A 110,911-nucleotide genomic window follows, 5' to 3' on the forward strand; every position below is an offset into this window, starting at 1 on the left:
GATCCAAGGGGCAGCACTCATGTCTCTTGTCTTTTTTCCATTCACATTCTGAATCATCATCTGTTTATTAAACATGTGGGTTTTTTGATTTGCAGTTCTTTGGGCAGCAAAAGCGTGATCCCACCAGCTGTTTACAATCCATCATCCAGCAGTTTCCACGAGTTTGTTATGCTGCTTGTGACTGGGAAGGACAGTCTTGGTATCCAAATACTGGACTTGCAGCTTAATTAATCAGTGAGGCTCTCAGCATTCAAGTCATCATATTGACCGCAAATTTGCATAATTCTCCTTGTTAGCTTTGCACTCAAGGTCAGGTCTCCCCTGCTCTCAGCGGGTGCCCCTGGGAAGTAGCCAAGTGACAATACCTCCACCTTAAATTGGAGGAGCCAATCAGAGGTGTGTGGAGGGGTGAGGGAAGCTCAGGCCGATGTCTGGGACCAGGTCTAGCAAGGGAGCAGCTTCCCAGGCCTCGGTGACAATGTGGGTAGAGTCAAGGGGAGAGTTTCCTTTCCTGGGGAATTGCAGTTACCTTCCCCTAGAGCACAATCTTGTGCCAATAGTTAAATGGGCAAAGGTCAAAAACCGGTATTTCAGAGCTGTGAAATTCAAATGGCTAATAAATATATGAAAAATAATTTTCTCACCAGTCATTAAAGAAACGCAAGACAAAATAATAAGGCCCTTGCATTTTGCCCCCTGTGCTGGCGGGCGTGACTGCTGAGAGTCTTGTTCAGCTCCACTTTCTGGGAAGAAATCTGCCAGTGTCCTTAAGAAAGTGCACGCCTTTGGGCCTGTTCATTCTACTCTTGATAAGCTGTCCCGAGGACAACAGAAATGGACAAAGGGGAGGCACCAACACGTTCTCACAGCATTGTTTATAATCAGAAAGAATAAGACACAGCTTAGACGCCCAACATCAGAGCCATCATCAAGCCAGTTCCCCTGGGGCCTTGAGATGGAAGAAGAGACCCAGAGGAGGGGGCCGTGTAAAGACAGAGGCAGACATGGGAGGGATGCGGTCACAACCAAGGACCCCTGGAGCCCCCAGCAGCTGGAAGAGGCAGGAAGGATCCTCTGCAGAGCCTCTAGAGGAGGCTGGATTCTAGGCTTCTAGTCTCCAAAACTGCAAGAGGATAAATTTCAGTTTTTCTAAGCCCCCCAGGTTGTGATCATTTCTAACAATAGCCCTAGGCAACAAATAAGGCATATAAAACCTCTATAACCAGAAAAAAAAAAAAGTTTAATAGAAAACTAAAAGGTAGAAAAATCTACAGAGGATAAGCCAGGCCCTGTTCCAGAGATGCATGGAGCTGAGGCATAGCCCAGCTGAGTGGGTGGGCACAGCCCCTCCCCCAGCTGCCCGCCCTCCCTCGTGCCTGGTCCCCCCCACACACAGGCTTGCGGGCGCCTGCTGTGCTGTACCTCCTGGTCATCGGATTCTCTTTCTAACCTCTGTGGTTTCTGTCGTAACTGACTCTAATACAGAATAAAGTTACAATTTTAATGTAAAATTGTCCTTATTGAATCAAGTTTTTTGTTTATGTAAAGTTGCTCTGGCCTCTCCCTTCCCCTCACAGACCTATGCGACCTGTCCAAACCCTTGACCACACCTTCCTGCAGGCCTCCACCGCTGCCTGGGCTCCTCCAGCCTGAATTGCTGCTCCCACCACCCCCCGCCCCAGCCTCCTCCAGCATGGCCTCCACCTTGCACCAAAGGCCCACTGGCTTGCACCTACCCTGCCCCAAGATCTCCGACTTCTCCTACCGGTGGAATTGAAGTCTGGCTCCACATCCTGGTAATCACAGTGCATTCCCAAACTCCCCAGATCCTTAATTTTGACTTCTTGCCTGCTCCAGCTGGCTGCACCCCAACCCGGCTCCAAGTGAAATTTGGTGGCTTTAATGAAAGGGTCTCCATTCAAAAATATCTCCTCTCACCAGCTGGTATTTCACCATTAGAGATTCATTCCTTTGGCTGAGGTGTGTCACTAACGTTTCCCCCCTACCACCCCCAAAGCCACACTCCCTTCTTTCCTGGCCCCACCAGCATGTCAGCCTCAAGTCTGGTCTCACCTGCCTCTCCCGTGCCCACCCATCCCTACGCCGAGGTGGGGCCCATGGTCCCCTTCTCCCACACTCCCCCGGACAAGGAGGGAAGCACCTGGCAAACTCAGCTCTCACCGCACGTGGGGAGTTACTGTTTTGTCTTCTCACACCCTAAGTACATAATGTTTGCTGAATAAATGTTTGCTCTTTGGCACTGAATGGAGTAACATCAGTTTCTTTGTGAATGCTGGAAGCGACAGGAGTGAAGAGAGATTTTGCCACCATCAGAACAAAGGGTTAGAAGGGACTGGACCATGGAGGGGAGGGATGGCCAGAGCCCATTTAGGCCATTCCCCCCATGGTCACCTCCTGGCCTTCCTGTCAGGACCTTGCTCTCTGCTGGGCCAGCCCAGGACACACTCAGGTGAGACGGTGTCTCTGCCCCGGTCCCTCCAGCCGTGAAACTCAGGTAGGTGGGTGTCATCAGGAGTGGGGGTCTCATTCCTCCACAAGGTCTCGCCCCAAGACGGTAATGCCTGCTGATCAGGCCCAGGGAAGGCACCAGTGGCCATGGCTCTCTGAGTCAGAAGCAGAGAAGGTGCTATTTGGTTCTTTGTCTGCATGGGAGCCAGTTCAAAGAAGACTCGGGGCCTCCGAGAAGATGCGCTGGCCCACGGTCAGCCTGTGGGCCCTGAAAGTTATGCCAGGACTGGGGTCTTCATTCAAGTGCTTCCTTGTATCTACTTACAGACTAGTTTAGGGGACAGCAAACTAGCATACACTCTCAAATAATACGCTCATGCCCTCCTGGAACAGAACAGTCTGGAGTGGATGGTGGGCCAGGCTGGGGGTGCAAAAGCCTAGAGAGGGCTGGGCTAGGGCTGAGGTGGGCGTATACACCCCAGTGGGCCGGGGCCCCCCAAACACCCCGTGTGGCTGTGTCTAGTCAGGCTTGCAGGGAAGAGGGCTGGTGTAGCAGGTCTGCTTCTTCCCCTCTGCCCACTGTCCAGACGCCACCCAGCGTGCATCACCTGGAGGCTCGGAAATACAGAAAGAACGAGTGGAGAAGGAAGAGTTCAGGGCTGCTAGAGCCTCCCAGGGCGGTGGGAAGGGGCCTGACCCTTGGCATGAGGGCTGGACCCCTCCCTGCTAGGTGAGAGCTCTGAGGCGGGGCTGAGAGGGGCTGAGGAAGGGCTGGGAGGTCTAGGAGGGGCTGGGAGGGGCAGAGGGGCAGGAGGGGGGCAGGGAGGTGTATCCTTCATCACACATGTCTCCCAGTGCCAGGATGTCCCTCTGTCCCTCGGGGGTTGAGGTGGACGGCGTCATGGAGCAGAGTCGGTGAACTCCCTCTGGTTCCGGGTCTGGTGCAGCCAGTGGGGGTCGGAGCTGCAATGAGGAGGCAGGAAGGACCTCAAATGCCTCCTTTGTGCGTCCAGAACCCCGACTCCCCCAAACAGAAAAGCCCTTTAGACCAGTGTGTTGGGACAGCTCTGGGCTGGTTAGGGCTCTCCCTCCCCCGCAACCTGTGTCTCTCTCCGTGTGTGTCTGCGCGCTCTCACGTGTGTGTGATTGCCCGCAGGCCTCGCTCAGTCTGTAAAGGACGGCGGGGTGTGCGAGAGGGACGTCTGGGACTTTTCTGGCTGGCACGGGTCCTGGACCCCAGTGCTGGCCGTGCAGCCCTGCACCCGGGTTTCCTGACAAGTCAGCTTCCCCCAGGAAATGACTGCGGGCTTTTGCCTGCATGTAGCATTTCCCATCTCCAGATGCCCAGGGACCCCACAGCCTTGGTATTCATGCACTGAACCCAGAGAAGGACCTGAGGCCCCCTCACCTGCCCACCGGGGGAAGGTGCAGGTGCCCAGGTCCAGGCTCTTGCTGTCATGGGGCAAGGGCGGGAGGGCGTTTCAGGCTGGCTGAGCAGTTTATGTAACTGCACACACGTGGGTTTACTTTGGCAGCCTTCAATAGCCCTACACACTGTAAATGCCTGCCCTCCTGCGGTCATTGGAACTCCCATCCCCCCACCCTGTGCTGGCTCAGCAAGTGTGCTCAGCTGATGCCTCCACCTTGGCTGTGGCCTCCTGTCAGCTGAGCGAGGGTCCCTGGGGAGTCTTGGCAGCCTTGGCCATGCAGATGTCTTGCAGTGAAGGCTGAGAACTGGGTTACACGGAGCTCCCTCAGCTCTGCTGGTATTCCCTGTCTGGTGCAACCACAGCTGACTTGCGCCTCTCTCCTACCTGGTGGGGTCTCTCTATTGACCTCAATGATGTCTACTGCTCTCACTATTCTCCTCCAATTGCGCTGACCATTGGGTCTCCTCTCAACCACGGCGCCATTCCTTCCATCTCTGAATTTGGCTTCCTTCTCCATGGTATGGTGTCAGCCAAACAAAGCCCACAGAGGGGCTGATGCTTGATAATATACTGGTGTCCTCCACATCCAGATACTTGCATTTCATAGGAAATGTTAGTGACACATCTCAGCCAAAGAAACGAATCTCTAATGGTGAAATACCAGCTGGTGAGAGGAGATATTTTTGAATGGAGGCCCTTTCATCAAAGCCATCAAATTTCACATGGAGCCAGGCTGGGGTCCACATCCAGGGATAATTTATTTACAGAGCAGCTGGTCTTGCAATGCAAGTGGCTTGTCGGTAAAGTCTCCACAGGCTGGACAGTGACATGAAGGCTGAGGATACTCCTGCCAAGCAGCGTCTGTTTCTGTGTTTAGAAGAGATCTCACCTGATGCAGCCTGTACTCCTTTGTCAAGTTTGGAAAATATGCAGCAACCTTGGTGAGGAAATCCTATGTAGAGGTGATGTAACCACAAATATCTATGTCAGTGGCCCCCCACCCCTCCCCAGGTTTAGCGGAAACATGTCTGAGGCCTGTGGACAGATCGGTGTGAACGCGGAGGGTCCTGTCCAGTCCCTCCTGGGCCAGCAGTGGACGCTCCCTGTTGCTTCTAACTAGTGAGGCAACAGCTCCCTGAGCTCAGGTCTGAGGCAAAGCCATAGGTCTTGATTTTTCTAAATCACTCTGGATGCCACAGTTGGAGGGGGCCTGTCCTGGCCTCTGGGGGCCTCTGGGAACCCCCAGGGGCATTGTTTCCCCCACCCTCTGTGGCCCCCGGCCCTTCAGACAATCTAGCCCATCCCTTGGTGTACCTACTTCAGAGAACAAAGGGCTGTGGTATGCACAGGACACTACAGACCTCCAGGACACAAGGGGCGCTCTGTGGCGGAAGCGGGGACTGTCCCCTTTGGGGCTCTGAGTCTGAGCCTCAGGAGGCAGGACACCTTGAGTCCCCAGCGCTGGGACTTCCATGGAGGGGGGTGGTCCTGTGTCAGTCCCTGTGCCCCAGGCTTCAGGGGCACAGATGAGGAAACTGGGGCTTCTCAGGGTCACTAGGTAGTGGGGGGGGGTGACTTGGCAGGCTTCGGACCCAGCTTATTTTCCACTTGGTCACTTTTTTAATGTAAGTGATTTATTTATAATAACAGTTTGCATAATTCCAAATGTGGTGCACGGTATGTAGACTCTGAGTGGAATAAAGATTTCTGGACTTTGTTAAAGATTTCTGGACATTGTTAAACCCCCAGATGAGCTCCGAGCTTCCCTGGTGTCAGGACGCTGGGCACTGGTGGGGCCTGAGAGACTGAGACCGTGCTGGCCCTGGACCCTCCCCAGGAAGACCTCACAGTCACCCTTGGGCAGCCTGCCTCCAAGAGGAAGGGACCCCCCCTCCCACTCTCCCGCCCCCATCCCCACGCTCAGGGCTCTGGCCGCACTGAGCTGTGTCCAATCCTCCCAGGGCCTGCGATGGCCAAGGTGCTGCCCTCACCCTGCCTCTTTGGGTTCCAGCTGTGACATCACCAGGCTTGCTGGAGTCCACGGTGGAGGGGGCTGAGGTCAGGTGAAGGCTCCAGTTGGCCCAGAATTCCTTGTGCCTGACCCGGCTCTCAGGGGTCAAGACTATAGGGGTCAAGACCATTACCTCCTGGGCATCGCAGCTGCCCAGGGCCTGCCTGGGGAATCAACAGATGGAGTGTGTACAGAAGACAAGTTCACTTTATACTTGACCACAGAGAAGTACGGGGTGGGGGGTTGTCACAACTCTTTGTTGGGGGCAGTTTCCTCTGGGCCCAGCATGTGGCCTCACCCTAGGTCCCCCACCATCCCCTTGAGCGAGCTCTGTGGGTTCTGGACACCCAGGCCCCGTGACCATCAGACTTAGAACCTTCTCACCTCAGCTTCGTTGGAGCCTTTCTAGAAGCTGGCAGAGTGTCTCTTGGCCAACGGGAACTTCCTGTCACTCAGGGGAGGCTGGGCAAGGCTGGCAGGGATGCTCGGAAGGCGTCTCTGGGGACAAAACCCGACTGCTTCTTGCTGTTCATCAGGATGATTTAAGTAGAAATGAATGATTCAGAAACACGTGGATTTCATTTCTTAGAAGCACATGGTTTGACGTTGGAGGAGGTGAGGATGGTTTGGGCCAAAGAAATTTGGGTTTGGCCCGAGTCAAACATGTGAGAGATAAATTGGGACAAGTTTTCCAAGCCCATTCGGGTCTGTGCACGGGTCTCCTCAAGGGGGGTGAGGAAGGGGCGCCCCTTCTGCAATCAACAACAGTCAGGGCAGTTGTATGAAATGATGTCCCAGCATTGTCTCTTTCACCCCCCAAACAGCTCTGTGGGTTCAGCTTCAGAAACCGAATTTCTGAGAGATGAGGACCTGCCCATAGTCTCCAGGAGTCTGTGGTGAAGCTGGGGAAACATCTGCCTACTTTCTGCACCTCTCCTCCAGCCTTCCTCTCTGTGCTGGAGGAGATGTTGTCCAGGGGGTGATGCGTGGGTCCCTGTTTCATACAGGGACCCTGGCAGGCGCCCAGGTGCACGTCCAGCAGCCCTATGGGTCTGCTCAGCCCCTCAGGCCCTGAGAAAGCCGTTCTCCTGGATCAACCGGGATCAGCTGTGGGAGCAGGCCCATCCTGACCGCTCCAGGTGGGGCAGCAGAACCAGCCTGACTGGTGGGGAATCAGGGGACCAGCTCCGGGACTGTTGATTTAGGGCAATGTGAGACACGGGTGTAAGAGGGCTGCTGCTCCCAGCAGCTCTGGAGTCAGGGAGCAAAAACACACGCAGTGGCCCCAGTCACGACATCCACAAAGCTGCATTGGATGCTGGACCCTGAGCAGGCAGACCCAAGGCTGGCAAATGTGCCCAACAGCAGGACGATGGCCTCCGAGTCACCCGCCACTGCAGTACCTGCGAGTCAGCGTGGGAAGGTGCGTGAGGTTCCTTGGCTGCAAGGGCTGGGACACAGGCCTCCTCCAGGAAGTTGACAGCTGGCCCCAGGTCCCCGTGCAGTGCCCCTCTGGGGTCTTCGTTCCTCCTCTCAAGGCCCTGCTCCCTTTCCTTTTTGCTCCTGAAACCCTCATCAGCAACACCTGCCGGCCCCGCCCCCTTTCTCTCACAGGTGTTTCTTCCAACAAATCCTGGTACCGTTCACCTGCCTCAGGGCTGCTTCTCGGAGGGCCAACTACCACATGCCCTCTGGAGGCATCACCTCAAGGCACTCAGGGAGCCGGTTCCCCACAGGCTGCCTTTCGGGGAGCGCCATGGTCTCGGTGGCACAGGGGCCTGTCCCCGCAGTCCTGGGAAAGCACGGGAGGGTCTGTGAGGGAGCAGATGCCGAGTGCCCCCTTCCCGAGACCCGCCCTGCCCCTCAGGCCCTGGAGCAGGAAGGGGGAGGCACAGCTGACCCCTCAGGACGGACAGGCCCACAGACCACTCAAGGGCAGGCTTGCGATCAACCCACAGGCCTGTGACCCTGTGGCCGGTGATGTGCCGAGCCCTGGCCCGGGGATGCTGCAGCTCTTCAGCTGCCCTGCAGGGCCCAGGGCTGAGGGGGTGCAGAGCTTGGGTCCCCCGCTCCACCTGGCCGTGCCCAGGAGCTTTGCTGGGATGACGAGAGAAGAGGAACTCTAAGGGCCCAAAGCAGTGCCTGGCACAGTGAGTAGCCTTACGTTAATGTCTGCTTTTCCTCCGTTTTCACTGGTGCTTCCAGATCGGATTATCTCTGGAATGCCAAAAACCCTAGGGATGGGGAGAGGAGGACGGGGAGGGGGGAGATGTGGAGCGTGCAGAACGCCAGAGGGCCCGGTGGGCTGCCCAGGGCCAGAGCTGGACGCCCAGGGCTGGTTACCCAGCAGCACTCAGCCTCGGGCTCCCCTAAGCCACGTGTTATGGTCACCTCTGACCCCAATTAATAGCTGAAGGTGGCGCCGACTCAGCCCAGTACTCCGGCTCTGGCCTCCTCTCCACTCTACCACCACTTCCCGGCTGGGCGGCGGGAAAGAAGGGTGACGGCCCTCGGGCTGTGGCCGTGCTGTGTGGCCTCTGGCCCTCTGGTCAGGAAGGTGGGTGGGGCGGGGGTGAGGCAGAGGTGCCCTGGGGAGGCCCCGTATGCCAGCCCTACCCGCACCCCTCCGCCCCCCGTCTTCTCACAGAATGGAGCTAGGCTGGCTCCCAAGGGCTGTTATTTTCAGTTTCCCCCACTTCTGAGTTCTTTTTCTCTGAATGGATAAAGATGGATGCGGTAGAGCCTTCCCAGCTTCCTCTCTCCTCCTTGGAGGACTTTTTATTTTTTACTGGAAAAGAATTTTTGACAACAGTCTGAGAAGCGCCCACCACAAGCTCTGCCGGGTGCCCGGTGCTGTGCTTTGCAGCCACCTTCTGTGCCAACGCTCCAGCCTGGTTCCTCAGCTGACCTCGGGTCCGGGGCCAGCAACTCGGGCTGGGAGCATCGCAGGCCTGAGTGCCAGACTCATTATTTCTTTTCGTCAGCACGGTGGAAAACATTTGCTTTCTGGGAGGTGACCCTGTTTTCAAGAGCCAGCCTTTGGAGAACACAGGACGTGAAAGCTGGCTTTGGTTCTGAGGCCCGACAGGCCCGAGTCCTTGCTCGCAGCCTGAGGCTCCATCTGGGTCAGAAGCCCCAAGGGGCTTGAGTTGGTCCAGAAGGTTCCCTGTCTCCTGTGAGAGCCATGCCCAGCTGTCCACTGCTGGTAAAGTGGCACGTCTGAGCCGACCGCCCCCCACACACACACTGCAGGCCGCTGCCTGGCGTGGCTTCCTCCCTGGGCATGGGATCAGGGCATGGGGTCAGGACCCGTTTTGGTGGCCAAGCTGTGGAGGAGTGGACAGAGGAAAGCAACATTCCAGCACGACGCTGGCTTTCCCGGTGGTGTTCGCTCGGAGAAGCTTGCTCTGAAGCCTGGCCCGAACGCTGGAGATCGGACTGGGTGTGCCCTGGCCTTCTGCCCAGGAGGGTTTCTTGGCACTCGGCTCTGCCCAGACTCTCCAGGGAAGGTGGGGGCACAGACCCTTGTGTAGGCCACTAGGTGGCCTTAGCCTGCTGGGCAGGTTACCGATGCTGCTGCTTGGTTCAGCTGGCCTCATGACATCAGGTGGAACATTTAAAGTGGTTTCGCTGAATTTAACCTTTTGAGCATTTCAATGAAAACAAAAGCCCCTTTCATAATACCTAAAATTGAATTCAACAAACACTGACATCTCCTACAGACACCTCACACCAAGCGGCCAGCATGGCCCTGTAGATCCTGGCACTCGCTATTAGTCTGGGAGACCAGTGCGTCGTTGAGTCCCATAGAGAAAGGACAGAGTCGGGACCAGCAGAGCCGCGGCAGAGAGCCTGAGTCTGAACCCTGTCTCCCTCACTGACTGAGGAACCTGGAGCAGGGGCTTAGCCCCTCTGAGCCTCCGTCCCTTCACGGCAAAGTGGGCTTAGGGATGGCGCCTGCTTCATCTACTCATGGGGATCAAACAGGATGCTGTGGAAGTGTTGCCATAAAACCCACTGATCAAGACAGATCGGGACAAGGTATTTACAGGTTCTAAAATCAATTAAGGACTAATATCTTGAATGTACAAGAAGTCCCTTACTATCGACAAGAAAAAGACAAGAGCCACAATGGAAAATGGGCAAATGATATGAACAGGTAATTTGCAGAAGGGCCAACAAGCCAACGAAGAGATCCTCAGACACAGCGTCGATCAGAGGGACTTAGAGCAACAAAGAGAGAGGCATCTACACCTACTCGGTGGATGAAGTTGGGAAGCTGTGTGACGCCTGGGGTTGTGGGCCAATCTGACGGGACTTTGCTGAACTCGGAGTCTGCACGGGCCAGAGCCCCAGCTTCCGTTTCTGCCCAAGATGAAGAGCAGAGGCTAGATTTACTCTCCTTCCTGAAACAACAGCAACAACACAGGTGAGCCCTATGACTCCTCAGCCCGGGGGCCACTGCGTGGAGGTCCAGACAAACCGGGGTGGAGTTTGCAGCAGAAGGCTGGCCATCCAGGCTTCCCACGGCACCTGGGGAAGGTAGGAACCAGCACAGGAATACATAACACGAGTCTCCTTCTGTTTGTTTATAGCAGCTGGTCACATTTTGCAGGCAGTATAAAGCATTAAACGTGTCGGAACAATCGCTTTTGTGCGTGAGAGAAGAGTGGGTGTGGGGAGTGGAACTGAAACGCATACAAGGTAGAGGGACCAACGTGGGCCACCTTGATCTAGAACCATCGACAAGGAGCTCAGACCCCTTTGCTGGAGTCTCCTGCCCCCACGGAGAGAAAAGAAACGGAAGATGGCCTTGTCCTAGTGCTCACAGCAGAGGAGCTGATCCGTGCACCTTACGGATGGTTAATAGTAACCGCTTGTCTCGGTGAGCCTGGAACTTAGATGGTGACGTGGAAAGGGGCCAGAGTTGGTGTTTACAGAGGAAATTGGGTGCAACGGTTAAAGGAGGCTCACTGGTAGATGTGGCCTTGTCTCTGAGCAGAGGACAGAGGAGCTTCAGGGTCACCGCTGGCCATGGCGAAGTGAGTGCCAGTGGCGCCCTGGTAAGAGGGGGTGTAGCCTGAGCTCCACCTGGGGATGTGGAGAAACGGATCATCTCCAAGAGAGAGCCGGGTAGGACTGGCTTAGGGTGAGGAGAAGAGGGGCTGGGAGCAGCCCTCAGTCTCTGAAGTTCTGGTTCATGTAACTGGATGACTCTGGGGGCGGGGGGCGGGTTCGAGGGGACAGAGGTAGGTTCAGTTTTATGCCATCTTGAGAGCGCGGTTTCTGTGGGGCCTCCAACGAGAGACATTCGTGTGCAGGAAGTGACCTCTGAGGCCAACGCACATCCTAAGACTCTGGGACCTGGTGACCGCCGCCTTGGCGTGCAGCCTCCTGCCCCCACGTCAAGCCGAGGCTCGAGGCTTTGCTGAGACTCCCCAGCCGAGATGCCAAGTGTCTGCTTTCCCAGGTCCATGTGCAGCTCTCCCCAGAGGGCAGACGCACACCCACCCAGGCCCCAAACGCCAGCCCAGTCGGGCCACTCGTTCCTTGATGAGCTAACCTTCCAGACAGGGCACCCGACATGAAGAGGGCCCCTACCCCCTTCTTGAATCAAAGGTCAGGCTCTCACCCTGCAGGGTCCCCCAAAGACAACAGATGCCTCAAACACTGGCTGGTGCTGAGAGCTTTATCCTGGGTGGAGGGAGTGGGCCGGGCTTTCCACTCCTGTTGAAAGTTCTGTCACTAAGATGCACCTCTGTGAAGACACTTGAAGGTCACCCAAAGATGTGGAAATCTCCCTGACGTAACATCATCATCTTCTCTGGGTCCCGGGGGTCGGTCGGCACGGCGTTCGGGCCTCTCCTGCACCGGGATGTGGATTCCTCCAGGAAGCTGCTGTGGAGGGTGCCATGTGCTGGGATTGTTGAGGGGCAGGAGAGAGGAGGACGCAGAGCCATGAGAAAGGATGCTTGTCAGCGACCTCTAGGAGAGCTCGCATGACCCTCAGCACGGCTCAGAGCCCAGCACCAGGGTGAGGCAACGGCATCCCACATTGTTGCCCTGGGACTTGTGGCATCGGGTGCGAGAGGGGAAATAGGTGCGACTGAACCTTCCGGAAGTTAGGGCCAGGTGTCCCAGAGAGCCAAGGGCTGAGGCAGGACAGAGGACTCTGGGCCACGCAGCTCACCAGGCAGCTGGCCAGAGGCCGTCAGGCCGCCAGAGCAGACACCTGGAGTGCTGGGGTCCTGGAGTTATCGATCACCTTTGTTTTACTCGAAGACGTTGGGCTTCCCGGGGAAGACAGACGCCCTGGCCGATGTTGTTCAGCTGATGGCTGGGTGACACCAAGAAGGAATTCACAAAGCCTGTGTGGCCCAAACAGGGGTCCAGTCAGATGAGGTCCATCCAGACAGAGACGAGCCATCCCAGGCTGCAGGGGGAGTGTGCCTGGGAGCCCGTGGGAATGGCTTTGTGCTTCCAGTTGGGGCTGGGACAGTCAGAGGCAGGGTGAGCCTCAGAGCCTGTCTCCTTGAGGTGCAGCCTTGTCCACAGACGGGAAGTGATGAGAACTGCTTCAGGACAGCACCGGCTGGCCTCTGTGTTTGATGACGTTTCCAGCTTCACACCCTCTGAAGAGGCCCTCGGCGGAGCCCTGAGGGAGGGTGTGAGTCCAAAGGGAAGTCATAGGGTGAGTGGAGGTGAGGGGTATTTGTCCACCACCTGGAGAAGTGAGCCTAGGAAAAGGACAATCCTTTTAATGTAAAGCCTATTTGCTTCTACTTGAATTTGTGATAAGTTGGACGAAAGTGGATTGGAATTTATCTTTTGCCACAAGAAGCAGAGGGACAGATTTGCTATGCTAAATGCAAATGTTAAAAAACTTGTGTTGCTGGCATCCAAACTGATTTAAAACTCTGTCTTCCAAGCAAAGAGAAGTGTTGGCTCTACCACGAGCACAGTGGTGCTCAGAAAAAGCAGGTTTTGTGTTTCTTCACCTACTGATGCAGCTGTTGTCATGTGAGGGACAGAACTGGGCTTCTTCAGATACATCCCGACAGTTGGCCTCTTTCACCATTTCAGCCCCATGTATCTCCCAGGTTCAGTTCCTGGACCTGCCTGTGCTTTGTCTCCTGTCTGGTTTCCATGGTCTCCCCTCTTTTCTGGCAAAGCCCCTTGCTGTGAACATGCCAGTGTTGTGTCAGGATTTCCCAGAACTTTGCCCGGCTCCAGCCAGGGTCCCACCCACACGGTCATGCACAAGGACAAGCAGAGGCTCTGCGGGCACTGGTCTCACTTCCCTGATAATACCGTTGTCATCCTCGGCACTACCTCTGCTTCCACCATTGCCACCAGGGAGCCTTTTAAGGCACTTCTGTTGTTCAGGCCGGCTTCTAGGGAATGCACCCTCTCCATCACATTCCAAGATTGGTTGTGGTAGTAGTCCTGGTTCACATATGTGGATGTCGAGACTCAGAGAGGTTAAGTAACTTGCTCAGGGCCACACAGCTGTGAAGCGACAGAACCAGGATTTGAACCAGATCTGGCACCAAATCTCAGACTTACTTTTGCTTATCATGCAGCCTTTCTCAGACTAAAGGCAGTGACCACAGCTTCCAAAAGTGCCTCCCTTCCCAGAAGGAGCCCTGTTCATGAGGCCGGTCAAGCAAACGTGTGGACGCCAGTTTCTGGGCAGAGGTCCTAGGGGCTGAGGCCACAGGAGGTCTCCGAACAAGAGTAGGCAGCAAAGGGCCCCAGGATCAGGGTGAACACCCTTCTGCCCCATCCTGCTTTGTGGCAACTTGGCTAAGGTGGGTTTGAAGTCAAAACCATCACTGACAGAGAACAGAGAGGGTTAGCTCAGGGCAGGGATGGTGGTGTCTGCGGGCAGCGCCGGAGCCACCGTGACCACTGTGCTTCCCTCCTGGCACACCTCTGTTTATTGTCTTTGTTCAAGGTCCCACTCCCTTTCCCTCGGCGTGTTTCCTTCATAACAGGATAGCAGCCACCTCGGCTGCTATGGGCTGTTCCAATGACTGAAAACACCAAGATAAGCACCCTGGCAGCAAAGGTCCCCAAGGCTGCGTCTTTGGAGCTCAGAGAGCAGGTCTCCCTGTTTTCAGTCGCCTTGGACGGTGGTCGGTAGCAGCTCAGAGATCATGTCCTGAGTAGACTGATATGGGGGCCTGGGTCTGTGCTTGGATGCCCAGCCTCTGGGGCTGAGTCTTCAGTCTTAAAAGCTTTTCTAGTTCAAGGTGCTCTTCAAGTTTATTCATTATTGGTTGAAGGAACAGGCTCGATTCTTAATCTTGCAAGTGCTAGAATTTCTGGGCCCCCTGTATTTCCTCTCAATTCTCCTGCAAGTTTGTCCATTCTTTTCTGAGCTCATCTTTTTTCTTGAGGTACTTTATCAAACGCAGCAATAACAACTGATTCACTCTAGAGATATTTTGCTTGGAAAGCTCTTCACCCAAAGCCAGAATTGCATTAGGTATGTTTCCTGTTTCCTAGCTTATTGCAGGAATCCATTTTAGTGACTTTTTTTTCACCATTATGTAACATAGGTTGCCATTTTCCAACTTTCTTTTTTATTTTATTTTATTATTACTGTTTTTTTATTTTTTGGCCTCACCTCGCAGCATGTGGGATCTTAGTTCCCCGACCAGGAATCGAACCTCCTCTACTGGAAGCACAGAGTCTTAACCACTGGACCGCCAAGGGAAGTCCCCCAACTTTCTAAAACAGTTTCTTCACCACCTGGTCTACCAGTCATATATTTTAGGTTTTATTATGGCATCACTCCACTGTCAGCATCGAACTCTCCACTAGTCAGCTATTGCTGCAATGATGCCGTGTGACAAGAGACCCTGCCAGTCCCAGTGGTTTAGGAGCAAATGTGTGTTCCTCACTCACACGTTTGTGTGTTGACAGCAGAATCCACTTCAGGCTGAGGTGGGGTCAGGTCTGCCTCTCAGCTCTCATCCCGGGACCCAGGTGGAAGAGGAGAACAAAGCAAGGGTGCAGGGGGGAGGCAGAAGCATGCCCTGCCTCTGAGACCTCTGGGCAGTACTGCCCACGTTCCACTATTCACAGCCGGTCAAGCTGCCAGGCCATGACACGGGGGCAGGGAGGGAAGGAAGAATTGTGAACAGACAAATACCATCTGCTACGGGACTGGCCGAAGGACCAAGGCGAAGTTAACACAAGACATGGCCTCAGAGTTGCCCCCGGCTCTCTGCTCCTGAAGCCCTTGGTCTCACAGAGCCAACACGACGAGGTAGGAAGGATGGAGCACAGGGTAGACCAACCAGGCGCTGCCACCTACGTGCTCTCACAACGTGACCCGGCAGGCCACTCCCCAGTGTCCCTGGAGATGCAGCTCCCTGCTGTGAATGAGGGGCGCCCCCCCATCAGGTAACACAGAGTAAACAGTTGTCTGTTTGCAAGGTGCCTGCTTTGTGAGAGATGCTGACACACACCACTTCTCAAGCCTTTGTCCTCTTGGGCTGGGTGGGTGGAGGGGCACCAGATCCAGCATGGTCCCCTGTGCTGAGCACCAGCAGAGGGCCCCGCTGTGTAGCTCGCATCTCAAGGGAGACGCCCATGCGGGAAGCAGAGGAGCAGAGGGAGGGCTGGGTCCTACCACCCAATCCAGGGAGCCAGACTGAACCCCCCCCTCCCCGCCCCGAGAGCAGAGAAGCATCTCTCTGGCCACCCCACGTCCGATCAGGGTCTGGGGTTTCGGTGATGGCAGAGGAGGAAACGTCTCTGCCCCGTGGAGTTGCAGGCTCTAGAAACAACCCCACAACAGCCATGATAACACCTGCAGCTGCCTTCTCAAGTCCTTGTTTGTGCTGGACATTTCCAGAAGGAACATTTAACGTACTGTCTGTGGTAGGCTGATTGCGGCCCCCGAAATACACGTCCACATCCTAGCCGTGGATAGGCCCTTATTTGGAAAATGGTCTTTGCAGATGTAATGAAGATAAGGGTCTCAAGGTGAGATCACCCTGGATTATTGGGGGGAAGGGGAGCCCTGAATCCAATGACAAGTGCCCCCCCTTTTTTTAAGGGTATAACTTTTTAAAAATTAATCAATTAATTTTATTTATTTTTATTTTTGGCTGTGTTGGGTCTTCATTGCTGCGCACGGGCTCTCTCTAGTTGTGGCGAGCGGGGGCTACTCTTCGTTGCGGTGCGAGGGCTTCTCATCGTGGTGGCTTCTCTTGTTGCGGAGCACAGGCTCTAGGCACACGGGCTTCAGTAGTTGTGACATGCAGGCTCAGTAGTTGTGGCTCCCAGGCTCTAGAGCACAGGCTCAGTAGTTGTGGCGCACGGGCTTAGTTGCTCTGCGGCATGCGGGATCTTCCCAGACCAGGGCTCGAACCCGTGTCCCCCGCACTGGCAGGCAGACTCTCAACCACTGCACCACCAGGGAAGCCCAACAAGTGTCCTTTCAAGAGAAAGGCAGGAGATTGGAGACAGAAGAGGAGAAGCCACAGGTTGAAGAGGAGAAGCCACTTGAAGATGACAAGCTACAGCTACAAGCCAGGGACACCTGGAGCCCCCAGACGCTGGAAGAGGCAGGAAGGATTCCCCACCCTAGAGCCATCAGGGGAGCATGGTCCTGCCAACACCTTGGACTTCTGGCCTTCAGAACTATGAGAGAATACATTTATGTTGTTTTAAGCCCCCAGTTTGTGGTAACTTGTTACAGCAGCTGCAGGACACTAATACGCCATCTTATTTATCTTACAAAGCCCGTGGTAGGTAGGATGCCCATTTTACAGGCGGAGAAACTGAGGTCCAGAGTTTAGAAAATGTGCCTATTGGTGGTTGCTGAGTGGCAAAAGCCGAATCCAGCCTTCTCCCGACTCCTGTGCCTCTGCCCTGAAACAGTCTACAGTCAAAGCGAAGTTCAGCTGACAGAGATGGGATGCGTGACCCCATAATGAAGAGAGGAGGGCAGAAGAGCCTGCCGCACAAGGGGCCGCTGGAACAAAGTGGCGGGAAAACACTGATGGGACAGCCCCGGAGAAGGCCTACCCTGGAGCATCGCTGGGTCACGGCCAACAGACCTCGGAGGAAGCAGGACAAGGGTCCGGTGTCCATGTGCAGGCTCTACACAGGGCTTGGGTAGGGACTTCCCTGCTGGAGGCGTCTCTGAGTTAGAGTTGGTTGGAAATGCCCACCCCACCTCTCATTTACCGGGAGGCTGGGCCTCTCCGTGCAGCCTGCTTCTGACCAGGGAGACCCAAGTTCCCATCCTACTTGGAGACTTGAGAGGGACGCAGCAGAAGTGCATTGTGGCCTTGCTGGGGAGCCCAGGGAATCAGCCCAGGCCTCCCAGAGACTCTCTGTGCCTGGTGCATGGCAGGAACTCAACAAAGGTTAGTTCCTGTTCTTTTTCCACAGGAGAAAAAGGAGAGAGTCTGGGGATAAAGGAGGGGAGAGAAGGGACATTTACCCACAGAGATTCTCTTCTTCTGGCAGATAATCCTCACAACAGCTTCCCGAGGTGGGTCCCCGCATCTCCTCCTTGGTGGGGAGCACGCAGCTGTCACCGGGATAGTCACACTACCCTGTCCAGACCTCTGGGTGGTGTTCTGCCTGTGCCCTGGACCTCCTGTGCTCCAGCCCCTGCTTCAGAGCACCTGGTCCTGGGTGTGTTTTGACTTCGGGTCTTTCAATTCCTTTTCTGTCAGGCATCCACCCTGCCCCTGGCCTCCCATCCCAGCTCCCCCTTCTCAGACCCTGCCTGGGCAGCTACTCTAATCTGATCAGGTGACACCCCAGAGCAAAGACAAGTGTTCATCTGGGTGTGCACACACCATGTGGTGTGTGTGGCCATTCGTCTGTGGGTAGAGCATGTGTGTGTTTCCGGGTGTTCTGTGTGCATAGTGCATGTATAACACATCTGGTGTGTATACAGGGTGTCTATAAGGTGTGTGTGGTGTATGTGCATATTGTATAGGTGTGTTTGCAGGGCTGTGTGACTTGTATGCTTGCAATGCAGTGTGGGGTTTATGTGTGCACATGTGCTATTGTGTATGTGAGGGCTGCAGTGTGCATGTGTGTACGTGTCCACTCATGTGCTCTGGGTACGCATATGTGCATGCACTCAGTGGTGCGTGCAGTATGTGGGTATACGTGTGTGTGCACACATGCATGTGTGCTCTAAAAACAAAGCCAAGTGTGTGGCTGGACAACTTTTTGCTAATACCTTGGAGGATGGAAAGGCCAGAGGATTCAGTCACATAGACTGCTCTTTGAAGAGATTGGTGTGTGATGCAAAGATCCCCTCAGCAGAAGCCAACAACAGATAAAGGATTGTCTAGGGAAGACCTGTAGAGGACCCTCTTGTCAAATGGAATGAACCCTGTGACATACACAGGAAGCCCACAAAGTTCTTGAGAATGTGATATCAGCAGAAACACTGTGATTTCAGCTTGAACGGAAAGGGACAGAGAGAGGATGAAATGAAAGATGAAAGGAGACTTTTGGACCTCCCAAAATTCTACTGGCCGGAAACAGGCTGATAAAACTGCTTATCTGCAAACACATGCTACCCTTCATGAAAAAGGAAGGATAATTCAAAGAATGGAGCCATGAGCCCAGAGGACAGAACTGGGAACCACAGAGGATTATGCTCAGACCTTGAAACTTAATACTGTTTGCCCAGCTGGATTTTGAAATTGTGTGGGACTGGTGACTCCTTTTTTCTTTCCATTTTCTCCCTTTTTGAATGGAAATGTCTAACACTGTCAACATAGGCCTGTCCCAACATTGTATTTTGGGAGAAGATAACTTGTTTCTTGAGTTCCACATGTTCACAGATGAAGAGGAACTATGCATCGGGAGGATTGTACCTGGAGCTTCACCCATCCCTAATTTAGGTATTTAGATGATGAGATTTGGGACTTTTGGACTGATTGTATTTAAATGAGATTTTTTTTTGGATTTCGATTTGATATTGTAATGCATAAGACTTTTGGAGATATTGGGGTGAGGTGAAAGCATTCTGCACATGGGATTTTGCATGTGAATCTTTGGAGGCCAGAGGGCAGACCAGGGTCAGCAGAATAAGGGCCCCTAAAGATGTCCACATCTTAATTCCCAAAACCTGTGAATATGCTCCCTCATAGGTCAAGACGATTTTGCAGGTGTGATTAAGTTAAGGACTTTGAGATGCAGAGATTATCCTGGATTACCCAGGTGGACCCAATGCAATCGCAAGTCATTATAAGAGAGGGGCAGGGACGTCAGAGTTAAGAGAAGGAGATGTGACAAAGAAGTGATATCAGAATGATGAGATTGTTGGTTTGAAGATGGAGGAAGAAAGACTAGCCTCTGGAAGCTGGAAAAGGCAAGGAAGTACATTCTCCCTGGAGTCTCCCGAAGGAAAGAAACCTTTTGGACAACGTTGACTTAGCCCAAGGAAATCCATTTTGGACTACTGACCCCCAGAACTGTAAGATAATAAAATTGTGTTGTTTTAAAACACTAAAATTATGGTAATTTATTATAGCAGCAATAGGAAACTATTGATAACACACGGGCCATGGTGACAAGGAGGAATCCGTAAAGGAGACGGTGAAGTGATAGAGGAGGAGGACCAAGACACGGGGGTCCTAGGAACCCCAGGAAGAAGGATTTTCCCGAAGGGGAGAAGTGCTCTGTACTAGGTATTGCTGATCCTCCCAGACGAGAGCTGAGAATTAACCCTGGCTTCGGCAAAGTGGAGGTCAGCAAAAGCATTCTTGGTGAACCAGGGGAGAGAAAAGCCTGCTTGAGAGGATTCAGGAGAGGCTAGGAGGAGAGGAGATGGAGATGGCAAGACTCTTTGCCGAGGGGGCTCGTGGTGAAGAGCAGAAAGGTAGTGAGCAGTCAGGATGCCCCTGGCCCACAGGAGTGGGGCAGCATGAGCGCTGTGGAGAGCGACCTGGTCACGGGGAGACCCGCTGGGGGGCTGTGTCCTTGAGTGGCAGGACGGGCTGGTCCAGTGCACCCAGCAGAGTCGGCTGTGGGTGGGAGCTTGCCATGGTGGGAGCACATGGAAGTTCTTTAATGATTGCTTCAATTTTCTCAGCGAAATAGGAAACAATCGTCTCTTTTTCGCTTGCTAAATGTGCTGAGCAGGCTTGAAAATGCGTGCACTTCACCCGGAGCCCTGGAGCCGGCAGGAAGCAATAGTAATGTGTCGCACATGCAGCTTCAATATTGTTTGGTTGGAGAAATAATATACCGCCCAACTAGTTTGTTTTAATTAGACAAACACCCGGAGCCTGCCTGCTGCTAGAGAGGACAGCGCTGAGGTCAGCTCTGTTTGACATTCCTGACTTGCGAAGGGCGGCTTAGAACAGCAGAGCGGGCCCTGGGCTGAGCTCCCTGGAGCTGCTCCAGGGCCCTGCTTGAGAAATGTTCAGTCCTAGAGATTCCACCCCAATTTTAAACATCTGTTGGTGCTTGCGGAAAATGAGGTTGGGATTGTTTTGGTCACAGCCCGTGAAAGCTGCCATCGCGCAGTGTTCTTGAAGCATTGGTGATGGATGTTTCACACTCCGACTCAAGTGGGGCCGCGCTGGCCTGACTGATGTAAACAGGGCACCACCTGCCCCGCGTGTCGGGCCCCCGCTCTCCTCAGAGACCAGCCGTGAGAACCCAGGGACCCGGGCATCCGGGGGGCTGCCCGGCAGCTCCACGCCATTCTGTCAGGCCCCCAGGGAAGCTGTGTGGGGTTCTGTGTTCTCCAAGGCTTCCCACCTCTTGGGGCCAGAGGCCCTGGCCTTCCTTTGAGAGGCCCTGTTCATCGCCTTCGGGAGCCTTGAGGGTGGTCCCTCCCTCTCCTTCCCTCCACACTCCCCTGAGTGCCTCCTCGGAGCAGCCAGCCGGCCATGCGCGGCACAGATTTTTGTTTTATTTTGTTGTTTCAATCAAGCTGAGGCCAGCTTGGAGTCCCATTTCCCCTGGGATGGTGGAAACGTGAGTTTCGGGCCCTGGAGGGCCACCCCCTGCCCCCTGCCTGGTCTTGAGAAGTTTCTGGACCCTGTGCTTCCCCCCATCACCCACCCGGCCTCCTTGCTTCTCCTCCTCAGGTGGGCCCCTTGCTCACTAAGGCTGGGAAATGGGAACACTCTTCTCTGGTCTCCTTCCAGGCCCTTCTGGCCGAGGCCACCTGGCACCTGCTGACCCTTGCCTGCCCTGGCCCGAGCTCCTTACCTGCACCTGTAAACACCTCGTGACCGTGTTGTCAGCCTTTCTGCTGGAGACTGGGGGGTAGGGGTCTGAGTCTACCTCTTATGGACTTGTCCCAGGCCCTAGAGCCATGCCCGGCCCACCATCAGATCAGAGTAAGAAGCCAGATAGCAAACCTCAGCCCGCCGCTGTGCTACGCACAGGCCGTTTCGCACTCACACTGACCCTCTGCCTGTGGGTCCTGGTGCTACACAGATACCCACGTACAGCATACAATGGGTCACTGAGGAGGAGTGTTCAGACGCCTGGTGCTGGACTCAGGCCTGTGGGTTCCAGTCACTATGGACACTGCCTTCTCTGAGCCTACAGACTCTTAACACACACAACATGTTTCCACGCACACCCACCTCTCCCCATCTGTCCTTCTGCCTCTGCATCCGTTTGTCTAGCCATCCACGATTTCTATACCTATACTTAAACCTCTACACATCTGTCGGACCTATCATCTTTCTATCCATCCATCCACCACACAACCAGATACACACACACACACCCCTCAGTCCCTGAGTGTACTTGCATCTGCCTTGCCAGGCTAGCCTACCCCCTGCATCTGCTCGAGCCCTCGGATGGGCTGCCCCAGGTCCATCCTGCTGCCCTGGGGAGAGCTCCCTGTCCGGCTACCCTGGCTGTGTTCCCTCTTTGCTGGTCCCAGTGCCTTCCAGCGGGAGTAGGCTTCCTTCTCAAAGAATTTCTCCTCAGTGCCCGTTTCTTGCCTGTCAACATCACAGAGACCATCAACCCCAAGCCATGTAACATGGCCAACCCGAAGGTCCCCTCTGTCCCCTGTTAGAGGTGGTTATTTAGCTGAAGGAGCTGGAGTTAGAGAAACTGAAAGGATAAGGCCCTTTACTTCCGATTTCACACCTGCAGCAAGGCTGAAGGTGGCAGTAAAGGAAGAGCATGGAGGCTGAGAGAGGGGCCTCCACCCTGGCCTGCCTGTGACGGACACAGTCCTGCTTCCGGTCCCAGCTCAGCCAGCACAGCACCCACTGGCCTGGGTCCTGGACCATAGGTGGCCGACATGATGGCACCTGGGGGACAGGGGCTTCTGAGGGTGGCTACAGGTGGGGGCCTCCTTTGGATGGATTAAAATACCAACATGTGACTTCAGTCACATCTTTAGGTTATAACAAACTTCCGGAGTCAACTTCATTCCGGGGAGGGAGGCACCTCCACTTTTCTGGTGCAGAAACTGTCTTGTGGAAAACAAAAGTAAAGCCATTTTGTTTGTTTGATGTTAAGGCCTTTAAGGTTGTTTCTGGTTTGGGTCCTCCCTCCTCCTGACTCCAGCCTGCCTGGACCAAGCGTCTGTGGGGCACATTCTCTCCATGGGGCCTCAACACTGGGCTCCAAATGCCTCTCCTTTACAAGTGCACAGGGTGGGCCACCTGACAGAGCCACTGAGCCCAGCCCTGTGCCTGTGTACTAGCATGTACACGTGTGCATGCATGCATGTGTGTGCTCACACACGCATGCACACGCCAAATGCTTCAGAGAAACAGCAGGCAGGAATGCAGGGGTTGGACGGGATGTGGGCTGTGCCTGGGGGTCCCTCCCGGGCCTGTGTAGGGGCGGGTGGGGCTGAGGCCACAGGAAGAACCTGCTACCCAGGACGGTGTGGGAGACACTGCTTCTCACCTACTTTATTTCCTGTTTTAACACATGTGAAATAAAAACTGTTAGGTCCCCATGAGGTTGAGCAGGTTTCCTGGAGTTGGAAACCCTCCCAAACTGCCTGTCCTGGAGATGTGGGTGCTTCCTTGGTTGCAAGCCCCATCCTTCCCCAGTCGACCCCTGCATAGAGTGGGTCCGCATGCCCAGGACCAACACCCCTGTCTTTTGTCTGCCCTGCTTCATGGGTGGAGCTCCTGAGGAGGGTGGTCTTTCCTTCATGGGCCCCCAGGCCCGCCTGGCCCCCTCACTGTCCCTGGGTTCCCTGAACCCCTTCTTGGGATCTCTGGAGGGGCTTCCCTGGGAGCCAGGGGACCTGATGCTGCCCAAGTCAGAGGGTGGAAGGTGTCAACGGAGGCCCTCCTGCTTTAGGACTGGATTTCTTGACCCACATCACCCCTGGGGGGTCCTGAGAACGGACACTCTCCCCTGTGGTCAACCAGGCCTTGCTCTGTGCCCTGGGGATTGGGTCCAGTCCCTGGCTCCTGCCACAGGGAAGGACTCGAGGGCCCTATGGCTCTGCCGGTGCATGTCCCCTAACCTCCCTGCAAACCCCCGGCTGAGTCAGTTTCTGCCTGGAGAGGGCTCTTGGTGGGAGCTGGGGGCTTCAGAGTTCACGACAGAGCAGAGCCTGAGTAATGAGGAGGCTGGGGCTACACAGGGACCTCAAGGGGGTCTCGGAGCGGGGGCCAGCAAAGTGGGCAGGGCTTCAGCTGTGAGGCTAGGGCTGCGGCTGGGGGCCGGGTTGTGCCTGGTCCCCAAGAGCGCTCATGGAATCTCAGCGCACTCTTCATGGGGCTGCCGTGATGAGAAAGGGCACCGTTCCCGGGCCCTGAGTGGGCCTTTCAGGGCTCACGAGCAGGGCCTGGGGACCCCATGGCCCCAACAGAGTCCCAGTACCTGTCCCGCCCAACCTGGGGGATGGGTGCAAGGTGTCATCAGGTCCACTGGGCCCAGGGAGACACCCGTTTCTTTTGGGAAGAGCTTGAAAGCCACTCTCCGGAGAGCCTATCCGCCTATGAGCCGGGGCACCTTTGGTGATCCAGCGCCACTGGGTGAGGCCAGCCACTCACTAAGGTGTCAGGAGGGAGCTCTGGGTGTTCCACCTGGGTGAAGGGCCGGGTGGGGCTCAGGAGAGGAGGAGGTTTTCCAGGCTGGGGTGGGAGGAGATTCAGGGTAAAGGAACAGGCAGGGCCATGACCCAGAAGGACCCCCCAAATTACAGGGGGTCCTTCACCTTCGGCTTGAGGGGCAAGGTCTGCAGGAATGGGGAGGCCCGTCAGGGAAGACCTGCTTCCTGGGACAGGCTGTGTTGGGAGTGCTGAGAAACTTGTGGGTCACAACGAGGGAGGATGGTGAGGCCCACACGAGGGGCAGGAGGGGCCTGGGTGGGGACAGAGTGTGGCCTTGGGGGTGGGACCCTGACAGCCCTGGATCTGTGTTTCTGCATCAATGCCTGTTGAAGCCACTGCAGGGCAGGCACCTTCCTCTAGGGACAGGGAACCTGAGATGGGCTCCAGGGTGGGAACTTAGGCTGGTTGGATTCAGCTGGAATGTCAGTTTGTTGTTCTTTGATGGAATTCAGGACCACAATACAGCCCGGCCCGGGCAGGGCCGCCAGCGTGGGCTCTTCCTGGAGGGCAGGGCTGGCCTGATCACGCCGCCCACCTGGAGCCTGTGAGGAAGGAAGACGAGCACCAGAGAGGCTCCTAGTTGCTGGTGAACACAGGGAGATCTACAGGGACTCAGGACAGAAACTCAGAGACCCAGACCCTGCCCTGTCCCAACAGGCCCCCTGCTGTGGTTGCCCTGGAGCCCATGTTGTGCCCCATGCTCTGCTCCCAGCCTGGGCTGTGGCCCTGGACCTCACCCCTTGGGCCTCCCCAAGTCCTCCCAGCCCCTCCCTTAGGCCCTGGAGGACACTGGAGCGTGTGTCATTTGGACACGACTCTAGTGTGTGGTTGCTCTTTTCAGACACACCCATAGCTGGGGATGAGAGGTCCCCTTGGATTTTGGTTTGGGGAGGGAAATAGGCTCTGGTCCATGTTAACCTAACTAGTATTTTGCTCTTAAAATTCTAGAGTCATATTTGAAGCCAGTCCAAGTCCTTCCTGCCATTGGTGGCTCTGAGATTCAGGGCACATCTGAGAACAACCAAGTGAGGTGGCCTGTGGTGCCCTGACTTGGCGGGGGGGGCAGGAGGCCGGGCAACCCCCACCCACCGAGGGGCTGGGGCCCAGTGTCACCCAGTGGGGAGGGACGTGCCTTCTGCTGGACAGCGCCAGAATGTGCGCATGGGGAGGCGAATCCCCCACTTGGGGCCCCTACCCCCTGGATCGCCCCTCCTGACTCCCTGGCCCCCAAGGGGATCTCCACTCGGCCTCGGGTTGGGCTGTGTGTGCAGGCACCCTTGTTCTGGCCAGGTATGAGCACACAGTGGGCCTTCAGGGGCTTGTCCGGAGATTCACCCCAAGAGTCGGCGATCCCAGCCACAGTGGCATCATTCAAGCACTAGGAGCACTTCGCTACGACAGGGCTCTTTGCAGGGAAGGGGCAGGTCCAATCTGCAGGGTGAGCTGGGCAGACGCTGGGAGGAAAGAGGGAGGCATCCAGGGTGGGTGGGAACGAGGCTTCAGCGGGCGGTTGGGGCCCTGGGCCTCCTTGGGGCCTCTGACCCCCAGCTGGCTGATGTGCACAAGGGGAGGGTCCCCCACGGTGGTTGGGGTCGGCTTCTGGGACGAGAGCAAGCAGCCCTCAGCCTGCGCTTCTTGACCCGGCTGGGCAGTGAAGGCAGGGCTCAGTCAGTGTGGTGGGAGAGGGTTGTGCAGGCCCCTGGAGAGGCAGCCAGAAGAGGAGATGCCACCTGGCCGGGTACCCACCGTGTCCCTGCAGCTGCCCCATGGAGAAGACCCCATGGGGCAGCCAGGAGGAGATGATGGGACGGGGCCGTGGGTGGGGTGACTTCCAGAAGAGTCCCAAGGTCAAGGTTGGAGATGGAGGGGAGAGCAGGAGTGGCAGGTGGCCTCACAGCATCACATCATGCCCCATGGGTCCCACACAAGAAGCCTCAACTCCCAAGGGGCAGGAGGGCCTGAGGCGGCCGAGCCCCCCAGGTACCCTCAGGGTCGCCCCACGTCTGGCCACCGCTGAGCACTGGCCCAGGGCCTCATAGCCCCCAGGTGAGCAGAGGGCCCCTCGTGGGTGACCCTGATCCTCACCGCACTCGGAGGAGGGCGGAAGGCTGGGAAGGCTGGGGCCTGCCACGCCTCAGCTCCCGCCACCGCAGCCCAGAGCCCCTCCTGCGTGCCTCCCCCAGGCCCCGAGGCGCGGGGGTGGGAAAAGCACCTGGAACAAGTCCCAGGTTGTTCCCAGGAAAGGGAGGTGCGCCCCTCACTGATTCATGAGACGGGAACCCTGCCCAGGACACCCACCCCCGTCCAGGACGTTCCCACTGCACAGCGCACTTCACAGGCATCTGGCTCAAATAACTGGCTGATAGCATGAATAAATTAGAGACGGAACTCTCGGGAAGGCAGGGCCACCGCAGTCCATTCCAATGCAGTGTACATGGCGGGGGCTGTGGCTCCCTGGGATTCAGTCATCCCAGAGGGAAGGGCTGCGGGGCCGCCCACGCCAGCACTGCCTCAGTGGCCACACAGCCCGCCAGTGGCGCTCACGCCGGGCTGGTAAGCCACACGGTGCTGGGCGTGGTGAGGCGACAGGCCTGCCTGAAGAGCACAGCTCCGCCAGTGCCCCAGGCCAGACCCTGAGTGTCCCCCGCTGCCTCCTCGCTGTGTGACCTCGCTGAGTCTCTTACCCCATCTAGGCCTCCATTTCCTCCTCCGGTTCTTGTGAGAACTGAACAGAGACTGGCCCTGGTGGTGTTGGGAGGATGGCTTACTGGGAAGTTCCAGGACGTCGGGGTGGGGGACACACAGTGGTCCAGTGGGTGGCCACAGGAAGGCTGGAGGGAGGACACAATGGGCAGACCACTGGTGAAGGAGCAGGATGGGAGCCAGGTCCGGAGGGGCCAGCAGGGGTAGGGGACCCTGAAACACAGCAGGGAGGGCTGCGGTGGGGAGCCTGAACGCCTGTCCCGGTAGTGGAGTGCTGCAGAGGGACACGTACCTCCCCGAGACCAGGAGAGTCAGGCCCTACTGCCCCGTCCTCAGGACCCCATCACTGCTGCCCGGTCTATGTCTCCACCAGGGTTGATGGTGGCCCCTCAGAGTCCAGGACAGGCCACAGTCCCATCCACATGTCCACAGACACAGACGCAGGGTCTGCAGGCAGGGATGGCCTCCCTGCCTCCAAACCCCCCACCGGCCTCCCTGCCAGACACCCAGCCCGCTGGCCCTCAAGGGTCTCAGACCCCGCAGCCACCGCTCAGGGCTCTGAGTTCTCCATGACAACTGGCCTCCCTAGAAGGTGAAACTCAGGGCTTGGGCCCCTCAGGGTCTGTTTCCAGACGCAGCCTCAAACATCCCAGCACAGACGTCTTTCCACAGGGCGGGGGGTCACAGGGTAGGTGCATTTAAATTTCTGGTACAGGCGCCAAGTCGCCTTACAAAAGGCTGTTCTGATTCACGCCCCCGCATATGGTTTGTGAGTGACCCCCTTTTCCTCACCTAACCAGCACTGGTTCTTGTCATTAAGTAGTTTTCAACTTCTCACCTCTATGATTAATACGGAGAATGAATATTTTGTGGTATTCACTAAGGTGTTTTTATATCTTTTTCGTTCTTTTCCTTTGCCACTTTTCTGTTGGGTTGCTGGTTTTTTTCTTGCTGCTTTGCGGGAATTCTTTATACGTGATGAATAACAGCCCTTGTATTTTCCCTGCAGATATTTGTTCCTAATCTGTTGCTTAATATTTTACCTTACTAATGGTGGTTTTCTTTTTCCATCACATAGCGGTCCTCAAGTTTTATGTTGTCAGATTTGTCAGTGGTTTCCTTTAAAGGCTTTGGATTTTGCATCTTGCCTCCCTTCCCGAGAATGTGCATATATGCTCTTGTATTTTCTTCCAGTGCTTTTGTAATTATGCCTTTAATCTATCTTAGTTTATCTTGGGGTATGGGGTAAGACAGAGTGGAACCGTTCTTCCACATTAAATCTTAGATATCACGAGCCATGGAGGACACAAATTATAGCAAGGGGTCTCGGAGCACAGGCTCTGGAGCAGGGCTTCCTGGGCTAGAATCCACGCCCTGCCCCTCACGGCTGGCGGGGCTCGGGGCGGGTATTGCTGAGCCTGTCGGAGCCTCAGTTTCCTCTTCTCCAGATGGTTCTTGTGCGGATTAAGTGAGCACAAGTGTGTGAATGACTCAGGAGTGAGCCAGGTGGTTTGAGGGAGACGGCATCGCATCCTGGGAGACTCCACAGCCTTCAAGTGGTTCCCCAGCCCGGGGTCCCCACCTCTTCCTGCTGCTTCTAGAAGAGAGGAGGTTGAGGGTAGGATCAGGAGGGGGAAGAAAAACCTCAGCCTCCAGGTGACTCTGCCGGCGTGAGACCAGCACCTACGCTCTGCAGGAACCCCCTCACCCTGGTGACCTCAGGACAGAGACAGCCCCACCAGGCTGCTGGAGGCCTCTAGGGAGAAAACAGTCACAATGTTGTCATGTCCAGCCAGACTTTGACAAAGCCCACGGAGGCCCCGAAAGCTGGAACTGGACATAAGGGAAGTGGTTAAGAAAGGTGAGAAGTAGAGGGGCCTGGCCAAGAGTGGGAGGTGAGGGTGTGAGTCGTGGGGATTGAGTCAGGACCCTCCCCAGACCACCACTGCCGAGAGCATCACCCGGGCGGCCTGGACCACTGAGGGATGGAGCTTGACCAGGAGCCAGGAGTCCCAGGCCCAAACCGCCCTGCTGACCGTGGTGGGACCTCTCTGCCGAGCTCTCCTTGTCTGACGGAGGAGGGGCTGTGCTGGCTGCCCACAGCGCCCTCCCAAGGCCCACCGCCTCAAGGATGGGCACCGAGGGGGCGGAGGGACGGGGCTCTCCAGCCAGACACCAGCTCGGGGAGGTCAGTCTGGGAGCATTGGCAGCAACAGCGGAGGCCCCGAGAACCTGCTGCCAGAATGTGAAGGAAGAGCGTGCTCTTTTCAAAACGGGCTTGTTGAATTCTACAGAAGGAGAAAACGACTGAGTTTCCTCCTTTCCATCCGAGCCTGCCTCACATTTCCAACCTTATTGATTTTTGTGAGGCCTGGGAGGCGGGACGGGCTTCCCCCGCTGCTCCGTGCCTATTAACATTGCTGAGCTGAGCACGGTTGCCACACTTTCCTGTAAAACGGACTAAAACAGAAGTTGATGTGTTCCTCATATAAGACATACATAAATCAGTTACAAATAGTTCTCAGAGCGGATGTGATGATGCAGCGGCTGTCACAGGAAACACGTGCATCGGGCTCATCCCCAGTAACAGGAAAGTGGAGGCAGACTCCACGGTCTCTGGGCCGCTCTTCGGGGGCCTCCAGGAAGGCAGATCCCTCAGGCTGCACCCCACTCCCGGCCCAGGCAGAGGTTCCCAGCTGCCCTGAGCTGCCTGCACTTTTGCACACGTAGCTAATTGCTGGGTGTTCGTTCCTGGTTCAGATCTTCTTACCAACCGCAGGACCTTACCAACGAGCGACACACATGCAAGTGCTTCACGGGTCATCCCTGCCAGGGACCCTGGTCCCTGGGGACAGAGCACAGCTGGTGGATTTTCAGGCTGGTTGACTTGGTGGGCAGAGCCCATATCCACCTGGGCCTTCACCCTGGTGGGGAATGGTGAGCATGGCCCCAAGAGCCTGGGCACAAGGCCTCTGGTTTCCTGTGAGATCTCCAGATCTATGTGGACACATGAATAAGCAGAAATTTCACCCCCGTGCTATACAGTCGCCTGAGACCCAGGACGTCAGCATGGGCCCCGCTGCAGTGACAGTAGCAACCGTGGTTCCGCCAGTCAGGGGAGCAGGTGCTGAGGCCGCTGCAGCCCCGTGAGGCTGCCGGCTGAGGCCGTGGACCTTAGTTTTCGTGCAGTCGTTACAGAGAAAGGCTCTGACTCTGGATGCGCGGTGCAGGTTAGAGGGACTGGACCAGCGTCCTCAAGCGACTTTTGGGGTTGAAGTCCTCTGAGCGTTTTCACAGTATTAGCCTGAGGGCCCTTAGCACTAACCGGCCACAGGCTTCTCACTTACAGGGTAGGGGGTGGAGGGGGAAGAGCCCGGGGAGGATAAGGGCCACCCAACGCCAGCCCGTGAGCTGCAGAGCCAGCAGGCAATCATTTGCCTCGTGAGCCTAAGTCAATGTTGAATGTGAACTTGAGAAAAACTCAGCTCAGAGTCGACGGAAAGACCAGCAAGCGCTGAGGAAGTCCCACGTGCCTTTCACCCCCGTTCCCTGGGGCGGGGACACCTCCCCGGGGGCCTGCACTGGGCTGGACCTCCTCCCCAGGCCCCAGGCCTGAGGCACGTGGCCATGGAGGCGGGTGGGGTTCCAGCTCATCGCAGGCAGCGCTCTGGACATCCAGGTCAGCTCGGCGGGAAGACAGCAGAGGAGGTGAGCTGGCCCAGCTCTGCCGGAGTCAGGGCCTCTCTCTGCCTCCTGGCTGGGTGGGGTCCTCGGGGGACGGGGGCTGGGGGGAGAAGGGAAGGCACCTTGGCTGGGGAGGAGGCTTGTTTGGGAACACGCCCTTCCCAGGAAATCCCCAAAACACACACCTGTGGCGTGTCCCCAGATAGCAGCTGCAAAACTCAAAAGCAGTTTTCGTATTTTGGAGCCAGTAAAAGTGGTCTCCCCGAGTCTCAGCAGTTTCATAGGTCCTCAAAAGCTTGTGGACTCTGTGCCCTGAGATTTAGGGTCTGAAAACTAAAGGAATCAGGAGGTTCCAGACCCCCACCTCCTGGGGAGAGGCCCCCAGAGGGCGAAAGAAGAGTTTATTCCCTCAGCTCAGCCTGAAAGTGAACCAGGAAAAAGAGCAGCCCAGCCCCTGCCCACTTGTCACAAATGCGTGTGTGCTCACACTTGTGTATGTGTGCACATATGCACACACACTCACCCCCATGTGCTCACACATGTGCTCACACATGCACATGCTCGTATACCCGCCTGGGCTTCCATGGGCGTGCACATGCACACGTGCGCATGTTTTGGCGTGAGGAGGCCAGGGGAGGGGTCTGTTCTCTGCCTTCCAGCCGCTCTCATCTTGCCGGGACATAGCAGGTACTCACTGGCTATTGGCAACCCAGGCGGAGAGAGGGGGATCCAGATGGCTGGGGCTGAAGGGGTGGCTAAGTGGGGCTTGGGCTTGCCCATGGCTCCTGGTGCCTTCCCATTCCAAGCAAGGCTGAGGGGTGGACATTACCATTCGCAAAGGGCTGGCGAGATTCAGAGATTCCCCAGGACGTGAAGGTACAGCTGTGATCTCCCTGGGAGGGGGTGACAACTGTGCTCTCCAAATCCTTGTGAGATGGGCTCCTGTGGCCCCCACCCATCCCACTCCTGCCCCTCCCATGCAGTTCAAGGGCGGCGCTCCTGAGTGAATCAGACCCTTCTCCTCTCCCCCCACCTACAGGTGCAGACTTGGTTTCTGACCTCTGACCCTAGCACCCAGGGCTGTTGACTGTCTCCACTGGCTGGGATGCTGGTGTTTCATGTCTCACACTTGATCTCCTCTCATGCTCTTCCTGGGTTTCTGAATCCAAACATCTCGAATGGCCTGAGCTCTGGGAAGGCCCCTCTTCCGAGACCAGGGGTATGATTTCTCTTAAATACTCCAAGCCCATGTACCTGGATCCAGGCTAGAGACACTGGGTGGGGAAGTGCTTTGGGGGTCAGTCCCTGGTCGGCCAGTGTTTGGGTGGTGCTGGGACCCTCGCATCTGTGTCTGGCTGCAGAACGATTGCCAAGGGGTCGCTGTCTCCTCCAGTCCCTCCTGCTGGGCAGTGCCAGGCGGGGCAGATGCCGGGATCTGTTCCCGGCCAGCTCTCCCCTGTCCACACCTGTAAGGGCCCATCCTGGGCTCAGCAAAGAACCAGCCCTGCTCTCACTGACCCGGCAATGGAATGTGTTTGAGCTTTACAGAACATCTTACTGTTTTCAAGCCTGTGTTTAAGCAGCAGTTGGCTCTGGAGCTTCACGGCATGGATGGAGTTAAGCATCACCGACTCCGGCCTGGAAGCCTCCCAGCTCAGCCTCGGACGTCTTGTGTCGCAGGCCCAGTCCCTGGTTGTCCACACTGCCCTGTCCGGCCATGGACTTTACCATGTGGTAAAAATTGGGATGGCTGGCTTTCTTCTTAAAGTGTTTAAATGGCAAAGCACAGCACCTGAGCACAGTTGTCGACTGTGAAAATCTTCCCCAGGCTCCTAGCTCCCCATGAGGCCAGTGCACTGGTCAGGGCCTGTCTCTGTGAACCTGAACCTTAATCTCACCTGGCCGGGTCCTCACAGTTCAGGACCCTGTTCCTGGTACTGCCTGAAGAGGATCTTTGAGCAGTACAAACTTTGATAAGATCAGACTCCAAGCTGGGCAGCCACAGAGGCGAGACCTGGGAGTGGTCTCGGCCTTCCCGCCAGGTTTTGGTGACAACCTTAGCCAGGGGCACTGAGTGTCCACCCAGCCTGTCCCCACCCCTTTCTTCCCTTGTCATCTATTTCTGCACTGTTTCTGGACTGCGAGTCCTGAGTGCCTGCCCCAGGCGCTCACATGTGGGAGCTCATCCTCGAACCTCAGGGGCTACTTAGTCGACACCCCAAAGCCCATCATTTAAGGTCCAGAACCTTCATCACGTAGATCTACGAAGCGCCGGCTATTTCTGGGCCAACTTGCTAATGCACAAAAGGAAGAAAATTCAGGACATGGAGGGAGCGCTCCCCAAAGGCTTCTTCTGTGAGATGTACATCTGCCATGGCTGGCCACCACCTCCTCACCCTCCTGGGCTCACACCACAGAGTTCACAGACCAGTCTGGCTCTGGGAAGGAAGAGCCCACCCTGGGCTCTGCTCCAAGCATTTGACAGGTCCTGGGCATCTTGTCCTCCGATCACACCCAATTTACAGATGAAGAAATAGGCACAGAGAGGTTGGGGAATTTGCCCAATGTCACACAACAGCGACTGAGATGGCACAGTGACTATCAGAGCAGGACAGGCCTAGGGCAAGCTTGGTGTCCTGAAAGGACAGGCTGCTTGGCTCCTGGCCAGGGGCTATGAGAACACGTGAGGGCAGCCCAGCCCACGCAGAGTGGCCGTGAGCATCACATTAGGTGCTCCGGGTAGGTGAGGTTGAGATGACGTTGATTAGACCCTGCTCATGACCCCTCCCTGACTGTCCCTGCCCACCCCCTCCACTTGTGCCTCCAGAAGCTACCACTCCACCGAAAAGCCAGTTTTCCAGCTGGAGGAAACCCTCTCCTGGCAAGCTGGGCAGAACCCCTCCAAGTCCCCCTCGCCTAGATGCAGAGGCTGCCTTCCTGCTGAGCCCCTGGCCGGTGTGACCTGACCCTCTTCCAGCCTCACTCACTCCTCCCATTCTCTTCTCTCTGGCTGTGGAGGGGGTGCTGAGGCTGCAGAGGTGCCCCTCGGGCACTCTGGTTTCTGTATGGAGTGGCCACAGCTCTCAAAGCCACATTCCGCAAACCAAGGAAGGGCCCCTGTGCTAGGCCAGCGGGCCAGCGGGTGAGCACGCCTTCAGGCTCTGCCACCAGCCAGGCCATTCAGTCAAAGCACATGTTCTCCCTCTAATTGGAGCTGGATTAGGGCTGGGGCAAAGGAAACGGCTGCTTGTCAACAAAGAGGTCTTAGACTCAGGGCAGCGGTGGGCCAAGGCAGCAGCCAGCAGTGGGGAGGTCAGAGCAGGGTGGCGGCCCCCTCCCTAAGCAGCTCCCTTGGCAGTGGCCCTTCCTCTGCCGTCTCAGCTCTCACGGACCCAGCACAGCCCCAGAGTAGCAAGGCTCGCAGGGTTGATCTCAGCCTTCTCTGCTGAGCCTTCGACCCCTCGTGGGCTGAGGCCCATCAGACATGCCAGGGACCCCCAAAATCAGAACAGCCTGGGTGCAGGGGTGCCAACTGCTTCCGGGCCAGGTGGATGGAAGCTCTGGGGGTGGGGGTCTGCAGAGTGCCCCAGGCATCCCGTTCTGTGCTTTCGACAAGGATACCGCCTGTTCCTGGTGAGTTCATGGGGACCAATGGCACTGAATGGAAACCAGAGGGGGCACTGCTCACAAGTACCCCCATCCATCCTTCTGCAAGAGGGTACAGGCCCTCCGCACCGACTTCTGACTTCTGTCAGTCTGATGGAGATGGTGTTGGTACTGAGCATCCCTGTGGGCTCCCCTGAGCAGACGTTGGCTGGCGGCAGGGTTGGGGGTGGGGTCGGGGTAGGGGAGACCTTCCCAGAGGCCAGAGGAGGACAGCTGGGGCAACCAGGATCACAGGAGGTTCCTAGGTCCGAGGACCACAGAACACTGCACCAATGGGGCCGTATTCTCGCCTGTACAGGGGAGGGCAGGTATTCTGGGCTCAGACACCCCTTCCTGCATTCCCTGGAGAGCAGCCTGCCCAACACACCTGGTTGGGACGCATCCAAGCTGGGCTGGAACACAGGACACGCAGCCAGAGGCACCGTCGAGAATCCCCCTGGGAGGGTGTAGGTAGGGGTCTGGGCAGTGAGGGGTGTGAGTGATGGGCATCTGGACTGGGGTGGGCATTCTGGGCAGGCCCTGGGCCCCCACTGACAGGCTGCCCACAGGAGCTCTGAACCCTCTCCTGAGGTGATCAGAGCAGGCAGGTTCGGGCTCAGCCCTGCCCTGAGAGCAGGTGAAGTCCAAAGTCTGGAAAGACGGCCCCGCAGCAGGTGTGCAGGGAACGCAAGGCTGGGAACCTGATTTCTGCCCACCGGGCACATTCAGGGCAGTGTAACTGGGCACAGACAGGGCAGTCTCAGGTGCGCTTCCAGAGTGTCACTTTCTGGGCAGGCTGGTGGGACCCATGGGCCTGCTCAAGTTTCTGCTTATGGCCTCTTGTCCCCACTGAGCCTCTTTCCGTTTGCAAAATGCACACACCCAGGGTCCTCTCTCTTAGCAGGGTCTACCCGGAACTTCTCTCTCACGTTGCATATTTCAAAACATCTCTCATTACAGGCTGACCAAGTGCCTGGGACTCAGCCCTTCTGCTCCCACACGGTGCTGGGGCACCGACTGATGTTGGAAATCCCAGGAGACACCAGCAGCTGGCCAGGCCATACGGCCACTCAGTCCCGGCTCTGCAGCCGTCCAGCCCCTCCTCTCTCACACCTTGACCTGCCAGGGCCACCAGAGTGTTTGATGGTCACCACTTCTCAAGTTGTTCTGCCCCTTGAGTCAGCTGCTGCCAGTGCCCAGCTTGTCCTAATCACCTACGGTGCTGGGGGGCTTGTAGACCCTACCCTCCACGCCCCATGTACCCCCCAGGATAGGGTGGCGGCAGGGAGCAGAACCCGCGTGCTGGGCCTGCAGAGGCGCGACGTGGTCAGCCTCCGAGGGCTGTGGGTGGATGGAGTGCAGCCCAGAGCCTTCTCGAGCTGAGTCACGCTCGAGCTCCAGGAAGCCCAGCCACATGACTTCCAAACTGAGGTAACTTGGACTTGCCGAATGTGAGCAAAGTTACTGCTGCTCCTGGAATCAAAGGGGAGTTGATGAGTTTCACCGAGCATCTCCTTCCAAGAATTGTCGTCATCCCTGGGGCACCTCCAGGGTCAGCAGGGATGGTGTCAAGTGAAGTCATATGAAGGGTGGGGACATCTCCACCTGCAGACGCTGGTGCTCCCTTTGACAGAGGAAATGGCTTGGACCCGTCTTGCAGAAGCTTTTGTGAGACAACTTGTCTATCTTAGACTGAGGAAGAGATGAAGCGTACAGGTTCAGAGAGACCCAGGAACTTCATGCACACTTGGATACACAGACACGCACGCCTGGCCCACACACTGTGAGATACACACCCAGTGAGATACACTCAGAACACTCACACTCACCCACAAGAAACACACCCCCACCTCACACCCTGACACGCTCACAGACACCCACCCATGCCGGCACTGCACTCACCCTCAGCCTGGTGGACGGGCTGGAGACCAAGGGCCCCAGGCCGACCTGAGACCCTGGGGCTTGGGACAGAAATGGTGGGAACATGCTGACTCTCTGCCTCGGATGCTGCAGGGCCGTGACATGTGCACCCTGGGTCCTGCCCCTGACTTGAGCCTCTACCTTCTTATCCATGAAATGGGCATCAAGGGCCGACCAGGTTGCCTAAGTGGAACCACACCCGAAGCATCGGACACAGAGGGCAGAAAACATGGGAGAGTGGTGGAGGGCTTCCCAGAGCTCCGGCCTCTGCGTTGGGACACCCTCCGACGTCGCAGCCCTCTCTGCACTGCAGCCTGACCCCTCACCCTGAGCCCACACTCCCCAGCCAGCAGGGGAGCCTCAGCAACCACCTGGGGCTCCAGCCAGGGCTGCAGGGAGTGGGCCCAGCCCGCTGCCCCTCCACTGCTCCTGCAGCGCCACCTGCTGGCCACAGGGAGCCTCAGTGTGCGCTGGGCACCAGCCCTGGGCATCTATCTGCCCAAACCCAAGGTTCCCAGAGCCCCAGGACAGGTTCAGACAGGGGGTAGGGGTGCAGACTGGTAAGGCCAGGGACCTGGACCCCAATTTCTAGAGTCAGGAAGGGCAGAAGCAAAGCTTTGGCGCCAGGAGCTGGGCTCCGTTCCCAGACTTCCTCTTGGAAGTGGGAGAGCGCAGGAGGGCTGGACGCTGAGCCACGGTGACCGGTTAAGCCTTCCAACACTGCTCCCTGCCCCGGCCCATTCCCTTTGCAGGCCCCGGAGTCGAGGCTTCCTCCTTGATAAAGCAAGGTCCAGGTAAGGACACAGGCTCCCATGGGATGGGCCAGCTGATCCCATGGACACATCAGGAAATCCAAGGACGTGGCCTGAGCTCTAGTCCACGAGGTAACCCTTGGCAGGACACCCCAAGAGAGTGAACAGGCTGCAGAGGGTGGAAAAGAATATTTGGGGGAAGCAGATGCAACTTTTGTGTGGCTTATTAGTGTGTCCCTTAGATTCCACTCGAGATAGTGCATGGCTTTTTCACCAAGCTGCAGAACCTCTCTGACTCTGGGCTGCTGCATTCCCACTGCCTGAACGCGCATCCCCAGGATGCTTAGCCCCACAAGCCCCTCCGGACCCAGGCAGCAGCGCCCTCCACACTGGGGGCGTTCCTGGGCCTTGCTCCTTCTTTATTCAGGACCGTGGTGTCATTCTCCGTAAAAGCTCACTCTAACTGAAGACAACAGTGTAACAGTTTGCCTAAAAATACACAAAAGTTTGAACCAGATCTCCAGTCTCCAGGACACTCAGCTACAACTTGGCACTTGGTCGAGTCTATTTCAACTCATTACTTCACATAATTAGTTTCTCAACCCAGCCCCAGAGAGAGGATTTTTCCCTTATCTGGATTGCCCCCTTGGAGTTGAAAAATCCCAGATTTCACCCCCTGGTGCTGACATTGGTTCCCATAACTTTCCACCTGCTGCTTTGTTCTAATCAAGATTTGCTGGTTACTCAGTTACGGAGTTGGTGGTTAACCCTCTCCCCTCCGCTGGTCCCCCCGAGAGAACCATCTTGCTTGCTTCACAGAAGGCTAGGATGTGCCTTACCGCTTACTTGCATCTTTTGCTTTTTTTTTTTTTTTTTTTTTTTTTGGGGGCGCGCGGGGCCCGCGACAGCCGCTCCGCGGCATGTGGGATCTTCCCGGATTGGGGGACGAACCCGTGTCCCCTGCATCGGCAGGCGGACTCTCAACCACTGCGCCATCAGGGAGGCCCTACCATCTGCTTTACAGGTGAGGAGACTGAGGTCCTTAGAGCAGGAAGACCCGTTTAACACAGTTCCTTTGTCCTTTCTCTCCGGGCCCCGACCCCCTCTCTCTCTATGTCACACACACGCACGCACACACACACGCACTCATGCACGCACACACACACGCACACACGCAAACGCACGCACGCACACACACACGCATGCACACACACGCACACTGGAGCAGAAAATGTGATGTGATAATGTACTTTAGAGCCTGTTGACTTGACCTTGTTCATGCAGACTGATGAGAGATGATAGATGATTGATAGATAGATAGATGGAGACAGATCACTGGGGGCTGAGAACAGGGTGGGAATGGGGACGGAGATGAGGACCCCTCAGGTCCCCGCACTCACCCCCAGTAACCAGGGTGTTGGGCCCGAGCTCTGACAGCACCCCCTTTCCCTGAGATGGGGGCCCAGGATGAGGAAGACGAGATGCTGCAGGTGCCTCCTTTGTGGCTGATGGCTTCTGGGGCTGTCTGAACTAGACAAACATCATCCCGACGGCTCTGTGCACACCCCACACTGCCCAGACGCAGATGCCCACTTGTAAGGAAGTGTCTTCTCCTGCTCCTTCCGCCACCCATTCTCACTCGCCTCCTCTTTACGGGGTTAAATCCTCTTCATCAGCATCTCCCTGCTCGGCTCACCTCCCAAAACTCTTCCCCATCCCTTCTCAGCCTGCAAGAGAAACAAAATAAAGTAAAGTAATTGGACACCAGTTCTGACATCACATGCTCCTAGGGACTCTTGAGGAGCTAATGTCCACAGAATTGAGTATCGTTGGGCTGGAGGGAGATTTGCCTCATCTTGGTTCCGTCTTCCTGCGATTCAAGAGATGCTGTCTCTTGTTTGGGTCTCCTGCCCAGTGCGAGGCCCTGGCCTGTTCACTCTTCTCTGAGTGTTGGTCACAGGCCACCCCAAGGGGTCTCACCTGGCCGTGGGCTGCTGGCACAGGTGGTCGTGGTCTCTGAGGGGGTACAAGGCTGCCCTAGGCTCCTGTCAGGGTCCTCTTGTCTCCCCTGGGGCTAGATGTCCTCCGAGGGGGTCCGGAACTGCTGATGCCTAAAGCAGACCTGGGGGACCCCGCCCCCTTCCCTTCCGTGTTCACAAGAGCTGGGAGGTTCCAAGGATGCAGACGTCCCCCTGTGGTTTTCACCCCTTTTTCTGGTGAGCATCTGACATCCCTGAAACCCTCATTTCCCACTTTTCTCCGATTGATTCCTCTCCTCCCAACCCCTGTTCACTTTGTTCCTTCCAGGCTCCAACCATTTGTCCTCCCGTAATTTCACCCAGATGCCTCCCTCCTCACCCTGCCTATCACCAGCAGTAGTCTCCAAGGCCATATGAAGGGTAGATCCCACCAGAAGCTGGTCCTGAACCAAGGCTGCTCCCCTGGTGCCCAGGAGAGTCTAACCTGGGCAGCTCTGATTCCAGGAGAGTCTGATTCTGGGAGAGTCTGATCCTGGGCATCTCTGATCCTGGGACAGTCATCCTGGGCATCTCTGCTCCTGGGAGACTCTGACCTGGGCAGCTCTGCTCAAGGCTGCCTGCCTGGCCTCACACAAGCAACCGTGGCTCCAGCTGACCTCCTCCGGTGGGAATCACCGAGTCAGGGGCCAGGATCTTCCACAAAAGGGCGCTGTGACTTGGTCTCTGCTGAAGGGAAGGATGAGAATCCGTAACCCGCCCTTCAGGCCTCTGACACAGGACTTTTCTACCCAAAGCCTTGGCCTTCTTTACCCTCCATCAAGAGCAAGGCAGGGCGGAATTTAACTGGAAAAAATCTGAAGTCAGTCCAAGTGCAAACGAAGCGCACGCTGGGCAGGTCAGAGGAGGCCACACCCACAGGAGCAGCCAGCCTGGGCTCGGCAGTCTGAGGGGGCCCACTCGGCAGAGCTGGGCCTGGGTCCAGAACAGACTCCAGGAGCCTGACAGGTCCACCTGGTCCAGAACTGCAGCCCTCTCCCCTGCTTCTGGGCAACATCTGACAGGCTCCATGCCCCCACCCCCGAGGCTCACAGGGGGCTCAGTGGGGAATGAGGTTGGGGTTTTTTTGTTTTTGTTTTTAACGAAGATGTTAGGGGTAGGAGTTTTTTAATTTATTTATTTATTTTTGCTGTGTTGGGTCTTCGTTTCTGTGCGAGGGCTTTATCTAGTTGTGGCAAGTGGGGGCCATCTTCATTGCGGTGCACAGGCCTCTCACTATCGCCGCCTCTCTTTTTTGCGAAGCACAGGCTCCAGTCGCGCAGGCTCAGTAGTTGTGGCTCACGGGCCTAGTTGCTCTGTGGCATGTGGGATCCTCCCAGACCAGGGCTCGAACCCGTGTCCCCTGCATTAGCAGGCAGATTCTCAACCACTGTGCCACCAGGGAAGCCCAAGGTTGGGATTTTACTTGTAAAGTTGCTCTTTATTAAGTTTAGACATTAATTCTTTAAATTAGCATTCAGTAAAATTATAGTTCTTTGATGTACGGTCCTAAGAACTGAACACATTTATAGATTCATGTAATAACTTTATGGGTACAGAACAGCTACATAGCCCCCAAACCACTTTATAGTCACGCCACCCAACCCTTGGCAACCATCCCTATAGTTTTGTTTCTTATGAATGGAATCACGCAGAATGTCACCTTTGAGCCCAGCTCCTTTCACTCCTGTAATGACCTGAGATGCACCCCGGCTGCCAGCTGTATCATAGCTCCTTCCTTTCACTGGAGGGTCGTGCTCCACTGTGGGGTGTGCCACCCTATGGGAACCCACTTACTCCACTGAAGGGTTGTTTCCAGGTTTGTGTGGTTATTGAACAGAGTTGCCACGTGCATCTGTGTACAGGTTTTTGTGTGAATGTAAGATTTAATTTCTTTGGGGCTTCCCTGGTGGCGCAGTGATTAAGAATCCGCCTGCCAATGCAGGGGACACGGGTACGAGCCCTGCTCCGGGAAGATCCCACATGCCGCAGAGCAACTAAGCCCGTGCGCCACAACTACTGAGCCTGCGCTCTAGAGCCCGTGAGCCACAACTACTGAGGCCACATGCCACAACTACTGAAGCCTGCATGCCTAGAGCTCATGCTCTGCAACAAGAGAAGCCACTGCAGTGAGAAGCCCGTGCACCAAAATGAAGAGCAGCCCCCGCTTGCCGCAACTAGAGAAAGCCCGCGCGCAGCAACAAAGAAGACCCAACGCAGCCAAAAATTAATTAATTTTAAAAAGATTTAACTTCTTTTGGGTAAATGCCCACAAGTGCAATTGCTGAGTGATATCACAAATATACGTCCAACTTTATAAGAAGTGCTAAACTGTGCTTGAGGGTGACCATACCATTTTGCATTCTTCCCGGTCATGAATGAGAGTTCCTATTGCTCCATGTTCTTATCATCACTCAATAGTGTCAGTAATTTAACTCCATCCATTTGGTATGTAGTGGTATCTCACCATGGTTTTAATTTGCATTTCCCTAATGGCTAATGATGTTAAACATATTTTCATGGGCTCAGTTGCCATCCATGTATCTTTTTGTGGTGAAGCAACTGTTCAAGTCCTTTCCCAGCTTGTAACTGGATTATTTGCTTTTCTACTGTTGGATTTTGAGCGTTCTTTCTCTATTCTGGATACAGTGCCTTTGTCAGATATGTGATTTGAAAATATTTTCTCCTAGTCTATGTCTTGTTTTCATTCTCTTAACATCGTCTTTTGCCAAGCAGAAGTGGTTTTTTTTGTTTGTTTGTTTTTTTGATTCGTAACATTTATTTACATCTTTATTGGAGTATAATTGCTTTACAATGGTGTGTTAGTTTCTGCTTTATAACAAAGTGAATCAGTTATACATATGTCCCCATATCTCTTCCCTCTTGCGTCTCCCTCCCTCCCACCCTCCCTATAGAAGTTTTTAATTTTGATGAAGTCCAGTTTGTCACTGTTTGCCACAGTTTGTCCCGGGGCTTTTGATGTCGAGTCTAGGAACTCTTCCCTAACCCCGAGTTCATGAAGATTTTCTCTATGTTTTCTTCTAAAAGTTTTATAGTTTTGTATTTAAATCTATGATCCATTTTGAGTTCATTCTTGTGTAAGGTGTGTGGTTTAAGTCAAGGTTCATCGTTTGCATATTGTCCTGTTGTTCCCACGTCATTTATAGGTACAGACATTTCGTCAAGGCATCCTCCTTTTTAAAAATCTCCAATGTCTTTCCATTGGAGACAAAAGTCCTTACCTGCAGGGTCAGGTTTCCCCTCCTCTCTGAGCTTCCCTCTGCTCTGTTCTCACCAGCCTCGGGCTCTCCTCCAGGGACCCACCCTCTACAAACTGTGGCTTCTGTATTGACTGGCCTTGTGCCCACCTGCCCTCTCCCTAGGATCTAAGCCCATAAGACAAGGGACACGCCTGCCTCGCTTGCCCTCTCACAAATATGCGGGAAAGTGTCCAAGGCTCTTTCTGGAGGAGCCACACCAGCCCAGCATCTAAGTGTGGAGTGTGCTGGGTGGATCAAGGGGCTCCTGAGGCCCCTCCTCTGGGTAAGTCCTGCCTGGGAAGTGAAGGGGGAGCAGGCGGGCTGGGCAGGGCTTTGCTGGGAATCCATCCACATTTTAGGCAGGTCATTTTTGCCAGAGTTGGTGCGAGATTGGAGGGGCTAGGTGGGGAGAGAGGGGTCTGTCAGAAGGTGATTTCATTCATGCAAGTACAGAGGACAAGGTCACAGAAGGGAGACAGGAGAAGAATAGGGGGCAGTACTCAGTAATATGGGGATGACCTGATGGGGCTGGAGGCAGCCAGTGATCCTCTGCCAGAGGGACCAGGTGGGGGCCACATGTTGGAGGGTCTGTAGACAACCAGGATAGGGAAGCTGCAGTTTGGATGCAGCAGAACCAAGAGTCTGGGAAGCTGGTCTGCAGAAGAAGGATGGAGCAGTGGGGGAGAGGGAGAGAAGAGGAGGCGGGGGTGGAGAGTGAGAGAGACAGAGACAGACAGACAGCTAGAAAAGTAAGAGAGGAGGGTAGCAGAGAGAGACAGAGAGAGAGACCAGCTTTGTCTACAAGGTCCCGAAACCCAGGGGAAAACACCTAAGGCCACATCAGTGAAAAGCAGTGTGTGTCGGTGACTTTCTGAGTGGCATGAGACACACGTTTCCTGTATCCGCCTTGAAAGTCAAGAACCTGACTCCGAATGATCCTAGCAAAGGATGAGGATGTCAAATCCCTGTTGTGACAGTGAAAGGGGAAGAACCAGGAACGAGGGAGAGGCGGAGGGGAGAGAGGCTGTGAACACTGCCCTCCTGCTGCCAGCGACGCAACGCCTCTGGGAACCGGGGCCAGTGGTGTTTCCTCACCAGCCACCCTGCCCGGGACGCCACTCCTTCTGTCCAAATGGACCTAGTGGTGCCTCTTGCTGTTCCCACAGCGGCTGTTCAGCAAGTGCCACTTCTGGATGTCCCCTGGTGCTCCAGTGTGGTGCCTGGCTTTGGGGTTCATACCTTGGGCTGGCCCTGACCTGTCCCGCCATGTGCCACTCCCAGGGTCAATAGGGAAGTGTACCTCACCACCAGACGTTATTTAATTATTTATTTATTTACTCTTTTTTTTTTGAAGAGGCAAAATTATAAGGACAGAAAACTGAACAGTGGTTGCCAGGGTTGCGTCCCCTCAAGGGCCTCACTAGCGAAGTTGTAGGGTGACAGAACTGTTCTGGGTGGTTCTATGATGGGGGTGTGTACTCCATGCACTTGTGCAACCCCATAGGACACCACAAAGAGTGACCCTGGCTATGAAAAAATCAAGAACAGCTGGATGTGTGGGGTCCCGGGCCAGTGCAGGCTGAAGGGAGTCTGGTGTATCAGATGGAAGACACACTCTCACTAAAAGGGGAGACAGAAAGGAACTGACCTGGACAACTTTGCAAAACAGTGCTTTGCTAAATGCTATAAAGAAAAGACGACTCTGTATACATACTGAACTCTAGTTGGTCAATTTATTTCCCACAGTGGTACAGGTTAGCAGTTTGAACCTACTTTACATGTACAGTAGGATTTAACAAGTAAACATGCAGTAGGGAACCGCTGCACAAGGAGGGTTCAGATACGCTTGGGGAGATGCCAGAATGAATGGTCATATCAGTGTGAACTCAGGTTTGCATCATATGTGCACGTGTGGGTGAGCACACACACCCATATTTCCTAGCTTTGCCCCCTGAGAGTCCTGGAAGCACGTAACACCCCAGTGGCCACAAGAGTACCTCATGCCCAGATTTTGGTTTCTAAATCCTATCTTCGATAAAAGGAACCAGGGCTCCTTGGAGAAATGCCTGGTACTGGGGCTGAGGCTGAGAAAATGCAAGATGAGCCTGGACCGTCTTACAGTCCCAGAAAGTAAGAAAAGGCTAAAAGAAAAAAAAAAAGCAGTATGGGTAACTAAAAGAATAGAATAAATATCCAACATGCATTTATACCCTTACGCTAAAAGTAAACACAATTTACCACAAATTTGCTTGCAGAGTGGTTCTTTTTTTTAAATATTTATTTATTATTTAAAAAATTGGGGGGGGGCTGCCTCAGGTTTTACTTGTGGCACACGGGATCTTTGTCGCAGCGCGCGGGCTCCTCTTTAGCTGTGACATGCAGGTTTTCTCTCTCTAGTTGCGGCGCGGGTTCCAGAGCGCGTGGGCTCTGTAGTTTGCTGCAGGCAGGCTCTCTAGCTGAGGCACATGAGCTCAGTAGTTGTGGAGCATGGGCTTCGTTGCCCCTCTGCATGTGGGATCTTAGATCGAACCCGCGTCCCCTGCACTGGAAGGCGGATTCTTTACCACTGGACCACCGGGGAAGTCCCTGTATGGCAGTTCTTAACCATAAGTCTGCCTTTTTTTTGTCGTTGGGAGAGCGGGTTAGCTGGGTGGGCCAGGGTGTCATGCCTGCTCCAGACAATTCCCCAATAGGCTGCTGAGATTAGAGGCTTGGGATGCTCAGAACGAGACCTAAAAATACCTGTGCTGAGGAGGCCTACGGGGAGGGCCGTGTCTTGCCTTAGCACGGCTTCCAAGGGTTTCTTATTTCTGTACTGGAGGTGGGGGATCTGACCCTTAACTTAATTTTTCCTTTTTCGCCCCAGGACTTGGACTGAGAGGTGGTTTCCATAGTTGCCTCAAATCAAGAAGCATACCTGGCATCCGACTGCTGCTGCTCATCGAGGTCGTCTGCCTGTGACCCGGGGCGTCTGCCCATGGGGTTGCCCTTCGATTCAGGTTCGTTCCCGTGTCTGTGGCCCTCTCTAGGCCAGGCTCACAGCTAGAGCCAAGGTCCCTGAGATGAGAAGCCGCCAGGCGCTGGGAGCACCACACAGACTGCAGCAGGAGCTGGGGTTCCCCCCGGGGCACCCGAGAACCCCCCTCGGGGGACAGCACTCCCATTGATTCAACCTGCCCTCTTAAATATGGTGACCCTAATTAAATCAATCATCCTTCCTAACGGGCATCAGGAGATTTAAGAAGGATGATTGATTTAATGGGGGTCAGGCTATTTAACTGGGCTGATTGAATCTGTGGAACTCACGTGATTTAAGGGGCTGGTTTAATATATGGGAGTCACATGATACGAGGGTGCCGATTGAATCAATGGGAGTCACCTCATTTATGGGGACTGATTTAACAATAGGAGTCACGTGATCCAAGGGACTGATTGAATCAGCCTGAGCGCCGCCCCCCCTCCAAGGAGGACAGCACCTATGTACACAACTGTGTACATACTATGTGTCCACAAAGGAACTTTGGCTACACAATGCACATACACAGCTGTGTACATAGCCCTCGCTCCCGCCAAGCCCTCCCTAGGCACTCATGGCTGCCGTCTCACAACCCTTGTTAAGGACAAATTATTCACCGGACACTTGTTAGAAAGTGCAAGAGAGACTTTATTCAAGACTGGCAAATGTGGGAAGAAACTGATTTCAACTCCCAGTATAACAGGGACGAGTGAAGAGTGAAGGACGAGACAGCCCACAGCCAGGTGAGGATGCGAATGCAAATTACTAAGAGGAACCTAGTTAGCTTCAAGCGTGGGGAGTTCTTTGCTAAGACCGGGCTCAGGAGGCCAAGGATGAAGCCTGGGGGAGAAGAGGCGCCAGCCCGGGAGCCTCCGGAAGGGAGTCTCTACCGCCCTCACAACGGCCCCTTCCCTCCAAGTGGAGGTTCACACAGGTAAGGAACCAGGTCAGGAACCTGCCAAGGAAAGGCCACGCCGTGGCCGACAGATCCAAAGCTGGAGACTGACGCCAAGTCTAATCGGCCAAGACTTGGAAGGCGTGTCTCCTCCCTTGTGTGTGTCCCTTTGCGCCTCAGCCTCTGGATTTCCCTTTATCCCAGGCCCTGCGTCCCTCTCTCTCGGACTCTCACTGGCCTCTGCTCTGACGTTCTCGGCCAGTGTGAGCTGCTATCTTCCCATGCCCTCTCCACTACCACATTCTCCATCTACCTCCCTCCCCGTTGCCTGCATGGAATTTCCAACCATGAGTCCCACTCTCTGCCCTGACTGGCCACAGCCCAGAACAGATCTGCTGATTAGGTTGTGTGCCTTGTAGAACACACTTATGTGCTGTGTGCCTGTTTCTAAAGGTGATGAGTACAATGTTTTATGTCTTCTTCTTTCTTAAAAGAAAAATCCAAACAGCAAAATTAATTTACCCTTCATGGACTGTGCCCTGCTGGAAGCTTTCCACAGGTGGCCCGAGAGGAAGGGGTTCTTGGAGGAGGCTGAGCCCCGCCGGACTGTCTCTGCCACTGCAGAGGGAGGCTCTCAGATAACAGGTGGGGGATAGTTTCCTGGAGGCCACACCTGAAACTGTCCCGCTTCCCAGAGGGATGGCCCATGAGCCCCCTCCTCAAAGCCCAGAAGCCAAGTTGAAACTGGTGTCCCCAGGACAGGGCCAGTTTTTCCTGTTTGTCCTGTTTGGGTACCCCAGGCGGCAGCCAGAAACCCAATATGCCAGAGCAGAGGAGGAGAGCAGAGGAGGGAAGGTAAACAGGAGACCCCAGGCAATACCATTCTGGGAGAATGTGGGGGCAGGGACACTCGAGGGGGCTGCAGACAAGAGCTGGACGGCCCAGCGCTAAGACCCTAAACACGTCCTCACCTGGTTGCAGAACCCTGCTCCCGCCTCCTGCTCGGCGTCCTGTGCTGGAGGTACCTACCGTCACCTTTGGATGCTGGGTGCCCCAGGGCTCACCTCCTTGGGCGGTCTCTCCCCTCACAGTTAATGCTGGCCCCACACAGAGCTCATCTTCCAGCTCCAGCTGCTTCCTCTGCTGAAGACGCTCTCCATGGTCACCTCTCACATGTCATGTGCAAATAAAGGCCCTCCATCGACCCCCAAAACCTCGTGCTTTCCATTCAGTAACAGGCAGTGTCGTTCTTCCAGATGCTCAGGCCAAACTGCAGTATCACGCTCCACCTGGCTCTTTCTCACAAACCCCACATCCATCCTTGATTTCTTGCTGCTCTAATTTTATGATGTTTCCAAATCCACCACTCCTGTCATACAGCAGCACCACCCGGCCTCCTGCTGGTCTAAGCTACTTCACCAGGGCCCGGATTATGGTAAAGAGCCTCCCAACCTCCCCTGCTGTCTTCCTGCTGCCCACGGTCTTGTTCTTCACCCTCAGCCACTGAAAGACCTAGTCATGACCTTCTTCTCTCATCTCATTTAGAATGAAATCCAAAGTCTTCATGACACTCAGGAGGTCGGCATGCCATAACCCCATTGTCCCCTCTATCCTCATTGCCCTGCAGATACTCTGGACTCTGGCTCCCCTCAGACAAGCACCCCTACCTCAGGGCCTTTGCACATCCCACCCATCTGCTAGAAAGCTCTTCCCCTAGGCATGTGCACGGCTGGCCTCACTTCATTCACACCAAAGCTCATCTTACTTGCTTGCCTATGATCTGTCTCCTTGCAAGAACCAAAGCTCCCAGGACACAGGGGCCTCATTTTCCTCCTGCTTCCCCAGCACCTGGCGTGACGGCTGGCACATAGTAGGTGTTCAGTAACATGAGTTATGAGTAAATTAGTGAGTGGGGATGCTGCCAGCCACAACGTCTGGAGACTGTGTCCTGGCTGGAGGGGTGTGTCCTGAGCCACACCCTCTGTTCTGGACAGGTCCCCAATGAGCCCCCGCCCCCACCCAACTACACAGACCACCCAGCTGCTTTCTCTGACCTTCGTACATGAAGCCCCCCCTGGCTTCTTCACAGACCCTCTTTTCTTCCATTCAAACCCTTCTTCTACCTCCCGGCCAAGCTCACTTAATTGTCCAAGCGGCTGGAGGACACTGTGTCACTGCTATGTCTAGGGGGAGTGTGGGGGAGCTCTGCAAAGGGGCTAGTGTTAGACAAGTACCAGTTCAGGGTAGAGTTCCATGCACCAGCGCCCTTTTCCAAAGGGTAGGGGGTCTTCCCTGTTGCACCTGGTGGGTGGTGGGTGGTGGACATTGACCAGGCAACAGCGAAGTTCCTCATTTGTCCTGGCCTCACTGGTGGAGATGGGACCCCTGTGGAACTGACTGCCTCAGGCGTTCTGTGCGCCCCCCTCACCCCTTGCCCTGGTGACTTGCTGTATCCAGCAAGCAGGAAGCAGCTGCCCCGTGCACAAAGAGGAGAGCTTTCCTCTGCAGTGAATCCTGGCCGGCAAATGCCAAGGGGGCACTCCTGCCAGCCTGAGTGCTCAAGGGTGATGAGCTGAGTCCTGCCGCCCCGAGGCAGGCTGTGCTACTTAGGCCACTGACACTGGCTTCTGCACGAACAGCACATTGTGGGCATTTCATTACTGTCCACTGCACCCCAAAGTGCCAAGTTCCTGGAGCCTGTTGGAGAGTTTGTCCTCTTCCGTGTGTGCCAGCCATAGTTCCAGGAGGAATACTGTGCAGCCTGGCGGGTACAGTGTAGGGAAAGGGATTTGCATTTCCAGACAGTCACCCACCGTGCACCAGGCCCTGTGTGTGTGAATGATCTCGTGTGTCAGAGACCCCAATCCCCCAAACGGAGCCCCAAGGCACTAAGTACTCAGCCAGAATCCTACACACAGCTGCTGGCCACACCCCAGTGGTTGGCTGCCCCTGTTAAAACCACTTCTAGCTCCAGGCTCAGAGCACCTCGCTAAAGCCAGGGGTTGGGGTCCAAAGCCATCACTGTTGAAGCTCATAGCAGGAGAAAGAAGAGAGCAAGAACCAATAAACCAAAGCAGCAGCCAAACACAACTAAGAGCTGTAGCACAGAGGGAGCACACGGGCCCACCCGGCTTTTGTGTGGTTCAGAGATCGGCTTTGCTCTTTCCTCTGCTGCCACCCAGCACCCCCAAAGAGAGGCTGACCAGCAGCCAATCAGTTCCCTTCGACCTCAGCTCAACATTTGGGTGCGGGGAGGCAAGTAGCCCTTTGAGAATCTGCTTAAACGTGGGAAAAGCCTTCTTCTCAGGAAAATGCACATGCCCAAGTTTGTGAAAACATCTGTAGGGGTACTCCAGGGATGCTAGGTAAAGAACTCCCTTTCAGAATCTAAATTTTAGATGAGGAGTGGTGCTGTTTGTACTCTATGGCCATCGAATCCTTGATTTCCTGAGGCCCAGGCGTGAAGAGCAAAACCTCCCAACTGAAGGCACCTGGAACCAGGATGTGGTCAGAGGGTGACAAAGCTTCCTGGGCTGGGACCGAAACAGAAATCCAAGAACGGACCCCTGATTCTATAAAAGCATATTTGATGTACTGGGGGCACTTCAAATCCATGGAAGAAAGGGCAGACGACTTTAGAAACAGTGTTGGGATGAGTGCTTGCTAGTTCAGCTTTTCCTCCTTAACGAACCACCCCAAATCTTAGTGGCTTAATGCAATCAGTTATTTGCTCGTGATTCTGTGGGTGGACAATTTGGGCTTTGCTCAAATAGGACGGTGACTTTGCTGGCTTCACCTGAGCTCCCCCGACCCTCTTAGTAATTGACACATTCCTCAAGCATGCAGCAGGTTAATGCATGTTCAACAAGCATGCAGCAGGTTGTCTCAGGCGCCTTCAAGTGACAGCTACTCTCCAAAGAGAGATCAAGTCCCATTGCATAAACACTTCTGTGCATCACACTTGTACCATTGCCTAAAGCAAGTCATGTGGCCAATCCCAGATCCAGGAGTGAAAAGATGGACCCCATCTCTTCATGAGAGAGGAGGCAAAAAGGCACGTGAGAGGGTCTCGAGCAATTTGTGGTCACGTATTGTTTGCAATCTACCATACTTAGCCTTTTGAGGAAAGAATTAACTTAGAAACTTCCCTCAAATAGGACATTCACCAAAATGTACTCCCAATTGGAGTAAAAGTTAAATATAAAAAATGAAACTGTGACAGTATTTGAGGACAGTATTGGTGAATATTTCTATGTCCTTGCAGGAGAAAAAACCCTTATGGTGAAAAAGTAAAAGTCAGAAACCATAAAGATAAAGTTATTTTGGCATGCGTTCTTTTTTTTTTCAATTTTTTAATTTTTATTTTTGGCTGCATTGGGTCTTCGTTGCTGTGTGCAGGCTTTTACTTGTTGCAGTGAGCCGGGGCTGCTCTTCGTTGTGGTGCGCGGGCTTCTCATTGCGGTGGCTTCTCTCCGCTGTGGAACAGTAGCTCTAGGCGTGTGGGCCTCAGCAGTTGTGGCACACGGGCCCAGTAGCTGTGGCTCGTGAGCTCCAGAGCGCAGGCTCAGCAGTTGTGGCACACTGGCTTAGTTGCTCCGTGGCATGTGGGATCTTCCCGGACCAGGGCTCGAACTCTTGTCCCCTGCATTGGCAGGTGGATTCTTAACCACTGTGCCACCAGGGAAGTCCCAGGTGTGCCTTCTTAACAATTAAAATTATTCTTTTAAAACATCATGAACAAAATTAAAAGCCAAAATATAAGTTGGAAAATTATTTGCAACACAAGTTTCAGAAAGAAAGATTTAATACGCTTTATATTTGAGAGTTTATATCAGAAAGAAACGGCAAATGACATGATCAAATCTTGATAGAGGACACGGAAAATAATCACCAGCATTTTGTATGTTTTCTAAATGAATAAACAGCTAACAACACATGAAAATATGCTCAACCCACTCTTAATTAAAGAAATACAAATTAAAACAACAAGGTGCCATTTTCACTTACTGAGTTGGCAAAGAGTTTTGTTTTGTTATTATTTTTTGTTAATAGGCAGTGCCCAGTATTATCAGTAAGTGATAGTGAGTAAAGAGGAGCTCCTGAACTAGGTCCCTCTGAGGATAGAGATCTCCTTGGTCCAACTCACAGATTCATTCCTTCAACCAATGTTATTGAGCACCTACCATGTGCTGGGCACAGCCTAGACTCAGAAGGTGACATTTGTGCAAAGATCTGAAAGTGAGAAGTGAGCTGTGTGGCTATCTGTGGAAAAGGTCTCCCAGGCAGTGGAAACAGCGACATGAGCCCTGAAGATCCAACACATCCAGGGATCAGCCAGGGCCCAAGGGGCTCACGTGGAGCAGCTGAGGGAGAAGGTTAGGAGGACGTCAGAGGAGGTGGGGCATGGTGGGGCCTCTGCACGTCTTGAGGGCCCTCACGAGCACCACATTGGCTTTTATTCTGAGTGCTGTGGGAGCAGAAGGGGAACAGGTTGACTTGGGTGTTAGCAGATCCCTCTGGCTAGTGCATTGAGAATAGACTGGGGTGCCAGAGTAAAGCTTCTGCAACAACCCAGGAGAGAAGGGATGGTGGGCCCTGAGTAACTGGTGAGATGCAAATAAGTGATCAATTCTGTATGTGTATTGGAGCTCACCTGGTAGGATTTCCTGATAAACTGGATGTGGGGCGGAGGGAAAGAGAAGATGACTCCAAGGTTCTGGCCTGAACAACTAAAAGGATGGAGCTGCCCTCCATGGAGATGAGAAAGCTCGGAGGAGCAGGTCTGGGGAGAGTATTGGAGCTCAGTCCTTGTCACGGATGTTGGAGTGGCGATGTTGAGTGGCAGGTGGACCCATGAGCCTGAGGTCACCTTAGCTGTGGTAACTTGATCTTGGAATTCCCAGCCTCCAGGATTAGGAGAAATAAATTTCTGTTGTTTCTAAGCTCTTTGATATCCAATTTTTTGTCTTCTTGATTTGACAAGGACTAAAAATGATGGAGTGACGCTTCCCCTCCTATTATTTTTTTGATTTCTTTTCATTGTTTTGCCTTCAGTTTTGGAATCTACATATATGTATATGTATATATATACAAATTGATGAATATTGTATCCATATTACATATAGTAAATGTTAATCATTAAGAAATTAATTATTTATGGACTTCCCTGGTGGCACAATGGTTAAGAATCCGCCTGTTAATGCAGGGGACATGGGTTTGAGCCCTGGTCTGGGAAGATCCCACATGCCACAGAGCAAATAAGCCAGTGCACCACAACTACTGAGCCTGCGCTCTAGAGCCCGTGAGCCACAACTACTGAGCCCACGTGTCACAACTACTGAAGCCCGTGCTCTGCAACAAGCCACTGCAATGAGAAGCCTGTGCACCTCAAAGAGTAGCCCCCACTCACCACAACTAGAGAAAGCCTGTGTGCAGCAATGAAGACCCAACACAGCCAAAAATAAATAAATTTTAAAAATAATAAATTTATTTTTAAAAAAGAAATTAATTTTTGGAATTATATTTGGACTCTTTTATTTAACAAATATTTCTAGAGCACCACCACATTTGGGGGCATTGTCCTAGGCCCTTTGTCTCATCAGCAAAGTGCCACAGCATTGACTCTGCACTGCACTCTCCCATTTTTTTCATCGTGATAGTGTCACTGATGGCATACTTTCTCCATATTCTGTACCTTATGCCAGTTTTGCTATTTACGAAGCTATTTGTGATCAACTCTGAGGTATCATCTGCTTCTATGCCCTATGTCTAACTTTATGTGAGAGTATGTAATGCTTGCCATGTAACCTTCCTATAAATCGCAAAATATGTATTTTTAAAACTTTTTATGATAAAGCAGTAATTCTAATTCATGGTAGAAATTTTGGGAAATATGGAAAAACATGTAAGATAAAAAAAAATTTTTTAAGCCTATGATCCCTGCAGCCCAAAATAGTATTTCCTCCTGGTATTTTTTTCTATATATACTTTCCTGCATTTTCCAACTTTTGCATAATGAACATGCTGTCGCATTTGAAACCAGAAAACAAACATTTGCAGTTACAGTAGGGTTCTGTCATGCTCTTTGCAGGCTTGGCCAGAGAGAGGAAATGAGAAGATAAACAGCAGGATAGGTCTCCCCATTGTCACTGCTGCAGTGGCTCTGAGACGGAGACTTGATTGTTCTCAGGGGCTGCAGTACTTGGTGGGTCTGCTCCGCTGCACGTTTTCACCCTGCATTCCAGGCTGCCTGAGCTCTTGGCAGATTAAAAACAAACATAGCTGACATCTGGATGGTTTTGAAGTGTCTGCTGAGAAATGCCAAATGTGACGTTCACTCATAATAATTCCTTAATGTTTTCTAATACCTAGTTCCTCGTTCCATTTTCCCCCGAATCTCAAAAATATCTTTTTACAGTTTGTTAGAAACAGTATCCAAAGAACCACAGCGTCCTCTAATGTCTGTAACATTTTACACTGTCTTTCCTTCTTGTTTCAAATTTGACTTGAAACAATTGTTTTTTGGGAGGACTTGTGAAGGACTTGCATTTATCCATACACTATAATCTACACTTTTCCAAGATTTTCTATTCTTAACACTTGCTGAAAATTATTTGAGTATGCAAACCTTGATTTAATTAAGACCGCGCCTGTACGGTCGGGCGCGGGGAGCCCTCTGTCCTGCGCACACCAGACCCCAGAATCTAAGCGCCGGCCAGCGCCCCTAACCTCGGAAGCAAGCTTCAGCCTCCATCAAGAGCACCGCAGAAGGGAGCAAGCGTCGGTGGTTACCATGGAATTCCAGTGTGTGGCTCTGATTAGCTGAGACACCTCCCGCTCGCCCACTCCGCTCCGCGCCGGGGGAGGGATACCCAGAGGCAGAGATTTCTCGGGGACTTCTGGGAAAAAGTAAGTCCTTGAGAACGAAAGCGGAAGCGGCGCGGCCCGAGGCCTTCTGGGAGTCGCAGTTCGTCGTCGTCAGGCGCTTTCGGACCCGCAGGCGGAGCCGCTTGGCTTCCCGTGAGGTCCGTGCGGACTGGGGCCCTGCTACCCCACCTCGTCTCCAGCCGGGAGCAGCGGGAGCTCGGTGCTGGGGCCTGGCGGGGAGCGGGACCCCGGGTTCCCTAGAGGCCGCGGAGGCCCAGGGCATTCCCTGTGCCGAGGAAGAGCGGAGGTGGAAGGAGAAAGAAATGTCAAGAAGAGAACTGCTTAAAGGGAAACTAAACCGAGCCAGAGTTTCCTTGCTGTGACAGCACATTTGGTGCAGTGGGCCAAAATTTTAATCTCCGGACTGCAGCCTGCGACCCCTAGACGGTGAGCCTTTGCTAAAATGTTTGCTTGAAGACCCGAAATTTGACTTGAAACAATTGGTTTTTGGGAGGACTTGTGAAGGACTTGCATTTATCCATACACTATAATCTACACTTTTCCAAGATTTTCTATTCTTAACACTTGCTGAAAATTATTTGAGTATGCAAACCTTGAGTTAATTAAGAAAGCAAAGTATTGGCTTCCACAGTTTAAGTGACCATTCATTTGGGATTCTCAGAGGTTTGTATTTGTGAAAAAGAAAAAGGAACAGTTCTCTAGTGCCTTACCTCTCTTTGTACCAGAACATCTCTTATGTCTATGATTGGTGAAAATGCTGTTGCCTCTAGTTAGTGATTCTACCCAAACGTTGACTGTGATCTTAGATCACCTTATCATACTGCCCTTCTGTTTTCAACCAGTCTGATAACACCTCCCTCTAAGGCTCTGTGTGTGTCTTCTCTAGTTTTGTGTCTTGTTTTTTGTGTTGACTGGAGGACAGTAAGTCTTTGTCCTTCGACGCAGACTTTCGGGAGACTCAGATTATATGCTTTTAAAAACTGATAGTGCTAGTGCTTTAAATTTTTCAAAATATTTACGTGATGAAAGTTTTGATTTTGTTGCATATTTTCTTTCCCCATGAGCAGAATTCTCAGTTTCTAGAATGTGTCTCAGCCCAGGAAAGAATTGTGGAGATCCTGTGAGATGCTGAGGTTTCCAGAGGCACTTATTCAGATGAGGGATAAATCTGTGCACTTTAGGGGTGAATGTTTAGGAGGAGTGGAATCTCTAAAATGTTGTTCAAGGAGCTCTCCTTAATGCCTTAAATTCTGCTTTTCTGTTCAGAGTTGGACCTTCTCTCTTTTTTTTTTTTTTTTGACATGGAAATATGTTTTTTTTTTACCACAGTGAGAAACCTTACATTTATAAGGTTTCTCCCCAGTATGAATTCTCAGATGTTGAACAAGTGATGAATTTACAGTGAATGCTTTTCCACAAACTTTACATTTATAGGGTTTTTCTCCAGTATGAGTTCTCTGATGTTCAGTAAGAGATGAACTCTGGATAAATGCTTTTCCACAGTCATCACACATGTAAGGTTTCTCACCGGTATGAATTCGTGTACGGATAAATGCTGTTATTCCTTTGTACATTGCTTTATCAGGTGCTGTTTTTACATTCCTCAGTGGCTTCTCTCCATGTGCTGTAGCTCTGCCATTTCTTCTTGTCACACATTTTCTTTTTTTCTTTTTAAATTTATTTTATTTATTTATTCTTGGCTGCGTTGGGTCTTCGTTGCTGCCTGTGGGCTTGCGGGTTTTCTCTAGTTGCGGCAAGCGGGAGCCACTCTTCGTTGCGGTGCGTGTGCTTCTCATTGCAGCGGCTTCTCTTGTTGCAGAGCACGGGCTCTAGGGGCGTGGGAGTCAGTAGTTGTGGCATGCGGGCTCAGTGGTTGTGGCTCGCGGGCTCCAGAATGCAGGCTCAGCAATTGTGGTGCATGGGCCTAGCTGTTCCGTGGCATGTGGGATCTTCCCAGACCAGGGCCTGAACCTGTGTCCCCTGCATTGGCACGCAGATTCTTAACCACTGCGCCACCAGGGAAACCCCTTTTTTTCTTTTTTTTAATATGTATTTATTTGGCTGTGCTGGGTCTTAGTTGCGGCAGATGGGATCTTCATTGCAGCATGCGGGCTTTTTTTTTTTTTTAGTTGTGGCATGCGGGCTCTTAGTTGAGGCATGCAGTATCTAGTTCCCCAACAAGAGATTGAACCCAGGCGCCCTGCATTGGGAGTGTGGAGTCTTAACTGCTGGACCACCAGGGAAATCCCTGTCGCACATTTTCTAATACTGCTATGCATCCCCTTCATTATTTGTCTTTTGACTAGGTACTTGTCCATTCTCTCATTTAAGCTCTGTTTAGTCTCCAGATTACTGTGGTAGTATAGTGGACAAAGCCTAAGTTCTATTTCTGACCATCTCATTAATAACTTCTGTATCTTTAGGTTATAATCACATAACCTCTCTAGTTCTAAACTTGTTTATCTTTAAATGAGAAGGTTAAACTTTTACATCTTTAAAACATTTTTTTCAGCTTTCAGACTCTTTGTGACATTGCCTATTGGGCCAACTTCTTTCCTAGCACTTCTGCCTCTTCTTAACTCTACTCCATTGACTTATTATTTTCCCAGATTACGAGACTGTAAATATGCATTCTAATTTTCAGTAAGGTTATTTATTTCCTCCTGAGTTCAGTTCCTGTAATCCCAACACAGAAAATATGTTTTTATAAATGTTTTATTCCCCTCAGATTTGAAGAGCAGAGCAGATACCAAAGAGAAGACCATTAGAATATACTTTTGAGTGAGCAGTTCCATCACTGTCATCATGGAAAGGCTCAGAGGGGATGTGTTCAAAGAGTATTTATTTGAAGAAACCTGTGAATATGAGGCCAAGGTAGAAAAGCAAAAGGAGCACTCTATAGACAAAATTTCAAAAAAATCTGTTGCCCAAACCACTGGTTTTCAGCAAATAATAGTTGGCCATGAAGAAATATCTTGTGAGGAAAATGGGCATACTTTTAATGAGTTTGAGAGAGGTTTTGATCTAAGATCTAAACTTATCCCACAGAATGTTACTCATTCAGAAAAGAAACTACATATATTTGATCCATTTGGGGAAAGTGTCAAATGGAACTTATCTCCAATTAAAAGTCAAAGAACTTCTAAAAGGAAAACTTATAATTGTAGTGACTGTGGAAAAAATTTCAGTGACCATTCAAACTTTTTTCGTCATGAGAGAATTCATACTGGTGAGAAACCTTATAAGTGTCATGGCTGTGGAAAAGCATTTATCCAAAGTTCATCTCTTACTGAACATCAGAGAACTCATACTGGAGAAAAACCCTATAAATGTAAAGTTTGTGGAAAAGCATTCACTGTAAATTCATCACTTGTTCAACATCTGAGAATTCATACTGGGGAGAAACCTTATAAATGTAATGAATGTGGGAAAGCCTTCAGTGACTACTCATCCTTTATTCAACATCAAAGAATTCACAGTGGAGAGAAACCCTATGAATGTATTAACTGTTGGAAGTCCTTCACTGATATCTCAACTCTTACACAACATCAGAGAATTCACACTGGAGTGAAACCCTATAAGTGTAATGATTGTGGGAAGGCATTTAGACGAAGTACACACCTTACCCAACACCAGAGGACTCATACTGGGGAAAAGCCTTATAACTGTAATGAATGTGGAAAAGCATTCAGTGCCCACTCAACCTTTACACAACACCAAAGGATTCACACTGGAGAAAAACCCTATACATGCAGTGAATGTGGGAAGGGCTTCCCTGAAAACTCGTCCCTTACTAAACATCATCGAATTCATACTGGAGAGAAACCTTATGAATGTTGTGAATGTAATAAAGCTTTTAGCCAGAGCACTCATCTTATTCAACATCAGAGACGTCATACTGGAGAGAAACACTTTAAATGTGATAAATGTGGAAAAGCATTTGGTAACAGTTCAATCCTGATCAGACATCAGCAGCTTCACATTTTAGAGTCATCCTAACGATACTACAGTTTTGTGGACTACTTCATCCTTTCATGAGCCACTCTTACTTTTTGGTCATATGTCTCTTACCCATGCCACCCACTCTTGCTTACAATTAGAATTTCTAGGAATGTTGTATTCCTGGGATAAAGTAAAACATTATATAATATTTAAAATTTAAGTTTCCCATACTGACGCTGTTTTGTTAAGTGCATAGAGATTTAGATTGTTATGTGTTCTTGGAGAATTGGCCCTTTTTTCATACTTTAATGCCCCTTCTTATCCCGTAGTATCCTCCCTGTTCTGAAGTCTGCTCTGTCTGAAATTAATAAAAGTTACGTCAGCTTACTTTTGATTAGTGTTAGCATGACATATCTTTCTCCATCTCTTTACTTTTAACATAATGTTTGTTACTGTTTTCTATTCTTTGTGTTTTTGTTTCCTTTCTTCCATCTTTTTCTGCCTTCTCCCTCCACAATTTTCATCAAAAGTAGGCTGTGACATCCCAAAGCACGAGGACCATCGGATGCTGCATGTGGTGGGGCGTGGGGGTCAGAAGGCACCTGAAGGTAAGAGTACCTCCAAACCTCACATTTGAAGTGTAGACTCTTTTCACAGTGGCCGTCCTGTGGCAGGATATTTTGCTATTAATTATAAACAAATACATAATTGAGCATTTTATGATTCCATTGTATCTCTTGTAGTACATTAATTATATGTCTTTTAAAAACATTTTATTGGTTGCCTTAGAGCTTGCAATATGTATTTTAAACTAAGTGCACCTTTAAATAAAACGACACTGCCTCACATGTAATGCAGGTACCTTATATCAGAAGTATTCCCATCCTTTGTGGCATTGCTGTCATTTGCTTCACTTGTGCGTATGCTATCACCCAATCACCCAATATGTTGTCATTATTATTGCTTTAAATAAACAATTATCTTTGAGATTTAAGAATAAGAAAATATGTTTATTTTACCTTCCTAAAATTTCCTCACTGACGCTCTTCATGTCTTTTTTTTTTTTTTTTTTTGCGGTACGCAGGCCTCTCACTGCTGTGGCCTCTCCCATTGCAGAGCACAGGCTCCAGACGCACAGGCTCAGCAGCCATGGCTCACAGGCCCAGCCGCTCCGTGGCATGTGGGATCTTCCCGGACCAGGGCACAAACCCGTGTCCCCTGCATCAGCAGGCGGACTCTCAACCACTGCGCCACCAGCGAAGCCCTTCATGTCTTAATATAGATCTAAGTTTCTGAATAAATAAATTTTCTTCTGCCTGAAGAACTTCTTTTAACATTTTTAAGGACAGGTCTGCTAGCAATTAATTCCATTAGTTTTTGTTTGTCTGAGAAAGTATTTCTCCATTACCTTTGAAGGATAATTTCACTGTATGTAGAATTCTAAGCTGGTGAGGGTTTTTCTTTCAGCATTTTGAATGTTTCATTCCACTTCTTGCTTGCTTGCAGGTTTTCTGATGTGAGGTCCATTGTGATTCTTATCCTTGTTCCTCTATAGGTGTGTTGTATTTCTCTGGCTTCTTTCAAGATTTTCTCTTTGTCTTTTTTTTTTTTTTTAAAGGTTGAATATATGCCTAGGAGTAGTTTGTTTGTGTTTTATCCTGCTTGGTATTCTCTGAGTTTCTTGTATATAAGAGTTGGTATTTGTCATTCATTTTGGAAAGTTCTCGGTCATTATTACTTCAAATATTTGTTCTGCTCAGTTTTCCCTTTCTTCTCCTGGTATTCCAAGTACATATATATTTCTTTTTTTATATATATATCAAAATCTCCTTTTTAGGGCTTCCCTGGTGGTGCAGTGGTTGAGAGTCCGCCTGCCGATGCAGGGGACACAGGTTCATGCCCCGGTCCGGGAAGATCCCATGTGCCGCAGAGCGGCTGGGCCCGTGAGCCATGGCCGCTGAGCCTGCGCGTCTGGAGCCTGTGCTCTGCAACGGGAGAGGCCACAGCAGTGAGAGGCCCGTGTACCGCAAAAAAATAAAATCTCCTTTTTATTCTTTTTCAATTAAATATTCCTATAAAAGCTAAGCAGTACATACACATAGAGCCAAGTTCTAAAGAACCAAAGAGTCATCCCTAGGTGCCAGAAAATAAGAAAAAACTCAAAGTCACAGCTGTAAGGGGGAAAGGTGGTACCAATAACCACAATACTGTGTTGTCCCATGGGGTGCCATATCAGCTCTAGACCAGAGTGATGGAGACTGAACTTTTAACGACACAAGGATTAGGTATGTTCTAGTGCTGCACAGGTACAAAGCTAGAAATTTCCCCATAAAAACGATTTGTTCTTTGAATCTGTCATCCCTCTTATGGCCTCCATTGTTTGTGATGAGAAGTCAGATGTTAGTCTTATTGGGGTTTCTTTGTATCTGACAGTTCATACTTCTCTTGCTGTTTTCAAGATTTTGTCTTTGTGTTTCAGTACATATGTATTTCGTCTTTAATTTTGGCCCACAGTTCTTGGATGTTCTGGGTTTTTTCCTTCTTTATTTCTTTTTGCATTTCAGCCTGGAGATTTCTATTGACCTATTGACATTGATTCTTTCCTTGGCCAAGTTGAGTGTACTGATGAGCTCATGGAAAGATTTCTTCATTTCTGTCACTGTATTTTTTTCCTAGCATTTCTTTTTGATATTTTCCAGAGGCTCCATCTCTGCTAACATTACCCGTCTGTTCTTGCACATTGTCTCATTTTTCCACTAGTGCTCTTAATGTATTAATCATACTTACTTTAAATTCTCTGTCTGAAAATGCCAGTATCTGTACCCTGTCTTAGTCTGGTTCTGATGCTGGCTTGGTCTCTCCACAGTGTGCTCTTGCCTTTCGGCATGCCTTGTAGTTTTTTTGTTGAGAGCTGGACACGTTGTGTTGGGTAATAGGAACTGAGGTAAATGGGTCTTCAGTGTGAGGTTTCATTTACTCTACTAGGAGTTGGGCTGTGTTTAATGTTTGCTGTAGCCATAAGTGTTGGAGGCTTCAGTGTCCTCTGGTGTCCTTATTTTTGCCTCTTGTTGTCTTTAGGTTTCTCAAGAAACTTTTCTTACATAGAGTCTGAGTCCTGGCACTCTCCCCGTTGTAATCCATTGTTCGTATACTGGAGCCTGTTGATGTGGTGGTAAGCTATTGGGTAGGGATAGCATTCTGTAATCTAATAATTAAATCTCAGTTGTTTATAGTGAGTCTGAGTCCCTGGGCTTTGAATTTCAGAAGAATTTCTTAGCGTTTTCCCCCCCTACCTTCCAAAACTAGGGCTTATAACAAAAACATCTGGTTTCTTCTTCCCCACCCCTTGTCCACCTTCTAAACCGTCACTGTGTGGCAGGGCAGCGGTGGGGGCTCAGAGAGGAGGGAGAAGGTCTCAGAGTCCTGAGCTAGCTCAGACTGGGGTGTGTGTGTGTGTGTGTGTGTACATACATGAGTGGGGGAGTAGCAGCACCCAGGAGAGCAGCCTGGCCACTCCCTCCCCCTTCAGGCTACAGATGGAAGACTGAGGCCCAGGGAGTGTTCAGCTTCATCTACCCCTGCCCACATCCCTTAAATTCCCCAAACCTCAACTGTGTGGGGGGGAGGGACCAGAGATATTAGCAGATACAAATGCAAATCATTAATGTGTCTACAATATATTTCATTTCTTGGTAATTCTATCCTGCCTTTTCCCTTCTGTATTATAAATTTGGGAGCTTTTACTTTAGGTAGACTGAAGCGTTCCAGCGCTTGGCCTTGCTGCTGAAAGAAATCTCAGCAAGAGGAGAAAAGATTCTGTCTTCTCCCTGTAGCTGCAGGGAGTCCAATTCTCTTCAGTCTGATAATAATGTCTTGTTTAGGTCATGTCTTGCAAAGGAGTCCTGTGAGATGTCTGGACTTTAAGGTGATGGATACATCCCATGAACAAAACCCTCACCCTCCCGACCCACTGTCGTTCTGCTGGTCATCTTACTTGCCAGCTCAAAACCCTGGTAATACAATTTAAATTAACATCTGAGGTTTTGGGACTCCCCTGGTGGCGCAGTGGTTAAGAATCAGCCTGCCAATGCAGGGGACATGGGTTCGAGCCCTGGTCTGGGAAGATCCACATACCACAGAGCAACTAAGCCCATGCGCCTCAACTACTGAGCCTGCGCTCTAGAGCCTGCGACACACAACTACTGAAGCCCTCATGCCTAGAGCCTGTGCTCCGCAACAAGAGAATCCACCACAATGAGAAGACCGTATGTCGCAACGAAGAGTAGCCCCTACTCACCACAACTATAGAAAGCCCGCATGCAGCAACGAAGACCCAATGCAGCCAAAAAATAAATAAATAAAATTTTTTTTAAAAATCTGAGTTTCAAAAGATAAATACTTTTCTTGTCTCCCACATGCAGAGAGGTAAAACTAAACCCAGCTGTGCTAGCTTTGAAAATTTAAGCAGAGTTTGGAGAGCTGCCAAATTGTAATGTGATTGCTGGGTTGCAGCAGAGATTTGCCACCTTGCTCAGGTCACCCAGGGAAAGGCGCACGGGAACAAGAGGAGGTTCCAGGGCTTACTAAGCATGATCGTTACACTTCATGCCCTTCCAGAGTTACTCAACAGGACTGTGAATGCTGCCTTGCTGGGTGTGCCTGGGGAGCAAGGGGGGACAAAAATGCTGACGAGGATCTCCTCCTCCCTTTGGGGGCCTTCTGTCAGTCTTCAGCTCTGTTGACAAATCCCTGCGACTGCACTTTAGAAGCAGATGGCACAGGACCTTTTGGATTCACTTGTGCCTTTACTGCCCAATTAGCCTACAAACAGTTGGGGAGGAGCTACCAGAATGGAACTCTTAAAAAATCAAATGGGCAAAGTTTGTGCAGAGATCAGACTGAAGTGACAACACTGCTCACAGCTAAGGACCTGTGACCTCAGACCCACAACAGATGGAGAGTTGGCTCTTCCCCAGGGAATGGCAGCCCTAGGAGACCTCAGGTACCCTGTCCCGCTTCCCCTTGAACAGTTACTGCCCAGACATCTACCTTCTGCCTGGAACAGGCACGATACCTTCCTGTTGGGAGTCAAGTCCATCCGGAGTTGGCTGCTCTGAACACTAATATGGGCAGGGGGCAAACCCTCGTGCCTGCTGCCCCTGGAGCAGGGTGGCACTCCAGAGCTTGCACATGACCACTGTTGACCTAAAACAATAGACTTTCAGTTATTTGTCCAGCAAAAATGGGTTTATTCACAATCAGCAAAGAATTACAACCACTTCAAGGGTCTGCAACCATGGTGAGCCACGTGAAGGTCCCAAGCAAAATGGAGAGGGGAAATCTTATAGAGGGGGAAAGGGAAGTTGAGAGGACCATAGTAAACAAAGAGTCATGGCTTTTCTTTGGCTGAGTTGTGATGGTCTCTCATTGGCTAGGCTCTTGCTAGAAAAGAAGAGGAAGTCTTTTTTCCTCCTGTTAGGCTCTGCTGTTGACATAGAGCATGAGAAGACATTATAATTTAATCCACAGGCCCACTTCAACTTGTACCAGCTGTCCCAACTGTTTGAAAACATCTTTTTCCATTGTGATCCAGTTTTCTTTTTCTGGAACCGTTACTGAGTTTTTTACTTATTTTTGCAACCTTGATGGATTTAAAGCACACAAGATGAGTATGATCTGGATGGCTTTTTAAACTAAGGATGTTTTCAATGTCCATTTGTGTTGTAACATGTATCAGTACTTCATTTTTTTCATTGTGATTAAAATTCATAACATGACATTTACCATGTAAACATTTTAAGTGTATAGGTCTGTGGCATTAACTACCTTCATATTGTAAAAATATTCTCCCCATCCATCTCTAGAACTTTTTCATTTCCCCCAAGTATCCATTAACTGACTGCCCTCAGCCCCTGACAACCACATTCTTTTTGTCACTGAATTTGACATCTCTGGATACCTTATATGAGTAGAACTGTACAATACTTGTTCTTCTGTAACCAACTTATTTCACTTAGCATGGTGACTTCAAGGTTCATCCACATGTACCGTGTGTGAGAATTACCTTAGTTTTAAAGGCTGAATCATATCCCACTTTGTTTATATCCCATTGTGTATATACTACACTTTGTTTATATGTTCATCCATTGATGGATACTTGGGTTGCTTCCACCTTTTGGCGATTGTGAATAGTGCTGCTATGTGTATGGTTGTACAAATATCTGTTCCACTTCCTCCTTTCAAATATTTTGAGTATATACCCTGAAGTGGAATTGACAGATCATACACTAACTGTTTAAGTGTTTGAGGACCTGCCATATTATTTTCCATAGTGGCAGCACCATTTTACTTTTTCCTTTATATGGCAGAATAATAGGGTAGTTTATGGATCTACCCATTTTCTTTATCCATTCACCCTTTGATAGACGTTTCAGTCATTTCTATCTTCTGGCTATTGTGAATGGTGCTGCTATGAATATTAATGTACAGGTTTTTGTTTGAACACTGTTTTCAATTCTTCAGGGTCTATATCTAGGAGTGGGTTTGTTGAAGCTTATGGTAATTGTATTTTTTTTATCTTTTTGAGGAAATGCCAAACTAGTGTACACATATGCTGCAGTATTTTCCATTTCCACCAGCAATATTTGAGGGTTCTGATTTCTCTACATTGTTGCTAACATTTGATACTTTCAGTTTTCTTGATTATAACCATTCTAGTGTTTGTGAAGGGGGATCACATTATGGTATTCATTTGCATTTCCACCATGACTATTGATGTTTGACATCTTTTATGTGCTTGTTGACCATTTGTATTTCTTGTCTGGAGACGAGTCTGTTCAAGTTCTTTTCCATTTTAAAACTTGAGTTGTCTTTTTGTTGATGATTTGTAAAAGTTCTTGATATATTCTGAAGAACAGACTCTTATCAGATATATCATGTGAAATACTTTCTTCTATTCTGTGAGCTGTGTTTTCACTTCCTGGATAGCACCTTTTGATGCAGAAAAGTGTTTAAAATTGAGGAAATCTAATCTATCCATTATTACATGGATGTTATAACCTTCTGCCTTTGTTTATCTGTAACTTCCCACTCCAACGATAAGAAACCTGGCTTTTTGTCATTCATTGAATTCATTTCTTGTTCCATTCCAGATTACAGATATAGTAGTTTCATTATTAGCTAATACCCCCATGGGAAAGAACTTACAGAGTCCAGTATTTGTGTATGCTACATTTTGCCTTTGTTCCATGGATTCCGTTCTTTTCCATAGTTACTTAGGTCAGTACCTTTTGCCCCACCACCAACAGTGAGTTTTTTTTTTCATACATTTCTAAATCAGTTAGATTCTTTGTCATATTCTCTATTCCATCCTGTGACACTCCCATATCATAAAAAAGCTAAATTTAAATATAATATGATTTACTTGTTAGGTTGTAAAAATCCATTAGAAAAGACTAATGCATAGTGGCAGGTGTCCATCACTAAAGTATCATATGTAATATTTCAACCCCCCACCCCATCACCTGTTTACCTCCTCTGTTTTACCTGTTCCAGAATGTCATATAAACAGAGTCATACAGTGTGTAGCCTCCTTAGACTGAATTCTTTCATTTAGCAATATACATGTAAGATTCATCCATGTTTTTTGCATGCATTGATAATTTATTTCCTCCTATTTCTGAATAGTATTCGAAAACGTGTATGGGAGGAAAAATAATTTTCCCTTTACCCTCCTAGGTTCTTGGTTGAGGAGCACCCCCTGCTGTGATAAAAAGTCGTCCATAATCATACAGACAAATGCAAATAGATATAGTATCTTTTTTTTTGCAAAATTTTAGCCATGAGTCAGTAAAACTGAGTAATATAATCATCAGTTTATATAAAATAATAGGCTCTGAATTGTGTTTCTGGCAGATGAAACAAGAAAGATTACTTGCTTAGTGAGAACTAAAGCTTTTTACTAATATTTGTGGAGAAGACTTTTAAGATTTGGATTTGCCCTGATATGTAACCTTATGGAGGCTGTGGACCAAAGTCTGTAACAAAGGAACTTCTGGAAATACCATGTGTCCATCTTGGTGTTTTTTAAAGCCAATCTGAGTGGGTAAAATATCCAGTTTGTCTACAGTTAGCCTTTTCCTTTTCAGTCTCAGATAGTGCATTTAGTGAACTAGGTTACTTTCCAATGGTTGGGCATGCAAAGGAAGAAAGCATTGCACTTTTTTTGGGGGGGAGGGAGTGTTAATTGCACTTCATGTGAAGAAATAAATGTCTCATACTTTATGACAGGAAGCAAGAAGCACAATTAAAAGAAAGGCACCCTCAAGTTAGACTTATATCCTTGGATGTTCGCATTTAAAGACATGGTTCTCCTACCTCAACATAATAAAGGCCATATACGACAAACCCACAGCAAACGTCGTTCTCAATGGTGAAAAATGTGGGTGTGTGATTAATTGGGTGATTGGGATTGACATGTATACACTGATATGTATAAAATTGTTGACTAATAAGAACTTGCTGTATAAAAAAATAAATTTAATTTAAAAAAAGAAATAATAAAGACATGGTTCGCAGGACCTGGAGAACACGGCTCTTGCTGGTAGAAGGGCCTGAGGAGGGATGTAAGCATTTTAAAGAAGGAATTCTGGGGGCATATTTCTTGTTATCAGAGGTGTAGGGCAATTACTATTTACGTTTTTCTTCTTTCTTGAGTGTAGGACAGTTCATTTTCTAATGACCTGACATGAGAAGGAAGTAGAGGCTTTGATATCGGTGAGATGGGTGGGTGGGCTTTGAATTCCTCCTAGAACCACAGTTCTGTTTCTGTATCGATGAGATTAGTAAAGCAAGGATGGCTGCTTTTAATTCTTCAAAGAATTGCATATCCCACTCAATGATAACATCAAGAGGCTGACGTGCCCATTCAACTTCTTTTTTTTTTTTTTTTTTTTTTGCGGTACGCGGGCCTCTCACTGCTGTGGCCTCTCCCGTTGCGGAGCGCAGGCTCAGCGGCCATCGCTCATGGACCCAGCCTTTCCACGGCATGTGGGATCTTCCTGGACCGGGGCACGAACCCGTGTCCCCTGCATCAGCAGGTGGACTCTCAACCACTGCGCCACCAGGGAAGCCCTGTTCTTTTGTTTTGTTAAAGAAGTGTTCTTAGGCTCACCATGATCTTCCTTTGTCTTTCTTTTAATTTGATCATCTGAGAGGTTTCAATAGGATATTTGTTTTAGGGTGAGAACCTTTTTAAAAAATCCTTGCAAATATCGTCTTATCAGGTATTTGGCCAAAGCAACCAGTAAATTCTCCTGGCAGTATTGAACTCTCTTTTTCCTCCCAGGGAGTCTCCAAATGTATATTCCAAACATGACACAAATCCAGTAAGCCATTTTATTGCTTAACCATGGACAAAAAGGTGTCACTAAAGAGGGTGAAAAAGGCATCCCCCGTGATCTAGTGAGTCACTACCAAAGACAGCCAAAAGAAATAGACTAGATGAACCCCTAAGAGCTGGCAGCCTCCATAGGTAGGACATCAGCCTCAAGTGGGATGCAGCCCACATTTCTGGTCAGCCAGCTACAAATTCTGAGGCCCCAAATGTGACAATTGGCTGTCTACGGATGCAGGGTACACAAGCGGTGTTCCCCACAGGAGGAAAGCCATAGAGAGAACATACTCACTGGATCCAAGCCAAGCTCCCAGGACACCAAATAGAGCAAAAGGGAAAGCAGTGCTGTGCCTGGAGGGAAGGGACCCCAAAACTGAGGGTCATGCAAGATTACAACACCCAGAGAAGTAGTCCCTCCAAGTGTTTCCTCCTACCAGTCTAAATTTGGAAAGGAGACAAGGAGAGACTGTTACTGCCCTAAGTTGACCCATTCAGAGCAGATATCTGGGAGGCTGACTTGGTCAGAATTTTTACCTTTTCTTAGTTCTTTCAGACATCCTGAGATCCCGTCACAGCCTCTGGAGTGAGTGGTGTGTCCCAGCCTTCCCTTTGTTTTTGCCAAAACTGTGAGGGAGCAGAAAATTTTCCTCCGCCTTCTCAGGATTGGTGGCTGGGGCTTGTAAATTAAACTTACAGAAGACAGCCAACCAAAAAAGTAACTAACGTGATAAATGGTGAAAGTTAAAGGCTTATAAACCTAACTTAATAGGGGAAACAAAGAGGGTAGAATTGGCTTCTATGGGAAGAACAGATAGGTTTCTCCAGGAATACAAACGGGTATTTTGGAAAACAACGAGAAAGTTTGTGACAGTGTTTGTCTGTACAAGGATGCGTGATCTTTGCATCTTCTTCAGGGTCATAAAACACCCTGCAGAAGGATTTATGGTAGGTTTACTCTTGGTCTCTCTTCTGGGAAGAGAGGCCACTCTGAAGAGGGAATTTATGGCCATGGTCATTCTAAGAAGTTTCAGCTTTTATTCCGATAAGGGGAGCTCCAAGAAGGTTTTTTTCCTGCATGTTTTGAATCTCACGTATCTTCAGCTTAAACAGTTTTTATACCAACCATAGGGTTCCGCCTGGCTCTCCATACCTCCAACTTTGTTCTTCTTTTTCAAGATTCCTTGATCTATTCTGAGTCCGTTACATTTTCCACATGAATTTTAGATGGATTGTCAATTTCTGCAAAACACCACCTGGGAATTTGGTAGGGATTCTTTGAATCTTTTGGTCTATTTATGGAGTATTGCCATCTTAATAGACTTAAGCCTACTGATCCATGAATATGGGATTATTTTGCATTAAGTTAGGTCTTTTTAAAAAAATTTATTTATTTTTGGCTGTGTTGGGTCTTTGTTTCTGCATGCGGGCTTTCTTTAGTTGTGGTGAGCGGGGGCTACTCTTCGTTGCAGTGTGCGGGCTTCTCATTGCGGAGGCTTCTCTTGTTGCAGAGCACGGGCCCTAGGCGGGCTCAGTAGTTGTGGCTCGTGGGCTCTAGAGTGCAGGCTCAGTAGTTGTGGCACACGGGCTTCGTTGCACCGCAGCATGTGGGATCTTCCCGGACCAGGGCTCGAACCTGTGTCGCCTGCATTGGCAGGTGGATTCTTAACCTCTGTGGCACCAGGGAAGTCCCTAGGTCTTTCTTAATTTCTTTCAACAAGCTATTGTAGTTTTCAGTGTACAGGTCTTGTACTTCCTTCCTCACCTCCAGTGGATGCTGATTCAGAACATACATAACCTCCTGGAGAAACTTGCCCCAACCCTGCCATGTCCTGCCACCTAGCTGGCCTGAAACTGAGTCACCAAAAGATTTTGTTCTTTACTTGATTCTTAATTCCTTTAGAATTCATTATTTCACTCTCATAAATGTTTATTATCCTTGTAGTAAATCTTTTAAAAATAAAAATGAAATAATGTAATTTAATTACTACTCCATAGATGCGTGATGAATGGAGCACATATGATTATAATCTTTTTGGAGTTATAAAGGTAATACACACACATTATAAGAAATTGAAATATCACCTAAGGAGAAGATATTTGCAAATCCCACCCCCAGAGGCGACTGTCATGAGTGGTTTGGTGCATATCTCTCAGGCTCTGTCTCATTCTGTCTCTATCTCTGTCTCTCTCACTCTCACAAAAGCAGATTCGTTTACATCTACGTTGATTTCAGATGTATGTAGTCTTACAGATGGGATCCTGGATGCAGACGGTTGGTCCACGTGCATCCCACATAAAGAACCCTGAAGTCCCCTCTCTCCCCTGTCATCAGGTAGAGACCCTGCACCCACTTTCCCCAACTGCACAGCATTCATTCATCTGTGTGGACCAGAACTGATAGATCATTTTCCCCTCCATGAACATTAGTGTTGCTTACAATTCCCTACTATTTCAACCAGTGCTGTGATGAATACTCTTGAAAAGACATCTTTGAAAAGTTGTGCAGGAATTTCAGTGGGATCAACTCTAAGGATTAGCACTGGTAGTAAAGGGATATACCTGTGGAACTTTGATGGGTCTTGCACACTGTTCTCCCCTAGAGGACTGTGCATTCACTCTTCCCTCTAGGGGATCTGCTGGGGCCTTTGCTTCCCCATGTTGTCACCAGGGCTGGTGGTCACCAGACTAAAAACCTGCCAGTGTGATGGTGACCAACGCTCTCTCCATAGAATTTATGTTTGCGTGTGCCCTAACCTGAGTCGTCAAGCATCTCTAAGATATATTGGCCGTATGCATGGCCTCTTGTTGAAATTATGTGTGTTTGCTCTGTTTCTTTTTAGAACATTGATTTTTGAGAGATTTTTGGACTACAGTGTGGGCTTTTGCCACATGAGAAGCTAAGCATTTCCCTTCTGTCTTCTGGCTCCGGTGTCACACTTAGAACAGCAGCGTCTACCCCGAAATTATGCACATATTTACTAAAATCTTGTACATCTCATCTTTAATCCATCTAGATTTCCCTTTCAAATAACAAAAATGCTATTTCAAATAAAAACAAAAGTTCACCAGTCCCCTCTTAAAATATGTGGGCAGACACCAAAAGCCACCTTTTGTATGATTTCATTTATAGGAACCATCCCGAATAGGTAAAGAAACATAGAAATAAAGAGGCTTAGGGGTTGTGAGAGGGTGGAGGAGGGAAGAACGGGGAGTGCAAGCGTTGGCTACAGGATTTTATTTGGGGGATGAAACAGTCTGGAGCTGACAGTGGCGGTGGTTGCCAGGATTGTGAATGTACTTAATGCCCCTGAATCGTACAGTTTAAAACTGAAAAAGTTTAAATTTTATTATTTTACACTTAAAACACTTAAAATACAGGATGTCATAAATAATGTGAAAGAAAACAATAAAACACACAAACAACGACAGGGGAAGTAAAGTAAATTTCAGGTCGGGGGAGGGTTGATGGTATAAATCTGGAGCTGACAGTGATGGTGGTTGCAGATCTGGCTCTGCCCATGGGGCTGGTGATTTCGGAAATGGCGCTGGGTCTCCTGCAGGTTCTCCCTGCAGGGGTGGTAAATTAACATCTGGATCTGGGTCTCCTGCTGGAGCTGTGAGAAAAGAAAAGATTACCCACAGGCCTGCCTTTTCACGAGCCTTTCCAAGGACAGAAATCTTCCCAGAGCCTTCCAGAGAAGTCCCAGCCCAGGAACCCATAGCAGGATGTCTTCTTTGACTGCAGCCCACCAGATGGGTGGTCTGATGCCAGTCTTTGCTCCTGGCCCAACACCAGCCTCTAGGTACTCCTCCCTGTGTGGCCCAGCACTCACCCCTCCCCACACACTCACACGCACCCACCCCTTCTCTCCTTTGGGCTCTGCCACAGTGAGAGGCTCTAGGGCCTCCAGCTGACTCAGGCGAAGGTTGACACGGTGCTCCAGGTCAGAGCCAGATATGCTGAGCTGCATGTAAGCCGGGGACAGGACCCTGGGGAGCGGCCTGGGTGGTGTCTGGGCAGGAGGCCTTCATCTCTGGGTCCTGGTTCTGGAGAACCCTCCATGGCCACACTCAGTGGGATCCTGCGTTGGCCCTCGTTGGCAGTGTGGCGCACGGCCCCCTCTCTTGGGGAGATGGATTGGGAGTCCCTGTCGACCAGTCCTCGCTTATCTCCAGAGTGGGGCTCTGCAATGACAGTGACCAGCAGCCGGCCCGGCCCGGCCCAGCCCAGAGGTATCAGAGCCCTGTCCAGCCATAATCACTGATTCTTCTGCCCACTTGACCTCTGCTCCCCGATCAGGCACAGACATGTGTCCGCTCAGATATCCACCCAGGAGGAAAGAGATACATCTGGAGGGCTTGGGGTAAACTTTGGGCAGAAGGGCGCTGCCCCAGCTCTCCACATCCTACCCAGCCAGCTTTAACCTGGGGTGTGGACATGACCGGCCCACCAGGCTTCTGACCCCTCATCAGCCTGCTCCTGCTGAGGCAGACCTACCCCACGTAAATCCCCCACCTCCACACATACAGGGAGGGGACACAGGGCTACCTGGGTGGGATCAGAGTGGTGGCCTGGCCTAGGCTGGCCTGCCCTGGGCCTCCGTTTGTTACCTTTGGGTCCCTCTGGGCAAATGGCCAAAGGCATCTGGGGTGAGACCTGACCTAACGTCTGGAGCATCAGTAAAGGCTCTCACTGTGGACTTTCCTGAGACCATGTCCTCAGGATATTGGGACACAGCAGAACATATCCATTTGAGCATCTCCAACCAAGTGAACCGGGTAGGGGCTTCTTTAGAATGTGGGTGCCTAGTTACTCAGGTTCCAAGTTGTGTTGGGCTCTATTGCCAGGGAAGTGAGGTCGCTTCCTAGGGTCCCTTTACCCAGATTTCTTCCTTACACAGAGCTCCCCAAGGGCACCTCTGAGCTGCTGAGTGCTCACCGACCCCCCCATGCCATGTCCATGCACAGTGACACCAACACAGCCCACTCCACAGCCCTGGGGAGGCCAGGGTGCAGCCAGGACCCCAGCTGAGGACACAGCTGCTTTCAGACCTGGCTCCTCCTCCTCCCCAGTGATGTGGCCCTGACAAGCCATGTGCCTCTCAGGAACTCCCCAGTCTCCCACCTGCACAGTGGAGGTCATTCTAGCAGCTACTTCCTAGGGAGTCCATCACGTGTATAGACCTATAAACACCTACAGTGCCTGTAAAACCCCCTGGGCTGGTATCACATGTAGCTCATGCAGAAACTTAGCAAAGGAAGGATTACGTAAAGGGCTGGCGTAGCACAGAATACAACTGAAACAGGCCTGGGTCTGCTCTGGGATCTAGGGAAAGTCACTCCCCTTCCTGCCTGTTTCCCATCCCTCCTCCACCGTGGGAGGGTTGAAATTAAATAAAATTCAGACATCGTCCCCTTTGGCATACAACCTTCCAGGTTCTCCTGGGTTTTTTTAATTAATTAATTTATTTATTATTTTTGTCTGCATTGGGTCTTCATTGCTGTGCGCCAGCTTTCTCTAGTTGTGGTGAACAGAGGCTACTCTTCATTGCGGTGCACGGGCTTCTCATCGTGGTGGCTTCTCGTTGCGGAGCACAGGCTCTAGGCGTGTGGGCTTCAGTAGTTGCAGCATGCGGGCTCAGTAGTTGTGGCTCATGGGCTCTAGAGTGCAGGTTCAGTAGTTGTGGCACACGGGCTTAGTTGCTTCGCGGCATGTGGGATCTTCCCGGACCAGGGATCAAACCAGCGTCCCCTGCATTGGCAGGAGGATTCTTAACCACTGCACCACCAGGGAAGCCCTCCTGTTATGTTTAGATTCAGGAACCAGTGTCTCATCTCAGCCTCTGTGGTGCCTCCTGGTCAAACGTCCTTGTGTAATCCCCACCCCTCCAGGGTGCATGGACATTGTGACTGGGTTCTAACACGAAGACTGATTTATGAAAAGTCTGTGACTTCTACTCAGTCCCTCTCCCTTGCGTTCATTCTCTTTGTCTGTCAGTGCCTGTCTCTCTCTGTTTCTCTGTCTCTCTCTTTCTTGTATGTATGTATGTATGTATGTATATATTGTTAGGGCCCAGAGCAGGTCACTTCTAAATATGTCTTAATGACATATTAATTCTTTTGAATTAATGTTACTTAAGAAAAGACCCATGCAAGAGAGACACTTTGCATATTCCCTGTGTCTCCTGGAAAGCAGGAAATAAATCTCTCCTATGAAAGGTGCACCACCTGGGGGCTGAGGGCTGAGGGCTGCAGGCATGCTGCCTCCTGCAAATCAGTTCATTCTGGGAATCGTCTGTTGTGATTCCTGAGGTGTGAGGTAGCTTTGTGATGACAGAGGTCCTTATTTTTCTTTGTGGATTGCCTTTTTGTGTTGTGTGTTAAAACTCAAAGCTCATGATCTACATGACCAAACCCAAGCTCCTATTGATTTTCTTCTGTTTACTTCTATAATTTTGAATAGTTTTGCATTTTAAGTTTGTCTATGAATAATTTTGAATGAATTTGGTGTAAGTTGTGAAGTTTGCGTCATTTCATGCCATATGGTATCCAATGAATTGTTCCTTAACTATTTTTGGAAAAGTTTTAGGACACTGTCTCCACTTCAGTTTGAATTTCTGCAGTTTAGCGGGTTCAGCCGTTCTACCAGCAGGGTGCGCTGTCTCCAGTGAACTGTGAGTCAGGTGCAGCCTGCATGTCCCGCGCTGACCACAGACGAGACTGAGCCCGCCTCTGTGACTCACGGCGCACGCGCGTTCCACCGGTCTTGGCTCTGCGCGCAGCTGACAGGAGTTTGTCTCAGGCGCCGCCAGAGTTTGTGCAGGGATGGCCGGGTCAGCGTCTCTGCTGACAGGAGCTGAGTCTCCTTTAGACTCGCCGGGGCTTGGGCTGCAGGACAACACGGGGCTGTGTCCATGCTGACAGGAGCTGGGTTTCCTGACGACCCAGGAGACGCCAGGAGGAAAAGGTGAGGAGAAGTGAGGAGAAGCTTCCTGTGTGTGTGTGTGACTGACTGCTGAGGGAGAGGTGTCCGTCTTCATGACCCCCAGGAAGGGCTTAACGTGGAAAACTGAGTTTTATGTCAGTTTTTTTGTTTGTTTGGTTTTGGGGTTTTTTTGCGGTACGCGGGCCTCTCACCGTTGTGGCCTCTCCCGTTGCGGAGCACAGGCTCCGGACGCGCAGACTCAGCGGCCATAGCTCACGGGCCCAGCTGCTCCGCGGCATGTGGGATCTTCCCGGACCGGGGCACGAACCCGTGTCCCCTGCATCGGCAGGCGGACTCTCAACCACTGCGCCACCAGGGAAGCCCTGTTGGGATGATTTGTTTTATTTCTGTGAAAAATACCATTGGAAATTTGGTAGGGATGGCATTCACTGTGTACGTTGCTTTGGGCAGAATGGAAATTTTAACAATATTAATTCTTCCATTCCCTGAGAAGGGGATATCTTTCCATTTATTTGTGTCTTTTTCAATTTCTTCATCGATGTCTTAAAGTTTTCAGTGTGTAGGTCTTTCAAGTCCTTGGTTAAATTTATTCCTAGGTATTTTGTTCTTTTTGGTGCAATTGTAATAGGGTTGTTTTCTTTCTCTTTCTGATGGTTCATTACTAGTGTTTAGAAATGCAATTGACTTGTGTGTATTGATTTTGTAACTTTACTGAATCCATGTATTAGTTCTAATAGTTTTTTTGGTGTGATGAGGTAGAAAATTGGAACTTGAAAATCCCACTGTTTCTATTGCATCCAGATCATCCACAACACCAAGGACATAGTGGCTCCTAATCTAATCTTCCCACAGTGCCTGTAAATTCCATGTGGACTTTGGGTGAACTGGATCTGGGTAAGGCTTGGCCTCTATATGGAAGTTTGATGTTTTCTCTGCTTTTCTGGCATGGTAATGACAGGGCGTTTTGAAAAGTAACTTACTTCCCAGTAATTTCGAACGTACAAACAACTTTACATACATAAAAACAAGTCATATCTTGATCACGTATATTCCTAAATATTAACGTTGACATTATTTTAAATGGAATTGTTTTCATAAATTGTTTTTCAGATTACTTATTGCTAGTGTACACATATAAGATAGATTTTCGTGAATTGATAATTTGTCCTATAATTTTGCTGAATTAGTTGATAGCTCAAATAATTTTTTGTTGCTATAGGAAGTTTTATATACAAGATGTGATCTGTGAATAGACACAGCTTTAATTTTTCCATTCACACATGGATGCCTTTTATTTCTTACCTCGAGACTCTGGTTAGAACTTCCAGTACACTATTAACAGCAGTGAAGGCCAGCTTCCTGGCCTTGTTCCCGATCTCAGGAGTAAATCTTTCAGGCTTTAACATCGAGTATGATGTTTTCTGTGGCTTTGTGTACTACTCTTTTCCATACTGAACAAATATCCTTTTATTACTACTTTTTAAAAAAAATTTTATTGGAGTATAGTTGATTTTCAATGTTGTTACTTTCTGCTGTACAGCAAAGTGAATCAGTTATACATATACATATATTCACTCTTTTTTAGATTCTTTTCACATGTAGGTCATTACTGAGTATTGAGTAGAGTTCCCTGTGCTCTACAGTAGGTCCTTATTAGTTATCTGTTTTATATATAGTAATTGTATATGTCAATCCCAATCTCCCAATTTATCCTTCCCCCTCTTTTCCCCCCGGTAACCATAAGATTGTTATCTATATACCAATACATCTGTGACTCTATTTCTGTTTTGTAAATAAGTTCATTTTTTTGGATTCCACATATAAGCGATATCATACAATGTTTGTCCTTCTCTGACTTACTTCACTCAGTATGACAATCTCTTGGTCCATCCATGTGGCTGCAAATGGCATTATTTCGTTCTCTTTTACAGGTGGGTAATATCCCATTGTTTATATGTACACATCTTCTTTATCCATTCCTCTATCAATGGACATTTAGGTTGTTATTCCTACTTTTGAGTGTTTGTATCATGAAATAGCACTGGATTTTGATTATAGCTTTTTCTGCAATAATTGATAGGATCATGTGGGGGGTTTTTTGTTTTTTTGTTTGTTTTTGCGGTACGCGGGCCTCTCACCGTTGTGGCCTCTCCCGTTGCGGGACAGGCTCCGGACGCGCAGGCTCAGCGGCCATGGCTCACGGGCCCAGCCGCTCCGCGGCATGTGGGATCTTCCCAGACTGGGGCACGAACCGGCGTACCCTGCATCGGCAGGCGGACTCTCAACCACTGCGCCACCAGGGAAGCCCTGATCATGTGTTTTTACTTCACACCTTTATTGTGGTTTAAATACGTTGCTTAGCTTTAATATGTTGAACAAGCTGAAATTTCTGGTGTAGAGACGCTTATGGCATCATCCGTTTAATATTCTTTTGCTTTCATGTTGCTCTTATTTTGTGGAGCATTCTTACATTCCTAAGTTATACTGATGTAGTTTTCTTTTTTATGATGTATTTGTATGACGTGATTAGATTTGGCTTGGTGCTAGTGGTTTGGAGGGTTAGTGTTAGGGCTGAGACTTGCGGGGGCTGGGGCTGGGTTATGGTTTATGGTTATGACATATGTATGGTTAATGAATATTTTATGGTTTTGGTCACGGTTGTAGTTTTCTTTATTAAGCTTTATGGTTTTGGTCTCATTGTGTTAGGTTATGGGTTAGGATTGGGATACAGGTAGGATACGGGTATGGGTATGGGTTAGGTTTAGGGTATGGGCTAGGGTTAAGGTTAGGTCAGGGTTTAGGGTCAGGGTCCGAGTTTAGGATTAGGATCAGTGTCAGGGTGAGGATCAAGGTTGAGCTAGGCCATTGTTTTTCTGCCCCTCCAGCCCTGGCCCCTGATAGATGAATGTAATGTCTGCTCTAGTCACTCAACTGATTCAAATTGAACTCAGCCTCAGTCAAGGGTACTTAGGGTCTCAGAGATCATGCAGGGTTTCCCTCTACCCTCCCACCTGGGAAGGGATGCTGGCCCCACTCTGTCTGAGCAGCCACAGTCCAGCGCAGCCCTGACATGCAAGGTACTCTCAAGACATGTGTGGATTTATACAGGACTGGGTGCATCAAGCTGCCGGCCCATCGGTGCTACCTTGTTGAGGGCTGGTGGGGCCCTCCTGGGACTGGATGGATCCTCTGTTCCATCTGCATGGGTGTAAAAACAGTCAAGTCTCAGAACAGCCCTTGGCCTCTGAGCATCCAGGGAGGCATCCATGGTCCTCCAGCTCAGGTCAGCCTTTGCCCCTCAAGCCCCTGTGGCCAATTACTGAGCCAGTTGTGCTGCTGGGTAATTGAACAGCTACCTGGTTATCCTAGACAGTTCCTTGGGATGTTTCAGTTCCCAGTATCCATGTGGTTGAAACAAATGCCTCCTCCCTCATTGCCTCTTAGCCTGCCAAGAGAGGTAATAACCCTCCAAACATTGAGTGTGGCCCTGGTCATGACAACCATACACAGACTGTGGCCCTGCAATCCTTCAACCTTCTGGTTGTAACCAAGATTGACATTCATATCCATTGAGAATCAAAGGTATTGAAGCACCACCTAGAGGGGCAGGATAGGGAGGGTTGGAAGGAGACGCAAGAGGGAGGAGATATGGGGATATATGTATATGTATAGCTGATTCACTTTGTTATACAGCAGAAACTAACACACCATTGTAAAGCAATTATACTCCAGTAAAGGTGTTAAAAAAAAAAAAGGTATTGAAGCATCTGGGACTCAGACAGTTTCACATTGAGGCCATATTGTTGGGGAGATAAGTGCATCCCTGTCCCATACCCTGTGGTCTCTGGAAAGCCACCAACTGTGTTAGCGTGGTATAAAATAATCCTTGAGACTCCCACTGTTTCATTGAGTAATAATTTCTCTACTTTTTGTAGAGAGAAGAGACTGGAAAATGAGCAAATTTGTTCTTCATGGGTGGGTGATAAATGTGAACATGGGGCATGATGCCTGGGCTCCCACCTCCCAGGGACAGGAATGAGATCTCTGTGCCTTCCGAGGACACACAGGCTATTCTTGACCAATCTCTGAGATGTGTGGACCCGATGCCCAAGGCAGGAGCCCTGAGTTTCCCACCAACAACAAAGTTGCTTTTTCAGCAAGTGGGAGAGCTTCTTGCCATCCTGGGAGGACAGCAAGAGCACTGGAAGGGTGGCCACAGCCCCTGACCCTAAGTGAACCGTTTCCCTCCTTGGACTTCAGATTCTGTGCTGTGCAGTGGGCTGTCGGTGATGTGGAATCTGCTGCTTCCCCCAACCCAGCATCTATTCTCAGCATCTCAGCTTTTGGGAATTACATCCCACCTGCTTCCAGTCCACACTTGCAGAGGGTTGATCCCATGTTCCACTCACCTCAAAAATGGGTATATGATCCATGTCTAGCCAGTCCCATGTTCCATCCTCTTGTTCAAGGATGAGAATGTGACCCAAGCTGAGCAAAGGTCTTTAAAGCTGTGACTTTTCATGGAACCTAAAGAAGGAGAGACCCTTCCCAGTAGAATGGACATGAGTGGGTGTCAGCCTGGAGTTGCTGGAGGCCCCTGATGTAGAGATAGAGACTACCTGTGGATGGGGCCACCACAAAGTCACTTAGTAGGACAAAGGGACCAGGTCACACTATGAGAGTGTGAGCCCCTGTCCCACCAGGCTCCAAACCACTGCCATAACTGCCTCTTGCAAGTAGAAATACATATTTCTATCATTAAGAAATTTATTATTTTTACATCAGTGTGTCCAGTCCCTTGGAATCAAAAAAGTCCTAGCTTACACATCAGAATCAGTAATCCCTGAGACTCCCTCTCGCAGGGTGTTCTCATTCAGGGTGTCATGGTGGGTGGAGGTGAAGACACTGGGTGGGGTCAGATCGTAGGGGAGCTGCTGGACATCTCTGTTCCTGTTCCTTCCCTGTCCAGGAGAGGGAAACCCCAGCATAATGAGAGGAGAACCAGCAGGGGAAAGAGGTCCCTGGGTGGCTAATTGGTATGTTTGTATTTTCCTAATTTTAGAATCATTTTGTTAATGTGTTTTTATTACAAAATCACCCATTTCCTCTATATTTCCAGTTTGATACAATAGGTTTTTTTCTTATTTGACTTTTAATTTTCCCTCCCTTTTAGCTTCCTACAGACCTGTCACAATTAATGAACACATATTAATACCTTTTTATTAACTGAAGTCCATATTTTATTCTGGTTCCCTTTGTTCTACCTTTTTCTGTTCCAGATCCCATCCAGGGCACCACATGACATATAGTCATCATGTCTGTTCAGGCTATTCTGGGTTTTGACAGTTTCTCAGACTATCCTTGTTTCTATGACCTCGACAGGGTTGAGGAGGACTAGTCAGGTATTTTGTAGACTGTTCCGCATTGGGATTTACTTGATGTTTTTCTCATGATTAGATTGGGTTTATGTGTTTTGAGGAAGTTAGGTCAGAGAGGTCAAGTGCATTCTCATCATTTTATGTCAAGGGAGCAGGCTCTCAAGGCAACTTATCACCGTTCATGTTAACTTTGGTCACATGGCTGAGGTCGTGTTTATCAGTTTTCCCTGTGAAGTTATTTTTCCCGTGTCCATACTGTATGTCTTATTTAGGAAGAACCCACACTTCAGAAGAGGGTTGGGTTACCTCCTTGATGGATGGCTGTGTGTCTACATCAGTTATTTGGAATTCTTCTGCATAGGACATTTCTATTCAACCCAATTCATAAAAATGTTTGTAATCATTCATTTTACTAGTGTGGGCACCTGAATAGTTATTTTATACTTGTGGTTATAATTCAGCAGTACAGTATTTGGGTGCTTAATTCATTCTTGCTTTGGATATTGCGAGCTTTTTTCATTGTCTTGTGGAATTGTGTCAAATGAAAACATCTTGTGGGTTTTTTTTTTTCTTGGTACTTCTTTACTTTCTGATAATTCAACATTATCCTGGCTCATATATTTACTCTCTCAGTCCTAGTAGCAGCCATTTCTTCAAAGAGCCCTGATTCCTTTTATTAGAGGATGGTATTAAAAAACTTACCTTTGGGGACTTCCCTGGTTGGTCCAGTGGGTAAGACTCTGCACTCCCAATGCAGGGGGCCCGGGTTCAATCCCTGGTCGGGGAACTAGATCCCACATGCATGCCACAACTAGGAAGTCCTCAACCCCATGTGCCGCAACTAAGACCCGGCACAGCTAAAATAAGTAAATATTTAACAACAACAAAAAAAGATCTCCCATTTAAAAAAAAAAAACTTACATTTGGAAGCTAAATGTACCCAGCTGATAATGCACTGAAATATGTATTCCAACTTATGCGTATATACTTAATTATAAACATTTTTTTAAAATTTATTTTTGGCTGCATTGGGTCTTCATTGCTGCGCGCGGGCTTTCTCTAGTTGCGGCGAGCAGGGGCTACTCTTCATTGCGGTGCACAGGCTTCTCATTGCGGTGGCTTCTCTTGTTGCACAGCACGAGATCTAGAGCACGTGGGCTTCAGTAGTTGCGACACGCGGGCTCAGTAGTTATGGCTCACGGGCTCTAGAGCGCAGGCTCAGTAGTTGTGGCACATGGGCTTAGCTGCTCCACAGCATGTGGGATCTTCCTGGACCAGGGCTCGAACCTGTGTCGCCTGCATTGGCAGGCAGATTCTTAACCACTGCGCCACCAGGGAAGACCTATAAACATTTCTATGTGGAACTGTTTGTATCCATGTTAAGCTAAAGATGAGTTTACATAAATGCCACCAACCTGATCCATTATTACATGGATATTGTAACCTTCTCCCTTTGCTTATCTGTAACTTCCTACTCCAATGGTGAGAAACCTGGCTTCCACCATCTGTCATTTTTTGAATTCATTGCTTGCTCCATTCCAGATTACAAATACAGTGGTTTCAGCATTCTTAGCTCCTACCCCCAGGGAAATAACTTTATAAAATAGAGTCCAGGAACTTCCCTAGTAGTGCAGTGGTTAAGAATCTGCCTGCCAATGCAGGAGACACGTGTTCGATCCCTAGTCGGGGAAGATCCCATATGCCGCGGAGCAACTAAGCCCGTGCGCCACAACTACTGAGCCCGCGTGCTGCAACTACGGAAGCCCGCACACCTAGAGGCCATGCTCTGCAACAAGAGAAGCCACTGCAATGAGAAGCCCGTGCACTGCAACAAAGAGTAGCCCTTGCTCGCCGCAACTAGAGAAAGCCCACGCACAGCAACGAAGACCCAACACAGCCAAAAATAAATAAAATTTTTTTAAAAAGAAACAAAAACATAAAATAGAGTCCACTGTTTAGAGTCCACTGTTACCTTTATTCTACAGATTCCATTTATTTCCAAAGTTACCGAGGTCAGCAATTTTTGTCCCACCACCAACAGTGAGGTTATTTTTTAATACATTTCTAAATCAGTTTTTGTTAAATTCTGTAATGCATCCTGTGGCACTCCCATATCCTAAATAACTAAAATTAAATATATTATATTTGTTGGGCTGTAAAAATTTATGGGTTTAGACAAATGCATAGTGGCAGGTATTCATCACTAAAGTATTATATGGAATATTTCAGACTCCCACCCATAACCCGTTTACCATCTCTCTGTTTTACTTGTTGCAGAATGTCATAAATGGGGCCATACAGTGTATAGCACTTCAGACTGGATTTTTTCACTTAGCAATATATGTGTAAGACTCATGTTTTTTGCATGGGTTGATGGTTCATTCCTTTATATTTCTGAATGCTATTCCACTGCATGTATATGGGAGGGAAAATAATTTTCCCTCTACCTTTCTTTGTTCTTCATTGAGATCCCCCATGTAGTAATGAAAATGAAAGGCAGATGAACTGGAGAAAAACATTCAGAAGTTTAATAACGTGTGTACCTCCTATATGCAAAAGAGATATTCAGGAAAACTGAGTTAACGCCCTGAAATGGCCCAAGCCATCACCTTAAATACCATCTTCATCTAAAGATAAAAAAAGGAAGGAAGGGTATGGTTGTTGTGCAGATTTAAATCTTACCTTCTCCACTGATAAGAGTTTCTTGAGATTTATTCATCCTTCCATTCTTGGTATGGAGAGAGAGTCCTTTCAAATGGAGACTTCCCTTATAAATGTCAACTTCCTTCACAAAAGGGCAATCTTGATTTTCAGAGATTCTTATGTGTCTTCTTTTTTAAGAAAAAGAAATCAGCTCAAAGTAATCCTTATGCCAACAGGCATATTTTGGGGTGGCATATTCTTCTCCCCTTGAAATGAATGTACCCCAATTTGCTTATGCATTCTTCTACTGAAGGACATCCTGGTTTCTTTAAGTTTATAGCCATTATGAATAGAGTTGCTGTGCTTAATTACATCCTTGTTTGCATTTGGACATAGTTCTTAAAAGCAGTTGTCTAAATACTGGACGCACAATGTTGGACCCTCAGGTGAGCCTTATTGAGCTTTGGAAAAAACTTCTAAAATGTCTTTTAAAGTAGCTGTATATGCATTTCACCAGCAGTGAAGGAGAGCTCTTGTTTTTCCTCACCCTCCATCAATCAGTAGTTTTTTTTTTTTTCTTTTTTCTTTTTTTTGAGTTTATTAGTTCTAATAGGTGTGCAGTGCTATCTCATTGTTTTAATTTGCAATACCCTAATGGTATATGATGTTATTTACTATCTGTATATCTTCTTTGGCCAGGTGTCTGTTCCAGTCTTTACCCATTTTTAATGGGGTTTGTTCTAGAGTCCTTGGTGTAATTTGAGTACATATCTTTTATCAGTTATGTATTTTGAAAATATTTTTCTTTCAGTTTGTAGCTTGTCTTTTGGTTTTCTGAATAAGATATTTCATAAGAGTTTAAAATTTTTAAAATCCATGTTTAAACTTTTATTTCTGGGCTTCCCTGGTGGCGCAGTGGTTGAGGGTCTGCCTGCCTATGCAGGGGACACAGGTTTGTGCCCCAGTCCGGGAGGGTCCCACATGGCGCGGAGCGGCTGGGCCCGTGGGCCATGGCCGCTGGGCCTGCGCGTCCGGAGCCTGTGCTCCGCAACGGGAGGGCCACAGCAGTGAGAGGCCCGCGTGCCACAAAAAAAAAAAAAAAAAAATTATTTCTTAGGCTTTTGAGACTGTGTTAAAATTCATCACCAAACCCAAGGTTATGTAGATTTCCTTCTATGTTTTCACCTATAATTTTTATAGTTTTACATTTTAAATTTGTCTATGGACAATTTTGAGTGAATTTTGGTGTAAGTTGTAAAGTTTGTGTCTACAGTCTTTTGATTGCATATGGTTTCCAATTTATTATTCTATAACTATTTTTGGAGAAGTCATGGGATATTTGGCTCCATCTCAGTTTGAATTTCCAAATTTAGTGGTTCTGCAGGCTCGCCAGTTGTGAGCGTGGGCTCCAGGGAACTGAGAGGTTGAGGTCTGCACTTCCCAGCTGGCCAGCAGCGGCACCAAGCCCAGCTCTCTGATACTTGAGGGGCATGTGTGTTCCACTGGTGGACTTGGCTCATGAAGGAACTTGGCTACTTGTGCCACTGATAGAAGCTCGGTCTCTTCAGGATCCACCATGGTTTCAGCTTTGGGACAACACTTGGCTGAGTCCATGCAGACAGATCTGAACCCAGTGTCTTCAGGAACCACCAGGAGGCACCACCTTGGGAGTAAAAGGTGAGGAAAAATGGGAGGAGAAGCTTCCTGTGTGTGCCTTACTGCTAAGGGCGGGGGTGGGGGGTTGGGTGTCCATTTTCAGAGGACCCAGCAGAGGAAGGACTTGATGTGGAAAATTGTGGATTTTAGTTAATTTTGTATGTGTTGTTGATGGTGTCCAGTTTTCTTGGCAACATTTATTGAGGGGACTGTCTTTCCCCCTTCCCCCGTTTTGTGTTCTTAACTCCTTGTTCATGAATTTACAGACAACATACAAATGGGTTTCTTTCTGTGCTCTCTATTCTGTTCCTCTGGCCCATGTGTTTGTTTTTGTGCCAATACCATACTGTTTTGGTTACTGTAGCTTCGTAATGTAGTGTGAAGTCAGGGAGGGAGATGATTCCAGCAGTGCTCATCTTTCTCAGGATGGCTTAGGCTATTCAGAGTTCTTTGTTGTTCCATACGTGTGGTAGCATTGTTTGTTCTGTTTCCATGAAAAATACCATTTGAACATTGGAGGGATTGCATTGAACATGTACACTGCTTCTGTTGCTGAATTAAGTTGTATGGACCCCTCCTTGGAGGTCCATACAACTTGATTCTGTAACAAATTTTAGTGAGCCAGCCAGAGGGTGGCTTTGGATCTGCCATTCTATCCAGTAATTCAGCCAGGACTTGCTTGCTGACCTAGGATTGACAAAGCTGGCTAAGTAACTGGGTAGTTTGTCCCAATCCTTGACCTCTGGGCCAGTGAGGGCTACTGAATCCAGTCTGAGATCAAAAAGCAGCCAAGGGTTAGGTAGAGTTCTCCCTAGGTAAAGACCGGTTCCCTACCCTTGCATATCTATAGCAAGGATGCTTGCTACACATCACAGGGGGCCCTGACCCTACTTCAGCCAATAAAGCCAAGATTGGTTGTAGGGGTTGGCTGGTTGAAGGAAAGGATCCTGGCCTGGCTAGAGCCAGACCTCTGTCTAGAGGACTGGACTGGGCAACTGGTTATCTAAATATAGCCGATCCTCTAGTAGTGGGTGAGATTGGACAATAGGCTGTCTAGTTGGACTGGTTCCCAGCAAGGGGACTGGACTGGACGAGAAGCCCTCTGGAGGCCACCACATGGTAAGAACATCGCCTTGTTTTCTGTCTGTATTGTAAGTTCTAGTCTCTGTTCTTTATACAAGTGAAGCTTCAGTCTCTGTTCTGTGTGGTCTTATCTGTCCTAATGCTCTTGGAAATCCTTGCTGCAACTGTGGGCACGGATCGAGCACATAAAAGCCACTAGGGCACTCACCACTGGAACACTCCTGTGAAAGGATAAGTCAGTCACAGACCAGGGTAGATGAGCACTGGGCACCCTGTTGACTGGAAACAAATGTCTGTGTAAGTAGCCACACTGTAGAACGCCCAAGCCACCCAGTCCCTGCTGTGTTCCCTATATCCTTTAGGATATAGTAAAAAATCCAAGAGCACATCTTTTGTGTTGGTCTGTCTTACCCCAATTTGCCATCCCAGGGCAGGGTACCTGTCTCTGTCAGGTAGGTCTCTCCCCACTACTGTCCATCACAGATCTCTTGGAATCCCTCCTCAGACGTGAACCCTTTAAAAATATTATTTTTGTCAGGTTTCAGGAAAATCGCTTTGCCTGGCTGGGGAAAGAAGAGGACCCCCAAATCATCCGAAGTCCTTGGGTCCTTGTAGCTGGTTGTATAGAGAACTGGACACATGCCAAATGAGTATTTGGCCTCACTGCTTGATCACCTGTAACAAAGCATGGACAAGCCCTCTTTGAACAGTCTCCTTGAATGCTGGAGAGGCTCTCTGGGTAATTTATTTGGCTAGAGAACCCTTATTTCCTGCTCCACCTTCACCCTATCTCCAGGGACTGCTTGCTGAAAGCACCCACCTATATCAGGTATCTCCTACAGCCCCACAGTGGGTCTGGGAATGTCTAATTGCTGACTTAAGAGGGGATCTGTGACTTCCCTGGTGGCACAGTGGTTAAGAATCTGCCTGCCAGTGCAGGGGACACGGGTTCGAGCCCTGGTCTGGGAAGATCCCACATGCCGCAGAGCAACTAAGCCCGTGCGCCACAACTACTGAGCCTGCGCTCTAGAGCCCATGAGCCACAACTACTGAAGCCCGTGCACCTACGGCCCATGCTCCACAAGAGAAGCCACCACAATGAGAAGCTCGTGCACTGTAACGAAGCCCCCACTCGCCACAACTAGAGAAAGCCCGCGGGCAGCAACGAAGACCCAATAAGAGGGGGGACCTTATAACTAAGGCCCTCGTAGACAGCGTCTCCCCTCCCATCCCCCACAAAGATTGGTCCACATTTCAGAGCACCTAGATCACCTGGTGTGGGCTAATCTTGTGGGATCTGCATCGCCACCAACCCTAGAAGGAGGCCACTGGGAAGTTGGAAACAGACTAGAAATAAGGACTCCCCTACTGGGGAGTAACCAAGCCTCTATCCCAGCGAAATCGCCACTAGGGTGCATCCTCCATAACTAGAAATTACCGCCCACTAACAAACAGCTTCTTTTCTTTTGCAACACACGACCCCAGTATAAACTGGTGGATGGAGAAAGTTGGCCAACTAATGGCTTTCTAAATTATAATACCATTTTTCACTTGGACCTCTGTTGCCAACATTTGAAAAATATGGGATGAGATCCCCTATGTCCAATTTTTCATGGTGCTTTGCGAAAACAAGGGCCTCCGTGAGAAATGCAACATTATCTCTAATGTCTCTCTCTCCTGGTACTGGAATCTCAGCCTGAAGATTCTTTTTTTTTTTTTTTTTTTTATACGCGGGCCTCTCACTGCTGTGGCCTCTCCCATTGCGGAGCACAGGCTCCGGATGCGCAGGCTCAGCAGCCATAACTCGCGGGCCCAGCCGCTCCGCGGCATGTGGGATCCTCCTGGACCGGGGCACGAACCCGTGTCCCCTGCATCGGCAGGCGGACTCTGAACCACTGCGCCACCAGGGAAGCCCCTGAAGATTCTCTTGACTTCCTCTCTCTGCCAAGGGTAGCTTCTCCCCCTTCTGACAGTTCACCCGAGACTCCTGAGTCATCTACCCTACCTGACCTGGTTCCCTGACACCTTCTACTCCCTCTAATTCACAACCACCCTACCTGGTGCCCTCGCCACCTCCCCGACTCTCCCACCTCCATCTCTCAGCATGCCTCCCTTGGGGACTAGTCCAGTTCGCACCCATAGCGGCATTCAGTACCAGCCCTCTGGGAGCAATAGGCTATTCCCCCTTTCCGAGGTCCTTAATGGAGAGGGCAGACTGACCACTGTGCATGTACCCTTATCTTCCTCAGATCTATGTAACTGGAAGGATCAATCCAAGGGTTTGAAAGAAGATACCAAGGGGGTCCTTACTTTAGTCTGGGGAATATTCCACACTCCTTTCCCCACTTGGGTGGATGTCCAAACCCTCCTGAACATCGTATTCTCTGTGGAAGAAAAGACACTGATTATAACTAATGCAACTGAAGAAGCTGATAAGACCAAGCAAGATAATGCAGGACAAGCTCTATACCAGCCTTGAATCCAGGCCATTCCCTCCATGGACCCTGGGTGGGACCAGTAAGTGGAAAATGGTCAGCAGCACCTCATACATTTCAGGGATTTGATTCTTAAGAGCATTCAGTTGGCTGGGAAGAAACCCTTAAATTGGAGTAGGGTTCAGGGAGTCATCCAGGGACTGAAGGAAACCCCCTTGGCTTTCCTGGAATGCCTAAGGGAGTGCCTTTGTGGGTACACGAAGGTGAACCTGGAGTCAGTGTAAGGGTAGGCCATTCTTAAGTCCCATTTCGCTTCCCAGAGCGCCCCAGACATTAGGAGAAAATTACAGAAGTTGGAGATAGGGCGCACTACACCTTCTTCCTGGGGTGGAGTCAGCATTTCGGGTGTTCAACAACCAGGATCTGGAGGCAGATGCCAAGGAAGCTAGACCAGCGGAACCAACTGCCAGTATTCTGGCTTCAGTAATTCAGGGTCAGTCAACCTCCCAGTGATGATGGGGCCTCCCCCAGAGGGACCCTGTGACATCAGTGAGTCACCCCAGGTTTTGAAGACCACACCCACAGTGGAGAGAAGGGCTCAAAGCCAGTCTGTGTGCATACTGCAGGGAGGAGGGCCACGGGGAGGGGGATGCCCCAGACGTCTCAGAAGGAAGCTAAAGGGACCACTGTGTCCAGGCTCATCCTTGCTGGTCTCACACGTGAAAGAAGAAGAGGACTGAAGGGGCCCAGGGGCTCCTTGGAGAAGCCTTGGCTGACCCTGACTGTGGGGGTAAAACACACTTTCTAGTTCACTTTCTAGTCGACACAGGGGCCATCTACTCAGTCTTGAACACCCGACAAGGCAGAATGACCAAGGATAAATGTAAGATAATGGGAGTGGAAGGGAAGCCACAGGAACATAATTTTATAGAGCCCCTTGAGTGTGATTTGAAAGGGAGAATGTTATCTCACTCTTATATGTACCAGAATGCCCAATTCCCCTAATAGGAAAAGACTTACTATACAAACTGGGAGCTACAATTTATCTCTGAGACAAAAAACCTTACCACTGAAAAGCCCAGAATACCCAAGGTGGATGATTAACAGTCATGGGCAGCTGTTCCTCATCAGCCACTGCACTGCAGGCCATCCTGGAAGCTCACCAGAGGACACATTATGAGCAGGAGGCCCTATATCAATGGCTCATCAGGGATTTCCCTGGTGGTCCACTGGCTAAGACTCCGTGCTCCCAGTGCAGGGGGCCTGGGTTTGATCCCTGTCAGGGAACTAGATCCCACATGCTGCAACTAAGAGTTCTCATGCTGCAGCTAAAGATCCTGCACGTTGCAAAGAAGATCCCACGTGCCACAACTAAGTCCCAGCACAGCCAAATAAATATATATATTTTTTAACGGCTCATCAAATCCATGACTGCCCCCAATTTCCGTAGTCTCCTTAAACAGGTGGTTGAAGCTTGCCCTATCTGCCTCCAGAATAAGGCCAACACAAACCCCCAACCAAGGTCAAGGGAGTGACCCCCACCCAGCATAGAGGCACATATCCAGGTCAAGACTGGCAACCTGATTTTACAGTAATGCCCTGGACACAAGGAAGTTTTAGATACTTGCTGGTTTTGACTGACACCTTCTCCGGCTGGATGGAAGCATTCCCCACCTGAACTGAGATTGCCTGGGAGGTCTCTAAGGCCCTGTTCAAGGAAATAATCCCTCAGTTTGGGCTCCCTAAGTCCATCCAGAATGACAGTGGGCCTGCCTTTGTTTCCCAAATGACTAAGGGAGTCGCTAGAGCTCTAGGAATTAAATGGGGTTTACACTCCACTTGGAGATGACAATCCTCAAGAAAAGCAGAATAGGGCTTCCCTGGTGGCACAGTGGTTGAGAGTCTGCCTGCTAATGCAAGGGACACGGGTTCGAGCCCTGGTCTGGGAGGGTCCCACACGCCACAGAGCGGCTGGGCCCGTGGGCCACAGCTACTGAGCCTGCGTGTCTGCAATGGGTGAGGCCGCGATAGTGAGAGGCCTGCGCACCACGATGAAGAGTGGCCCCCACTTGCCACAACTTGGGAGGGCCCTCGCGCAGAGACAAAGACCCAACACAGCAAAAATAAATAAATTAACAAACTCCTACCCCCAGCATCTTAAAAAAAAAAAAAGAAAGAAAGAAAGAAAAGCAGAATAAATCAAACCCTCAAAAGAAACTTAGCCAAACCATGTCAAGACAGTCATCAACCCTGGATCTCCCTTCTCCCCACAGCACTTTCGAGACTGCGAATAGCCCCTAAAGGAAAGCTCAGGTTAAGTCCATATGAGCCCATGTACATGAGGCCCATTCCTGAAGTACCCGGCTCCAAGACCAATCTTAAGGATATGGACCGGCAGAAATATACCTTACAGACAGGGGAAACAATTAAAGCTTTACGTGCCTACGGGAATCTGGAACTGCCTTCCCCTTTAGACAGGGTTTTACATCCTTTCTCCCCTGAAAATTGATTTATTTGAAAACCTGGAAGGCTGGAAATCCACAAGACCAGTTAGACCCCAAGTGGACAGGACCTTATCTAGTAATCTGGACTACTTATTCTGCTTTACAGTTACAGGGCATAACTCCATGGGCCCACCATACCAGAGTGAAAACAGCACCTACACCTAAGGAAGAAGTTACTGAGCCATCCATGCAAAGCGCCTATGAACCTGTCACAGACCTTAAGTTACTTTTCAAAAGGCCTAACTTACCAATAGATAAGTAATGCGGTGGGCAGGCTTAGTAGTTGGCCTTGTCATTGCTATTGCCTTACTTGGCTTCTGCTGTTCTGCCAAACTCCCTCCCTCTGGCAGACATCTCCTCTGTCCATGCTGGATATCAGGGACATTAACGTTGGAAGCAGGATGAGTAGCCATTATTGTCTATTCTTTCTTATCTTCTCTGCTCTCTTACAACTGTCCACATGGAATGGGAACTCAGTGCAATAGTAAATTTCTCACGGATTATAGCCCGTGGACAAAGTCTATCCCAGTGCTGGTCTGTCACCCCCAACCACAAAGTGATGCCTATGGATTAAAGGTATTGCATTTTACCCCTAAGAATGACAGCCTCACTCTCACCTTGGCTAACGAGTCTGCTAAACCTTCCCCACTTGAAGTTCGTATCCCATCCATAATGCAGCTTCCCTGCTTGGACCTCACCCCTTGCATTAACATCTCTAACAAATACAAAGCCCTCACTCTAAAGTGCCATCACTCTAACCAGTCTCTGTCTCGCTGCCACTGCCCGTCAGCAGCCCTTACCAAAGGGAGGGACTTGCAGTAACACCGGGGGCTGCTCTGGACTCTGATCACTGCTTCTTCCATTACCCCACAATTTAAGTGCCCCGGGACTGACTCCTATGGAAATCTCACCCATTGGTGCCCTCTGCACTGACTCAATGAATACACACAGGGACCAGATGGGAGATGTACTTACTGGGGAGGGAAGACACCAGTTGTCTGGGGTTTAGTAAGTGGCCCTCCTGAGGTCTGGGGAAAAGCCATTAGGTCCAGAATCCCCCAGTGACCCCTGCTATGCAGGTGGGCTTCTCTCCCCACACTGCAAGGGCACCCCCTCTTGGGCTAGCCACTTACAGAGGTGGTTGAATTACTCAGAGGTGCACCAGGCATGCACGCCCCCTGGGTACCTGTTCCTTTGTGGCCCGAGAGTAAACCAGCTGCCGCATCAGAACAACCCCAGCGCCTCCCCTCGTCCAGGGTGGGCTCTAGCTTGCCCTTGCTTTGTAACGCCCAGTGTGTGCACAATGCATGCTAGGCCAGCTAAGTTCCAGACACCTAGGTATAACCATTCATAATGTCACCCGGCCCCCAGATACAAGGGCAATAGAACTCATTCTGGCAGGAGTAGGGATTGCTCTTGGACTGGCGGCCTCCTGAGGAGGTTTCGCATACCATGAAATCATGCTACAAAATCTCACACGGGCCCTTGAGGACTTGTCTAAAAATACAGGGGATGCCTTACAAGGACTCTGTACTTCTCTGGACTCACTAGCAAATGTTGTTCTCGACAATAGGCAAGCCCTTGACGACCTCCTGGCTGAGCAAGGGGAGTCTGTGCAGTTATGAATGAAACCTGCTGCATGTATGTCAATAACTCTGGTCAGATTGAGGTCAACATAAGAGAGAGAGATGAGCAAGCTCAGTGGTAACACAGATAAACACACAAAGTCCAGATCCAAGCTCCACCTGGAATACGGTCAAACAGAGCCTCCCCAGCTTAACCTGCTTTCCTCCATTTCCTGGCCCACTAACTGCTATTATCCTCTGCTCATCTTCGGGCCTTGCCTCCTTAACTGCCTTGTCAACTTCGTTAGCAAAGGGCTTGAAGCCAGCAAACTTCAGATGACACAAACACAAGGGTACAAGCAACTGGGACTACAGCCTGGTGACCACCAGACATATTTTAGGCAACACAGGGAACAGTTCTGCTCCTCTAATCCAGGGGAAGACTATGCCCATGTTCAGCAGGAAGCAGCTTCAGAAGGCAGAGCATTGCCCTTCAGCGCCCCTCAAGAATGAGGAGCAGTAACAGAAAAGGGGGGATTTTGTCGCAGAGCTGTGCCGGTTCTTTGCTCAAAATCCACCAACCCCCGCTTGAACAGGAATCAACATGTATCTTTAAGTCACAGGGTCCGGAGACAGAAGAAGGAAGCTATAGGAAGAGATAAACACCAGATAGAACCAGCTGGGACAAAGGTGGCAACGAATCTGACCTCCAACAGACCCTCAGTCTCATTCTGCTGAGTTTACTACATTGGCTACTAGATGACACACCTACTGGTGGCCCTGACTGGAAGATATGGACCAAGAAAGGATAAAAAGGGTGTGGCTCCCCTTTCCAGGAAAGTGCTGCCCCTTCCCTAGACTAATGCATGTGCCTCCCCATCCTGCATTTGTCTTTACTCTTTAAAATCAAATCCCTCTCACCACATGAGCAAGATGATCTGTGAACTAAGTTCCCACTTCTCCATTCTTTGGCCACAGAATAAAACTTGAGCTGCATCAATCTCAGCTTCGGTTTCGTTCTTTGGCTATACAAACCGGAACTAGCATCTATTCTATACTTTCTTTTAATTCTTGTCCTTATACCAATAACAAGCATTCTTGAAAACAGTCTCCTAAAAAGAAGACTCTTTGGGGAGTTCCCCGGTGGCCTAGTCGTTAGGAGTCCCAGCTTTCACTGCCGTGGCCCCGGGTTCAATCCCTGGTCAGGGAGCTGAGATCCCACAAGCCACATGGTGCAGCCAAAAGGAAAAAAAGACTCTTTGCAGTCTATTTATTACCCTGGTTTTGTAAATCAGAGAAGGAGAGGGAATTCCCTGGCAGTCCAGTGGTTAGGACTCAGTGCTTTCACTGCTGGGGCCCAGGTTCAATCCCTGGTTGAGGAACTAAGATCCTGCAAGTCATGCAGTGTGGGAAAGAAGGAAAGAAAGAAAGGAAGGAAGAAAGAAATTTTTTTTTTTTTTTTTTTAGAAACAAAGTTTTTAAAAATAAAATACAATAAGGAAGGAAGGAATTGAATCCTTGTCAACTGGTGTCAAGCCAATACCACAACCATTATGTCTTTCTCAATAAGTGAAATACCATTAAAATAAATTACATAACGTTGTAAAAGTTAAGTCATAGGCAAAAATCCTGTATAACACTATGGCATATCCATTTCATCTAGGCTCTCAGGATGCAACATCACCTATTATAGAAGAACTTTTACATCTTCATGATCACACATTAATAATCAGTTTTTGGATAAGTTCTCTAGTCCTCTATATTATTTTACTAATATTGACAACTAAACACTCATACACGTACACTAGATGCACAAGTAGAGATAACCATTTACCAGCCACCATTCTAATCTTAACTGCCTTATCATTACTAATCCTTTACATGATACATGAAATCAATAACTCTTCCCTAACATAAAATCTACAAGTCATGAATGATACTGAAGCTACAAATACACAGATTATGAAGATTTAAATTTAGACTCCTCAGGACTTCCCTGGTGGCACAGTGGTTAAGAATCCACCTGCCAATTCAGGGGACGCGGATTTGATCCCTGGTCTGGGAAGATCCCACAAGCTGCAGAGCAGCTAAGCCTGTGCACCACAACTACTGAGCCCACGTGCTGCAACTACTGAAGCCCCCGTGCCTAGAGCCCATGCTCTGCAACGAGAAGCCACAGCAATGAGAAGCCTGTGCACCGCAACGAAGAGTAGCTCCCGCTCTCCACAACTAGAGGAGGCCCGCGCACAGCAACAAAGACCCAACGCAGCCATAAAAATAAAATTTTAAAAAGTTAGGGCTTCCCTGGTGGCGCAGTGGTTGAGAGTCCGCTTGCCCATGCAGGGGACGCGGGTTCGTGCCCCGGTCCGGGAGGATCCCACATGCCGCGGAGCGGCTGGGCCCGTGAGCCATGGCTGCTGGGCCTGTGCATCCGGAGCCTGTGCTCCGCGGCAGGGGAGGCCACAGCAGTGAGAGGCCCACGTAGGGGGAAAAAAAAAAAAATTAAAAAAAATTTTTTTGACTCCTCTATAATCCCCACATCAGATCTAAAACCAGAATTATGACTAAGAGAACTCAACTAAGAGTTAAGTCATCTCAACTAAGATGACTAAGAGATAGTCATCGAATATTAGTTTCATCTGAAAATGTTTTACACTCATGAGTTGTTCCTTCTTTAGGCCTACAAAGCTATCCCAGGACGCCTAAATTAAAGAACGATTGACAGGACCAGGCCTATGTTGTGGAAAACGATCAGTAGAAGTCATTTTCGTGCATTCAAAGACAGGACATAGGGAGATGGCTGAGGCTCGGGGTAAATCTGGAGCCTAAGGTGGGTGCACTCTCTGGGCTCCAGAATAGGAACTGGGCCTCTGGGGTTCCAGACCACCCACTACTCCCTCCTGAGCGGGGTCTTGGGAACATCCCATGTCAGTGATGAGGCAGCCTGAGCACCTGTCACGAACTCGACGCTGTGTTCTGTGAGGGCCCCATGCTCTTGGGATCACACCCCACACTCTGCGGGTCGGCCCTGTAGGGTCCTTCTTGCTGCAAGAGCAGAGACCACCTAACAAGCAGCTCCCTCCCCAACCGGCAGGAAGAGGGGAGGGGAGCAGGGGCACCAGAGGAATCTCACTCAGACACCAGCATCCTAGGGGCGTCAGCAGGGACAGGGATGACACAGAAGGGCAGCCTGGGACCAGAAGGCACCACGGGCAGCTGGTCAGGTCCTGGCTCATCTGCACCCCCTGATGCGCTGTCCCTTGTACACCCTCTCCCGAAATGCAGGTTCTTCAGATGCAAACAGGCAGAGCTTCAGACTGAAAGCTCTTCCAAACTGACCTGTTCACAGCAAACTGCAGGACTGTACTCAAACAGGTGCCTTGGAGTCAACAACTCATGGACCAAAGTGGACGTCAGTGCCAGGGCTGTGGGGGGGGGGGTGGTGCGGGGTGAGACTTCTGTGGTTATGGGATTTTGGTTTTACAAGATGAAAAGTTCTAGCGATGGTGTGATGGCCCCACGACAAGGTGAATGTACCTGATGCCTCGGAAACGTGCCCTTAAAATGGTGACGATGGTAAAGGGTATGTGATGTGTGTTTTATTTTTTCCTGATTCTTGACTTTTAAAAGTTCTTTGTATGTTTTTTAAAATTAATTAATTAATTAGGTCGTGCTGGGTCTTAGTTGTGGCAGGTGGGCTCCTTAGTTGTGGCTTGTGGCTCCTTAGTTGCAGCATGCTTGTGGAATCCAGTTCCCTGACCAGGGATCAAATCCGGGCCCCCTGCACTGGGAGCACGGAGTCTCAACCACTGTGCCACCAGGGAAGTCCCTGATGTGTGTTTTAGTTCACTTAAAGATAAAATAAATTTTTTAAATGATGTCTTGTTAATTGAGATTCCAATTCAACTCCCCTGTCACAAATATGCGAGGCCCAAGCACCATCCCCCACCTCGGGGGCCATCATGGTACCCTCCCACGGCACGTGATGGACCATTCTTAGGGGGGCTCATCTGTGCTACCTGAGCTCTGTCCAGGGGAACCCATGGATTAGATATGCTACATGCTATGCTGTGATATTAATATGGCACCACCAAGGGCTACTGATCACTCAGCAGACCACAGAGCAGCAGCCGGCTCACAGGCGCCTGTCCTCATATGAACACGACAAGATTAAGAGAAGAAAAGGGACCACCGGTTAGTCAGGGCAACACCCTCAATTCAGATGTTGGAAATCTCAGAGGGGCAAGACACACTGCAAGCAAAGAGCAGATACGGCGTCTCCCCCTACACCTGAACTTGACCCATGTAGACGGGGTGAGACCCACACAATCCCCAGACCCTCACCTGGGGTCACACATCCACACTCACCAGGGTGACCCCACCATCCAAGACCCCACACCTGGGGTCACACATCCACACACAAGAGTGACCCCACCTTCCCAGACCCCACACCCAGGGTCACACATCCACCTCGGTCAGCACACCATGGCTGTGTTGGGTGGACCCACAATGTGTGAACAAGCCGGGTCCACAGGACCTCCTAGGACGGTAGAAAGAAGTGTAGGGTCCGTCTCCTCTCCCGACACTCGTCCCGAGAAGTCAGTCCCCTCCTGTTTTAACTTTGGTCCTGTGCTATTTTAATTGTTTTTAAAACTTTTCATGCTGGGCTTCCCTGGTGGCGCAGTGGTTGAGAATCCGCCTGCCAATGCAGGGGACACGGGTTCGTGCCCCGGTCCAGGAGGATCCCACATGCCGCGGAGCCACTGGGCCCATGAGCCATGGCCGCTGAATTGATTCATAGGACTTTCTGAAGTTATTCCACAAATATAAGACATGAGAAATTAATGTAGGTATTACATGTGTCCTTTGAGGGATGAATGGAGAAGCAAAACACGATCCATCCATTCCATGGAGTGTTATTCAGCCTAAAAAGGAAGGCAATTCTGACACAGGCTACAGCATGGATGAACCTTGACAGCATTATTCTCAGTGACATAAGCCAGACACAAAAGAACAAATAATGTTTGATCCACTCACACAAGGCCCCTAGAGCAGTCAGATCCATAGAGACAGAAAGTAGGATGGGGGGTGCCAGGGGCTGAGGGAGGGGGAATGGGGAGTCAGTGTTTAATGGGGACAGTTTCAGTTTTGCAAGATGAAGAAGTTCTGGAGGCAGATGGCAGTCGTGGTTGCACAGCAGTGTGAATTACTTCCCTGAAATGTGCACTTAAAAATGGTTAAGATGGTAAATTTTATGTTATGTGCATTTGACCACAATTTTTAAAACTTAAAAAAATAAAAAAACAGGGCTTCCCTGGTGGCGCAGTGGTTGGGAATCCGCCTGCCAATGCAGGGGACACGGGTTCGAGCCCTGGTCTGGGAAGATCCCACATGCCGTGGAGCAACTAAGCCCATGCGCCACAACTACTGAGCCTGCGCTCTAGAGCCCATGAGCCATAACTACTGAGCTCGCGTGTCGCAACTACTGAAGCCCGCGCGCCAAAAGCCCATGCTCCGCAACAAGAGAGGCCACTGCAATGAGAAGCCCACATAATGCAAAGCGAAGAGTAGCCCCCGCTCGCCGCAACTAGAGAGGACCTGGGCGCAGCAACGAAGACCTCAGCCAAAAATAAATAAAATTTATATTTAAAAAAAAACAGTAAATAGTCCATGAATGCAACAAGATGCACACTTTACTAATAACCCAGGGAATTAAAACCATAAGAAAAAATTAAGCGTAGACCTACCAGACTGGCAGACATTAAAAACACGGTATCAAATATCAGCGGGACGTGGAGCAATGGAAAGCCTGGTACATGCAACAGTGGTGGGCGTGCGACCACTGCTAAAACAGTGTGGCCTCAGCGAAGTCCCTACACACAGACCCACACTGCTGCTCCCAGTTAAACACAACCCATGAGCACTGCACCAGGACACACTGTCATGGACTCTGCAGCCACAGGAGCCAAACCCCAAACCAACCTGAAGGACGTCACAAGCAGATGCAGAAATGAACTATGCGCACTCCTACGAAGCATGCTCATGTTCACCAGTTTTCCAGCTGCCTCCCCATAACTTACTCCCCTCAAGAGAAACCCAGAACCCTTTGCTTTGTACAGCCCCAGATGGGTGACAAGCCGGAGTTCTAGTCGCTCTTGGGGTGACCATCAGTGGGTGCCCCCCTGCATATGTGCGACATCATGAATGCATCTGTGAACTAACGTGACCCTAATGAACTTGTGTGTGCCTTTCTCTTGTTGATCTGTCCTTGGCCCGTCTTGCGTATGGGGCCCCCGCCAGAGAACCCAAGATGGGCAGAGAAAAAGATGTTCTCTCCTCCTCTGCAGCGAGACCCTCCCTCGATATGTGGTCACCCCAGAAACCTGGTCACCCTGGATATCTGATTGGTTACTCATCCTCCACCCCGCCCCCCCCAGGTGATGTCTGATTGCAAGGATCCCGGTAGATCAGATTAGCCAGAATCCCCGCTGACCCCCAATGTGTACTCTTAGCAAGAGTCCATCTCTGCCCCCTCATTCTGCTCGTTGGCTGTAAACCCCTTGCCCACGCTGAATTCAGAATGGAGCCTGGTTCTATACAGAGGCTTCTTTTCCCCCATTGCAGTAGCTCCTGAATAAAATCTGTTCTTGCTGTCTTCATCACCATCTGGCTCTAGTTCTCTTTGAGAGAGGACACAGCAGGAAGAGAACACAGCGGTCTACACACCAAAGAGGGAGCCGTAGGAGAAACCAACCCTGCCAACACCTTGAACTCGGAGCTCCAGCCTCTGGAACCCATGAGACAATAAATGTCTGTTGTTTAACCACCCAGTACGTGGTGTTTGTTACAGCAGCCCCAGGAAACAGACACCATCCTCTGAGAGAAGTGGTGAAGAGCTGGGTTTGCACCTGAGCTCCACCACCAGCAAGCCACCCTTGGACCAGTTACCCCATCATCCATGCCTTGGTTTCTCATCTGTAAAATAGGATTGGTAATAGTGCCCATCTCAGAGCGTTGTAGGGTGGATTCCGTGAGCTAAAGTGTATGAGGTACTCAGAACTGGGGCCCACAATAACCATGCAGCGTGTTGGCCATCGCCCCAACATTTTGGACCCTCTCCTCTGGTGAGGAAGTGTTCCCTCTAGTCTGGGGGAGGCCCACCCACCAGTACCATTTCCAGCTGTTAGAAACTCTTTGTTTACAGCTGTGGGGGATCAGAACTTGCCACCCCAAATATGCCACTTTGGCATAAGGGTTACTTTGAGTTGAGATGACTGAAAGGCAGCAAAAAGAAAAAGTCTTCCCTCCTCCGTCTGCCTGATCCCTTTGTGAGGATGTACCTGTACCAGGAAAGGGGAGAAAGAATCTTATCATCTGAGAAGGTACTGGCTTCAGTCTGCATAACCTCACTAAATGAGCTCTGTCTTCCATGATTTTCCCCTGTTTATTTACCTTCCCACAACTTCCTATCCCTAGAAACTGAAACCTGTTTTCCTTTGTCTCCTCAGTTCTCCAGAAACTTATCACCCTTTGTTAACAGTCACACAAGTCCTTAAGTCTAACTGTCTTTTTGTGTCTCTGCTTCCTTTTTATGAAGGGCTCTGTAAACAGACATAATAAACCTTTTGCTCCTGTTAACCTGTTGTTTGTCAGTTTAATTCGCAGATCCCAGGTACAGAACATAAGAGGGTAGAGGAAAAGTTTTTCATGTCCTACACATCAGGTACACCAAGAGCCAACCCCCCAATGTTCTTGTTCTTCCTCAGCAGCAAGAGACCAACCCTCTACCCATCTATGAGACACTCAGCTAGCACCCCTGCCTACATCTTCTCTCACAGCCTGTCCCGAGGCTCTCTCAGCTCATGCCTTGTCTTATAAATGTCCCCCCAGGTGTGAGCGTGGGACCACAGGCCACCGGGGGGGCATGTGACATTCAGGCAGCAAGTGTCCAGGTGGCTGGAGCTGGACTCTGCCACGCAGCACACACGGGAGTGATTCCATCCCTGTGCCATCAGCTACGATGGCCCGCCCATCCCCCACACAGATTTCTGAAATGCTTGTGGATCAGGGCCAGGGCTCAGACCCCAAAACCCCACCCTCAGGACTCTGCAGTGTGGGATGGCTGCATCCTAGGGACCCTAAGTAGGAGTGTCGTCAGCCCCGATGCAGGGACACACACCTCTGCTGTCCATATTAGGAGAACAGGGGCAGGTCTGCACCCCTCTAGACCACCCACCCCACTGGGTCCCCTTCACAGCCAACTGGAGTACTGACTGGCATCTGTGACCTGAGTTGGGCCAGGTCTCAGTGATCCCAGACGCAGGGGCTCAGGTAACTCCCGGGATCTCATGGGGATTCCCCATTTGCCTTTAAGGGAAAACCACTAGGTTTCAAATGAAGGGAACCAGAACTCACCAACCCAAAATGTGACCGTTTGGCGTAAGCATTATTGAGGGGAAGGCCACTGAGAACCAGGAGACTCAGGAAACGCTCTAAGAACAGGGTACAAGCATTCTGTATGTAAAGGAAATTCACATTGATAAAGAAAATGCTCGGGATTCCCTCGTGGCGCAGTGGTTAAGAATCTGCCTGCCAACGCAGGGGACTTGGGTTTGAGCCCTGGTCCGGGAAGATCCCACATGCCACGGAGCAACTAAGCCTGTGAGCCACCCCTACTGAGCCCACGCACCACAACTACTGAAGCCCGCGCACCTAGAGCCCGTGCTTCACAACAAGAGAAGCCACCACAATGAGAAGCCCACGCACCGCAACAAAGAGTAGCCCCCACTCGCCGCAACTAAAGAAAGCCCTTGAGCAGCAACAAAGACCCAACGCAGCCAAAAATAAAGAAAGAAAGAAAAGAAAAGAAAAAGAAAATGCCCATTTGTAGGGCCCTCTCCTTCCATACCTAGCGAGGAGGCCACTTAACAACTCTCATCAATAAAAAAGTCACCAACTTGAATCTGCATCACAAACCCCACTAAACACCCTTGTTCACTGCGCTTTCCTGGCCGCCTTGCCATAAATACTCCCCCCGAACCCCTTCCTTCTGTCCAGCCCATGATAGTATTTAACTCGCCAGTTCTCACTGCCTCCTTGAGTAACACTGCTTTATAAACTCCCACACCTACATACGTCATTCAAAAAAAATTTTTTTTTTCTCTTGGGTCTTCCCTGGTGGCGCAGTGGTTGAGAGTCTGCCTGCCGATGCAGGGGACGCGGGTTCGTGCCCCGGTCCGGGAAGATCCCACATGCCGCGGAGCGGCTGGGCCCGTGAGCCATGGCTGCTGAGCCTGCGCGTCCGGAGCCTGTGCTCCGCAACGGGAGAGGCCACAACAGTGAGAGGCCTGCGTACCACAAAAAAAAAAAAATTTTTTTTCTCTTGTTAGTCTGTCTTTTCTCATTTTAACTTCTGGGTTCCAGATACTGGACCTGGAAGGGGAGAGGGCACCGGAGATGGCTGCCATCCATTGTGAAAGCCATATTGGCATCTTCAGGAATGGCGTGAGCCATTGGTAACCACAGCTACTGTTAGAAGTTAACTTACAACCTTACACTGCATAAACTATATTCACAATAAAGGCAGCAAATTCTCGAAACTCACCACTACTACTGTAGACCCCACTGGTTGTCGTACTGCATGTACCACCGTCCCTGCTTGCTCTTACCCCCTCCCACCCATAGTGTGTGTGGTGGAAAGGCTCTCTGGGGTTCTTCCTGACTCCAAGCTCAGGAACATCACGTTGGAAACCTGAAACTGGCCACTGTGGAAATACCTGGGAACATCTACACCACAGAAACGGCAAATGCCACAACCCAGCCTTGGCTGATTGTTTTGTTGATGGTCTAGACTTAGAAAGTGATGGGGAAAGTGTGACTCGTGCAGACCAGGTGCACAGGTATGTGTCTGCGGTGCTGCACGGTAAGGACAGAGAGAACATGCTTCCGCATCTGAAACCCAGGATGCAATTCAGCAGAGGCTGCTGACGTCAAGGAGGAAGGAGTGAGGTTCTACACACGTGGAGTTCGCAGTCTGACTCCTTAATTACAAGAAAATACCAGGCAATGTCAGAACCGCTCTCGTGTATCGACTAGGGGACCATGGGTGATGGGGAAACAGGAGCCGGGCAAACATCCACAGAAGCATCCCATGAGGCCCTGGGCTCTCTGGAATCTATACCAGCGTCCTGTCCATTAGCATTTGTTGTGAATTGTGTGCTACGCATCCTGTATATCAGTTTACCTAATAAACGTATGTGCCCATACGTGCACCTTTTTGGGGAAGACCATCGATAATAATTGTGTGTTGCCTGTTATTACATGATATCCGCATATTATCACCTCTGTTATCTGTGTACCACTCTCCTTCACATCATCTTATTTCATAAACCGCGCACGCATGCTGCCTCTTCTTTCCTTGGAGAGCGGGGTCCTGAACATTGGCCAGCACACTCCTGCCCCCGACCCCGTCACCAGCCCCTGGCAGAACCCGGACCTTCAAACATCTGCTGGACTCACACCCAAAACCCAGGTGTCCAGGGGTTTGGACTTTCCAGACTTTTACCTCGATTTCACAACTTGCCAAATTGGATAAACACGGCCACTTTGCACACTCAGATGTCAGCGAGGGCAGTGGGCAGAGCTCCTGTGAGACGGAGGAAGAGGAACACAGTGTGTCCGACCAGCAGGTCCACAGTTACGACCACGGTGAAGCTGGGCACCCTCACGTGAGAACAAGACAAGGATGCTGCTGCTCCAGGATGTCTGCCTCCGGGCACCGTCACCGCAGGAGAAAGGGTCACCCCAACAGACCTCAGCCTCACTCATGCCTGAGTAAAGGAAGGAATAAAGGAAGGAAGGAAGGAATGGGTGGTGACCCAGCAGGGTGTCCACAGGGACCCAAGCCCCTCCCCCAGAGAAATTCCAGAGTCCCTCCCAACAGGGAGCTTGCCTGACACCTGCATTGCAGGCCCTCCACACACTCCTTGACCCCAAGCACAGGTTTGTTGAGTGAATGAACAAACATCACCCCCACGTACAGTCACTAGAGCCCCTACGTTTTAAGACTGCCCCTGCACCTTAGAGGCACACAGACATTTCTATCTACAGGGTCCAGTGTTCCTCCAGGAGAATCCAGCTAAAATGTGAACTTGAAAGTGGAAAGGTCACCCCTTCCCTGTACCTGTCTTGTACCTCCCTCAGGCCTGCCCACCTGCTCGGCATCCTCAAGTGCACACACCGGATTGATTTGCCTGCGACTAATATTAGCGGCAGTGGTTCCAGAAGCGGGGGCGGTGGTGACTGTTCTATCACTAGCACGTTGCTTTGCAATTTTAATCCTCGACTGAGTGAAATAATTCCTGGGGCCTCATCTACCTTGAGACAGAACAGAAAACATCCATCCACCGTGCAGACAGATTTGCAAAGTAGGCAGGAGAACTCGGTTTCTACACAGCCCACCTGGGACTCACACTGGGCAGCACAAGAGCAAACTAAATTCAAACCTCCGGCCTTAATTCTCCGAGAATAAAGGGCGACTTCCCCCTTTCCTTTCCTTAGGACATTTATTTTAGAAAACATGGGAATTCCTTCTCTGTCTCTTTGAAGTGTGTGCACATCTTTTAAAGACGGACATGCCTCTGACACTCTCACATCTCAGAATGTTTCCTGCAGAACTGGGCGTGTCTCAGAAATGTAATGGAGGAAAAAACCCTGACTCCCAGCTCCTGGAAGGAGAACCTGATTCCAGCAGGGCCTGGCTCCAAACACAAACTCGCCTCCATCATGAAGAAATCAGGGATTGTTTTATCTGGGAACATGGATGGAGCAGGTGGTCTCCGCTCAGCTGCACAGAGGGTAAGACTCCTCCTTCTCTGCAGCCTCTCAGCAGGTCTGCCCCTGATGCCACCTGTGAGGCGTACCCCACTGTGGTTTCATGCTGGTTCCAGAATAAACAGGGTCTTCTCTCCTATGTTTGTGGAATGTCCTCTCCCTCCTGGCACATGTCAGGGTCTGAGTGACGCCCCCCCACTCGTGTCACAGCCTAGGATCTGAGTGTCCCCTTCCTCCTGTCACAGCCCATTGCCTTTCGACAATGTTGAAGCTGACCTGAAGGTCCAGAAATCCCCTCACCCTCTGTGTCCGGGAAACAGCTTTCCGCAAAGACCCTTCCCTACAAAGGCTCAGCTGAGACTCAGGATCCCCCCTTTCCTGACCAGCCACACAGACCCAGTCCCTCCCTGGGCTCATCAGCCGGGAACTGACCCACTCCTTCCGAGGGTCAGTCAGAACAAGGGCTGGTTACACACGCGACCCCATCCTCCCTGTCCCAGCCTGCAGCCAACCACTGTCCCTCTGCCTGGCAGAAGCCCTTCTCAGAGCACCTCCTGCGTCGGGGTCTCTGATCCACGTGCCATCAGGCTACCTTTCAAGCCAACCTCACACCCGGGCCTTTATAGCTGTGTTTGCACCCCTCCATGGAGAAACCTCCTTTGTCCCAACTATCCAGATGCTTGCAAACCTTGTTGGGAGTTATCCCTGTTGTCATAGTCCCTGCTCGACAGCAACAGTCCTTCTCTAGTTTTATACTCCCCCTCTACATTAATAATCCTCCTCTATTGTTATATTCCACCTCTCTGGTAACAACCCCTCCCCAGAGAGTAATAATCCTCCTCTATTGTCATAGTCCCCCCTCTACAGTAACAGTCCCCCGTCTAGACTAACAGTCCCCCCTCTACAGTAACAGTCCCCCGTCTAGACTAACAGTCCCCCCTCTAGAGTAAGTCTTCCTCTACTGTAATAGTTCCCCTCTATTGCCATAGTCCCCCCTCTACACTAGTAGCTCCACTCTACTGTCACAGACCTCACTCTACAGTAATAGTCCCCTCTGTATTGTCATAGTTCCCCCTCTGCAGTAACAGTCCTCTATTGTAAAAGTCCTGCTTCTTTTGTAATAGTCCCCTCTGTACAGTAATAGTCCCCCCTCTACAGCAATAGACCTCCATCTATTGTAACAGTCTCACCTATACTACAATAGTCCCCTCTCAACAGGAATAGTTCTCCACTATTGTAATAGTCCCCCCTCTGGTAAAAGTCCACTCTCTACAGAAACAGTGTTGCCTCTACTGTAATAGTCCCCTCTACAGAATGGTCCCCCTCTATTTAATAGTTCCCTTTATTATAAATCCCCCCTCTATTGTCACAGTCCCTCCTCTATTGTAACAGCTCCCCACATTATCAGTCTCCCCATTGTAAGATTCCCCCCTCTACAGTAAGAGTCCCCCCACTACAGTAGTAGTCTTCCTTTATTGTAAGAGTCCCCTCTTCACAGTAATATCCCCCCACGTGGTCATAGCTCCCATTGATTGTCATATTCCCCCCTCTATCATATTAGTCACCTCTTTACAGTAATATTGCCCCTTGTACAGATATAGTCCTTCCTCTGCAGTAAGAGTCCCCCCTCTATTGGAATAGTCCCTCCCCCACTCTCACCCCCTTGTAATGGTACCCCCTCCTCCTCACAATAATCCTTTTGAAATAAAAGTCTCCTTTCTAGCCCGGATTTGATTTTATTTCATAGGCCTCAAGGGACTGCAAGGGTGACACACAGCAAGACACTTATTGCAGGGTCCAGGCGTGGGTGGTGTAGAGGCACCTGTGGATATATGTCCCCCATTATGTAGGGCACCTGTTGGTATGCCTGTGTCACCATCGCGGGGGCACCTGTGTGTGTCTGTCACCATTGTGGGGACACCTGTGGGTGTGTGTCTGCATCCCCATCACAGAGGAGACCTCTCCCCAAACACAAGTCACATGACACTAAGAGTGTCCTGTCCACTCCTGTCCCCATGTCCCCAGGCCTCTCCCCATAACTCAGGTCACCTGACCACTGAGTCTCCTGTCCCGTCCTGTCCCATATTCCCCAGACCTCTGTTTCATCAGAATCTGGGTCACTTTGTAACAAGTCCCTCATCCTCCCATTTGTTCCCTCCTGAGGTCATGGGTTTGTCCATGGTGGGAGGAAAATCATCCCATCCCCGGGGACACCGATCCTGCACTTGCCAGGCACTCACCACCTCCCACAGACCCCAGCTCTCTGGTTTCCAAATACAGATTCAGGTGTGCTCAGCACCAGTGTAAACCCAGAACCGCCCAGGCAATCCCCACTCCCCAGCTGCAGCTCAACCTCCAGCCCTGGGCCAGTACCCCTGGGAGTAAGCTGGGTGCACCTGTGCACCCCGATGCCTTCCCGACCCAGCGCTTCCTCAGCTGTATCCACTCCATTCTTTGCCTTCTCAGTCAACGGGACTCAGATGAGCACCAGGAGAGGATTTCACAAAATGCAGCAGCTGCAAGATGAGTTTAGGTTCCAGCCCCAGTGAGCCGCCTGGGTGTTCTCAGGCGAAGGAACGCATGGACGTGCACACAGCCGGCAAACCCGCCCGACGTTCCCGTCCTCCTCCTCACCCGGCCTCCCCGCGAACGCTCAGCGGGCTCCTCAAACGCTTGCCAGGCTCCCCAAATGTTCACGGGGCCTCCTGACCGCTCACCGGGAACCCCAACTGCTCGCCAGTCTCCCCAAACGCTCAGCGGGCTCCCCAAATGCTCACCCACACCGACCTACCCGATGGCCCTGTCCCCGCGGCATAAGGACAGGGCAGGAGACCTCAGCCAACAAGTTCTTCCCCGACCCCGACCTGACCTGACCTACCGACTCGGTTGGCGGCACAGGAGACGGTGGACTTGTCGCAGCCCCAGTGAGCCGCAGCCCCGGGGCTCCTGCGGGCTTAGCGGCTCTGACCCAGCAGGGCGCCCACCTCCCCACCCCACCCCAGCCCCGACTCCCCCGCCACCCCGGCGCTGGCAACAACGGAGCCGGCGAGTGGACGCCTCCCCCCTGGGGGCCCCAGCCCTCCAGCCCCTCCTGCTGCCCCTCCAGCCCCGGCGTCCCAGGAAAGAAGAAGGAGCCGAGGCCTGAGGGGAGCGCGGACCACCCTCGACCCCCGCCCCCCCTCGAGACTCTGAGTTCAGCCGTGCAGGCGGTACCCACCGCGCGGTCCAGCAGCAGCTCCTGCCTCCTCCCTCCGTCTCTCACCGCGAGAGCCTCCGGCGCTTCCGCAAACGCTCTGGGCCGTGATTGGATGTGAAACACCCACTCCTGTGAGGGCGTGGGCGTGGGCGTGGCTGCCTCCCGCAGCTGACCTATCCCAACCCCAGGGCGGGCAGCAATCCCCCAACTCTGGAGGGGACCCGCTGTGGGAACACCACTTCCCCCAGCTGGTGGCGGGGGGGGGGGTCCCCAGATCCTCACGCCAGACAGTATGGAAGGACCAGACTCTCACAAGGGACGTGAGGGCTTTCTGAGTGTGACCATGGCATCCAGTAGTCAGATGGCGGCGTGTGAGGACGTCCTGGGTGTGACCTCGGGGTCCAATGGAACGCTCCCAAGATTATAGTTGATTATGTTGGTAAATAATATTCAATTTAAGCTCAGCTACAAGTTGCTTGACTTGTGTTCAGGCCTCTGATGGCCATAGCTGACTTACAGCATCCCTCAGAATTAAAAAATACCAAATGCGTGAAACCAGTTATGTATGAGCATAAACTGATCTGATAGTCCATCCAGATGTCTTATTTAGGGGGAAAGAGTGGGCAATTTTAGGTGAGATGGCCCGGAAGTAAGAACCAGATGCCAGATATCATTCATTTATAGAAATCCCCATGGTTCTTGGGCCCAGAAAAGGGGAGAGGCACGTTTGTGGACGAGTTGATGGTTTATCAAAGTTTTCTGATTAAGCTCTCTGGTTATCGGTTATGATAAGCATGTTAACGGGAATTGTTTGGACAAATTGTGGTATGTACAATTAATAATGTTGGGAATTCCCTGTCAGTCCAGGGGTTAGGACTTTGCATTTTCACTGCTGAGGACCAGGGTTCAAGCCCTGGTTGGGGAAGTAAGATCCCACAAGCCACACAGCGTGGCAAAAAAATAATAATAATTTTTAAAATAGGGGCTTCCCTGGTGGCACAGTGGTTAAGAATCCGCCTGCCAATGCAGGGGATACGGGTTCGATCCCTGGCCCGGGAAGATCCCACATGCCGTGGAGCAACTAAGCCCGTGGGCTACAACTACTGAGCCTGTGCTCTAGAGTCCGCGAGCCACAACTACTGAGCCTGCGTGCCACAACTACTGAAACCCACATGGCTAGAGCCTGTGCTCCACAACAAGAGAAGCCACCGCAATGAGAAGCCCGCTCACCGCAACGAAGAGTAACCCCTGCTCGCTGCAACTAGAGAAAGCCCGCTCACAGCAACAAAGACCCAACACAGCCAAAAATAAAAACAAATAAATTTATTTAAAAATATATAAAATTAAATTTAAATTTAAAAATAAATATACATCTTATATCAATCACTTCAATTAGCCCTGTGAATATTCCATAGGGACTGGAATCTAATATGGATTACACTGTTTAATGTGTCCTGTAATATCGATAGGCTGAAGTACATGCTTATACACATGAGGTAGATAATTAATACACGATTACATGATCATGTATTATAAAGCATAGGTATTGTACTTATATATGTGGAAGGGCATGTAATGCACAAACTACAGTATAATATCTCTTTTTATAATGTCATTTTTTAATACTTACACAGTACTTAAAGATAGTGTTAATGTCCCATAAGCAAATTGTTCAGGGAATAGTTTCAGTAGAATTTCAACTTTGGGAGCTGAAGGTGGAGCTGGAGCCTCTTTCTTAAGTCTTAGGGAGATATGTTGTTCTCCTTTTCTGATTCAAAACCAGGGTAATAGACTACAAAGAGTCTTCTTTTTAGGAGGTTATTTTCAATAATGCTTGCTATTGGTATAAGAACAAGAATTAAAAGAATTAATAGAAGCTATAGAATAGATGCTAGTTCGGGTTTGTGCAGCCAAAAAATGAAAATGAAGCTGAGATTGACGCAGCCCAAGTTTTATTCTGTGGCCAAGGAATGGAGAAGTGGGAACTTAGTTCACAGATCACCTTGCCCGTGTGGTGAGAGGGATTTGATTTTAAAGAGTAAAGACAAATGCAGGATGGGGAGGCACATGCATTACCGTTAAGCTGGGGAGGCTCTGTTTGACCGTATTCCAGATGGAGCTTGGATCTGGACTTTGTGTGTTTATCTGTGTTACCACTGAGCTTGCTCATCTCTCTCTCTTATGTTGACCTCAATCTGACCAGAGTTATTGACATACATGCAGCAGGTTTCATTCATAACTGCACAGACTCCCCTTGCTCAGCCAGGAGGTCGTCAAGGGCTTGCCTATTGTCGAGAACAACATTTGCTAGTGAGTCCAGAGAAGTACAGAGTCCTTGTAAGGCATCCCCTGTATTTTTAGACAAGTCCTCAAGGGCCCGTACGTTGATTACAACATTGATCACTAGGAAGATTTACAGATGGCTTAAACTCTGTGTAATCATGTGGAAAATGCCAACTGTCTTAGCCTGGATTCTCCAGAAAACACAGCCTGAGGCAAAAGCTTATCTGCTACTAAAGTGTTAGGGAGTGTGATTTCGGGGGGCAGGAATGAGGTACCAGGGGAGGGAGGCCAGCAAGGAGAGAGAGGCACTACCGGAGGACGATGCATCATTAAACCTGCCGCTGCTCAGTGTGGCTGGCTGCTCAGTCCTGGGGGACTGTCCTCCAAGAAGTCATATAACCAGCACCTTCCTCCCTTTTGGCAGCACAAGCTCACCTGTGTGCCAAGCTGGGGGTCCTGCTGTGTCAACAGGGAAGCCCAAGGGCAGGAGGAGGGAAGTGGTGAAGCAGACCCAGGGCAGGACCTGGTGTGGCCACATCAGCTTGAAATCATTTGCATCTACACAGGGATGATCAGTGAGTTTGTGGCTGGAAAAGTGACAGATGAAGCCCAGAAATTGTCAAGTGGTGCATGAGTGGTATCTGATAGGCCATCTGAATACTAATCCAAACTGCAACTCTAAAGAATATAAGAAGCAAAATGTCAGTGAGGCCTTAGAGCCTCAAGAGAACAGCCCATCCAGAATGTGTTCAAGGATATTTACAACAGCAGTGTTTGTAAAGGGGAAAAAATAAAAATCAAGAACAAAAACTAGGGGAATTCCCTGGCGGTCCAGTGGTTAAGACTTCACCTTCCAATGCGGGGGATGTGGGTTTGATCCCTGGTCGGGGAGCTAAGATCCCACATGCCTTGGGGCCAAAATACCAAAACATAAAACGGAAGCAATATTGTAACAAATTCAATAAAGACTTTTAAAAATGGTCCGCATTCCCAAAAAAAAATTCTTAAAAAAAAAAAGAACAAAAACTAGGAAAAAACATTCAAACAAAATGGAGATTGGTTAATAAATGATGATATCTAAGACAATAAAAATCTATGGCTTATTAAAAAGAATGATGACGGGGGATAGTGGGGGGAGACAGGAAGAAAGGATTACAGAGGGACAGCAGGAAAGTTTTGGAGGTTGGTGACACATATGTTCACTATTTGCTATTGGTGAGAGTTGGCAGGATGAATACAGATCTAAAAACTGATCAACGGGACTTCCCTGGCGGCGCAGTGGTTAAGAATCTGCCTGAAAATGCAGGGGACGTGTGTTCGAGCCCTGGTCCGGGAAGATCCCACATGCCACGGAGCAACTAAGCCCCTGTGCCACAACTACTGAGCCTGCGTGCCACAACTACTGAAGCCACCACACGTAGAGCCGATGCTCTGCCAAGAGAAGCCACCACAATGAGAAGCCTGCGCACCACAACAAAGAGTAGCTCCTGTTTGCCGCAACTAGAGAAAGCCCGCGTGCAGCAATGAAGACCCAACACAGCCAAAAATAAATAAATAAATATATTAAAAAACAAAACAAAAAAACTGATCAAGGGACTTCCCTGGTGGCGCATGGTTAAGACTCCATGCTCCCAATGCAGGGGGCCCGGGTTCAATCCCTGGTCCGGGAACCAGATCCCACATGCACGCCGCAGCTAAGAGTTCGCATGCTGCAACTAAGGAGCTGGCGAGCCGCAACTAAGGAACCCGTCTGCCACAACCAAGACCCCACGCAACCAAATAAATAAATTTTAAAAAACCTGATCGAAATGTACCCTTCAAATATGTGAGGTTTAAGGAATTCCCTGGCAGTCCAGGGGTTAGGACTCCATGCTTCCACTGCAGGGGGCACGGGTTCAATCCCTGGTCGGGGAATTAACATCCCACATGTCACGTGGCCAAAAAAAAAAAAAAAAAGTGAAGTTTATTGTATGTCAATAAAGCTGTTAAAAATAATAAAAACTGAGAGTGGGGTGGGGGAAATGGAGAGATGTTGGTCAAAGGGTACAAATTTTCAGTTATAACATGAATAAGTTCTGGGGGGCTAAGGTACAGCATGGTGACTGCAGTTAATAATATATAATAATGTGCTATATAGTTGAAATTTCCTGAGAATAGTTATTAAATGTTCTCACCATACACACACACACACACACACACACACACACACACGCACACACACACAAGATAACTATATATATGGGGTGATGGATGTGTTAATTAGCTCGATTGCGGTCATCATTTCACAATGTATACATATATCAAAACA

At 50.3% G+C, this 110,911-nt stretch overlaps 1 protein-coding gene and 1 long non-coding RNA gene across 9 annotated transcripts; one reads left to right on the forward strand and one right to left on the reverse strand.

Moving 5' to 3' along the window:
* Window positions 1-53,847: 53,847 nt before the first annotated feature.
* Window positions 53,848-94,703, forward strand: LOC112410235 (zinc finger protein 501-like). 8 transcript variants are annotated; one of them, XR_003005389.1, is made up of 6 exons: window positions 73,740-74,049; window positions 83,423-83,726; window positions 85,327-85,527; window positions 87,038-87,305; window positions 93,971-94,122; window positions 94,578-94,703. XR_003005389.1 is itself a non-coding variant. In XM_024760692.1 (2 exons), exon 2 carries the CDS (start codon window positions 56,552-56,554, stop codon window positions 57,743-57,745), a length of 1,194 nt encoding a protein of 397 aa, XP_024616460.1. In that variant the 5' UTR covers window positions 53,848-54,172; window positions 56,475-56,551; the 3' UTR covers window positions 57,746-58,101. The 8 variants fall into 8 exon arrangements, 1 of the variants encoding a protein (XP_024616460.1); XR_003005388.1 differs by lacking the exons at window positions 73,740-74,049; window positions 93,971-94,122; window positions 94,578-94,703 and adding an exon at window positions 53,848-54,172 and having other exon boundaries at window positions 87,038-92,297; XR_003005387.1 differs by lacking the exons at window positions 93,971-94,122; window positions 94,578-94,703 and having other exon boundaries at window positions 87,038-92,297.
* LOC112410237 (uncharacterized) lies at window positions 83,606-85,368 on the reverse strand. The gene is made up of 3 exons (XR_003005394.1): window positions 85,228-85,368; window positions 84,997-85,067; window positions 83,606-83,712 (listed from the first exon to the last, which is right to left on the reverse strand). It is a non-coding gene; the product is annotated as an uncharacterized LOC112410237 (long non-coding RNA).
* Window positions 94,704-110,911: the final 16,208 nt, after the last annotated feature.

This window comes from Neophocaena asiaeorientalis, unplaced genomic scaffold, assembly GCF_003031525.2.
Source record: "Neophocaena asiaeorientalis asiaeorientalis breed wild unplaced genomic scaffold, Neophocaena_asiaeorientalis_V1.1 scaffold30, whole genome shotgun sequence".
In the NCBI taxonomy this organism is placed as follows: domain Eukaryota; kingdom Metazoa; phylum Chordata; class Mammalia; order Artiodactyla; family Phocoenidae; genus Neophocaena; species Neophocaena asiaeorientalis.

Coding starts and splice junctions, on each gene's coding strand:
- LOC112410235 (XM_024760692.1), top strand. CDS start 56,552: ATGGAAAGGCTCAGAGGGGATGTGTTCAAAGAGTATTTATTTGAAGAA.